Source organism: Eucyclogobius newberryi, unplaced genomic scaffold, assembly GCF_026437365.1.
Source record: "Eucyclogobius newberryi isolate DKJ021-1_F unplaced genomic scaffold, fEucNew1.0.hap1 SCAF_7, whole genome shotgun sequence".
Taxonomy (NCBI): domain Eukaryota; kingdom Metazoa; phylum Chordata; class Actinopteri; order Gobiiformes; family Gobiidae; genus Eucyclogobius; species Eucyclogobius newberryi.
Genome location: NW_027316389.1, coordinates 13,815,181 through 13,959,359, shown reverse-complemented (window position 1 = coordinate 13,959,359; position 144,179 = coordinate 13,815,181). Strand labels below are relative to the sequence as shown.

The following is a 144,179-nucleotide window of genomic DNA, read 5'->3' as shown; positions in this document are numbered from 1 at the left end:
ATGATGCACTTTGATATGTTTTAGCAGTTCTGATTTAAAGCACACTAAATATATAATAACAATAAAGCTGCAACCTTTATTCCACTAATTGTGACAAGTCAACTATGAAAAACTATTGTAATTGTATTGGTATCTGAACTATAAATAGACTATATATATATTTTTTATAGCAAAGACGCTGGCATTATTAAAGCAAAATGTCTAAAAAAGAATGAACAATTATTGATTTTCATCCATAACACACTTGTTTCATAAATATTCTCTATCTAGAAGCCTTCAGTTGCACTATTTAAGGCTTGATTTGGTTGATAATCTACTTAAAAAGGTCTCAGAGTACAATAGAAATCATCTTAAAGTGCCACTTACTGGACACTTATTTTGTTCCAGCACTAAATCTAAACAAGCGTAAATGTCTCCAGCCCAAAGGGAGCCCACGAGTTCCTTCATCTCAAACAGGAAACTGTTACAAAACAACATGGCAGTGAGTGACTTATCTTTGCGAGTTTGCGTGGGCCACTGTGAATTTGTTTGGAATATCTCGCGAACAACAGTAACGTTCTGCGTTCCTCAACACGGGGCCTTGGGGTTTGCCTGGAGCTCCAAAATTAGCCTGTTGCCGTGGTGATGGCAAAATCTCCCTTACTTATCAGGAAGTTGTAGCAGCAGATGATGAGGTCAGGTTCAAAGTTACAGTGACATGTAGGCTATTTACCGTAGTAAGAACTTACCAAGAAAGGGACGAAACAAAGAGACGTTTCAGTCATTTCTAGTCGTCAGTGATAAGCGTGGTGTGTTTTTAATAACTTGAAGCAGATTGTTAGGTTCAGAGTTCAGACTTTGAAGGAACAAATGTAACGATATGCAAATCTCACAGTGCGACATTTATTGCAGTATTCACGTTGTCAAACAAAAGGTCTATGTAGTTCCTTGTGTTTTTTTTAGCTGCTGCTGCTGCAACAAAAGAATGAACTTAATGAACGGTTATTGTTACATCTCTACTGTCTTGTATATGTTAATGTCAGAAAATGAATATTGAAAGAAGAGGTGGACAATATTGTGAGTGTTTAGATGATTGTTTACAGTAAAAATGCTATGAAAATACCAGTTTTACTTTCAAATAAGGCTGTAAGGTGATATTTCTGCATTTGTTGGATTCATTTTAGACACATTTTACATTTGTTTGATGATTAAGCCTCATCTGATACTTTTAAATAATTTTTTAACACATTACTGCATTGATATAAAATAGTCTGAATATTGAGATACTCCCAAGACTGAGATATTCACCATTGTCAATATTAATTAAAAAAGAAATTAATTTAAATAAAAATTGAAAACCATTTGTATTTGTTCATAGTAAGACTAAATAAATTCTGATCGATCATTATCATCTTTTTGTCATATTGCCCTGGCGAAACGTTTACAGTCTTGGATATGCGATTGAAACAGGCCAAACTGAAGTCGTCGGAAGCAGCACTATGGTATGTGGAGAAAAGTGCATTAAAAAGAGCGTGCGGCGAAAACAGGAATCTGCTATTGTTCCCGGGAATGACGTTACGACAGGAGCGGCAGTGGGCAGTCGGAGCATGAATGGAATCTGGTGGATGCGGGCCAGCCGCGGATAGGATAAACTAGCTTGATTGTGAGCCGTTTCTTTTCCTCCTCCTCTCCAACTTTGGAAATTTCCACTCAGAACGTGCGCCAGCGACATCGGCTAAATGGTGCAGAAAGTAAACTGCGGCATTACCAAACTGCGGAAAACTTGGCACGGCCCGTCTCTCTGAAGTTATGAGGTGCGGACGGGGGTGGGCTTGTTCTACTTTGGCTTCTGTTGACCTGAAGTGTTGACACTGCCTAGGTAACGCTATAAACAAACTATTTTTATTCCATGCGGCCGGATAGCTGTGTGACAGAGATGGGTTGGGATGTGCAGAAGCGCTCCAGATAGATTTCAAATGCACCAGAGGCCACAAAGTATGCCCCGTGAATGGACTACATGCACAAAGCAGCTTAAACGCCCTGAGGTCAAGTATGCAGGGCAGCCATGTATATTATGTGAGAGCGACAGATACGTATGTGTTGGTAGAGTTCAGTGATGCAGTTTAGACTCTTTTTTTGTTGTAAGTGAAGTGAAGTAAGTGTTTGATAAAGATAATATTGCTAACATCATTCCTTTGGCCAGGCAACTATGCAAACTATGTTACATTTCTTATGACTGCGCTTTGAAGTCGGAAATCATCCGATTGATCTAATAATTTGTCCTGTGACCGTGAGCGCAAAAACTGGAACTAATTGATTTTTGCTCCGGATCAAAAAGGGTATGCGTTAAACCGTCGTCAAGATGCTTTAGAATGTCTTAGCTCAACGCCATATCCAGCTTTCATTTACTGACGCGTTGGACTGTAATCCCCCCGTCTGTGAGCAGAGCGTCTTTCTCGTTTGCACGCTTAAGCGTGGCGTATCTCTGTGCTAGGATGGTTTAAGGAGCTCGGTGATGGAGGAGAGCGGGAAGAGCAGCGCGCCGAGGTCACGTCATGGTGGAAACATTTGGCAAAGACTCACATAAACACTCGAAACACACTCACACTGGCCTGTTTTTGTTCTCCAGTTTTCGAGGCAAGAAGGGGAAAATGACATCAAGCTCATCATGTGAGGCCAGTGAGACAGACTCGGGTAGAGGGGGGTGAACAGAACTGTGTTACATAAAGCTAAACTAGGAGCAGGCCTCGTTTGGGTCCAGTTACTGTGCGACATGTGTGTGAGAGCTCTACATATGCTTTCTGTCACTCGATTTGTGCAGGGGAAGTAAAGGAGTTTGCACAAACCGCATTAAGGTGCAAGTGTAAAAGCCCTTTGTGACATACCGGCACAAAATGGAGCATTATGTCACGACACGGCTCCAAGACTTCTCCAGTCTCAAGCACCTTCTGGAGTGCAAAGGTGATGTCATAGATATTTTCTTTGACCTTTGTGCCCCCTTCCCGCTGCCTAGGGTGGGGCCACTGTTTGTGTATCTACGGGCAGGGGTGAGAGCACCGGGGCCGCTGGCGCCAGATGTGACGACCGCAGGAGTCTGGCCCTAAAAATAGAGCTCTGTTCTCAGCAGCGTGAAACACAAGAGCAGCGAAACAGGAGGAGGAGGATGGGGAAGACACTTAAGTGGCAGAGGTAAAGGTAATGAGTGACGGAGGGAGGCCAGGCCATTGAGAATAATGTGGCGAAGCTCCCGAAGGAGGGTGAGCTCACCTCCTAATGGCACCACTGGCTCCTTCTCAATGAAATCATTGATCTGCAGGAGCTGCGCGCGCTGTAATGGAGACAAGGTCAGATGGGGCGGGCAGAGGCCAAAGAGGTGAAGCGGCTTTGAAGGAGAACAGAGAGAGCAAACAAGGGGTGGAGGGGATGATGGGAAGAGGAACGTGCCCTTTTTCACCCCACCGTGGTCGAGCAAAACAGAGACAGACACTTGATCCGTTAGAATACCTGACCGCCATCACATTTGTATTGTATAACCCAAAATGTGCCTATGACCCAACATCAACTTAAGGTGGCACTGTTGTCACTGTAAACATCAAAACGGTTCATGGAAGACGTGCTTTAGGGCAAGAGCATGTAAAAGAGGGAACAAAAAACCCAAGCTGAAAAGACTAGACCTTAAAGTGCAACTGACAGCACACTTGAATAACACAGCTAACATGACCCCGGCATGCAGCATTTACCCGCGCAGTTATTATAGTGTTTGATTCTTTTATTATTACAGCGTGTTATGGCATGACGTGTACAGGATATTGCATATTTAAAACAATTGAGTTGAGGTTTTAAGACTATTCAACAGCTGCTGTATGTAGAAGAAAAAAAAGTTGTAATATTGAGTTTCAGAAATCAGAAAAAGGTTTATTGCCAATGAACAAAAACAACAATTACAAACTAGCAACAATAATAATAACAACAACAACAATAATAATAATAGCAAAATATATTTAAAAAAATTAATCCATAAATAAAAAAATAGGGTTAATTAAATAGACTTAAAGTGCATTTGACAGCTTTTCATGTTTTTCTAATTATTATATATCTAATTTGCTGTGATGAAACTTGTTGAAAACATTTAATCACAGTTTTACATCAGTAAAGTTGCTGTTTGTCAAGCAATGTTTTAAAATAAAAGTTACAGGAAGTAGCGCAGAGTTCTAAAACACAATCCCTCTGTCTATGGTATTATTATTTGACAAATCGTACATTGTAATTTATATGGATTTTGGCCCTTGTTTGCAATATGGTTGCTAGGTAACACTTGTGTCATATCTGCTGCTCATGACAAAGCAGGAAGTAAAATCTATATCTAAAATCTTAAATATCGTAATGTTTTCTACGTTGAACTCGTCATATTCGCTTGAAATGTTTGCTTTTAATCGTATTTTCAGAAAGCCCAGGCCTGTCCTATTTTGCATTCTTCTCACAGATTTGCTTACATCGACTTGCAGGATGTGAGCTTTCCCTTCCCAAGGAGAAGCTATAGAGACGACAGGCCGGAGCGGTGAATAAGCTCCGCGACCACACACACACACACACACACACACACACACACATGAATGCACACGTTAATGAACGCCGTGCAACAAAAAGAATGACATCATCTCCTCAGAGCGCTCCTTGTTGTTGTTGGGTGTTTTTTTTGTACATCTTTCTGCACATTTTAATGCAGATGCGGACCCCCCTTTACAATTGTGAGCCTCCTCCGAGCATTACCTCACCTCGTCGTGCAAAACTAACCTGACCACGCCCGACAGCTCAACAGCACCCAAGAAGAATGGCACAAAACTTGACTTGACCTTTGGGCCTGCTGCCTGCCTGCCGAAGGAGTCGCGCCCAAAGCTGATGTCATAGACGCCCGGGGAGACACTGTACGCGCCGCTGAGTGCCTTTAAGTGTGGTAATCATGTGTGTGTGAGAAAACGGGAGCTGGAGTGAAAAGGTAAAGCGGAGCGAGCGGCGCCTTTCATCTGCTAATGCCGCTCGTCAGTATGTCATCGCCGTGTCGGGTCTTGTGTGCGCTTTGGACGTGAGCTGGCGCGTCGACAGCGTGGGACGAAAGCTATAAAACCCCTCCAAAAAAACAACACGTCCTCGAAACGCAGTGGCGATTTGACGGGGATCGTGTATTCGGTAGCAATGTGAGAAATGTTGAAGCAGCGTCAGGTCACAGACAAGGAATTTCAAAGCAAAACGAAGCACTAATATGTTTTATTTTCCACAATAATGTCATTAATGTCTTAACTTTGCGCGCAGGTAGAATTTATGACTTGACTAAGACAGTTGGAATGTGGACGGTCTGACAGAGTTTGTTTAGTTGGAAAATAAGATGGATTACAGTAAAGAATTACCGTATTTCCGGACTGTAAAAATAAAAAGCTTTAGCCGTGGTGCAACTTATACTTACACTTATACTCCGGAGCGACTTATATGTGATATTATTTGTTATTTTCACACCTGCAACCTTATTTCATACTCCAGTGCAACTTATATATGTTTTTTATCTTCTCTATTGTGCATTTTTAGGCTGGTGCGACTTATAGTCCGGAAAATACGGTATTAGGAAGTATTTACTCTTTTCATTCACTAATCACTTTTGCTGGCGAACAGAATAATGAATTAGCCACTGTACTAAGTATATTTACTTGTGAGAAATACTAATGTGAGCGACAGTTAGAGAGAGTGAAACAGGATTAGCTGATTATCCTTTGAGTTAAATTAGCAAGCGCAGTATGTTCAACTAAACATTATAATTAATTAAAACTAATATTGAATGCACGTGGGTAGGGCTGTGCAATAAATCAAACTCTATTGACTCTACTCCAATCAATTATAAAAAGGAAATACAAATAATGACTTTGACACTCAAAACCTGGAACAAAGCCACTTTCCTGATCTAAAGCTTTCAAACTGAGGAAACACCACTAACACAATATATTCAGTCATCTAAACGATGTCTAAACATCAATGTGGATAGAGCTGATCATTTGAAATACAGTAATTGTGATTTATTCCCACGTCTGGAAGAGTGACCAAGTAAAAAAAAAAATATTGTTTCATGAAATGTCACAATAAACGCAAATGTTGAAGACCAGTACAACAGAAGCAGGAAAAATAAAACCAAAAAGTATTTTCCGGACTATAAGTTGCACTTATTTTTCATAGTTTTGGCCGGGTGCGACTTATACTTATATTTATACTTATATACTTATACTCCGGAGCAACTTATATGTGATATATTTGTTATTTTCACACTTGCAACTGCATCTCATACTCCAGTGCGACTTATATATGTTTTTGTCTTCTCTATTATGCATTTTTTGGCTGGTGCGACTTGTACTCCAGTGCGATTTATAGTCCAGAAAATATGGTAAACTCTCGTGTGAAAGAACTTCTAAAACACAATGTAGACATAAGTTTGATGTAAGAATGATTAACCCAATCCAGCTCAAATGTTAAGGTACCAGAAAAAAAATCAGGTTTTAAGGTATTAAAGTTAAAACGTCTGGTGCCAGTGTAAAAAAAAAAAGTATGTATGATTTTGACCCCCAAAAATATGATTCAAACTTTTCTCCGTTTGAATGTGGGACGTGTTTAGTCTGTGGTGCTTTTGCCCTCATTTCCACACGCAGCCTGTTTCCCTCCGCGGCCGTGACCTGGAGCGCGCCGCTTTCATAATCCCGTCAAAAAACATTGGCAGATGGAGACCGTCGTCAGTCTCCTCTCGCACGTTCAGAAAGGGATATTCAAATCCACCTTGTACTTGTCTTTCAATCTGCTCCTCTCTTGTTCACGCACCGGGAAGGTTTTATTTTTATCCCAGCTGCTCTCCTCTTGCTTCCACTCCGCTTCTCCTCGTCTTATCTTTCAAATCCCCTTCATGCTTTTTTTTGTCAGCGTTCCGAAAAAGTATGCATTATCTACAATTTTAAAGGTGTAATGTGCGCTCTGGCTCATTGTAAATGGTCAAAACAATCACAAGTGAAGCTGGGATGGCATTAGCGGTCATTTACAGTCATAGAAACTTAAAAGGATGAGCTCATTCTGCTGTGTGGCTTGTGATTGTGTCAACTTCTACTGTATTTATGTAACTTTTTTGAAATTGTGAATGAATCAGCGTTACAATAAATAAGTGAATGCAATACTAGTGTTGTCATGATACTAAAATCTTAAACTCGATTCCAAAACAAAGGAAAAGTCTCCACATGCCACGATAAATTAAAACTGCTTTTTTATTTATTTTCTTGGAAGAAGGTAAATTGAATTGTTTTCAGCCCAAATACGGCTTTTTTTTAAACAATAATGCAATTTCCAGCTTTTTTTAAACAATATAATGTAATTTCCAACCCAAAATATTAGTACTACTTTCTTTATGTTATCACGAGGTCTTATACTAGAGATAAAACTCAAAATCATTCTAAAACTCTTCTTTAAAAGGTCACATTTTGTCCTGTTCATGTGGTGTTGTTTTTTGGTTTTGATTATCTAGTGTCAAGACTAGTTTTCATATTGATTAGTATCTGATTTCAAACACTTTTGACAACCGCAATTTGAACACAGATGAGGACACAGAGAACAATATTTATGCAAAATCCCGCTGTCACGACACTAAAATTCAAACGCAATTTCAATACTAAGGGAATTTTGATATCACAATGAAAATAAAAACTCTTTCCTTAGACTTCGCAATGTACGTTTCAACACAAAATACTAGCACTTTCTTAAATTTCACTCCGTGGCCTCAAACTAGTCCGGATATAAACAGACCAAGATCAAAACTAATCAGAAAAAGGTCAAATTTTGTCCTGTTTAAATGATTTTTTTCAGTATCAGCGCTTTGACAACCCTTAACCCTACAAATACAACCTTTAAACCTACATTGGTCTCTTTGTGCTGCTGTGAACGTGGCCGTTGGCTCATGCAAAAGTGCAAAAAGCATTGTCTAAAGTCGTGTGTTGCAGATTGGTGGGAATCGGGCAAAGTTTAGCCCCGGTGGGACGGCACTTGGCTCGGCGCGACTGATGTTTTCCTCCGTCCGCTCGAGTCGTAACTCTCGAAAAGGCAAGACGTATCGGCCGGGTGAGCTCATCGCTGCGGTAAAGAGAGGCCACGCTTCTCATAACATTCTCACAGGACGATGAAGTAATGGCGCGTGAATGTACACTTTTGGTGCATGCAAAAGCGCAACCTCCTCGGACATCATTGGTTCAATCAGCGGCGCGGACAAAAGAGTGTTTTGTGACTGGATTATCCGTCTCATTCTCCAAAACAATGGCTCTTTTGGGCGAAGGCCGACACCGTGACATCATCCAAACAAAGGAAGTGGTGTGATTTCTGCGCCAGTAAGAATATTGATTTTAGACCCCGAAAAAAGAGGTCAATACACAACAATTACATGGACATTCATTGCGTAAAATAACCTCGTCTGTTGTTTTTTGTGCTATTGTTAGTGCCAGACTGTCCCACGATGAGCTATTTGGGTCCAAAAAGATCGATGCCAAGACACAGATCACTAAAACCTGTGTCTAAACTATATGTGTAGCGTGATTAATGTTGTGTTGAGCATGTTAGAAGGACATGCTCAGCCAAATAAAGCCGACAGTGGCATAAAACTGGCAACAGCTCTCAAAACTTCTCAGTTTCTCGATGATCTGACCATAAATCTGGGAATGTAGCGATATTGTACAGTATTGTCACGATATTCATGTCACGGTTTGGTATTTACTGCAATATTACTGCCATATTCTAAAGAATTAAGATATAAAAGTGGTTAATAAGTTATTTCGTCATGTCTGCACTGAGATGGAGCAAAGGAATGTGTGTGAAAGAGAAAATGTTTACAATTTTAAGTAGTTATTTTAAAATGAATTGCAGTAGTTTCATTAATTGTAACTGAATCCACATGTTTTTGAAAATCAGATTTAAACACACAGCAATAATGAGATGTAATTATTATGTTATCTGATCATGTTACTGGTGATATAAATGCACCAGCTGCGGTTTTGGAGTATCAAGCGTTTTCCCTCAAAATTGCGCTGGACATTTCAATAACGTGACAAAACGACCTCACCTTCACCTCTTCCTCGAGAATAAATCCTCGCATCCTTCACGAAGATCACCCCTTTTATGGATTATTTTCATCCCGTGTCCATCCCCAGCGCCGCTTTCGTTTTCCACTCACTTCAGGCTTAAGTTGATTTGCAGCTGTTAAGGTATGTGGCGCGTGCATGAGAGAGCCGCAAAGGAGAAGCTTAAAATAAGTCGTCATTCACGTACGCATGACGTTAGCGCTGGAATCGATGCAGTGCTGTAAATCTGAGGCCCGCGACAGACGCAGGAGCGAGAACGTGAAAGGAGGATTAATGCAGCTTAAAACGAAACAATGTGAAAGAACGGAACACAGAATGAAGTGTCAGAAACGTGTGTGTGTGTGTGTGTGTGTTTCAAAGTTAAATATAGGATTTTGCAGAAGCGTGACGAAAGAGGAGAATAACATTTCAGCCAAAAGTTGTGTTAAAGGTAGTGGAAATCAAACTAAATGTCTCCAATTATTGCAGACTTTAAAAAGGTGTATTTACATTTTCCACCTTTTTGATCTACAATTAAATGCAAAAAAAAAAGTTTTAAAACAAGTAGAGGTGTCGAGATCACAACAGGTTTTTAATCAATAATTCTGTTTATACAGTCAAAATATAATGGTAAGAACTAGAAATAATAGTCGTTTGAGCAATTTTTAAGTAATCTGTGCTCTAAAAAAGTGAATCTAATGCATTCTTTTTACTCGCACACTAACGGCAATCTACAGGACCCTGAATAAAAATGAAAATTGATTTGTTTAAAGTGACAGTAGATTGTAAAAGCATGATTCTTCTCACACACACAGAACTGAAAGGTAGAACATTTTACTATAATGTCCTCATAAGGAAACTGTTTTTTTTATGACATCCTGACAAGATTCAGTTCACAGTTCACATTTTACGCACACCCAGGAGCGTTTGAGATTAACTTTAGCCATCACAAGAATAATCTCGTCATCTCAGAAGGCGTTTGCAGAGACCTAAATGACAGAGTGGCGGGTGCGATCGAGTGGAGATGTCGTGTCACACTCGTTCGTCTGAGATTCACATTTCAGCTCGATTTCTCTTTCACAGCGTCGGACGCCAATCAAGTCTTTCATGTCGGCTGAACACTCGTCCCCGTTTTGAGTCCGACCCCGGCGGTTATTCTCGCTATGCTGAGAATGTGTAAGAGAAAAGCTCGAGAACACGCCCGACCCTTCTCCTTTAACGCACGCGACGAATACGCGACGTGCTACAGCTCCACTGACCCCGATTACACAAGTTCCCAAACAACAGCCAATCCCTACGGCCGAGGCGAGTGAGGGACCGTTCTCTGCCACTGTCGTCGTGGAAACAGCAGGAAAAAGGGGAAATGAGGAGCTCTCCCGAGTATTTCCTCTGTTTAGACGTTAATGCGCTGTATTCGTGGGCGTGCCCCGTTTCGGACTAATTATCTGGTTCTCAGGCAATGCCGCATCTGTGAACGACTCGGGCAAAAAAAAAAGGGAAAAAAAAGTTAATCCCTGCAGAAGATGAAGAGCGGTGATGCGGCGGGGAGGGAGGGGCCGAGCATGTCTGCCAGAGTGCAATCCTGACTGATGTGGATTATGCCTCCCTGTCTGCGCTGACACATTTGGGACGAATTCATGAGCCGCGTCCCTCCATTAGGGCCGCAACCAACCGGTATTTAAACTACTTCAACACATTTATGACCGAGTAAAGGATGAAATGAGGTGACTGAAAGCTTCTAGGTGGAGAATGTGCACGAATAATGTGTATTATTGAGTAAAATGTGATTATTTTCTGACATTTTGATGTAATAATGCCACTGTCTTAAAGTCGACAAGTCACAATTAGTCATTTTGATACTAAGGAAAGGGTTCAATACCAGCTTCAACACTACAAAGATAGCAAACAATAATAAACAATACATTTTTCAGAGAGTAGAAAGACATTTTCAAGTTTCTCTGATGGTCTTATACAAGAAGATTGCACCGCACACATCATTAAATGGAAGCAAATATAGCGAGGAGGTGACAAGATCAATAAGTGAATCAATAATCTAAAAAGTAATGATTGTGTCTCCATTTTGTTGTGGCTGTTTATGTCACATTCATAAAGTCATCGTCGCACACAAATCTAATCTATTAGACACTGAATGAAATTTAAATAATGATTTCACTGTTGAAAATTGTGAAATCAAAGTGCTTCTTGATGCAATAAATTACTTTAAAATTATTTTCAATCCTCCCTTATTGCAGTAATTTTAATAGTTTTATTATACACAATATACTTGATATTCTAATTCCTCCAGAACAACAATGCATGTCCCTCTAATCCAGACCGTTTATTCCCTTTTATATATTTTACTTTCAGGACAGGTTCAATTTGGTCTTGATTGTTTTCAATTTTTTTCAGCATCGGCGCGTGTTTAAATGAGTATCTTGTTTCAATTGTAGCGTTAGCATCGATTAGTATCTGGCTATCGATATGTTCTTTCCTGTGAATGTATATGTGCAACGTGGGACCCTAAAAGCATCAGACTCGGTGATCCAGATGTGATTAACTCAACAGGGCGATTAAGAGTCCAGTTAGAGCTCCATTTTAAGACGTGCTTAGTGAACACTGTGACAGGATAATTAGAGTGGTAAATAAGAGCGGGATTGGGAGTTAAGTAGCACGTTGGGGAGTAAATCTGTAGAAGCATAAAGATTTAAAAGACAGCAGAGCATTTAGAGCGTTAGGAAGCATTTTCTTTACTGTCCTCTGCTGACCAAATGCAGTAATGACACCCAAATAATAATAGTTTTTAAAAGCAGTTACGTATATGGTTGAATAATAATAAAAAGAACATGCTAGAACAAATATAGGCTGTGTTTGCACATGTGAAATAGCACACTGGACATACCTGTGAGCAGAGACACTTTGTAGAACGTGCTCTCCAACTTCCCCATGAGAATGTGCACAAAGCCGTCTTTGGACAGATGCCCTGCTTCTTTAGAGCTCTGATCGTAAACCACCACTTCCTGCTTCCTGCCCAGTTCCACCTGCACAAAAAAAGACGACAAAGAAGAAAAGGTATTTTACAGATGCAGTGAATGTCACGCAACACAATAGAGGGAAGTCCCTGATAGGACTGAAGATTATCGCCTTGTCTAACTGGAAACATACCCACACACATGCAGTATTTAATGATTTTACAGTACTATGTCGTGTGATAAACTAGACTGACAAAAAGAAAAGACAATGATGACAGTATCCAGTGCAATGTATTGAACTGTCCGTTGAAATAAATATGAAAACTGCAGGTGTCTGAAACCGGTGTACACAGCTCTGGGTTGTGAATAATATATGAATAAGACACGCAATGTTTACCAAGCAGTGTGTGTGGTTTGTTCCAGTCAATGGTAATGCATGTGTGACAGTGCAGAGGAACATCGCTGCTTCAGAGCACATGCGCCTGGTAGAATCTGGTGAATATGAGCATGCGTTCCTGTGTTTGTGTGCGGAGGGAGCGCACAGCAGCGCGCTTGTGTTGTTCTCCATGTTGTCAGGCAGGCTTTGGTCACATGACCATCAGGCTGTGCCTACTGCAGCTATGAATCACCGCATCACTCAACTGCTACTGGACAGGAGAGAAGAGCGGGAGGAAGGATGGAGAGAGAGTCAGGAGAAAGACAAACGGAAGAGAAGCGTGGCAGGCACATAAAGGACTGGTGCTGCAGCAGTGGCCATGTAACACACTGCTTTGTGCTGCTGCAGAGTACACCATAATGAAGTAAACTGTGAAGACTGCAAGGCAAAAGTGCACTCTGTGTAGTGTGTCATCTCTCTACTGTTACTGCTGTGCACTTTAAGTATCTGGCTTGTGTTTGTGACGGAGGTGTGCATTCTATAAACAACGTCTGTTTTAAGCATTTATACAACAATTATGTTTTAAATGGACAAGCAAATGAAACATCTTTGAAGAATTACGTTTCATAGTATTTTTTACAGTTTACATACTTTGGTCAACATGTCCCTGTATATAGAAGCCTTGTGCTTTCTTTGTTTGAAATCCACTCCCACTTTTAAATTTACTCACCGTGGATAGTTTTGGCTAATAATAACAATGGTAATGGGATCAGATCTAATTGTGAACTCTGGGGATTATAGGCCTAAACTGATGGCAGCGTGTGCTGCTAAGAAGCCGCCTACATCAGCGTCTACTGGACTACACTGAACATTGAGTCTTTAAGACAGTGCTGCCTATGTTTGTATTCAGTTTATTTATTCTATTTTTTAGTTTGGAAAGAACAGTAAACATGCATGAGCTGCTACAGATGACAAGTGCGTGAGTGGGTTTGCTGCAGTGGTGGAGGTCGATGACCTGAGGAGCACAAGGCTGAGACTGCAGCAGCTCTGCAGTGCTACACCAAACTACTGTGTGAGCCACACAAACCACTAAAAGGACAAGAGTCACAATTACTTGTTAATGAATACACAATGTGAAAGATGCACATGACTGGCATGCAGGCTTGAAAATAATAACAGTATTAGTTTGTTACTATATATCCATTATAAAATCAAAGAAATAGCTGCAGAAATCTGCAAATTAAAACTCAGGTCCCACATATTTGAGAGCACGCACACAAACTAAAAGAGACAAAGATGACAGATATTTTCCTCCTTTAAGAGTCAAGGACAGGCAAATCAGTGCACTTGTGTGACGTAAATATAGCACATACACATTCCTAAAGGACTGTCCAATCCAGTCAGTGTTATCTGAGGGAAGTTGTAAAGAAAACAACATGACAGACCGGTAAAGTCACTCTGAATACTGCAGGTTTAATAAACACGTCTGAATCCTGCAGGTTTAATAAACACGTCTGAATCCTGCAGGTTTAATAAACACGTCTGAATACTGCAGGTTAGATACATACGTCTGAATACTGCAGGTTTAATAAACACATCTGAATACTGCAGGTTAGATACATATGTCTGAATACTGCAGGTTTAATAAACACGTCTGAATACTGCAGGTTAGATACATATGTCTGAATACTGCAGGTTTAATAAACACATCTGAATACTGCAGGTTTAATAAACACGTCTGAATACTGCAGGTTAGATACATACGTCTGAATACTGCAGGTTTAATAAACACATCTGAATACTGCAGGTTAGATACATATGTCTGAATACTGCAGGTTTAATAAACACGTCTGAATACTGCAGGTTAGATGCACATGTCTGAATACTGCAGGTTTAATAAACACATCTGAATACTGCAGGTTAGATGCACATGTCTGAATACTGCAGGTTTAATAAACACATCTGAATACTGCAGGTTTAATAAACACATCTGAATACTGCAGGTTTAATAAACACGTCTGAATACTGCAGGTTAGATGCAAATGCCTGAATACTGCAGGTTTAATAAACACGTCTGAATACTGCAGGTTAGATACATATGTCTGAATACTGCAGGTTTAATAAACACGTCTGAATACTGCAGGTTAGATACATATGTCTGAATACTGCAGGTTTAATAAACACGTCTGAATACTGCAGGTTAGATGCACATGTCTGAATACTGCAGGTTTAATACACACATCTGAATACTGCAGGTTTAATAAACACATCTGAATACTGCAGGTTTAATAAACACGTCTGAATACTGCAGGTTAGATGCACACGTCTGAATACTGCAGGTTTAATAAACACATCTGAATACTGCAGGTTAGATGCAAATGCCTGAATACTGCAGGTTTAATAAACACGTCTGAATACTGCAGGTTAGATACATATGTCTGAATACTGCAGGTTTAATTAACACGTCTGAATACTGCAGGTTTAATAAACACACTGAATACTGCAGGTTAGATGCAAATGCCTGAATACTGCAGGTTAAATAAACACGTCTGAATACTGCAGGTTAGATGCACATGTCTGAATACTGCAGGTTAAATAAACACGTCTGAATACTGCAGGTTAAATAAACACGTCTGAATACTGCAGGTTAGATGCACATGTCTGAATACTGCAGGTTTAATTAACACGTCTGAATACTGCAGGTTTAATAAACACACTGAATACTGCAGGTTAGATGCACATGTCTGACACTACAGTACATGATACAATAGAAGATTCTCCTGCAGCACTGATCAGCCGCTTGTTGGTCTGACTTTCCATCACAGTGGGTCTGACATGTAGCACTGTAGATATACCACCCACAGCCACTGATGTCATTGACTGGCACAAGCAGCTGCCACTTCCTCGTATACTTATGTAGGTGTGATGAGCAGGTCACTGAGCTCTGCTGTGAGAAAAGACTGTGAGCTGGTGTGAAAATATAGACGGCTCATATGTGCACAGTGAAATAGACTAACTAGTCCTTGTTCCTGTGTTTGGGGCATAGAAGTGCTGAAAGTCTCAGTGGCCTGTGAGCATGTGCAGAGTGAGGTCATTATGGGTCAGTCAGTCACCTGATCTGGTCGCACCTTTGCACCAATGCATGTTCTGTGACCCTTTAACCTGTGCATTAACACAGCAGTCTCACTCTGGCCCGCGCTGACGTGGGTGCTTTAAATGAACAAACAAATATAAATCCTGCAGCTTCTGACAAATGGGAACTAAACAAGACTCCAACAAATTCTATGTTTGTCCTTAATAATTGTGAAAGACCATATTTCTCAAACTGAAACTTTAAAAAAGCCTCATTGTGCTCATTATAGACACAGTTTACACATGTCAAATGTGTGTCTGTTAAACACAAGGATATAAAACAAACAGTGGTTCAGGTAATGACCTCATCCAGGCAAACACATGACATATCCTGCTCTGCAGAAAAGCAACTGTCTTTGTTTGTCTTGGCCAAAGGTAATGAGACATTAAAAATCCCTGAGCTCGCCAGGAGGTAAACCAGGAGCTAACCACACTGTGAGTCAGTTACTAGGTTTTGCTCACAAAAAAAAAAAAAAAAAAAAAACAGAGACTGATTATGTCCTTTAATTCTTTAAGTTGTTTTCCGGAAACTTTCACCAACTATCCAACTGCACTAGGCAAGGCTTTTAGTTTGGTTAAGAGGATTTTACATGACAAATCATTTGAACAAATGTCTAATTTGCAGATGTAACATCCTACAGACTTAAATTAATTATGAACAAATTGGAATTAAATTATTAAAATGATAACAATAGAAATGTTTAAACATTAGGGATGGGAAAAGATTGTGCACACGTGTAACACAATCTTGCAATATTTATTTTCCGTCTTTACTTCTGGCACAGGTGTGAAAGGGTTCATGCTCCGGGAGGTTGTGTGTCTTTGTTTCTTTGTCTCTTGTTAAAGACTTGTAGCAAACAAACAAAAAACGCCTCACAGAAAACACTTCAAAGTCCCAGTTTTTATTTTGTAATAATGACAGGACCCATATTGATGTACAGTAGATATTTAAGTGCTCAAGTTTGTAAAAGATTTTTACACTGCAGAAGTGGTCCAAGTTTCTTATAGTTAAGAGCCTGTTGACTAAAGTCAGGCTCTTTGATGCATTTAGGGGAATAAAAGCCTATTTGATGAATATCTATTTTTTCTGATAGAGATACCGTACTACAGCTAACCAGCTAAATGCATGACTCATTTGACAGAGCATGTAACTGCAGCAGGTTAAGTAAATGTGCACTAGCACCATAAGGTGTGTCTTGATTGCTGCTCTCAGGCCTGTATTCCCTGTTACAGGTGGAAGGGTGCCTTCCTTGCCGGCTGCGCTAAAACCTCTGTCCATCTGTCTTCTCGACTGCCAGGCGGCTGTCCCCATCATGGAGCATGGATTAACCAAGCTTAAGTCAAGACACCACACTAGCGTCCGGCCTGCCCACACAGACACAGACATGAGGAAGCCCCACTTCCAGCTAAGCCCAGGTCGTGATCACAGAGGTCCAGCGCCCAGCTTTCTGCATGTGACACGCTCTGACCTATATAAACAATATAAAGTAGTGACTAGTGAGGACATGGTTCTGACTGTACTGGGCTTGGAGCTTAGAGGCCTGAGTGATGGTGGGTGCAGCGCCTTGGGGGATGCAGGCTATTAGTGTTCAATGGGTTGTGAGGCGGGAGACAGCGGTCCATCTCTGAATACACTCAGCGCTGCTCTCCCGCCTCCTGCATTCAGCGGCTGACAAAGGGCCACAATGGTGTCCTTTGCTGTCTTGGCAGGCTGAGGCAGCTCCTGGCCCTGGTCAGAGCCATGTGGGGGTGAGGGGGGTGCTTAACACCACACATCCAGTCTGCACGTGCCCAGCCCGCGGCCTGCCAGTGGCCACACAAAGGAGATGATGTCATGCTTAGCCAATAACTAAAGAGGCTGGGTTCGCCTGGCCCTCCTCGCTCACCCAGCTAGTTCCAGCCTGAACCAGACTAGCATTAATCACAAGCCTTATCCTCTTTACTGGGGGCGGGGAATGGATAATAACAAAGCAGGCGTGCAGCCGATAGGAAGGAGGAGATGGCTGCATGAGATGTACAGAGCTGCTGTTCAAATGCGAGTCAGAGCTCAGCAGGAGCCGAGTGCAGTGGGAGGCCACAGCGTGAGTCCATCAGAGCATAGGGCCGCACACAGGGATCCAGCCTGCTCACAACACACTTTCTAGTCATCAGCTCAGGCCTGATCTATGCAAGTCTTACTATAGTGATAAACACTACAAGCATTAAGTATTCATCAAATAAATAATACCTTACAAATGAAAGGTGATTTGTGAGGTTCACTAGTAGGTCATTGTAGTTTGGGGCCCGGTAACTCCAGAGAAAGCAGAAATGTGTTTTACAAGATTCTTACCCATTTCATAAAAGTTCATATCTGGGTGTGAAATAGTATTCGTCTGCCAGATGCCTGCAATAAAGCCAAATTAAAAACATTTATAGAAGTGAACCTTTGTGAGGAACACTAGACTCAAGGAGACTGTGGCTAATTTACCAATTAGCCCACACCATTAGCTGAACTTAAGGTCAAAGCAGTTTACTGAGTGGAAAGTATCAGTCACCAACACGTGCTAAATTCAGCAGCACAACAAAAACTGAAATAATACTTTAAATTCAATATTATGATTTACCATTTCCGTTGCAGCCAGAGTGTGTTCCTGTTATGTGATTGGAATTGAGCATTCAAATGTAGCACTGACAGTGTCTAGAATTGTGTCATAAATCACTGACAAACTGAGCTTTGACAGAGCGGACACATTGACCTGCTCCAGGCAACAAGGCAAAACAAAAGCAATAGCTTTTATGGACAGCCAGTAAATCCCTGTGTGTCACAGCAGATAGCAGATGATACGTCATCATTCTTTGTTAGATCAGGCTTTGTAGTGCAATGTGTAACGTTTAAGCAGTTCCAAAACTAACATGCAGAGAATGAGTGCAGCTATTTAAAGGTAAACTTGTAGTTGTTGTTAAATCATGGTCATTAATGCATTGGAGCAGCCATGAAAGTACAAACACAAATACTTCCAAGCTCAAACTATACCCCTGCTATGGTTTCCTTCAGTTTCACACGGTGACTAAAAATACAGCGTGCCATTGCTGGACAGGCCATGGAAAAAAAGGCTGTCATATTCAGAAGAGAAGTCATGGAATACGAGAGGATCCGATTTCAGGGCCAGTGATAAGCAACAAACTTACAGTACGCCTGCATACTCGACAAATATAGACCCCGCTAGTGTGTGCCGGTCTGAATTAGCAGCACCATGGCACAAGACAACACTATTTTAATCAAAACTAAATCTACATTTAAATCTTGTTCTCCAACATTTAGGAACAACATCAACAAATGCTTTATTTTGTGCATGCAAAGTGTAACCAACCTTTGCTAATTATGCTGATTCTGTGAAATAATATTTGCCGACATGATCATGAATACTTGTGTCACTTCAGAGGATGCAGCGCTGTTTAATAATTGAATAAATCTGTCGGGCTATTACATGTTTTTACACGACTAAATGTAGTTTTCTGTGTGTTTTAGATTGTGTTTTAGACTGAATAATCTTTGGTCAGTACGAGGAGCAATTATGTTGCCATTGACAAAAATGAATATCTCAATATTATGTAGCATTCTCTTGATAACGATATTCAGACAATATTTTGAAAATGCATCAGAAATGTGTTAAGCTAGACCTGTAAATGTCTACTACAGTGTTTCAAAAGTACAGAAATATAACTTAATGCCCTTATTTGGAAGATTACCCTTGACATTTCTGTTCATATTAATTTCAATCAGCTCTTTTTAATAGTTTATTATAGACCCTTTAGCTGACTTCAAGTTATCCTTCAGAGATGTAGTTTTTGATGAGTGCACCTGTTTTTGGTGGCTCTTTCATACTCTTGGAAATTGAAAATAGTCCAATGCATGAAAGATTGGGTGTTTTATCTGCATTTTATTTCGGACTGTATGTATTGCCACTCTGCTCTTGTGCTGCTGCCTCTGGACCAGGTAAAAATAAAGGTTAAATAAATAAACTATTCACATTTTTCTCCACCACAACATTTACAAAATTATCCATTGTTCGATAAATCCTCCACCTCTAGTTGCCGTGCTTTCTTGGACTTGGGCGTGGTCAGTGGTCGGTACGAGCCCCGTCACTCACCTTGACCTTGCCATTGGGCTGCAGCAGCTCGGTGACAGACACTTTGTCCTGCTGCAGACGCCTCTTCACCAGTTTGGAGCAGCACACGTTGATGGCGCCCTGCACGTGGGACGCGTTGTACTCCGAGAAGGTCCTGCTGTCGATCACGAGCAGCCGCCCGGCCCCTCTCTGGATCAGGCCGGCCAGGCGCTTGATGTCCATGGCGCCGCGTTTTGCCGGACCCTTGTCGCCGCCGGCCATGATGCTGACGGGTTTCCGTGGGAGTACGCGAGGCAAGACGGGGGTCGAAAAGGAGGTGAAACGAGACGAGAGGTAGACGGGCAGCTGTCAGAGGAGCGACCGAGGTGGCGGCGGCGGAAGATCCATGGTGCCTGATGAAAACGGGGAGAGATAAAGCATTAATCCGAATGCGATCACAACACAGGAGTAGTTGGCTTAGCTTAGCATTCAGTGAGCGCTTCATACCGGGGCTATTATTGGTCAGCAGTGACATTCAAAACTGCCCCCGCCACGTTGGAGATGCTGATAATCAAACAGCTGTTCATTAAACGCAAGGTCGTGATTACTTCTGTGCGGTGCCAGTGCCAGACCTACATAGCAGCACTTAACGTGACAGCGAAGCGAAACCACGGGCAGCTATTTTTCTTTTCTTTTTTACTGCGAGACTACAAACAGTATTTTAAAATAGCCAAGTTCAAGAGAAGTTATTTAAAGGCTTCAAATGCCGGTCGTATCATCCATTGGGATCCAAATACAAAGACTTAAGGCGGACATGTTCGACAATAAAAGTGAGATAAATTAAGCGGGGGGGGGGGGGAATTCAGAGAGCAGGTCTGGCCAGGTCTAGAATTGGCCGTGGTGTGACATCCCGTCTATGTGCGTAAAAGTGCCCCCCTCCTTAGCCAGAGGAAAATTCATAAACCAAAAGAGGGAAGCTGAGAGAGGGAAGCTGCTGTGGTCAAGCAGGTGCCGCTCGACAAGTGAGAAGGTCAGAATGTGTGTTTTATTCATTTGGGGCGCACGCGGCGTCATGTAAAATGGATAAGGCTCTTCTCGTTTGGTCTAAACGGAGGGTTAAACCTTGAAAAGGGAGAGTAAACGTGATACAAAGGCAAGGCTGAGGGTTGTTCGTAAAAGTTGTTCATAACGTGCGCTTTATGGTCCATTGCACGTCACATATTAAAATCAATAGCTGTGGAGGCTGGTGGAAGAATTATGGGCACTGCACCCCTACATCGCTGCACAAAGATCATGCAATTGTAACAGCCTCCTCTCTCTGCTATCATCATGTCCGTGTCCAGCTTTTTCTCATTCTCCCAAATATAAGCATAATCTGTGAACGTGCAGTTGTTTGTACGGCTTCAATATCCTCCCGTTAATATCACCCATCATCTAGTTCCGGAGTACACGCTCATGGTATTCATATTGCCTTTTGTATTTCAAGAAGGTCTAGATTTAAATGATTTGACACATGCCTGTAAAGATCTCTGATGTCACACAATACTACATTTCAAACTCGATTCCAATACTAAGGGAAAGGTTTTATACCGCAATCACAATGAAAACACTTATTTTAAACAAAAGAATGCAATTTCTAACAACAAAACAATACTTCTTTCCATAATATTACCATGTGGTTTTACACTAGTGCTGACATTCGAAGTTCAAGACCATTCTAAATCTATTCGGGGAGCGGTTTACGCTTGGCTTATGTGATACTTGCTCCAATCCATTCCACTTTAATTATACAGCACATTTAATCAACCGATGCGTTTCGAAAAGCTACACAGCCATTTTACAACAAACTAATAAACAATTGCTCTGCCAGTGCTCATGTAAACAACAAGAAACCCTCAAAACAATAATCTTCCAATACCAGTTGAGCATCTGTTCTTATCAGGGTATCGATACTTTTGACAACACGAGGGAAATCACAGCATGGGTTGGAATATGATACGTGAACATGATAAACCAACACTGGGGTTTACATTGATCAGCAACAAAATAGTGTAACTAGGGATGTCACAATATAAAATTTTAGTGTTTTGATTATTGTGAGAAAAAACATCACAATTTAACGATTATTCACAATTATTGAAATTATAACTAAACAACTTTGAAATCTTTATTGTTCTTTCATTACTGTGGGCTGACATGTTACTGTTCCTCAAGTTTGTGAGCGGCTTTACAAAATACATCTTTCTGAAAGACAAAATAAAGTCAAATTTGTCAAAAAAACATCCAGATAAAGTTATTAACATTCCGTTCTATTTTTTGGACGAGATATTGAAATAAAAATACTTAATTTTGCTTCTAAAATTGTCATAGGTTGAGTTAGGTTCTTACGATTATATTGTGACTTGAATAATCACATTTAGCAATTAACCTAATAATTGTGACATCCCTAAGTGTAACCGATTGAAACATAGGGATAAATAGGATAACAGAAAGTAATTTCCTTTAGACTTAGAATGAGCCTTGTATTTCTTATTGACAAACTGTCGACAGCCAATGACACGGAGGTAAATGTTTTCCAATGAGGAGCTGTTCAACCTAGCAACCAAACCAAGGTAATGCAGCTGGAGTAAGAAGACATGAAGCAACGACAAATGGCCGGCTTAATAAGAAAATATGTGCATTGGGAATTCCATAATTGACAATCATGTTAACGCTTTTGGATCGATGTTATTCGACAGAAATAACAAATCGATTCAACACTGATTCAATTAAGCCGACACTGAAAAGACGCCGAAAGGGACAAGACAGTTGTCATTTATAGTCAGATTTAAGGCGGTCCTTTGTCCCACCAGCACATACAGAGCGACTTCAACAACTCATGGATGGAACATGGATGCTGGCGCTGCTTGGCAACCCCCATGATGCAAGAGAAAGAGCATGGGACCGGCCAGTGGGGTTAACCCTAACCCAGCAACAAGCGAATCAGCCAGTGAACGGTTAAATCTTGCAAATCTTTGATCTCAGAGTTGGATTATCTGTAGGTAAACGTGCATAAACAGTGGCATTCCCTGCACTGGCTAACATTACATCAGCATCGATTGTGCCGACCAGTTTTCACTGACCTCCGCTGCGATGTCTGGGTCCCCCCTCCGAGAAGAGCCAGTGCCTATGGTCATGCAGCAAACGAGCGTCTCCAGGGGAGTGATTCTGCCTTTGGTGTCCGCCGTGCAGCTCCCAGCCTCTCCCACCACGCTCCCACCACGCTCCCTCCTTCTCCCTTTATTATCGTTTCCCCTGTTCCGGTGCGGACGGCTCGGATGGGGGGGGGGGGAGTAACGTGGAAGGTGTGTGCGTTACGTGCTGCGACAGAGCCGTTCCGTTTGGAAAAGGGCGACGCTGTGGCCGTAACTTCACACGCAGCAGTCACGATAAACAACGGCGAGAGACAAATGTATTAGGAGGCGGCCGTCGCAAACGCGGCTGTTGCCATAGAAACAAGCTGGGTCAGGGCGAAGGGAGGGTGTCGCTGGTGCTGATGCTGCAACGGGACAAAAACATGACTGAAATAACTGTAACTAGCAGGGCTGTGTATTAGTATTTCATGGTAGCTGTGATGGCGTAAAGACTTGTTATTGTTACTAAACTATTACAACGCTTGGAAATGCACATCAAAACCACATGTTCCGTATGGACTCTTTAAAATGCCATGTCATCAGAATATGTTCAGTGGGTGGGACTGGAGGGAAAATGAAGTAAAGCATAAAACATTTTCAAAGATTAACCGACTACAGCTCTAAACACTGATTTCAATTTCCAGCCTGTTTCTATATCGACTTATGGTTCAATAAATGAGATGTTACAATACATTTTGTGGTCTGTATCTATACATTAAAAAAAAATATAGATTATCCTGAGTACTTCTTCTTTTTGTACTAGTGTGGGACTTTTTGTTATGTTTCTGTACTACAATAAGATTTGGGCTGTAGATTGTTGAATAAAGAACTTTTTTGTCTAATTATAGAGACAAACTAACTAATGAAGTGTTTAATGTATTTATTTATTTATTTATTGCAGGTTATGCTTATTATAAATGTTTTTGACATTATCCTTGTTATGCCAGTGGTGTAAATTAGTTTCTATATCGTCTATGTTTTCTTCAGCAATATATTGCACTTCAAAATTCGTTATTGTAAGTATATTATAATTAATCAATTAGTTTGATTTTCTATAACATTTTCCAGCCTCAAAATTGTATTTGAGTTTGACAAAAAGTAGATTTGTGGTAAAGTATGTAATATATCTGTAGATAAATGAAAAAGTATGAGGGGCTCAACACATGTGAATACAGTATTTGTCCAGTAAAACAAATCTCAGAGTTGTGGTCTTTTATAATCTTCTCTTTAAGTAAACAACAATGTGCAGAACAACTATAACTGAATATTTTCTACAATGGAACCCACCTGGACAAATGAGGGATTACACCGATTTAAACAAATACATAAAACACAACCGTAAATGTGTTTGAACCGGGCTCTGGGATCACCCACATGTATCTGAGGGTTGTTTATTTCACAAAATCACCTTGATTTATCATATTTTGTGATATTGTTTGGTTTCTCCAAAGGATTTTTAATTGAAATCACATGATATTCCACTTCACTTTAGCCTTCAGTTTCCTCCTTCTGGACTTTAGAACGTTTTTGTTTACAAACTCAGTACAGGGAATTCTTGCAAAGGCATCAAACCATCTTTTAATATTCTTTGATTATGCAAAACTAACCGAATCATTCACAGATTATCAACCCCGTTTCGAAATCTTTGCAATACGTCAGCCGTGGCCAAGTTGCGACAGACTCTTTATCCTCACAGAAAAGCACGATATCTCGCCAACGATAGCTTTCAAAAACAACGGTAACTAAGGCGAACGCGACGAGAGCAACCACAGGCCAAGCGGAGATGATGTAATGCCGTCCAGGTTATTCATTAAGCGCTGCATAACGTCACCTGCGGCCACCGTCTGGGGCAAGCCGGGATAAAAGTGCCTTTCAGCTCGACACAATGACAGGCCTGAGCGTTTTGTTTAGACACAAACACGGTGACGTCAGCAGAGCTTTCCCTGCGCCTTTTCAAGCGCTGCTTCCTGCGAGCCTCAATTTGCATCCATGCACACCGTGTTTGTTTATCCAGACTGCACATGTCGGACTTGGAAATAACATTTACAATCACTGTCTGGAGTTTAGTGGCAAGCTTGGCCCTTGACTCTTTACATTTAGGGAATTTACTAACTGTAAGTGTTGTTAGAAGCTCAAACTGCACCACAAAACATCACTGGTTATTGTGCTTTATTCACTTATGTTAATAGAACTCACATCTTTAAGTCAAGGCACAACAGGAAACGCCATTCGGATCTTTGTTTTCATTTGTCATTGTACAATTGCAGAGGTGGAAAGTAATTACAAATACTTGCAAATAGGACTGGAATGATTGTCCAATGGTGACTGGTCATTTTGATCATCGTAATCTGGCCTATACAGACTCTGAAACACGTGCAAAAAGACCTTATATAACAAAGACAAGTGGCATTATTAAAGCAAAATGACACAAAAGAATAAACAATTCATCAATAAGTCACTTCATTTGCAAATATTCTCTATCTAGACGCCTCCAGACTACACATTTCAACCTTTATTTGGTTAAAAAGTATTTTAAAAGTCTCAATTTCCAATAGAAACTATTTGACTACCAAAATACTCATTGCAGCCCGACTCACGTCACTGTAATTGAGTAACTGTACTTTTCAGAGTGGTTTTCAAACATGCATTTGTCCTTGTAATTTTGTATAATTCTAACCGTGTCATTGTAAAGCGTTACATCTAAAATCATAAAGGAGTTACTGTGTCTGCTTGTCTCCACAAACACACATAACAGCACCGCCTCATCTGTGCTCTGAGAATATACAGGCTGTAACAAACTTAATTCAGCTTAAAATGGTTAAATCATTCACATTCTGTATACAACACTGTTCTAAAATATTACTCAACTCATATACGAGTTACTTTATCAGCTCCTCTGCAACTAAATCCAACATAAAACTTAAATGAACCATACGTTGTATAAAATAGGCTACTGACATCATGTTAAAAAGAAACTAACTAGTACTTTGTGTCATATTTTCCATGTATACGCTTTACTTGACTGCAATATTGACAGTCTGTACTTGTAATAAAGTCCAAGTTAAGCCGTGTCAATGTACTTTTACTTAAGTACACATTTCAGAGTCTCTCCATCACTGCACGGCTGCACAAAGATGGTGGTGTATCACAGTCTGTTTGATTGCACCTGAATATACTGCACATAAATAGATTAAAATCCTGCATAAATCGCAGCATGTAGCTTTCCCATAATCGCCATTAGCTTTTAACAGTTCAGCCTGGACTTTTCTAATCGATAATATCCGTGATGCGGCAGGAAACTCCGGAGTCATGTATCAAAAATGGGAAAACCCAGCGCGCGCTCCGACATCAACAACAACTGCACCTGTCCCGGGCCGAGCAGCAGACACGAGGGGTGGGGGAATCACTGTGTTGTGGTGCAGTGTCTCTGTCCCGGGCTGTAAACGTCTGCAAATGTGACGCCGGGGCCCGTTCTGATCACGTCCAATAACAATAATGGAGCGTGCGCCGTCGCATTGACAATAATAAACCGACCCAGATATTTATGCGCGCGGTTTATCCTCACGAGCCTTGTTACAGTCAACACGAAATTAAACAAAATGTCCCCTACAATGACGCGTGGGGGGGACAAAACGTTGATCGGACACAATAGTGATAACAAAAAAAAAAAAAATAATAATAATAAAAATAGAGGGCAAAACCGAAATATAAACCGACGCACGTTACACTCACCTTTACGCATTTCCGACTCCAAACGTCACACCTTTTCCACGTTTTATAATCATTACTTTGAGCTCGGGTGGGTTAAATTCCAATTGTGCGACGGGGCGCGCACGAGGGAGGAAGGAGGGGGGCGGGGGATGAGCTCGCGCCTCGCTGACAGACTGCAGCAAGCGCGAGCGAGGAAGAGAGGAGGGGCGGGGCAGACGCGAGCACGCGAAGCTAGCCTAGCTCTGTCCGATAGCCGCGCGCGCGCTCCACTTCATTATCACACAACGAAACGTCAAACGCGTTGGTAAAAAAAAAATAAAAAATTGCGCTATATCACCCCAATATTTGCCCCTTTTTTCCCCAGTCGGACCGCGTTGGCGCAAAAGTCTTCGCCATAGCGCTGTCCGTGCGTGTTTACGTCTGACCGGGGGGGCGGGGGGGAGGGGGTTGTACAGTTGACGGCGGAGTGACAGCGCCAGGACAAACAAGACAGTGACAGCGCGCGCGCGGGGATAATGCCCCCCGTAGCAACGTTTTGAACAACACGTAAACGGTGATTGGAATTAAAGTCGCTTACCCGCTCTCCTTTGCGCCATGTACCTTTGAATTGGCGCAGCGCACGAGTGATACGAGGAGGGCATTGAAGGTGCACTACCACGGCACTTTCATGAACCAAAGCGGTGAGGTCATGGTTCAGGAGGAGGAGGAGGAGGGGGAGGGGGGAGCTGAAAAAAGTATATGAGGTTGACGTCACCGACAGCCAATCAGCGACGAGGGCTCAGGGCTGGAGGGACGTCACCGCGATGATCTGTGGATTTGACGAGCGCTCCGGCGTTTAAAGGAGACACGCTGCGCTTTGTTTCCGAGCGGCGCGTGTGGCGTACAAAGGAGACCGAGGAACAGCGTTAGAAACCAGGAGGAGATCGACTCTAGAGGCCACGTTTGAGTCTTAAACAGGTTATGATAGAGAGAATGTTAGAGCGGGATAAGCTTATATTTTGTTCATTCTTTATTTCATATTTTTTATATTAGGCTATGACGATATTTTCTGGTAATTTGACTTTTCACACGATGTTTATTTCCCTAAAGAAGATTTTAGATATTCTTAAATGTAGTATTCAGGTCTGTGGGTATATATTCCGCCGTATAGAATGTATTGAGCTGAGTGGTGATTATGAATGTGGGGTTTATCAATGGAAGAGGCTAAATGTTGTATGTATACTGACATCTAGTGGTGACATGTTTAACTGCACGTTTGTCAAACTGCTCTTTTGGATGGTGGGGAATTAATTAGGCTGACATTACTTATTGGATGAACTATACTTTGAGGAATTGGAATATTTAATAACAACTTCCCTTACCCATACCAAGTTGAACTAGGTATGCACTTCACAATATCACATTCTGTACTTTTTGGGTAATACCAGAGTTTGCACATTTTATGTTTTGCCTGTCAGATAACCGTATTAATACCAAAATATAGATTAGATGTTACATAGACATACATTCTTTATTTAGTAATGTTTGGAACTTATTGTGAAATTGAAACAAGATGAGCGACCATAATTCATGAAAATCTATTTTTATTTGGATGCAAAACTCACAACTCAAAGCGATACTGGAGCAGAGAGGTGGAATATTGATTTGCTGGTTATGTATGTCCAATATCCAAGATCTCACTTTCCCATTTTTTTGGTTATATCAAAACCAAAAAGCATCAAACGACCAATGGAAATACAACTTCATTACACATGATGACAGGTTCCTACAATTGGCTGTTTAAATTGTCAGTTAAGAATAATGAGCATTGATGTGTATTTACACATTCATTTTAATCCCCCTATGACAAGGTTCAAGTTGTTTGATGATGTCATCACATTGTTGAATCTGTTACATAGAAAACTGTTGTTTTTATAGCTGCCTAACACTTAGCATTTATTTCTCATGTTGTGAACTATGACCTATGACAAGCCACAGATGGAATTGAGGACTGTGTGAAAACTCAGTCTGAGGTAAAATTTTCAATAAAACAATAAAATGTTCACATACAGCAAAGCATATTAAAGCAAAGCCTAAAGGCAGAACAGAATACTACTGAGGACCTAACCAATTCTTCTGTGCTCTAAAGTAATTTAGGTAGTTGTCACATTTTGCTCTGTCAAATCTCGCAATAGAAACCAATGTATTGATCCACAGTATGAGCTACATTCCATCATGGTGTAAACAGAAATATACACAAGGCATCTACTCGAAAGGATTGTATCAAAATGTTCTAAAAATATCTCTGGTTGGTTTCACAAAAGCAAACTGTATCAAAAGCATTGGCCGAGAGCAAGCAATATATAGGCTTAAAACTTTTTACACAACAAAAAGCAGGACAACCAATCACGTCGCTTGATTTTGGACCTGTAAAGTCCCATACAGCACATGCAGTTCATTTAAATTAACACAATCAAAACACAATACAGAAAAAGAAGTGTTACAGCTTTAACTTCAGAGAAAGAACCTTGATCTATTGTGCTTCATACAGATTAGGCTTGGCCCGTCTGTACAACAATCATGGGCTTACGTCACTAACCTGGTCTCCAGCTACCGAAGGCAGAGGCATCACAAAGTCTGTCAGTTCTGAGCTCTGAGAATTATGTAAATAGATGTGTTTGAAAACCAGTCTGTAACATGGGCCATTGTCACTTTTGGTGTCGTATTTTCAGGTTTGGTTTTCTCTGATGGAGTTATTCTATTTCTTTTCCTCTTCTCAGCTCTTCTGGCTTTGTGATGTCTCTGCGTGTATACGTCTAAGTGGCTGTAATGTGGGAATATCTGTGTGAACACATGGTTTTGAGTAAACAGGTACATTGAGCTGTAATACTGTAGTTTGGTATGAATTCATTATTGACCTAATTGTTATACATTCCTATGTTCAAGATTGCACATGCCTTTTATGAACACATAGCACCATGCAACCTGGAAATGAGATGTCTCCTGTATGTTTATGAACAATTCAGTTCATAAAATAATGATACAAATTTAAATATGACAAATATTGATTAGTTTGATGATGCTGGCATGTGAGCACTAACTCACACACCTTTCACATCTTTCAGTTGAAAATTACAAGTTCTGATAGTTAATACTTTGGCAGAACTTGAATAAGCACGCACTGTGTGAGTGAGGGATCAATAATTCATGATTCTAACACTTTTGGCATCTCTTTATCATCTTTATCCAAGGTGTAACTTAAATAAACTATTTATATGCAATACAAAATGCTTGGAAATATGTTGAATGTGACTCTGGGATTCATCAGCACAAAAACATACAGTAAGCACAAATGTTCCAAAGTGATAAAGTCCAGATGAACAAGCCTGGAGTGGATGATGACTGGATGATGTAGGATGTGATGATATAGTTACAGTGGTGCATACCACCAGAGGTGGCTCAGTGTACAGTGGCGTGTCTCAGTCTGGGGGCGCTCAGACGGGGAGAGGGTCACTCTTCAGCGGTGTGGGACAGCTGCTTCTCATACAGGCTCAGGACATGATGCACAAACTGGTACTGCTCACCTGTCTGTATCATCCCGCCTCTGACAGAGTCACAAGGGAAAACTGCATTCAAACATCAGGTAACCAGGCTAGACCAAAAACAGTGCATTTGAATATGGTTTAATATGACATAAGCTGTTTTATCTAAAATAATGTAATAACCAGCACTAATTCCTGCCATTTAAAAGTGCTACGGAGTCATTATATACTCAAAGCCAAGCAGGACACTGTAGAGGAAAATGAAGCATGTTTGTTACACCTGTAATTTTCCAACTGTGGCTGATCAATGTGTGGTTGGTGAAGGCTTCAGATAAACCTGCTGGTTTTGTTACCACTCTTAAGAATTGAAGTATTTGGTAACTCACTATTAATCACCCTTCAGTCCATATATTTTGTTAGTTTAAAAATAAATCTGGGAAATGGCACAGATTGTTACCTGTCCAGACGGAGCTGGCAGGTGGTTCTCAGGATGTCGACCACACCCTCAGTCCTCAGCTGCTTGCACAGGATGGAGGTGGCAATTAAGCAGCCAGTTCGACCGATTCCAGCACTGCAGGCACAGCAATGGGGTAATCATGGAAAACAGATTACTGTACGATTAACATAATTTTGATTCAAGTATGTCCTCCCTGAGGAAATCAGTTTGAACTAGATATCTGTTTATTCATGCATATTTTGCCACCAGCAGTTCTCATACAATGGTGGGATATATCAATAAACATCTCTAAATGATGCAGCAGACTTTACCTGCAGTGCACAATTGTAGGACCACTGGAAGGCGGAGCTTCATCTCTGGCCCTTTCCACTTCCTGTACCAGTTCCAAGAGGGGTGGAGCTTTGTCTGGTGTCTTCTGATCTGGCCATGAGGTGTACCAGTACTGACGCAGACTCCGCTCCTCTCCTTCATGCTGCAACATGCATCACACACATTAACCTGATGGACTTTATGTTAAAATGTAGCAAATAAACTCAAACACTGAACACATTACACTGCACTGAACAGGGCCATGTTAATCTGCCCTGAGCATGCATCACGTTAACATCAGTTCACCTTCAGAGTAAACACCCTCAGACTGTAGTCGTCCTCCTGCGTTACCGAGACAACAGTGATCTCAATGCCCTCATGGGTCACAGTGTCCTCTGGCCAGTATTCTGCACATTTCTGAAATATGCATCATCTGTGAATGTGTCGTTTTAAAACAAATTTATTTAACAAGGTATTAGACAATTTGACAAACCTCATTTTTCTCCTCCAGGTTTGTGATCATGACGATTATCGGACATCTCTCCTGCCACACCATCCTCCAGAAGTCTCCCACTGTGTTCACTGTAGGACCCTGTGTGGCTATGTAGGCCTGCTCCTCATCATCGTAACCCTGCACACACAAGACACTGACATAGAAGGCACGGCAACAGCCCCAGAGGGTTCCAGGGGATTCCATTGCTTTACCTTTAAATAATTAGCGTTGATGTAGGTACTGAGGAAGTCGTCTTCATCCTCTGACTTTAGGATCACTCTGCTGTGTGTGTCTGTGAGAGCATGTATGAAATAATAAGATTACATCCAGTATATAGTGTAAGTTTTGTACTTATTTGTTGTCTGCTCACTTGGTAAGATAGTTTTGTAGCGGTTCTTTCTCACCAGCCCTGGGTAATTATACTCTTTTGGGTCGACAAAATTCATGGGAGTTTCCTGTTGATGGACATTTAAACCAAGACAAATATAACAGAGTTATTACCACGAAGAAGGTACAAGTCAAACTAGAAATAAACAATAAGATTCCATCAGACTACTGTGACTGCACATGTATCTGCCTAGCAGACATTGAAATCCTTCATGGGTTTTCAATATGCAAATATGCTTGTATGTGTTCTCCTTCGCCCACTTAGCGACATTGGAGAAGCTTACGGGTGTGTGCGGAGCTCCACTGGGTGTTGTGTGTGGGAGAGTGCACTTCTTTGTCTAGGTGTGCACGTCCATATCTTTCCCCGTGAGTCTCACTTATACTTAATCTAAGGAGTGTAGGCGTGTAGGCGCTGATGCTGCTCTCACATAAAACTCTGCCTGCAGGGCCTGGTCGTCCATGGCCCGGCTGTGCAGCTGGGCAGGGGTTAGGACATGTGTTCCCTGTCGGAGGTATTCTTGGGCTGACTGGTCTCTGGGGGAGAGCTGTGCGCCATAGCCATAGGGCTCTGTGCAGCCGGGTGAGCACATGTCCAGGGTCAGGGAGACATTCGATCCCCTCCTGTTCAGCAGAGAAGGTCAACACAGACATGTGATAAAATATCATGTCATTATTGTATGAGTTGTGAGTAAAATAATAAGCACACACCGCTCCTGAAGCCCGACTGGAGTGACGGTGAGTGTGGCAGAATCGACCTCTGTCCTGGTGTCGTTGCCAATGTCAAACACAGGAGTCTGTGGGACTGGGTCCAGATCCAGCAGGTCCTCCTGAGCGTCGGTCCACTCCGACAGGGTGAAGGAGGGCTGCCGACTCACTGACTGACGCCGCTCTCCCATGTCCTTTACGACTGGTCCTGATGACCATAAGCCACTGCTGTAGCGCCACTTACACACCATGTGGATGATCTTGCAGCAAAACAGAAAATAAAAAATTATACATGTTATTAGACTCGGAATTATACCGGTAATAGGAATATAACTGATTCTATGTTCTGAAGTGAGTCCGCTATAGTCTCTGAGACTGAAAATCCAACCTTTTAATTTCTAATACACATGGATGATTTAATCAGATTTCAGAGGGAGGGAGAGGAAGAGAGAGGGAGGGAGTGGGAGGGAGTGGGAGGGAGGGAGAGGGGGGGAGAGGGAGAGACGCAGAACACTCCAGCAATGGCTTCAGCCATTGCAGATTTTCTAGTACATATGCTGTGGGTTTTACCATGATAAAAGAGATGGCAACGCCGATGCCTGCAGTGCCATTGAAGATCCACTTGTGCTCCTCAGTGTGGGAAACCTCCCTCATCAATAAAGTTGACTGGAAGAAATACAGAGTTAAATATATATATGTTAAATTACATTTAACTGATTTTTGGTGCACACTGGGATAATACAGTGAAATACTGAACATTTCTATAATTAAGTTATGACATTTCTTTCTGTATATTAAAATAAATCAATTTAAATTTACAGAGAAATTGTGAAAATTGTGAAATTGTTAGTGTGAGATAATTCAACAATATAAAAACAATGCCGTATTTATGTAGTTCTTCTGATACTTACGTCCCCACCAAAGATTGGGTGGTATGGAAGGACGAAACCAAGGTAGAAGTCTATTACTTGCAGAGCTTTATAAATTGAAGAAAATGGCCCATTTCCTTCCATCACAAAGAACAGCCAGTAGCCCTGGACAGAGAAAGTGAAGCTAGTGTGTTTGCACGCTCATTCATGCGTGAGTAACCAGACACGAGCTCTGCTTATTCTCTTGTGAAAAATATATCTCGCTTACACAGAAAAATGAAATTCGACATACATAATCCTAAATACAATTTTCAGCTAACGTACCATGACCTGGGACGCAACAAAAAGAGCGACCCAGAAGTGGATCTCTACGAACAGACTGTAGACTTTGTGCAGAAACACTTCTTCTCCGTGAAAGTTGGGAGGATCTTTGCATTCAGTCGACTCGTTTTTATTCTTAAATCCATCAAGGTTTTTCTCAGTCTTCGTGGGTTCATCCAGCCACACAGGGTCTTCATCTGGCCTCAGGAAGATGGAGTCCTCAGTGGGCGACCGTGTAGAGCTGCTCAGCTTACGCGTCATGCTCCCCTTAAATGAAGCGCTCCTGTGTTTAGAGGCATTAAACACATTAAACACAGTAATTACATGATGCACTCACAGATCAGGGTCAATCAAACGCAAACCAAACAATAATTATAAAGTGCAAATATGAATAAATCAAATTCTTTTCTGGGTAAATAAAATAAAAAAAATGTGTTTAGTTTAAAGCAACACTATGCAACTTTCTGGAGGTGGAAAGTCGCCTGCGTGTTTCCATGGAAATAGAAAGCTAACACCATACTCCAGGACGTTCCTCATGGAGATAGATACATTTTGTGCCATACTGTGAAATATTTCAGCGGAAAAAAAATAATACTTTCCATGGAAACAAGCAGAAAGAGGCTCCCCTAGGCCATAACGAGTCAGGTTGGTGGAGAGGCAAGCCCAGCTCACAGGAAGGACACATGTTTATCAGTGCAAGTAAAAAACAAATAGGGAAAAAACACACAAAATGCTTCTTTCTTTTCTGAAACATATAAAGAGGTGGGCGATATATCAAAATATCTGTGTGGTTGTAAGGAAGCTGCTTCATTGGATTGTATGTGTACAGTATATAACATTTTCTGGCAAAATTGGCAGTTTTTTTTTTATTTTATGTGTATTCTATAGTGGTTTAAATAATATTATGGTGATGCATGTTTAAAATTATGCAACAATGTCTGTTGCTTTAAGAGTAGCTTCACTTACCAAGATGGAATGAAGGCTTCTTAACTTTTCCAAAACTGACTGAGTGCCTTGGTTTTTAGTGCAATGACTTTAGCATCTTATCTGTTATGAATGTTGTTTTGAAGACATACATAATTCAAATAGCATGTATATTGATTAGAAATTGAGGAAGCTACAGTTTATTTCTGCATGTTTTTGCGTCGTTTCACATTTGTCTGGTACTTCAACCGCAACTAACACATTTAAAGGCATGATTATTATCTGATTATCACTATCGGGATACTGCAAAAATCAATCCACTCTCCACATTTGTACCGTTCCTTTTATTACAAAGAATGAGGTTTATTTTTGAGTGAGATACGTCTATTTAAAAATGTCATGGTGTCTGCATGATCAGGGCCCAGGCATCCACATTACGTCTCCACACATGCTGGACAGGCGGTGCCGTGCATGCGTGTATGTAAATAAGCGTGCACGGGACAGAGCGCGCCGTCGTCCCTCTGCCCTTTGCAGACGTATAGCTAAGCGGCTTGGAGTGGCTGTCATATCCGGATCCTCTTGTCTTTGTCAAATTGGACTCCATTGTGTGAGTGTGAGAGTGAGAGAGGGAGACTGGGCGCGAGAGCCTCTATTGTGGAGAAATGAGTCAGGGGTAGCGTGTTTACAGCCCTGTCCGTCGCCTAGGTAACAGAGTGGCTCTCATCCGTCCTGAGTATTATCATCCAATGACAGCGCACGCACATACACACTCTCAATCAGTTAGCAGTGTATTCAAAGCTCCTTTTCCATCCTGCGCCTTTGTCCTTCAGCCATTAATAAAGATGTTTTGTGCATTGGCTGATTACTGCCACATGGTGCGCGGGGATGTGTGAAAGCGGGGGAAGGTGTCGCTCCATATCACTTTGGTTTAAATGTGTTTTCATCAATGGATAGATTGTACAAAATTGGCAAATGCACACTTGTGTGAGAGTTGATCTGAGCAATCACATGACTCACCTTTGTAGATGGCAGGGTATGAGGGGGTAGATCATATGATCAGGTGAAGTCCAGTGCTCTGGGGGCTGTTGTCAATCATTGTGCAGCAGAGACCTGAGGGAACACGGCAGAGAAAACCTTTAACAAGATCTTACAGAAGGCCAGTAAGGTGAACACATGTAAAAAGTTATGTTTCCATATTTCACATTTCATTTCAATCTAGTGTTAGAATTAGTAATTGAGATGCCTAAAAAGTAAATTGCAATCAATATAACTGATAATAATGATACTTATGGGCTTTTACTTATAATGAGAAGTTCAACAGAACATCTAATTGCAATGGATCTAAATTACAAAGAGCCCTATATTGACGTTTAAAAGTGCCCTTACTCTACCTTTTAACAGGAGTATTCAGTATTCTACTGAATGACACTGAGTGTACAGTCATGAGTAGCTCCTCTCACAGGTGGTCAATCTGACCAGTCACTGGTCACACTGACAGTGCTAGTAATCCTGTTTTATCAAACGATGGAGCAGAGTAACAGCCTTGTCTGCTCCCCTTTCCTGAGCGGAGGACGGTGACACCGTAAACTGTCAGGACCTGTCTTTTCTCCATTGTTTCTCCCTCTGTCCCTTCTCACTCAGTGTCCCAAACTCTCATTACAGACATCTTAAATCACTCTGAAGCCTCTTAACCAAGTACAAGCCTGTGAAAGAAGTGCAGCGATGAACAGTGGAGTCTTTCTTTCTTGTTGGCTGATGGTGGTTTTGAAGTGATTACGCCAGTCTCCGCATCCATGGTAACATACGATCTACTCATGTACACATTTAAACCATATAAGCAGGTCTCTGGTCTTAAACAGCTCAAATACAGCTGGAAAGAAAAGCTGGGTTTTTGAGTGAAGGTTGTCTGAAGCAGTGACACGTTTCGGTAACTGTGACAACCAGAATACTGTACACAGACTGACACTACAAATATAAGAATACACACAAGTACAAAGTTGAAGCTCTGCGATGATGTTGATATTGCCTTGAATCTTTTAACCTACATTTACTTTTATTTGCTAATTACAGTTTCATTGGACGTTCTTTTTATTAAACCAACAATTCTGGTAAGCCCATCGAAGCAACTGCTGACGTGATTTTGGCGCTACAAAAATAAATTGAATTGAATTTGCTTATGCAGTAAATATACCTCTTTCACTTGATGGCATGACCGGCTTCTCTGGTCAAAATGTGTTCACCGAGTGATAACAATATCTGAATGTCTGCCATGTTTTTCGAACAAACGTCGTCTCATCTCAAGAGACCACTAATACAGAATAACATCGAGATAGATTTATGTTATGCCACACAGAGGAATATTATAGCCAAAGAAACATTCCAAACCAGCAGGTGGAGGCTCCTTCAGACTAAGTACAAGTCAGGGTTGTGGACATGCAAACCCGCTCACTGTAAGGACACATAGTTCTGTGTTTTTAGTGCAATAAGAAACAAACTCCTATGCTTTTTTTTTTTTTTTTTAAATTTTGGACAAAAATATTTGTACTGGGGTTTTAACTAGGAAATTCACTGTGGTGTGCACTTTATGGAAAATGTTGCTCAGCACTGAAGCAGGACTTAACATTTTAGTGCAAATTTGCTATGCTTTATTAGTACGGTAACTAGTATTATAATCTAGGACAATAGTATTTAATAAGACTTTAAGATATTCACTTTTACATTAACCTTGTGCTGGCAGCTCACTGATGGGCTGTGTCTTTGGGCCCTGACACACCCACCACCCCCTCAGTCCCCAAGTTTCTAAGTGATCCGTTTTTATTATTATACTTCTGGGCCGAATGTATTTATTTATTTATGTACACAGCATTTACATTGGACAAACCAGATGCAATGTTTTAAGTGTGTATATGGCAGAATATGCTAATTTTCAACACTTGTCCATAGGGCCAATTTTGTGTTGCCAATTCTACCTAACGCATGCATGTCTTTGGATGGTGGGAGGAAGCCGGAGAACCCGGAGAGAACCCACGGTAACACGGGGAGGACATGCAGACTCCACCCAGAGAGATCATGTGATGTTGGTCTGGTACGGGAATCGAACCCATGATCTCCTTCTTGGGAGGCAAGAGCGCTAACCGCCTTTGTCACCGTGCAATCTGTGTTGCAACACTGGAATACCCCCACTGTGGTACAAATAAACATTATCTTATCTTAAATAGTGTGTAGTATTCCCATTGATCCCCTGCCATCCAGCTCAGTCCAAACAGCCCATACATTAAACTCATGTGTTTGGTCCTGGGATGACCGCAGAGACACTTCACAATCGCAGATGTTAAATGCCCTCTTATGCAGCACGGGACAAGAGAAAGAAATAAAACGTATTAGGTTTCAAACGAGCTTAAACAGTCAAAGTGTCCACGGAGCAAAGAGCCAAGGCAAGCGGAAGCTCGCGGTGGAAGTGATGATTGGACGGTAACGTGAGACAGTGTCACGAGGGGCCGAGGTGCGCCTGTTTACCTCGGCTGTACGCGCACATAATCTTGTCATGACCTTACGATCCAAAACGCAGTGTACTTTCTTGCCTCCTCTTCTTCTTGAATATGCCTAAGACAGAAAATCAATCGCTGCTATTGTTTACATACTCTACACCTCACTCTCTGCAGGGCCCGTCTCCTTTTAGTGCGAAATGCAAACCTATTGTTGACGCTGTGTTGCATTATGAATAATTTAAAAGCACTGCACAGAGAAATTGATTTGCAAAGAGAAAAATCTGGAAATGCAGACATTAAAAAAAAAAAAAAAAAAAAGACATATACACAGGGCTACGGTTGGAGTGCGCTGCTTTTCCAGACAGGAAACGCAAACCAGTGCTGGAATGGTACGTCGTTTCCATTCCTACCAACCGACCAAAAATAACCCCCATTCATATCACGTACAGGGGGGCTACGGCGAGCTGGGGCGACCACACAGAGCCGCGCCGCTTGGATTAGTAATGAATCACCCCGGGAGCTGGACTGTTGCATCCCCCTCCGGTAACTCCCACACCGTCACAAACAAACGGCGCACCGGAGGAGGAAGGCTCGGGAAACGGGGAGCAACATGTTGTCGGGCACCAAAAAACGGGCGATGACTTCCCGAAAGCCCAGACAGTTGCAGCGGGAGAATTGGTATTCAACTCGTGTGTCGCGCAAAAAAGGATGGAGAGGAGGAGGAGGAGGAGAGGCGGCCGGTGGATTCCTCTTACCTGGCTCTGTCCGTCTTCACATGGCCGTCCGTCCGTCTTCCCTTTGCCGCCGATCAATCCCGTTCACGGCTCCTCTGTCTGGGAGAAAAAAGAAGCGTGTGTTCATGTGAGACAGGCTGGAGATGGGAGAGAAAAGGGAGGAGGGGACGTACCAGGGGGAAGAAGAGAGGGAGAGAGGGGGGGGGGACGGAGGCAAATCGGAGGGATAAAAACAGGAATGTGGCGTCTGTGTGTGCGAGGAGGAGGAGGAGGAGGAGGAGAAGAGGAAGAAGAGGAAGAAGAGGAAGAAGAGGAGGGAAAATGAAGTCCAAGAGGTCCTATTTTCTTTTGTTTGTATCCTGGAGGAAACAGAGAGAGAGAGGATATCCACAGGCGGCCGCTTCGTAGGTATATGCAGCAAGAGAGGCTGTACGGTAGCCTTGGCAACAGAGCCTGGACGATGGAGCGAGGGAGAGAGAGTAAGGGAGAGAGGGAGAGAGAGAGGGGGAGAGAGGGAGAGAGAGAGGATGCGCTGGTAACACAGTGAGGACATACAACTACATGATGAAGATGTATGAGCAGTATGAAGCGTAGAAATCACACCGCAAAGGAGGTTTTGTCATTTCCGACCGAGAGCAGCGAAAAAAACTAAACACAAACAAACAACAACAACAACAACAACAACAACAACAACAGTGTAAAGGACGTGCAAACAAACATACTGTACCTGTTGGGAGCTCATTAGTCGTAAAGGCAGTGACGCAAACAGCACTTATTGTGAGTTAAGTTACGATGCATCGACGTTGTAACATTTCAAAGTCGATTTCGATACTGAGGAAGAGGCTCGATACTCGGTGACGGTTTTGATATTGCAATGGCTTTTTCAGGCGTGTCACGATAACGAATATTGTGATTTTGTACTGCTAAAAAGTCGCACAATAATATCGTGGGGTGTGAAAATATATCGAAGAATGAGCGCCTCTGTTTGAATGCATTGTTTTGTTGCAGAAATGGCTAAAAAAATCAAGGGAACTACACAGACCATGATCTTTTGCTCCGTTTACGCTCAGACAAAGTAAAGACATAATTGTTGTAAAGCACTTTTATGACTCATAAGTCTTTGGAATGAGACGAAAGCGATGCACAGAGTGTCATGGAAGTAGCATATCTACTGTTCTGTTAGGCTTTCTACAATATTGCAATAAATATTGTATCATGAATTTAATATTGTGATAGTATTGTATTGTAAAAATTGTAAATATCATTACATATCTATGAATAATGCACTTTATCTATAATTATAACTGTTGTACGCACACATGTAAAAGAGAAGCAGGCCCTATTGTTTTGTTTCATTTCCATTTTTGCATCTGTTCTGAACCTGTATTTTACTTATTATTTCCTCGTATAATCTTATTCTTAATCATCTTTTTCTAGTTTATTTCTGCATCTTCAAAGTCACTTTTCTTACTTTCTCCACAATCCCACTTGTTTCTCTCTTTTTCTTTTTGTTATTATCACTCTGATTGTTTAAATGTTGTGTTTAATTTGGTGCCAAAGGTGGAAAAAAACTTAATTACGTAATTGTAGTTTTACACAAACCAAGAAGGAGTTTGTGAAGGAAAAATATGTTGACTATTGCAGGAAGTAGTAAAACACAGAGAAAGTTTGGCTCAATTTACAAGAAACACATTTTTCTGACACAAATTAATGAAACAAAATAAAGGTGTTTCGATATATTTCATTGGTAAAATCATATTTATTGCACCTTTAGAGGAGTTGTGGCCTAGTGTGTGGTTGCTAGGTAACAGTTATGGAGTTTCCCAGTGTGATGTCAAGATTTACAAACGGGAAGTAAAATTATAAACCTACAAAAAAAGTCGATCTGGGATAACATTCTTAACGCTTTTAGCAAACTCTTAAACATAATTCTTTCATTTGTGTTTTATTAAATTGGTTTAATTCAACCTGCAGAGGCACTTTAAGTTGGATAATAAATACAAGGATGGATCAAACAGATGTTGATGCATTGTGGATTTGATTGTTTTATGTTGCATTTTTCCTACATGCTCAGTGCGTTCTGTGAGGCCTCGTGTGTTTCTCAGTTTTATATTCCTACTTCTCTCCCCATGCTCGTCCTCAAAGGCTGCAGTCTCTTCTTACCGTGTGGCGCTCTCGCTCTCCTTCTTTCCTGTGTCACCATATGGTGTTTTTTTTTTTTTATCCCAGTCAGCTCTTTGAAGTGGCCAGCAGGGAACAGCATCTCCGATAATGACACATACCACAATATGCCAAGTGTATTTGATCATAGTGTTTAAAGACATTAGAATTTAACAATATCCGGGCTGCGTGATTTGAAAAAAACAACATAAATACATCAATTATTTTGTTGTTGGCGTTGAATTTATCAATCACAATTTCCTTCCATTTTCTTTTGTTTTTAATCAGAATTAGATCATGTTTCTTTGCCATTGTCTGAGAACAAAACTCACAAACTCTTCACAAAATGAGGGATCTGCGTTTAAGAAACTACAAGAAACTAAACTACACTGAAACTTAAAACAGTTCTGTTCAACTGTGCTCATGACTTTTATCTGTATTTTACTCTTTTCAAATTAATTTTAATATGATTATTCATTATTTTATTTATTTTATTTATTTTATTTATTTTATTTATTTTATTTATTTTATTTATTTTATTTATTTTATTTATTTTATTTATTTTATTTATTTTATTTATTTATTTATCTTAAATATTTATTCATCATCATCATCATACTTAATTTGTTTTATATTGTGGTTTTAATGCACTTACATTGTGGTTTTATTGTATGTTTTGATGTCTGTAAAGCCCTTTGCATCACCGTTTGTACAAATTGTGTTCTACAAATACTTTCTGATCGAACAGGGAACTTGCTTCATCGATTTGATGCAATTTAAAATGTCATAATAAAAGTATAAGACTGTATAAAGTATGGCAAAAGGACGCCTGCATGAAAAAGAAAGAGTACATTAAAACAAAAACAAAAATAGACACAAAATGTATGGTGAGAACAACAGTGCAGTGCAAATTAAAAATAAATAAATTATTCGATCTTAATTTCATGGGCATAAACAAGAAAGACTTTTAATTCACGTCACAAAGAATAGTTTATTCAATTTATTCCTTCAAAGCCCGAACTCTTCTTTTACTGACAGAGGATTGACTGTAAACCTCTCGATTCAAAAACATATTATTGACGATTCCAAACAAACAAGCCATTCAATTAAATTTCTGTTAATCTCACAGCTCCAAACTATATTAATTACTTGTCCGACAGCCCCATTTAATTTATTCGCGCCCATCTTCTCATTTTAATCTCCTTCCCGCTCGGTCTTCGGTCCCTTTCTTTATTTATGGCCCACTCCAGAGCGCACTCCTCACCATCTATATATCTCTCCCACACAAACCTGCCAGGCCCTCAGTCCAATCAGCTAAACGGATCCCCATCTCCTCCACCTCCTCCTCCACCTCCTCCTCCACCTCCTCCTCCACCTCGGCCCCGCGCTTGAAATTAACCTCACGTTCCCCACAAACATCCGACGTTTTAATCCACTGCCCAAAGTCACTGTCACAGGAGTGTCATTGCAAAGTCAGGAAGTGATTAAGTTACAGATACAAGCAAGTGTGTGATAGATGTGACTTTGGAGCATGTTTTCAAATATGCTGCGCAAAACTGAATACACGCTGAAATTAATAACGCCATTCCTGATTATTCAGATGAGATATATAGTCCTGGTTTGGTCCCCGCTTTAGTTGTGTTCCAGTTCTGGTTTAGTCCCTGGGTTTGTCTAGTTTTAGTTCTGTTTTTTCTCCTGGTTTAGTTCTGTTTCAACTCTAGTTTAGTCCTGTTTTAGCTCTAGTTTTGTCCCGGGTTTTGTCCTGTTTTAGTCTTTCTTTAGTCCTGCTTTAGTTTTAATTTAGTCCTGTTCTAGTTCTGGTTTAGTCCCTGTTCAGTCCTGTTTTAGTTCTAGTTTAGTCCTGTTTTTGTTCTGGTTTAGTCCCTGTTCAGTCCGGTTTTAGTTCTAGTTTAGTCCTGTTTTAGTTCTGGTTTAGTCCCTGTTAAGTCTTGTTTTATTTCTAGTTTAGTCCTGTTTTAGTTAAGGTTTAGTCCAATTTTGTTTCTAGTTTAGTCCCGTTTTAGTTCTGGTTTAGTCCCTGTTCAGTCCTGTTTTAGTTCTAGTTTAGTCCTGTTTTTGTTCTGGTTTTGTCCCTGTTCAGTCCTGTTTTCATTCTAGTTTAGTCCTGTTTTAGTTCTGGTTAAGTCCCTGTTAAGTCTTGTTTTATTTCTAGTTTAGTCCTGTTTTAGTTAAGGTTTAGTCCAATTTTGTTTCTAGTTTAGTCCCGTTTTAGTTCTGGTTTAGTCCCTGTTCAGTCCTGTTTTAGTTCTAGTTTAGTCCTGTTTTTGTTCTGGTTTTGTCCCTGTTCAGTCCTGTTTTCATTCTAGTTTAGTCCTGTTTTAGTTCTGGTTAAGTCCCTGTTAAGTCTTGTTTTATTTCTAGTTTAGTTCTGTTTTAGTTAAGGTTTAGTCCAATTTTGTTTCTAGTTTAGTCCCGTTTTAGTTCTGGTTTAGTCCCTGTTCAGTCCTGTTTTAGTTCTAGTTTAGTCCTGTTTTTGTTCTGGTTTTGTCCCTGTTCAGTCCTGTTTTCATTCTAGTTTAGTCCTGTTTTAGTTCTGGTTAAGTCCCTGTTAAGTCTTGTTTTATTTCTAGTTTAGTTCTGTTTTAGTTAAGGTTTAGTCCAATTTTGTTTCTAGTTTAGTCCCGTTTTAGTTCTGGTTTAGTCCCTGTTCAGTCCTGTTTTAGTTCTAGTTTAGTCCTGTTTTTGTTCTGGTTTTGTCCCTGTTCAGTCCTGTTTTCATTCTAGTTTAGTCCTGTTTTAGTTCTGGTTAAGTCCCTGTTAAGTCTTGTTTTATTTCTAGTTTCGTCCTGTTTTAGTTAAGGTTTAGTCCAATTTTATTTCTAGTTTAGTCCCATTTTAGTTCTAGTTTAGTCCTGTTTTAGAACTGGTTTAGTCCTGTTTTAGTTCTGGTTTAGTCCTGTTTTAGTTCTGGTTTAGTCCCTGTTATAGTCGTATATGCTTTTATTAACCATTTTTGAAATATTCTCCACCTCTAATTACAACTATCTAAGTGAAAGTGGTGATAAAGTAGTTTGACAAATGGGGACCTCTAGAGGCCAGAAACAGTACTGACAGTGTCCTCATGATTCTGTCCTTTCAGGAATAATGTTTACAGTGTAGAAGATTTACAGTGTCATCGAGCCATGACGACCAATGACCAGAGGCGGCTACAGTCTGCTGGTTTGCACTGCAGGAAATGACATACGGTTACATTAGAAGTAGATTATTATTACTGTAAAAAGATTATAATTCACTATTGTTGGCACACCAAACTGTGAAATGTATAAGTCTAATTTTGTGAATAAAAAAGTCATGATATTGTCACATATACAGTCTGATAAAAAGTACTTTACATGTATTTTTTTTTTTTTTTTTTTTTGGAGCATAAAGGTAATTATACATTTTTTAGTTTAGTTTATTTCCATTTGCAGTTAAAAACAACACTGGAAATACATGTGCAAAACAGCTCAAGGCGCACAACAAAACCAAATCTAATACAACCACAGAAACAAACAAAGGACACAAGTCACAAAACACAAAGTACCATGGGAAATTTGACACTGTGAAAAAATATGAAGTTAATATGTTTAAAAAAGTAAAGTGTTGGATCCTAATAGTTAAAGAAGCTTACGGTTCAGACGTTTATAATTTTATAGTTCTTACAATTATCGATTAAATATATTATCTTGACATGTCTGAATAGAAGTTATATCTAATGTACCTAGTTTTAAAGTATAAACTAAACACTAATCAAAAAGAGAAAAAAGTTTAAACTACAACAGCAACAAAAGCTCTAAGGGTAGTATATTATCGTAAAAGCCTTTTTTGAATTTAGATTTTTTTACGTAGTATATAAACAGAACAAAAAAGAACACGACACAGAGAGAGAGAGCGAAAGAAATAGAAATAAATAAAACCAGAACAAAAACAGGACTAAACTAGAACGAAAACAGGACTGAACATGGACTAAACCAGAACTAAAACAGGACTAAACTAGAACGAAAACAGGACTGAACAGAGACTAAACCAGCACTAAAACAGGACTAAACTAGAACGAAAACAGGACTGAACAGGGACAAAACCAGCACTAAAACAGGACTAAACTAGAACGAAAACAGGACTGAACAGGGACTAAACCAGAACTAAAACAGGACTAAACTAGAACTAAAACAGGACTGAACAGAGACTAAACCAGAACTAAAACAGGACTAAACTAGAATGAAAACAGGACTGAACAGGGACAAAACCAGCACTAAAACAGGACTAAACTAGAATGAAAACAGGACTGAACAGGGACTAAACCAGAACTAAAACAGGACTGAACATGGACTAAATCAGAACAAAAACAGGACTAAACCAGAACAAAAACAGGACTAAACCAGAACTAAAGCAGGATTAAAGAAAGACTAAAACAGGACAAAACCCAGGACAAAACTAGAGCTAAAAGGCAAACAGAAGCATTTTCTGAGCCCAAATCTCATTATTATAAACAAAGGCAAAGTGATTTTCGATGTAATAATAATAATAATCAAGTAGAAAAAATGTGCTTAAAGAAAGACATGCCGCTAACACATTTTATAAGTGTTGTACAGTGTAACGCTACAGGAAATATCATAATACTGACACAACACTAAGTCACTTAATTGAAGAATTCCAGTAAACCCTTTTCTAATTGCACTGCATTGTAAAAGCCAAATGAAACAATTAGAAATAGAAGTCGTTCATCTTCAATTAGTTACATATTCGACACTCGACAGCCAATAAATAAACTAAACTTTCCCCATTTGTGCAAAGGAAATGCACACGCGATAAACACTGACACCAAAATCCATCTTTAATTCCGTGAACGATACGTCGATTTAGTGATTATCGAAAGTGTTGTGGTAATAAAGGGTCCAAATGATTAAAGTAAAGAACAATATAGCGTAATATGAGACGCATGGTATAATTACACTGTATAATATGTTGTGGACGTCTCTTTGTTCTACATGATCTGTTACATTGGCGCTTTGTTTGATCCAGTTACACATTATTGTTTTTAATGTAGTTAGGCTTATTACTTATTAAACTTATCGCAGTTACTTCCTCATTCGCCGGCTTCAGTTTGGCCCTTGGTGCACATTTTTTGGGCGTTACATTCAGTGAAATGCCAGTAAGGGAGTGTTTCTGTACACGTCCACCAACACGTCTTATTTAGCCCAAAAGGTGCGAAAGTGAAAGAACGCAACTGGTTTTAACACAAGAACGGTTTGTACGACAAAAGAGAAATGCAGTCAAATGCCACAATCAAGTGTTAAACGTTAATAATCTCTACTGTAGCTCATTAGTGAGAGTGTTAGGAGTAGCAGAGGGTAATTTAAGTAGTTGAAGTAGTTATAATGGAAGTAGAAATGCATCAAGTAGAAATACATCGCTTTGACACTTCTCTGTTGTGTCAAAGTTTTATATTAAAAATGGTAAAATTGTCCATCAAAATCTTAGTTTTAGCATCAAAACCGCTCTGGAGTTCAGATTTTACACTTGTGAATTTACATCTGGGGGATTGTGTGTTTTTTGTCCAAGACCTATTGATATTTGAATATTTTTGTGGAAAATACAATTCCAATAACGCTACATAACGCCAACATCACTCTACAGTCTACAATGTTTATACGTATAATGTTCATACAGTCTGTACGTTCTGCAGATTTCCCCTGTTTGATTTACGTGTGACATCCTTTGTTGTTGTTTGTGCTTGAAAATTGTCGTTTTTTACTGTTGTGTTTGAGTTTTTATATTGAAATAGACTAATGTGGACAGGCCTGTAGTATTGAAAAAACAAAAAAAACAGGTGAATCCAATGAACACGCGTCTTTCTAAATGTCTTCTGTGTTGAGAAAGAGCTCGGTGACAGCGTGAACTGATAAATATTAAAAATTAGCATATTTTCTTTTTCTTTTGTACGCTTTAAGCTATGTAAACGTTTTTTCCGAGTAGTCTCCGCCCTCGTGGCTTCTGCGGCCCTGACCCCGTTGCCCTGGAACATACTTGCCATTTCTCTTGTCATACTTTAGTACTGGTCGGGGCAGCGGAGTAGTCACAAAATGTTAGATTGTGACTTCCTGTTTGGATGTAAACACGCTGGCTTGGTCATGGTTAGTAGCAATTATGACCATTTTCTCTGCGTAAATAAACAGATAGAAGGGCTCAGATAAAGGGCTGCGATGGACGTGTCCCGCTCTGATCAAGGCAACGATAATGTTTAAAGGGGAAAAAAACTGATAAACAACAACGTCCACTTTGTCTAAATACTGTATACAGCGTTGCATTGTGGGAAAGGCTTAGTGGATAAGGAAGATGGTGTTAAAGGTGGAATAGAAGTGGGAAATAACATTGTAATCAATATGGGTTTTGCACTGCAGGTACTTTTTTTTTAGTTCCTGATACTATATATACTATTTTGAGTTCCAGTCCCCGTTTGATGCACGTTTGAGTAAGAACTAGGGCAGGGGTGAGCAAACTACAGCCCGCGGGCCACATACGGCCCGTTTGTCTTTATAATCCGGCCCGCCACACATGCCAAGTAATATAAAAAAATAATAATAATAATATTTGTTTTGCCCTTAGGCATCTGTCTGCACTTGTATCCTTAATAAAGATGACATGAAATGAATTCAATAATAGATTCAATAGCCTATATTTGACAGAAAAGTGATATTTTATTTGATATTTAATAAAAAAATAAATCACACCAATGATCGTGGGCCGGCCCTCCGCTACTTGCCTGGATTCGAATATGCCCCTCGGAGGAAAATAATTGTCCACCCCTGAACTAGGGACTTGGACTACACTTTTTAGCTCCGCCAGCTCAGACAAGGAACCTTTTGGGAACGAGTACATTTACGCTGACTTTATATGTTAGACACTCAAAATATACAATTATTGATTAAAACATATAAAACATTACATCAAGAAACCACTGAACCGACTGAGCTAGAGCCGCCCCTCATTGGTCAGTCGAAAGTAATCAGTAGTAGTTCCAAAAATTCTGAATAATGAAAGTATTGTTATTAATGGCGTTGTTTGTTTGAGCTTTTTGTGCGTCACAGTTTTATGTCCGTGGCTTGCAGTTGTCAACAGGAGTTATATGAAGACGGAAATTAAATTAAACAGTATTGAATGTATTATTTAAATACACATTCAAGTCCACAGGTCAGGCTCGTTCAGTCATCAACGTAACAGACATCTGACACGACAAAACTTACGACAAACGCATTGAAAATCTGCAAAATTAGATTATTATGTGAATATCAGCCATAAGAAAACCCTGAAAAAGCTGCAGAGATCAGAAGTGCAATGTAAAAAGACATTCACGCACATTTCTCATTGTGGACAGACTGAATTTAATCTAAAAAGTGTTTATCCTGGGCTTGTCGAGACTGAACAAAGCAAGGTCGGTCTCCATGGAAGCGACCGACACATCCTCATAAAAGTCTGACTGACCTCGTCTACCAGGCAGCGTTACATGAAGTTGGTGCATATTATACTAGTATTATATGTTTACTTCCTCAATTTAGTAACTGTATACAGTCAGAGTTTAAATTGTTACACCAGCCATATCAAACATAAATATAACAAAAGCTTTCAAACGTGTACTTCAAATTACTCCAAATACTTCAAATTGTTCTTTCATCGCAGTAGGTAATAGTAATAGTATTTATGACGACGTGCGAGTTGTGTATAAAAGTATCAGGAGGCATGCAAATGTGTGGGAAGGAGAAACGACACGCAGGATATTATGTTCAAACTCATTTATATCACCACAATAAAATGAAGCAATGAATGCAGCTGAATACTGACATTATAGAGCTAATTTAGCGTTTTCTAGTTTAATCCAGACTAAATTGCCTAAAGTTCCTATATTTAAAAATAAAATGAAAAGTTTTAGGTTTTTAGTTGCTCAATAGAATAGTGACTCCATGAGATTTTAGTCATCATTTTTGTGGAGTTTTAAGGATTTGGATATTTATTCTACACGTTTTCCATTTGTTTACCAGCACTTTTCTGTACACGTTTCATCATTTTGCATGAAATCTTGTGAGCTTGTCGCCTTGCGTGTGCAGTTTTAGTCAAACCATAGAGATACTTCCTTGTTTTGAGAGCTTTTGTCGACCAATGGATGCTCGACCGTCTATAAATTGGTTTAACATCCTCTCAAAGATTCCAGCATGTTTCAATATATACAAATATATTCAAATTGTAAAAGTTCACACTTGTGTATCAAGTGATTGACCTCACCACAAACAATTCTATAATTTATTGAATTATTGCCGATTACAATGACAGAATAACTTGTATAACGCAATAGCAACAACACAAAGCTAAAATCACATGGCTACAAACACCTCTGACCCATAAAGTGATCCAAATCTCTGATGAACACAGAGTTCAGCGGCCGAGAGCCAGCGCATATACAAACTCAGAACATTCCCCATTGTCTTAAGTATTAGTTTTGGATCTTGAATTGTTTTAGCTGATTAGTCTTTGAAGAAGTCAGAGTGTCAGAAGTTAAGTTCTTTAGAAAAAGCGAAGGGCCAAAAACAATCTTATCACAATGTGGACTTAAAAATGAACATGAATCATTATTAAGTCTAAATCATGTTCACTTCTTGGACAGAATCTACATGTTGTTTTTAGCAGATCCCCAGCCAGCATTGTATGTGGGCCCAATATCGGTTCTGTCCGGGCCCCACTTGGGTTTGCCAACTTGGGCCCCATGTGGGTAGTGCATTATGGGCCCCATGTGGGAAGTGCATTATGGGCCCCATGTGGGTAGTGCATTATGGGCCCCATGTGGGAAGTGCATTATGGGCCCCATGTGGGAAGTGCATTATGGGCCCCATGTGGGAAGTGCATTATGGGCCCCATGTGGGAAGTGCATTATGGGCCCCATGTGGGAAGTGCATTATGGGCCCCATGTGGGAAGTGCATTATGGGCCCCATGTGGGAAGTGCATTATGGGCCCCATGTGAGATGTAAGCGAGGGTCATGAGTGGGTAAAATTAATGCGAAGCCCGCAAACTTCAATCAAATAATTTTTACTTCAAAAGCGTACTATAATAGAACTAACTCTGCTTAACACGCATATACCAAATACATAAAATATTTCTAATTATTTTAACTTTTTACTGACCAATAAATGCACAAAACAGAGTCAAAAATGAGTCAAAGCTTTGCCAGCTTCCCTCACCAAAAAGCAGTATCCTCAAGTGCGTTTAAAGTAAACTTAATTTAAACTCAAATTAAAAGAGTATACTGTAAGTAAACTGTTTACGTACAAGCGTATGTTACGTGTACAGTATACTAAAAGTCTAAATAGGGTTTGAATACAAGAAGATATAACATGATTTGTCCATGGATCTGTCAGATATCCAGAGAGTTTCTTGAGATACGCTGAATGAGCTGATCTGTTAAAGATACTGACAAATGCATAATACAACTGGCCTATATTTGAAGACTTTTGTTGGATCAAAATGTGGTGAAATTGCACGCGATACGCCTCAGTCCTGGACATAAAGGATCTGAATGTGAGCTTCGTGGATGTCCTGCTCTAAAGGCATTGGTCTTGTCTACTGTTGGGGAGTATTTAGCGTTCTACACATGGATACTTTGCACACAGTTGCAGTTCTTTATCGGAGGGCTTTATTGAAGGTAACATTGTTTGGATTGAAGGTTATGTTGAGCATGAATCCTTTGTTTCAGTGAGGATTAAACAAGGAGCAGTACGTTACACTGTGGCGTCTGTTTAACTCTACACACGTATACTGGGTGAACTAGTTTAACAGTCTAATAACGCACAGGCATTCAATTTGGATGTAGGGCCTATGTTGACTGTGCCTGTGCAGCCCAGATGAGGCCCACATAAACCCCATTTAGATTTCATGTGGGCCTCATGTGGCCAAACCCATGTAGAACCTACATAGAACCCATGGACAAACCCACTTGGGGCCCATATTTAAAGCCCACGTAAGCCCTATAGGGCCCACACAGGGCCCACTATGTAGGCAAGGCAAGTTTATTTGTAGAGCACAATTCGTACACAAGGCAATTCAAAGTGATTCACACAACAGGGAAATGAAATGCATTAAAATCACACAGACAAGACAGAAATCACAAAACCTTCATTTCTATTCATTAGATGTAACAGTTTTGCTGTCATGAATCATACATGTGATGTGTGCTGGGTCACTAATGCTGTCTTATGCTTCTGATTTCATCTCACAACCCGATACAAAAACTGACCAACAGAAGGTGTGTGCACAGAGCTGCATAAAGCAAAGAAAGAAGCATAAACCCAAGAAAGAAGCACTGAATCTAGAAATGACCAAAGTAGCATAGTGACAAACATTGTTTCCCCCCCAATATTTCCTGAAAGAGTCTTGTTTAAGCGATGAGTAAGACTGACAAAAAATATGACAAAAAATGAAGAAAGGAAAAATGCATCTAAATGTTTTCCTTGTATTGATCAATCATGTTTTTGATTCAAATTGATTCCAGAATATAAACGAGACAGTCGGGCTTCAACACTATAATTCATGGACCACAACTAATCTTTTATTTAAGTAATTGTCAACTAATTTAGTCATCGAGTAATCGTTAAATGGTCTACACAGGTACAAGCACGCAATGAGCTGAGAAAACAAGTTTTATCACCAAACTTGAACTGTAATTAAAAAAAGTGTCAAATCAGTGCATTTGATGAAAACACATTTAGTCCGTTTCATCATGTGACTCTTGTGTTCTAAACAGCTATTCCATTAATCACTAGACTAATCTATTAGCAAAATAATCATTGTTGCAGCCCTATAATACAGGCTTTTATTCACTGTCATTGTAACACAAACGACACAAACCTCCTCCAGAGACCGACACGTGCTCCGACTCCACCTCCAAAAGCTTTTACGAGAAATGACCGGCGTGACCTTGATTAAAATACGATTACTGATTATCCAGCTCTGGCGGTAACACATAAAACATGGATTGTACTGCATCATGGGCCATAAGAGACCACAATTTACATGAACTGCTATTCCAGGTAAAAACACCATCACGGCCTCATTTGCCTGTACAGCCTGGAATAAGCAAAATATTTTATGACGCTATTTTATGACGCTGTGTACTGGATTTGCAGAGTAAACACTAAAATGATAGATAGGCAGAGATGGTCTTATAATGACCTCAAAGGGGTTTAAACGTCTGCCCTATGCATTTATATTTGACTAAAAGGGAAAGGTTCAGAAACACTAATCTTATCAGTCTATTTTTAACGGAATTTGCAAGGAAGATGAGAAAAACTAATGGGCGCTTGCCAAACACAAGCCACAACTTATAATTTGACATTGAGTTTCCACAGTTTTGCGCGTGTAGCTGTAAATAGACTGTTTGTGGTTCTGTTGCTGAATGATTTGGTAATTTAAGAGGCATTTGAAGGTTTTTTCTAAAGACTAAAGTTAGCAGCAGACTTTATATAGAAGATATAACAAACTGACTGTCCAAATGAACAAAACGGTGAAGGTCAAAGTGTCTACATTCTGGACTGTATTTGGTAAAATGGGGAAACAGCGCTCACGAGACAAAGAGGAGACACAGAGGGGGCTTCGGTCTCTGGAGGTTTACATAACATTTCCTTGGGATCCAAATGACCGCGCGCTTTCTGCAGTCAAAAGTCAGAGCTGCTTCACATTGCACGACTGTGTCTTAAATCGTTTGGCGTATGAAGCTCAGCGACTGTACGAAGGGTTTCTCTCTCCGTTTGGTGCAATTGTTCCTGTTGTACGTATTTTACGGGCTATAAGTCGCACCGAAGTATAAGTCGCACCAGCCAAAAAATGCATGATAGAGAAGAAAAAAACATATATAAGTTGCACTGGAGTATGAAATGCGGTTGCAAGTGTGAAAATAACAAACAATATCACATATAAGTCGCTCTGGAGCATAAGTATAAGTGTATAAGAATAAGTATAAGTCGCACCCCGGCCAAAACTATGAAAAAAGATACGAGTACTTGATTTTTGGATTAAAATTTCTTCTTCTTCTTCTTCTTCTTCTTCTTCTTCTTCTTCTTCTTCTTCTTCTTCTTCTTCTTCTTCTTCTTCTTCTTCTTCTTCTTCTTCTTCTTCTTCTTCTTCTTCTTCTTCTTCTTCTTCTTCTTCTTCTTCTTCTTCTTCTTCTTCTTCTTCTTCTTCTTCCTGAAAGCGGTGCGGTCGTATTCTCCGTGACAAAGTAGGTACAGGCTTTATAAATAAATTGCGACATTAGCGACACCCAAGAGGAACACGCCCAAACAGCACAAACGCCTCGAATGAAAACAGGCCGCAGATCTCCTTTCCACGTCCCTTTCACTGACGCCGCACGTAACAAATAACCATCTGTGTCACTAAACGAACAATCACGAGCCACAGAGGCGTCTCGCGCTGAAGACCCGGTCCACCTGGGATAAAAAAAACACAACAACTACGTTCATTTACATACTCAAACACAGTTTTTGAGGATCTGCACTTTACTCGAAGTGATGTGCGTTTGTGGCGTTTCCTGCTGACTTTGCATCCACGTCATTTGAAAGATAAAGACTTTATAATGTTTCTAAAAAGTGTTACTCATAATCTGTGTGCTGTTTTCCATGTCTTTTGTCCCGTTTAAAGGATGTTCACTTCACAGAGTCTTGATTTGTGCACATGTGCTGTTACAGAAGGTCGTTAACAATATCAGGCTGCAGTTTTGGCTCATTTGTGTTTTCGTTTTGGAGATAGTGAATATACAAAATACAGGCTAATTGAATTCCTGTTTCCGATGCTAAACCAAACACGACTCTTGGTCCTGTCTAATCTGATCCTTTACATTTTAGCCAATAGACCAACGAGTTATACAGGCTGGACTGAACAGGAAAGACTAATATACAATTTGCATGTTGGCTTTTTTTAAAACTAATCTACTGCAGTGGTTCTCAAACTGCGGGTTGTGCACGGATTCCTCTGCAGTTCAAATATTTGCTGAGTTTGGAGTCAGTTCAACCCACATTTGGGCTAGTCCTTGTTTAGAACTTAGTGTAGCAATAGTGTAGTTGTATTTTTAGACTGATTTAGCCCTAGTTTTGGACCCAGAACAATCCTGTTGTAGGTCTGATTTAGATCCAGGAGGTAATTGAAAAGTATTTAGGTAGTACTTGGATGACCTACTGTATTTTATTCATCAGTAAGTCATCATTCACAACACTTATTTCAAATCATCCTCATTCTAAACACTTCCAATTCCATTTCTACTTATTTCAGAGTCATATCTGGGCTGTTGCTTAGATGTGCTCGGTTGTTAATGTCATTTATTTGATGTATTTGTCACATGAATTGACTGATTTAGCCCTAGTTTTGGACCCAGAACAATCCTGTTGTAGGTTTGATTTAGATCCAGGAGGTAATCGAAAAGTATTTAGGTAGTACTTGGATGACCTACTGTATTTTATTCATCAGTAAGTCATCATTCACAACACTTATTTCAAATCATCCTCATTCTAAACACTTTTAACACCATTTCTACTTGTATCGGAGTCACATTTGGGCTATTGCTTGGATGTGCTCGGTTGTTAATGTCATTTATTTCATGTATTTGTCACATGAATCAACCCAAACATCACATAAAGTTAAACATCTGCACATTTTACGACTGAAATGCCCGTGAAATGCGCCACTGCGGGGTTTTAACGGCATTAATCCCTTTTTCCCGCGGCTCTTTAACTTTCTCTTTAACTTGTTTAGAGTGGTTAAACATTAGTGAGCCCTCTCTGGTCAGCTCTGCGGCTCTTCTCCTCGCAGCAGGGAAGAATGAAGCAGAATGGAGCAGAGGAGGGGCGAGTGACGGGCCTGCGCTCAGGGGGAAATCATCGAGCGCAAACTTCCCTGAATGACGCGCATGGCTGACGCCGCTCCTTCCCGTCAGCGCAACTTCTTCACTTCTTCTACACGAACTGGCGCTGATGTCTGCGCACTTTTACCACTGTAATAAGCGGTTAACGACGCGCGGGGACCAGGTTACTGTTTGGACATGAAAGCTGTGGCCGGGTAAAGACGCGATCCCCCCCCCCCAACCCCCAAAAAACAAAAAAGGACTTCAGCATGAACGCGCTGCAGGGGTTCACAGTGTGCGCGGCAGTGGTCTTCTGCTGCCTGTTGGAGGTAAGGACACAACATGTTTGCTTTAAATATTAATAATAATCACGTAAAATGACAGAAGAGGGACGAGTTGGTGGATGTGAGCGGCGGGACGCACCTGCTGCAGGTGTGGCGGCCCCTGGCTCCGGGTCAATACACACAACTTTTAATTAGAGAGATTTTTAAGTACACCACATTCAAATTGGGGCTAAACTAGTGCTAAACTAGGAGCTAAACCTGGGCAAAGTCAGGGCTAAGAACAGAAACGTGACATGAACAGAAACAAAAGGTCTAAATCAGAATAAAAGATGACCAAACAAGTAGAAGTGGCAGTAGATGCAGATGAAGTGTTCCCAGCGGTTTCTGACTGTGGTTTAAACCAAACTTTTTAACATGCATTATTGGCTTGGATTCAGGTTTGCTTTGTTCAATTTGTTTGAAGTAGTTAGACCATGTTAAAAATGGCAGATGATAAAAATATCAACACGATGGGCTGGACCGTGCATGCTGTGTGTGTATTGTTTGTCATATGAAATGCTGCAAAATGAAAGTGTAAAGAGAACTTGCAAACTCCCAAATAAGCGTGTAGTGATATTTGTGATAATTTGACACTTATTTCACATTTGTCTGATGCACAAACCTAACGTATATCGACATGTTTTAACACATTTCTGTTCAATTGACATGATATTGTCTGAATATTGTTATCGGGATACTGCAAAACATATCAACATTGCCTGGCCATAGTCAAATGTCTCATTTATTTATAGCATATGCAAAAAGGCACGTTGTCTCACTCTTATTGTAAACTAAAGGCAGATTACGTCATTATTTGATGCCAGTGTTGACTCTTCAAGTTGCCTTCTGAACAAAGATACATTCGTTTTGTCGACCGTCATGGGTTAAAAAACGTGTTGTCATGAGCTGCCTGATCAAAGCGACGACGATCTACTTTGCAAAGCTTCTCCTGAGTCTGTTCCACGTCTGCAGGTCAGTGAGCCGGGCGTCCCCGCTCCTCCGACACCTGTCCCGGCCTCACTGGTCGGGCTGGAGTCGAGCGCAGAGAGGTGCACAGGGGTTGAGAATGGCATGCGCGGATGTGTGTGGCCGGCACAAAAGGGTCAGGAATGGAATGAAGAGCGGCGCAGTGTCCCTGTCCCTCTGCAGGCTCCGCGCTCTGCTGTCACTGGTTAAACTATCAAGGCCCGGAGCTAATCATTCTTTGTATTAGTCTGAGCGCGTTCTTCTACAGATCTCCTATTGTTGTCAAGTCACGTTTGTGGACATCTGTTCGTCTTAGTTGTTGTGTTTCCCAGGCAGAGGAGAATGCTTAAATGTCAGTTTTAGAGCTAGAAAAAGAGCCGTATTTACTTTACTCACTAAGGCTACGCTCACACTTGTTGTTATTTGGTCCTAAATTGAGCCCGTTTTAATCGTGATGTTCTGTTCTAGTCTGTGTTTAGTCCTGATTTAGTCGGTTTTAGTTGTGGGTTTTGTCCTGGTTTAGTCCCAATTTTTGACGTCATGATATGCAATTTTTAGAGTTATGATTATTGTAAGAAAAAAACATGATTTTTCACAATTACTGATGAGACCAAACAATGTTGAAATCTTTCCTTTTCTTTCATTCCCATAATCAAACACATTACTATTCCTCAAGTTATTGACTTATTTTCTTAACCAAATTGAACTTTCTGAATGGCAAAATAAAGTTGTGTGACCAAAACTGCCAGTTTAAAATGTACTTTATATTTAGCTCTTGGAATAGATATTGAAATAAAAAGCGAAAAATGTAGCTTCTACTGTTTAAAAAAAACAACAACTTATGATTATATTGTGCTCTGAATAATCACAATCATTGATTAACCTAACGAGCGTGTTATAAGTGTTATAATCAAACTAAAAGTCAACCTGTCGTACACAAGTCTTATCTTTAGCAAATGACAGAAATAAATTGTTAACTCTGTCAGTGCAGTGTCTGTTCAGCTCATCGGAATTTCTTATATATATATATATATATATATATATATATATATATATATATATATATATATATATATATATTATAAAAGAGGAAGTTGAAGGACTTTTTCTTGAAAAGTATTAGTGTGAACAAGTAGAGAGTGGCTCTTATCGCACTTATTTGTGTACACAATTTTCCATTTCCTGTTATTTCCTGTCACTTATACATTGCTAAGTTCCCCATGTTCACCTAGGCTAAAAAGGGTGTAAACTACTGACTGCAGTTAATTTTCATAAGCCTACAGTATGTTACATAATGTGAGAAAATGGGCGACGCTCATATAAAGCTTCTTTGTTGCTGTGATGTGATGTGTGACCGTCACCTGTGTGGACTTTAGTCAAAAAGGGAAGCAGCACATCACAGAGAAAATTATTTAACACACAAAAAAAAAATAATACAGTATAACTTACTTCTGTAATTAAAAGTAATTCCCTTGTAATGGCCTTAACATTACTAATGTTTATTGCTCTGTATTCTTTATGGTGATTGTTTTTGTGATATATTATTCACTAAAGAAGTATGTGAGCGAGACAGATAACACAAAATCATCTTTATGTGCTTTTAATCATGTTATAATAAGGGATGTCATTATTCTTATCACAATATAACAGAATGTATTATTGTGACTGTTTTAGAAGAATGATTAAGTCATTTCAATTCAATATGTGCTTCAAAAGATACACTTAAACGTTAAGCGCTTTTTGTTGTTTGGTTGTTTATATCATAGTAATAACTTTACTTTTGCATTAAAAAAGTTTGATTTCATGAAACTGATCACATTATATGAGAATGAAAGCGAATGAAGGATTTCACTGTTGCTCCGTTACATGTCAATAATTGTGAATTATCATTAAATTGTGATGTTTCGTCTCGCAATAATCGTAGCACTAAAATTATGACACCCCACATCATTACTCTACTCTGAGTTGTATTTTGAGTGATGTACACGTGTACATTTTCAGGCTCGTGTTCACCTGTGCAAAGTCATTCTTAGAAAATCTAGCAATTCTTAGAAAATCTAGCAATTCTTAGAAAATCTAGCAATTCTTTGAAAAATTCCAACTCCAGGTCAGACACAAATGTTCAAAAATGTTGTGACTGTAAACAGATAACAACATTAAAAGAAAAAATGCGCTGCTTGCTGCGATGGAATGGCCCGATGAGAAGGTGGGGTCAGCAGCAGTTCGGCCATTTTGAACAGGTCTTTTTCTATTGAGATGTTTTTTTAGAAACATTTTCCATTATGGCTACACAATAAAAACTAAACTAATTGAGTTTTTTTAGTATACAAGTATTGCGCTTGTAATCCGATTTGCAATTCTTGCATAAAAAGTAGGATCCTACTTTTGTAATTCGATAATTGCACCTACAAAAATTGCAATTTTGATTTGATTTGCGATAATGCCTGTTTTCTAGTGCATGTGTTAGTTCGTTACTAAATACCGGCGATAAAGCATAATATGTCTTCTGTGAAACGGATTTCTAATAAATAAACATGCATAGTTATCATTTTAGAACGTTGTCAAACTCTGGATGACGTTTGCTATTTGTCTTCCATATGCAACAGATTTTCACCAAGCATGCTGTAAATGCCACGGTCTTGCATCCCATTATTATTTTTAAAAGTCACAAATCAAGCCCTTCTTTGTGGAAAACCAGCCCCCTCCGCCCACTCCTGGCCCCCCTCAGTATCACTACGATGTTTCAGAAGGACATGGTCCCCAAAAGTGCGCGGCCTTGGCGGTCTTCACCCTCATGTCTGTGCCCTGAAGCGCAGCGTGTTGAAGTGTGCGCTACAAAGAGTCACAGTTCCTCACTCCATGTAAATGAGCCACAAACTGTCCAACTCAAAGCCCCTATTGTCAGCGCACAGCCGCGCTTTTATCTTTAGCATCTGCGCAAGATATTGAAAACTGTTTTATTATTCATATTTTTGCTTTACAATGCGTGTATATATCAGTGAGTCGAGTCAAGTGTTGTATATGAGTGAACGTGGACAGAAGTAGTTTCCCACTGCTAATGCTAGCTTTTATTTAAATGTAAAACACACAGGAAACAACCAATTACAATTCAAAGCAAAGACCACCTGATTGTTTTTATTTATAGATTATAATTAGTTCATAAATTTATTTTATACATTTTTTTGGACATTAATTTCGGCTCAAAATTAGCATCAACACCCACCCATTAGCACAAACACCTCCTTTTATCAGCAGAAGTGAGGCGCTGGAAGTTGTCAAGTCTTAAATATGTCGTGACATGCGCAACTCACTGTTCACTGTGTGATGTTCAAGTTTTTATTAATTTTAGTGTGACTTTAGTGTGAAAAACCCACAGGAATAGAATTGGACAGGAAGTTGTGAGTTTTTGTGTTTTGTGTTGAGTTTGTTTCTACATTAGCGCTGTTTAGACGTTAGCGATATTAGCATAAGATATGATAAGCCTTTATTGTCTCCTACTGTAACTGTTGAATTTCCCAAAATGGCCTTAAAAGTGTAATATTGCACTCTTCCCTGAGAGACGGTTACTACGCCTTTGTCATTGCGTCACAGCAGCTTCTTTTGATTCATCATTTGAACGAAATATATTAGTATTTATATCGATTACGCTTACATTAGACCCTCCTGTGCCTTCTACTCGAGGGCATCAGCTGTGATTTGAAATGATGTGGGTGGGATCCTCATAACCGTGCATTTATATAACTGCAGAAGCTCAATACAGCAGCAGTTTCACAGACAGTAGGTGGACAGTAGAGAGCAAATAAAGGTGAATAACACAAGTACTATCACTAATGAACCTGTCGGGGTGAAGTTTCGAGCTCCGAGCGCGACTGGAACGCACCACACGCCGACAGAGCCCATTACGCGGTGGTTGTCGTGAGGTCCGGGAAAGGCCAGGTGCAGACGGAGCCGGGTTTCACACAGGTGGACTTTCCCATGACAGAAACTCCTCTGTTTTAAACTCTTTGGGATAATTAAAAAGTGAGGAGGATTTGTCAGTGGTGACAAGTGGTTCTGACATTCTGACGTCTAAATACCATTCACCGTGTTGGTTTTAGTTGACTGTTTGTGTAGTTTACTTTATTAAAACATTGTAGCAGAAATGTGTTGTAAATGACTTGGTTGAGGTTCAAAATGAAGAAAATTAACCATAAAAGGAGAGAAATATCACATTATGCTCTCATTTGGAGGATTACACTTCTGTTCGCTTTATTTTTAATCAGCTCTAATCAGCTCTGTAATTTTTAATAGTTTTAACTTTGGACAATATACTCGATCTTGTGATTTTGCATACTCCAGAGCAACACGTTTCAGATACTATGTCCTAAACATTGGTACAGTTAAAGGGGCTTTACTTGAGTTTTTTACTTTAAAATATATTGTGTATTCTAGGAGCCAGGTCACATATATACTTAGTACAGATATATTTATATTGCCTTTATGCTTCAAGCGTTGTATTTCTTCTGAAAATGAACACTTTACTCTGGTTAAATCCATCTGTTACTCTCTCATTGCGCCATCCATCATAAATGTGCTTAAATGTGTCTGAAAATGGAATGGAATGTAACAAAAAAAGGGTAAAAATATAACTTTAAAGCCTTGTTAAAGCACATTTTACTATAGATGACACACATGCTCTTCATACTTATTGCGCATTACCTTCAAAACAACTTTTGCTATACTATGCATTATTTTCTGTCATTTATCTCCCACTTCTAATCTAAAAATACAACTCTATCAGATATACAAACAAATGACGCATTCCCTCCTGACAGACGTTTAAAGAAATGGCATCAAGAGTGAGTTACGATATTGTTCGACAATCAAAATAACCGTTAAAGTATCTATTATACTATTATACTATTATTATCTATTAAGTATATTTTATACTTTGGTAATTGTTGTCGTCGACTGGACAGACTTTAAAGCACATGCACAAGACCTTTTATAACAAAGACAGCGGCATTATTGAATGGTTTTGTCAAAGAAGTATCAAATATGAATACGATTTGAATTAAAAATACACTTTATTCATAAGCCTTGTCACCATATGTTCACCTATATACGTTGAAATTATATTAAAAAGCCCCACAATGTACAGTAGAAATAATCCTGAATAAACTGGTGGACTGCTGAAACAATTGTCCTCATTTAAAACAGGTTTAGCCTCTGTATTTAATTGCAGGGTGGTACCAGATCCCAAAAGCCGATGTAATATAATAATAAAAGACACAGTGAGCTCTGTGGGCACTGTTTCTTCCTCACACGCCGGGCTCTACATTCACACCTCCCAAACATCACACCTTTGATGGGTGCGATGGATCCAGGCGAGCCGCGCTCTGTGGGTGTGCCAACGTCTTCCTCCCGCTGCAGAAAAGACCAACGGTTAGAAGAGCGTTGACTCATGTTGCTGCGTTCCAGAGCAGCGGTGTTGGGACAGTATTAAAGCTGCATCGTACGTAACCACACTCCGGGAGGATAAAGATAGTGGTGTTTTGTGGTGATGGAAATCCAATCACGACCTCAGTCTAGTTAACGTATTTGTGAGTCTGTGGGTGAGCAATGTTGACCAAAATGTATATATCAACATTAATACGATCAGCCAAAGAATATCATGATATTTTAACACAGGAATTTGTTAAAACATGTCTTTAAACGTATTTGTTGAGGTTTAATTATCATTAAAAGGGGAAATATCTGTCAAAAGAATGAATCGGAAAGATCAGTAAGTTACAGACGTCACTTTATTCCTTTTAATGCTCAAAAAAACATTCACAACATTATCTACATTTTGATATATTGCATATATATATATATATATATATATATATATATATATTTTTTTTTTATCTAGTAGTGCTCTGTGCTCAAACAAAACACTTTTTCTCTCAACGCGCCAGGTCAGTGACAAGTTTATTCAACCGACTGCAAAACAAAGTGTCAACTTTTAGTTTCCTCCTCAAACTAAAATACAAACAACAAAGTTTACATGAATCATGATGAAATTGAAACTGTTCTCTGGCTCCAAGAAACTTGTGATATATATATTTATTTATTTTTTTGCATATTCTCCACCCCTTGGACAAATATTCATGTTTTAAAAATAACTCAGTAATGTATTGGCTCTTTTGTCATGAATAGGGAAGATAAAAACAACAAAGAAAGTGTATTTAATCATATTCATGATGAATGATGAATTATACAGTAATAGGTATGGGTATGAAAAAATAGTGTTGTTTAAGTAAAACATAAAAACATAAATACAAAATTTTAAGTTTGTGAATACTTTTTATCGTAAAATAACTAAAAACTTCTGATTGTTTTGGCCAAAATCCCAAAAATGTTCATTATTTAAGAAAATGACTTAATGGGAATATTTTTCCCATTGTAGAAACGTTATCACTGCAATACAATCTTAAATTCCTGATCGATGCTTTTGTCTGGCAAAACCAGTTAGAGCTTATCCAAAACAAGCATTTCGAGGCAAACGGGTTCAAAAAGCAAGTTGTTTACCATCCTTCACTGTGACATGCAAAAACTCTCCTTCATGTCGAAAAGCTCGAGTTTTCCGTCACATCAAACCGTTTTTGTGACTGTAGCGGCTTAAATGCTCAGAATGATGGAATGAGGAAGTATCAGGAAGTATCGTGTTGAAGTTGACACAATGAAAAGGTCAGTCATTATAAACCGCTGATGCACTTCACAAAAGGAACAAATGGTTTCATGCAGTTGATGGAAAAGCAGAATTCTCTGTTTACAATAATACGACACACTAAACCAAGAAGAAGAAGTTCGTCAGCTGGATTTTTCTCTTTGGTCTATAGTATTATTTGATTATTTGATTTGATTATTTGTTTTATCGATAATCGTGATCATTCAGGTCACAATGTATTCGTGAGGACTAAAAAATCTAGTCTCTTTAATGCCAGAAAATGCATCTAAATGTTAATAACGTTCTTTATCTGCCACATCAACTTGTTTCAGAAAGTTTGGCTCCGTAAAAAGACTGTAGACTGTACCTAGTCTGTAGCTTGATGACACCTGAACTGAAAACTTCCAAAACTTTTCAAACTTTTAATCGTCACACATTGGCCTTTGAGACATTTCAGGACAACAGATGCTGGTGTTGTTGTTGTTGTTGTTGTTTTTTTTGGTAAGAGTCAGATAACGCCATTTTTGCTGACATTTTAGCGCTGTAGGAATCCACTTTCTCCTCTTCAGCAAGTCACCAAGGACACCGAACCTTACGCAATTGGGCGTAATTCAAGTAGGACGGAAAGAAAACAAAACAAATATAACGCGTTTGTGTCCTTAATTAGATTGGGAGAAGGTTAAGTAGGCTGATCCTTGAGTAAACAGACTTTAAAAGGTGATTTGGGCGATTGTTTCCAGGTCTGGCTGTTCAAAACGGAGGAAGGAACTTGGCCGTTATCAGGAGGCGAGCAGCAGAACGGTCCCGCTGGGAGTCGAGGGTGAAGGGCGCGCTGCTTTTTTTTAAGGGTTGATATAATGTTTATGTACTGGTCAGAACAGTCACTTCCTCCCCCTTCAGACAGGCAGGGGCAAAGGGCCGAGGGGCAGCGGGGTCGTCCAGTCCAGTTCCAGCCTTATGTGCTTCTCTGCGATTCCCTAGAAAGAACTCTATTTGAGGAATCAACATCATTCCAAAATACGTGCGAGGATTGGCTGACGTGAAGTGGATATGAAAGGTCTTTTAGCTTAAACGTAGCACTTCCTTGTTTTCTGAAGCATTCATTTGTTTTCCCACAACTGCTCTTGATGTTAAACAGCTTTAGAGATAAAAGGAATGGTGAAAATGTACTTTATTGTTGCGTTAGAGATGTGCTGAAAGATAAGTATAATTATCAAAATGTTAAAGAGAAAGTCACAAATATAGCTGATTAAAAGTTTAAAAAGAATATCAACTTTCCGCGTAATATTCCAAATAAGAGTGATATTTCAGCAATATGTGGTTAATTTTACACTCCATACAGCTTTTATGTCATTCTTATAATACGAACAATAATAATAAAAAGAACACAATAGATTTTCACATTTCACATACAGTCAAACAATGTTGTATTTTTGTATGTCATATTTTAATCATTATAATATATGCTAGTTTTGACTGTGGGATTTGATGTCACAATTAGGCAAAACATGTGCGGTATGTCAATTTCGATTGTATCTCAATTTGTGTGCAGTTTGTATTATTTCTACTGCTTTTAAGACGTGAATAAAGCCGTCTTCAAAGCGACTGGTCAAATCCAGCTGTCACTCACGCAGAGCCTTGCAGTGGCTGACCAATAGGAGGGATGGGCGGGAGAAAGTGGTTGCGTTAGAGCAGATTAAACAGAGAATCACTATAGAACGACATGATAAAAAAGCTGATAAAAAAGCAGACAAACATTTACTTGGGGCAATTTAGAGTAGAGTAGAATTCGTTACATGAAAAGTATTATGAGTTTTATTGAGTACAGCATAAGCCTTATTGCCCATGTCTTACGGCTGTATCTGCTTCACAAACACTCAAAATGACACTGCATCGCCTGTTCTGACCAGAGCATATGCAAATTGAGGGTTAATGCAAATAAATTCAGTTAAAACAATAACTTTTTTCAAATTTCAACCCTAAAGTATTGATCCAAAATGCTACCAAAAGAGATAAAAAAGTAACGAGCAACTGGTACTCTAAGTAGGATGTGTACTTTTTTTTTTACAGGAAGTGACATCACACGAGGATACTCATTCCAGTCCAAGTCCCTGCAGAATTTACACAAAGAAACAACTTTTTTTTTAAATAATTCAACAAAATAAAGTCAATCTCATATATTTTTAATTGTAAAATAAAAAAATGTGATATTAGATGAGTTTTTAGCCCAGTGTTTGTTGGGTAATTTCCTAGTGTGATGTCATCAAACAGTCTTACAAACAGGAAGTGAAATTATAAACCTAAAAAATTAACTTTTAATTTAGTAGTTTTGTCTTTAATAAAAACCTGTTCATGAATATCATTTTAAAAGACATAAAGAAGAATGTTTTTCCTTGTTAACATTGCAAAGGAAATGTAAAACTTCAAGCACGTTTTTTTGTAGTTTCGTAAAACATATTTGAATCTTTATAATGGAATATTTGCAGTCCTTTAGTGAGATGAAAGATGCGAGCTCCGTCCATAATGTCACGAGTTTAATGTTTAGCTTCATGGTAAACAGAGCAGTGTGTGAGCCGCCCTGTGTAAGTTTGAGCTAATCAGTAATGAGTGATCAGGAGAATCAGAGAAAACCATGATGACGATCCAAAAGTTCAAGAGTTTGAACTTTAATACTCGAATAAGTCCAACCGGGATGAATTTGTCTTTCCTTCTGCAAGTTTAATGGTTTAGATATTATCACTGTGCACTTCCTTGTTTTCTCAACCATTCATTTGTTTTCCCACAACTGCTCTTGATGTTAAACAGCTTTAGAGATATAAGGCATGGTGAAAATGTACTATATTGTTGCGTTGGAGATATGCTGAAAGATAAGATAGAGTATATTATCAAAATGTTAAAACGAAAGTCACAAATATAGCTGATTAAAAGTTAAAAAAAGATAAACTTTCCGCGTAATATTCCAAATAAGAGTGATATTTCAGCAATATGTGGTTAATTTTACACTCCATACACCTTTTATGTCATTCTTGGACCTTAACCAAGACATGCACTGGCATTTTTAGCACATTTATAATTACCAATTGCCTAAATATTGTATAATACGAACCATAATAATAAAAAGAACACAATAGAGTTTCACATTTCACATACAGTCAAACAATGTTGTATTTTTGTATGTCACATTTTAATCATTATAATACATTTTGACTGTGGGATTTGATGTCACAGTTCAATCTTTAACTAACAATGATGTGTTGATTTAGTTTTTTGTTCACCATTTACTGCAGATGATTTAAAACTCAACGCTGCCCTCTGCTGGTGTCACGTGTGTGACGGTTCTCTCTTCTCCATCCCCTCAGATGGCTCAGGCAGAGTGCACTGGTCAGTCAGATGTCAACGCTGCCTGCAATAATAATGTGACAGTCTCCACAACAACTACATCCATCTCTGCTCAAGCATGTGACCTGTCGATTCAAGGAGGGAACCAAAGCAGCAATATAACAGGCCTGCAACCTGGAGGAGTGTACTTTGTTCATGCCCACTGCTCCAACTGTTGTCTTCAAGCTACAACTAGTAAGTGTCATAAGTGTATAATAATATGTAATGAGGTGCACTATGTAGCTTTTCTGGGGGAGGGTCTGTAACATTAAGATTTTACTGTAGTGTAGTGGTGGGTGACATGTCAAAAAATGATCTTTTCTTGGAGCCATATCACGATTGCTATAGATTCAGTACATTCATGTTAATTGGTTGAATGTCATAAACTCAGAGCATGACAGAGGTTGACCAGCAGGAGGAGTGTGTGAGGAAAAGTGTCTGTTTTTAAGCAAAGGGCTGCATAAAACTTAGAGTGAGTGGATATGACGATTTCACAAAAAATGAAGATTTAAAAACATTTAAAAATCTGTAGAAAATTACAGGAAGTGACATCACACGAGGGATACTCATTCCAGTCAAAGTCTCTGCAGAATTTACACAAAGAAACAACTTTTGTTGAAAATAATTCAACAAAATAAAGTCGATCTCATATATTTTTAATTGTAAAATTAAAAAAAAAATGATATTAGATGAGTTTTTAGCCCAGTGTTTGTTGGATATTTTCCTAGTGTGATGTCATCAAACAGTCTTACAAACAGGAAGTGAAATTATAAACCTAAAAAATTTGCTAAATTCTAATTATATTTATCTTAACTGCATTTTAGTTCAATGAGTCGTCCAACTTGTCATATGCACTTTGATTACAAAAGATAGATTGTAGATATCTTAAAATTTTATATGCAGTAAGTTTTACAGTAAAATTACATTAGAATATTTAGTTTTATACATTATCTAGGATGTGTTTTTTCAAGTTTCAACTAAAATGATCAATGCCTATGGACAATTTCAGATTGTGAGGAAGTTAGTTCTTCTGTTTGTTGGTTAAATATTAAAAGGCTGAGGATCTTTTGTGCCGTTTCTGTTAAGTTTCTCTGCAGCCGGTGGATTGTGTTATATGTTCAAGTCTGATACATATTTTTAATGGAGGTGGAACATACTTATTCATCATGTTGAAAAGGGTTCTTAGATTTGAGATCAGAATTAAACTGTCAAAACTGACCATTTTCTTCTTACTGAGGATATTACTGTGTTTTTTTGTCAAGTGCCTTTAATGCCTGATTATAAATAGATAATAGATCTAGATAATAGATAAATAGATCTGTGAGATTTGAGCCGGACACCAAAAGGATGAACAGTAGGTCATGCTTTTTTCATCCAAATAAACCCCTCTTATTCTGTCTCAGTTACAATATGTATCTTTACTCTGTTACCATAAATGTTGGGTGTATTTCTATAATGTGTTTGGTAAAATACATACCAACTGTCTTGTTAATGTTCAGTGTTAGGCCAGAGAGTTGGAATATCTGATTTTATCCTTAGCAAATGTTCATATGATGGTCACTTGTGCAGAGATGACGACCCTTCATCATAAAAAATATGTAGTGCACCTTTACAGTTAAAACTAGTGCAACTGTATTTGACACATTGTGGTGATTGTTTTATGTGATTGACAGAGCCAGAAGGAGTCATCAGGCTCACCATCACTGATATCACAACATCCTCTCTGAGCCTGAACTGGATGAAACCCGAGGGAAACGTCTCCAGCTACAAAGTAAACTGGTCAGGTGGAGGACAAAGTGACAAAAGTGACAAAACTCTAGAAAGAGCTTTAAACATCTCTGAGCTGACCCCTGGAGGACAGTATCATGTGACTGTCACTGCAGTGGCAGGAGATGATCTCACTGAAGGAGAAGGACACGCCTCATCTACATATACAAGTAAGTATAAAGTCATGTAAGTACTGTTAATCATCCACTATGTTTGAGCGTTGTTATTAGTTACATTCATCAGTGTCTTTCTCCTTTGATTATTAAGGATGTCTTTATGTACATATTTCACATATTAATGTTTATCAAAGGGAGTTTTTGGCATTCTTCTGCTTATTCATGGGTTTCAGCTTTCGGTTTTTATGGAAACGGTGATCATTTGTCATCACGCTAAAACCCAGGGTTAGGTTGAGTTCACGTTCTAAAGACTAAGCTAATTAAAACAATGCAGACAATCTTCTTTTTTTTCCAATTAAATTATTTTGTTTCACGTCTGTGTTGGAACCAACAGAACCTGAAAAGATCCTTAATCTCACTGTTACTGAAGTCACAACATCGGACGTGACTTTGAGCTGGACTAAACCAAAGGGGCTCAGCTCCTTCTATGCAGTTCACTGGACTGATGGAAACAACTCCATGACACATCATGTGACTGACACAGACACAGTCATTTCTAAGCTGACTGCTGGTGTGGAGTATACTATAACTGTCACTGCAGTGGCAGGAGATGATCAAACTGCAGGAAAGAATGTGACTGTAACAAAGTACACAAGTAAGTACAATATGGACAGAGGAAAAGTGATGTTCACAGTGTCACTCTTTTTATGTGTCACTTTTAATAATGGCCTGGTGAAGTCTGGAAGGTGAATGTTTCAGAATTTCAGAAGTATCTTGTCGTTACACTTCTGCTATGAGAAAGTACATTTTTAGTTTTTGAATTATATGGAATATGCCCTCGATGTTTTTTGCTATTTTTCTTTCTACAAACCAAATACCCTTTGAGTCCGAACAAAGTAAAGTGTCACACGCTTTATCTGTGACACTTTTTATTAGGGCCTGGTAAAGTTAGACCGGTGAATGTATCCTCAGCTCTTCACCAACTTACCTTCTCTTGGGATCAACCTGAAGGACATGTGTACATTTTTAAGTCAGAGCTTACTCCTAGTGATGGAGAGTCAACTTTATATTCGAATAGATCAGAATAATAATAATAATAAATATTGGCATATTCAGATCAGAAATATGCCAATATTTCATTTTGCCAACTAAACCCTGGCACACATCACACAAATGTACTGACTGCTGTAGCTGGGGTTTTATGTATCACACGGTCACACTATATAATATAGCTACAAAACATCAAAAAAATATACAACTCTAAAATATTCTTCTCTTTTGTAGGACCTGCAAAGCCTGTTCATGTCACTGTCAACCAGAGAATGACGGACAGCCTGAACATTAGCTGGACCTTACCTGAAGGCAGAGTGGATCATTATGAAGTACAGCTAGAAGGGGAAATAAACAAAACAAATCGCTCCTGGTTCCGCTTCACCAATTTATCACCGGGTCGACTCTTCGAAGTCAACGTAACTGCTGTCGCTGGAGACTTCAGGAACACCTCGAAATCCACAAAATTTGCCACTTGTAAGGTTTATTTTACGCCTTTACGTTTTTTACACATTACAGACAACATTTGACTCAACCTGGCTCTGTGTTTTAGATCCTCTTCCGCCTGAGTCCATCCAGATTACAGGAAGAACAAACGACTCGCTCCATCTGAGTTGGAGTATTTATCCCAAAATGGAGGATGCTCCCAACATCAGTTACAACATCACTTATCGGGGAGATGTGCCGGGTCAGATGGCATCAACAGTCAATAATGCAACTCTTTCAGACCTTGTTCCTGGATCTCTGTACGATATAACAGTGGAAACTGTTGGGCCTGAAGATCTACTCAGCAGTGAAGCCAAGACCAGTGCTTGTACCAGTAAGTATTTAACGGACATCTCTACCTTGTCTACTGCACCTTAATATTATTCACGATACCTCATCATTATTAAAGGTTCACTATGTAACTTTGCTGATATCTGTTTGACTCTATAGAAATGTTATCGCTTTGCCTGTATGTTCCGCATGTTCCGCAGTATGGTATTGAACTTATCTCCAAGGAGACAAGCAAGGTTGACGCCCAGAGTAAGAATGAGCAATAAAAACACAAGGGCTCACCATATTTTACAGACTATAAATCGCACCAGCGGAAAAATGCATAATAGAGAAAAAAAACACATATATAAGTCGCACTGGAGAATAAGTATTTTTTGGGGAAATTTATTTGATAAAATCCAAGACCAAGAACAGACAGATTAGAGAACATGGTGAACAGGTGCACGTATGCTAACGCTAACACCTTCAGCTACATGACGCACAGACTACAAACTGTGGTAAGTGTCTGGTATGTTAATGTAACATATGAACAGTTATTCAGATAACTATAGCATAAAGAACATGCTAACAAGTTTACTAAAGCATCAGTATTACCCCAAATCACTAAATCCATTGAATTCTTCAAGTGTCACTTCTAAACAACTCAGCAAACTCCGGAGGAAGAGGAAGTGCAGACTCTTCTTCACTTAGAGCCTAGAGCGCCCTCTGAAAATAATCAACATGTGACATGCGGTTGCCAGTGTGAAAATAACGAATAATATCACACATAAGTCGCTCTGGAGTATAAGTCACACCCCGGCCAATCTATGAAAAAAACGTATAGTCGACTTATAGTCCGGAAAATACGGTACATTAAATGACTTAATGAACAGTAAATGCAATAAAATCTCTATGAAGAGTGGTTGTCTCCTAACCAGAAAGGTTACATTTTGCAACTACAAATAATTGTTTAGCAATAGGGATGTCACGATATTGAATCATCCATGTATTTTTCATCTCCAGATCCAAATCCAGTTTTGAGTCTCAAAGCCTCCCCAGAATCCAACACATCAGTAAAAGTCGAGTGGTCCCAGACACAGGACTACAAGCTAAATTACTCCTACAGTATTGTCACCTACAACGCTACAGGAAACGTTGTCAGCAACCAAACGATTCCAGGCAACATCGTGAGTGTAACTGGACTGGACCCGGGAACCGAATACACGATCGCTGTTACCACACAGGTCACACCAGAATGTCAGTCCACGGAAGAAGAAGTCTCGAGCTACACAAGTAAGATTCCAGATTAGACTTCATAAACACTGTGATCATCTTGGCATTAACCTGATGTTGTCATTTTGGCAGAGCCCAATGCTGTGTCGAACCTCCTCGTCCAGTTTGTGAACACCACTGCCATCACTCTGAGCTGGGACAATCCCACCGTCTATGACCCCCCGCCGACTTACCTGGTGCAAGCTTTTCAGGGTCTCGATAAGGTTTACAACGTCTCAACAAACCAACTGTCCCACACCATCCCGGGCCTTACACCTGGAGAAACCTACACCTTTACCGTCATTGTAGAGGTAGCAAACGTCCGATCCAGTGAGGAGACCGTAACAAATACAATGAGTAAGTATGTCTTAAAAGTGTAGCGTATACGCAAAGAGCAGTACATTTTCAGACATAATACAACAAAATAAACCGTGAATTTGAATCTATAACACAATGATTAAACGACTTTGGTAGATTCTATAAGATTTCCAGTTAATTTTAGGCATCTGTATTGGAATATAAGGGGCATAATTTAATGACCAGCAAAGATGAGTAGTGCTCAAAGACCGTTTTTTTCTCCGGGTAGTTTTTTTCTTCATACTTTTAATCCTTGCTTAGTAATACATTTTACATTTTTTTTTCCTCATTGTGTGGTCTATGTTTTGTAAAGATTACTAGATTTTGTGCATTATTATTGTCCTTCCATTTACAAGTCGAATGTCACACCCAGTCACTCTTACAATAACCTTTACTCAAAGTAGTCTCCCCAAATACTTTTGTGTTGATTTGCATACAGTACTGTATTATAGTAAATCATTTATATAAGTTTGATAAAAACATAAAAGTCATTACAACTTTCCCTGAAACATTATACTAGATAGCTTATATTGTGTAATTAAAAAAAAAAAGAAAGACTCTTTCTCACCCTCCGCGGGCGGTCTCTATTCCTCTCCTTTCAAGCTCGGGTCCTCTACCAGGGGCCCCTGGGAGCTTGAGGGTTCTGCGCAGTATCTCTGCTGTTCCTGCACTGCACTTTTCTGGACCAAGATGTCTGATGTTTTTCCTGGGATCTGCTCAAGTCATTCCTCCAGTTTGGGGGTCACTGCCCCAAGTGCTCCCATCACCATGGGCACCACCGATACCTTCACGCTCCAGGCCTTCTCAGCTCCTCTCTGAGGCCTTGGTATTTCTCTAGTTCCTCGTGTTCCTTTTTCCGGATGTTACCATCCCATGGCACTGCAATGTCCACCACCACGGCATTCCTCTGCACTTGTCGACCACCACTATGTCCGGTTGGTTCTCCATCACCTTTCTGTCTGTCTGTATCTGGAAGTCCCAGAGGACCTTGGCTCAGTCGTTCTCCACCGTCTTTGGAGGTGTTCCCCACTTTGACCTTGGGGTCTCCAGCCTGTACTCTGCACAGATGTTTCTGTACACTATGCCAGTACCTGGTTATGGCGCTCCATGTATTCTGTCCCTCCCAGCATCTTGCACCCTGCAGTTATGTGCGGGATTGTCTCAGGGCCCCCTTTGCACAGCCTACACCTTGTTGTAGGTATTTGGCCGTAGCCATTTTCCTTGTTACCTCCTTGGAATACTCCAACTCAGTGCTCATGTATTGATCCATGTGCCCACTTATCTTAGCATGACAGAAGCTTCCATGTTGTGGAGAGTCAGGTTATTGGCTAATAGTTGGACGGGACTGTTCCCTTTGAGGGATCAGGATCGAACGCCCTTTGCTTAGTCATTCAGGGTGAGTTCCGTCCTTTAGCAGTGTAGGGTCTCAAACTACATGTATTCAGTTTATGATTAAGGAAGATTTCTTTGCAGAAACGAGACAAGACGGGGCACCAGGGTTAAACCCAAAGAGCTAAGATACGGTCCTTAATCGCGCTCGTTAAAAAGTTCTGAAGGGTGTTTCACGATTCAGGGACTTACACATAGTCTAATCAAACAAACAATAGTCAATAACTCTTTCGTGTAGTTTATTTATAAAAGGGTAATCAAAACACCGGAGCAGAAATGCGCACAGGTAAATCACAGGTGACGTTATATCAGATTTAACAGCAGATTTCATGCAGATAATGTTAAACCAGGGTTTTGCCTTTGATAACCAAACGTGTCTATGCTAATCTATATCAAAAAGAGGGAAAGTGAGAAGCTAAAGTGAGGAGGAACAGCTGAGCTCTACCCAAATCACGCCACAAAGACAGCACTCTCGACTCGGCTTACGGTTCTGTAGAGGCTCGGTCCGACCGGTCCTTGTCCGCGGACGAGGTCCGTGACGAGGCGTCGCGTGGAGCGGTGTGGCGGCGAAGGTTCGTGAAGCGGGCGGCGGCCGTGGAGCTGGCGGCGGTCGGGTAGCGAGGCGTCGCGTGGAGCGGTGTGCTGCGACGTGCTGTAAGGTCCTTGGCGCCGGGGAGCGGTGTGCTGCGCCGGGGAGCGAGGGGTCGCGTGGAGCGGTGTGCTGCGCCGGGGAGCGAGGGGTCGCGTGGAGCGGTGTGCTGCGACCTCCTTGAAGCGGCGGCGGCAACGGAGGCGATATCAGAGAGTTCCTTAGAGGTAGAACGCTTTAGCGGCGTGTTAGCTCCTCGCGCGGCCTTTACTCAGATGAGGACGTAGCGCTGGTCCACGTAAAGGGCGTAGATTACTTCAAAAAGAAAAGAAACGAAGTAGCAAAGAAAGTCTCTGTCCGGTTGAGCGCTTAAGCGTAGTTCCAGGTAGTTCCAGGTGGTTTCAAAGTCCTGGGCTGGCATGGCCTTGTCGACCACGTGACGGACGGATTTTGTTGAGACAAAGGAAAAGTGAAAGCGCGTCCGTGGAGACGGCTTCAAGAGAGAAAGAACAAGAAGAGAACAAAAAGAAGAACAAAGAGAGCGTTTCTAGCTTGGAGCGTCCTTTTGATACCTGGCCCGCAGGGCATTTTGGGAGCGAAAGGGGCGGGCGCTACTGCGAAAACTTCCTGTTTAACATTTTCCTGACCGAGAAAATAAAACTGGAATAACGTAAATAATAATGGCAAAAACATTGAACCCTGTTTTAACATTTACACGTTAAACACTTTTGGCAGTTTGTGCACATTATTTCTTGAGGTAGACACATTTTACATCTTTCACCTGTGATGAAAAATATCGAGTTAAAGCATTGGGAATATAAAACCTTAAACAGTGCAAAAATACGTAACACAAGGTGAAACATGTGGTGTAGGGAGTTGATTCGGACAAACGGCATTCACGGCATAATCCATAAAACATAGTTTGTCGGGGCATCCTCCTGTAAGACTGTGGGGAGAAGAAGATCATTTATCACACAAGTCACAGCGGCTCCCCTGCGGTGAGGGACAGAGGGAGAACGAAAAACCCCCAATGTTCAAAGAGAGATTTTCTGTTATCTGGCCGTGGAATGTCCATCTCCATTCCCCTACAACCCCCCGATTGGCCGTTGGTTCTCCGATGAAGAAGCATCGGGCAAATGTCAAAGGGAATGTCCTTACCGAGTCAGCGAGCGGCACAGAGTGGCATGATTTGGGTAAACCTCTGAACCTGGACTGGTCGCTTTATCCTATTTGGGCTGAGGGGCAGGTGCTAGTGGGTGTTACACTATCCCTAGGCTACTAACTCTCAGCACATCATCCTGAGAGGGAGTGGTAAACCATGCAAGAGCTCTTGACTCCTAGTGCAAGAATTTGGGCGTAGGAACAAGATTCTAAGACACCGAGGTAGCTTATCAAAGTGGATGTCTATGGTGAAAAAAAAAACGAAAGTGGTTAACAAGGTTCCTGACATACGTTTCACCCTAGCGAAGGGTCAACTTCTAGGTTGGACCGCTTCTGTTCGAAACAGGTGACAGAATATTCTACTCTATGGTTTGCATGCAGGGGAGATTAACATACGAGGCTAGTGGTAGGGACTTTGCGGGCTTAGGACCAGCTGTAAGTCGGGGATTTGGCTAAAATTTTCCAAGCTCCAGTAGGTGGCGCCTGCGTTAGATGTCGTTGGGGCAGAACAACTCGTGCTGCTGTGTCATGCTTGTCATAGTGGAGGATCGCCTCTCGGAGGGAAGTGTTCACGAGTCAACGGCCCCCCAACTATTTTTAGCCCGGGTCTCTGTGGCCTGGTCTCGCACCGCCACGAAGGTTGGGCACGCGCTGCCTGCTGTCACAGGTTTTTAACCGCAAACGCCGCCGGTACTGTCATGTATTGCTATCACGATACGCAATAACGTCTGGGGTCTGTAAGTGTCACATGCCATCAGGAGGAGGCGTTGTGACCACATGCTTCTGTCAACATACATCTGGGGATGTTTTTAGAGACACCAACACGTAATTCTTTGATGATTAGGTTTTAGTGGTTAGGGTTAGTAGACTTTACAATCCGTGCAAAACAGTTGTTAGTACAGTCCCTAACGGGCGTGTGTTTGTCAGAGTTATGTTCTAGTTGGAACTATCGGCATCCCTGACATGTCCCATGGGGTTTTGGTGCGCTTTGATTTGGTTGCGATGAACCCACTTCAGAGTAGGTTCTCTGCGTCCTTTGGTGATGTCAGAGTTGTGTTCTAGTTGGAACCATCAGCATCCCTGACATGTCCCATGGGGTTTTGGTGCGCTTTGATTTGGTTGCGATGAACCCACTTCAGAGTAGGTTCTCTGCGTCCTTTGGTGATCTTCACGTGGTACACCACCGGAGATCGTTTGTTGACAATCTCGTAGGGTCCCGACCAACGTGGGAGGAGCTTTCGGGTTAGCTTGGTTAGCCAGTCTCTTGTCTGTCCGATCGGGTGCGCTAAGATGTAATACCATACCTTGTCGTTTGGGGCTTTCTGATCGTAGTAAGCCTTGCAATCCTTTGCACTTTTCTCAAGCTTCTTCTGAGCGAAAGAGAAGGTCGCTTTCAGGTGCTCCTGTAAGTCTAACATGTATTGGTGGGTGGTGTAGGCGGTTGCAATGCTAACCTCTCCCGGTTTGTACAACAGGTGTAGGGGGAGGGTCATCTGTCGGTCAGTCAAGAGTTCGTATGTGGCGTTGACCCCCCGGAGGCCAGCTGTTGGCGCGTCGTGTGCGTGCGTCAGCATAACCCCCCGGAGGCTCTGAGGTACCACAAATGCGGGTGCAGTGAGGATCTCAGAGGCAAACACCAGCAGTCCATGACGCAAGGTGAAGTTCTCTCTTGTGCGCCACAGCGCGGCGAGAGATGCGTCGGCAGCAAGTGCATCAGGAGGGATGGCACTTGGCGCAGGGTCAGGAGGGAAACCGATGATGCGGCTTATAGCCCCATCGGCTGCTTGTAGAGACACAAGGTCAGAGGAAGCGAAGATCGGAGCCACTTTAAGAAGGGCACGATCGGGCTGGGGCCGTCTGGTGACAGCACGGGGCCGTGTGATCGCGGCCACCGAAAGGGTGGGCTGGGTGGGCATCAACTCACTGTCCAGTGAGTCAGCCTGTAAGTTACAGGGAGCCCCTCCAAGGGCCCCTTGTTTTGCCAGGGAGTCGGCTAGGTCGTTGAGGTCTTTGTCTGGCGGCACGTCGACCTCGGGAGGGGTCACGATGGCACTGCACTGAACTGGCGGAGTTGATTGGGGCATGGGCAGAGGTCGACGGACTTGTGCCCAGATTTTGAGTCGTTTAAAATCAACCAGTGGCTCGAAGCGACTGAGCAGCTCTTGACCTAAAAGAAGGGGAATAGAATTCAAAGGTGAAACGTAAACAGGATGCATCAGTTTCATGGGGCCGATCGTTATCTGGATCAGGGCCACCTCGTCAAGGGTGGTGTTGACCTGAGAGTAAGGTCGGATTTCCAAGCAGCAGGGCTGTGACTTCAGTTCTCGTTGAGAGTGCTGGGCCACCTTTTGTAAGGTTCTGAAAAGATCGCGAGAGATCAAGCTGATGTCGGCGGCTGTATCAAGGAGTGCGTCATGCACGAAGTTGTCCTCCAAGAGGACTGAAAGATAAAGCTTGCGTGCGGCTCCCTTTCCGGAAAGGTTACCAAGAAACTGGGTAAAGGGCGGCTCGCATTGGATGATCGACGGGTCGTTATCCTGTGGGCTGGAGATAGAACTTACCTGGACCACAAAGACGTCGTTAGCCTCCGGTGGCATTTGATCGTTGCTGTCAAGTTCCTGGTCTTCAGGGGGTTGGTCCCCAGTGACGGGTGTTTCCGACAGAGGGTCCAGGTCTACAGGTCTCCGATAGAAGTCTTCTAACTCGTCTTCCGATTGGCTGAGCGCTGAGTTATCACTTGTCTCAGGTCCGAGGGAGGTTACGGCGAGTCCCTCCGCTTTACTTTTCTGGTTCCGTTTCGTGTCTTGGATAATTTTCAGCACCTTACTCAGCTGTTCTTTACTGAGGTTCGAAGCGTCGAGACTCAGTTTAGAGGAAGACTTACCTGCGGACTCTTCTGGGGTTTCTTCCTTCGTTGAGCCGTTAAGCCGGGAGTCCCTTCGGTTGTTATACCTACCTGGGGCGTTCTCCCTGTCCCTAAACGGTCTTTGCGGTCCTCGGGTGTCTCCCGAGCGATGGTTTTCCAAGGTGCCCTCTAGCTCGAGAGGTCTTTCGACGCTCAGGACGGAAGAGTGGCCTTGGGTTCTGATTGTCGTTCCTGCCTGTTTGGTGTAGCTCCTTACCGCTAAATCTCGCAGCTGGCGGCTGCTTTGAATTATTGGGCAGGCTGCCACGCCCAGGTGGTAGCTGGTTGCGGGGTGGAGGTTCTGTAGGAACAAAGATTTGAAATGTTTGTCCTCCTCCATCCCTGCTTCATTTTGTGATCTAAAATACGCTTTCCTCAATCGGTCGTTGTAGGCTTGAGGAGCCTCGTGTCTGCCTTGCTTGCACATCAGGGCAGCAGGCAACCCTATTGAGGTGCCTGTATCTGAGTACTCTTCGACGAGAGCATGACACAAGAGCTCATAGTCCTTCAGGACGTAAGGAGGTTGGCGTTCCATGAAGCTGCTAACGTCTCGGCTGGACGTTAGTTTGATCAAGAAGATCTTGTCTTTGATTGACGGATCCGACAGGCGTCCAGCATAGAAGTCGATGTCTCTCAGGTACGCGCTGGTGTCGTTAGCGACGCCTGGCTTGGGCTCAAACCGAGAGATATGCCTGGCTATTTTGTCGAAGTCATGGTCGGTCGGACCTCGATGGCGTCTATCGGGGTCTCTGCCCTCGCGATAGTCTTCAAGAGTGTCCCTGAAGTCGTCGGGGTACCTGCGAGTGTCCCTGAAGTCGTCGGGGTACCTGCGAGTGTCCCCACGGTCATCTCGTTGCGCGTCCCTGTGGTCATCGTAGTGCCTGCGGGGGCTACCGTGGTCGTCTCGTCGCACGTCCTGTAGTTCGGCGTGATGTCTGCGGGGGCTGTCACGTCTGTCGCGTCGCCTGTCCCGTAGGTCATAGTCCGAATAACGTCGGGCGGAGCTGGTAGAGTCGGGTCCGGGGTGGTACCGGGACTTGTCTCGGTCACGGCCGTCCCCCAGTCGTCTACCGTCAGTGTAGGTCCGGCTGGGGCTCCTCCCCCCGTAGGTTCGTCCATGCGTGTCAGAGTCGGAGGTTCGATCGTCTCTGGGCCGGTCATTGTCAGCGTACGGGGTGGGGCTCTTACGTCTGTCGCGTCGCCTGTCCCGTAGGTCATACTCCGAATAACGTCGGGCGGAGCTGGTAGAGTCGGGTCCGGGGTGGTACCGGGACTTGTCTCGGTCACGGCCGTCCCCCAGTAGTCTACCGTCAGTGTAGGTCCGGCTTGGGCTCCTCCCCCCGTAGGTTCGTCCATGCGTGTCAGAGGTTCGATCGTCTCTGGGTCGGTTATTGTCAGCGTACGGGGTGGGGCTCTTACGTCTGTCGTAGTCGTGGCCCCGTGGTGGCCCGCTACGGTCTGTCCAGTCTCCCCTTTCTTCCTCGAAGTACGGCCTCTGTGGATCCAGGCGGGCCACGGGGGTTGGACTGGGTTGAGTCCCCCTCCCGTGGTCCTCCCGGTTGTCTGTACTCGGTCGGTCGTAGGACGGTTTCGCACGGCTTCGCCTGTCAGTCAGGTCTCTTATCTGGAGTCTAAGATCATGCAGCTCAGTCTCTGCCTTTTCAGTCGCCTGAATGGATCGGTGGAGCGCGTGCTTAGCATCTTCCAGGTCAGCTTCCAGGGCCTTTGGCGCGTGTCGGAGGTCAATCCACAGCGCGAGGTCCTCGTGAAGGGCCCTGTTGGACAGGAGCCTGTTCCTTCCCGGGACGCCAGGGGCTACTTCACTGGTATAGTCTACCATGGACTCGTGTAGGTTGTCTACAGGCCAGTGAATAACATCACTATCAGAGTCCGCCATGTTTACTTTGGGCAGGGTCGGGACGAGAAGGTCCCAAGTCGCCAGGTCTGTGAGTTGCCTAGATCAATTCAGTCAAGTGGGGCAGATATGTCGGGACGCCGATAGTTTCAGAATTAAAATCGCTCGCTTAGGAGAATTTAAAAGAAACGTTTTAGAGTGTTCATGTTAAGTTGTTGTGGCTAGGCTAACCTTTGTGCGTGTAGCTTGCTAGTTCGTGCGTGAGCGGGGCATGCAGTCGTGCGGGTGTTGATGTTTGGATGAAACAACAGTTAACAAGGCATGTTAAATGGCATTGCAATTAGACATCAACCATGGACGCATGCAGTGTCCACAGCAGTTCACTAGGTTACACGGCAAGGCTTAGCGGGGTCAGGGCCATGCAGTTACGTAACAAGAGGTCTGGTCGGGGCGACACTCGCTGTTCTTGACCAGCATTCAGTAGGCAATCAAACAGGTAAACAACAAGCTGTTATTCTGATAGCGTGCAGCATTCACAGTGAAGTGTTACTTAGCGCCGGGGTACACCTGCGGAGATTAGTTGAAACTCATGCAGTGTATAGAAAGGAAAAATTTTGTTTAATCAAAGCGTTAAACAGCAGCGTCAGCTGTGCAGAACGAGCGTTAAACAAGGTGTTCTGGGGCGTGTGCACACTTGCAGCAGAACAGGTACAAAGCGGTTAGTTAAAACAGGCCATGCACTTCTAAAAGAAAAATATTGATTAACGCGTTACAACAGCGTCGGCTGTGCAGAACGAGCGTTAAACAAGGTGTGAGCTTAGGAGCATGCAAGCACTTGCAAAACAGATACACAGCGGTTAATTAAAACATGCCATGCATTTCAAAAGAAAAATATTGATTAACGCGTTAAAACAGCGTCAGCTGTGCAGAACGAGCGTTAACCAAGGTGTTGTTCTGGGGCGTGTACACACTTGCAGCAGAACAGGTACAAAGCGGTTAGTTAAAACAGGCCATGCACTTCTAAAAGAAAAACATTGATTAAAGCGTTAAAACAGCAGTAGGGAAACTGTGCGAAAGCATTTAAACAATCTGTGTTAGCAGCGAGGAGCATGCAGTGTGAAAGTAAACACTAATCTTGTTAATGTCTAGGTGAGACTTGATTGTCACCCCCCGGTGTGTGTTGACAGGGGAACAGGGTCAGCCTAAGGGTAAAGTGTAGTACAATTTACCCACCACCAGATGGAGACAAAGCTCCGCTAAGCGTGTGATTCAATTTAATAACCACTAGATGGAGACAAAGCTCCGCTAAGAGTGTGATTCAATTTAATGACCACTAGGTGGAGACAAAGCTCCGCTAAGAGTGTGATTCAATTTAATGACCACTAAATGGAGACAGAGCTCCGCAAAGAGTGTGATTCAATTTAATGACCACTAGGTGGAGACAAGGTTCCGCTAAGAGTGTGATTCAATTTAATGACCACTAGATGGAGACAGAGCTCCGCAAAGAGTGTGATTCAATTTAATGACCACTAGGTGGAGACAAGGCTCCGCTAAGAGTGTGATTCAATTTAATGACCACTAGGTGGAGGCAAAGCTCCGCTAAGAGTGTGATTCAAATTAATGACCACTAGATGGAGACAGAGCTCCGCAAAGGGTGTGATTCAATTTAATGACCACTAGGTGGAGACAAAGCTCCTGGGCTGGACAGTTTTCCTCCGGAGGAATTCCAGCTGGGCGCAGGGCGCCTGGGACCGCCTCTATGGGGGGTCAGAGTTAGCGTCGAGTCGTCACTCAGCGCGCTCTACACGGCTTTGTTAGCATTTAGCTCATGTGTTAGCATTAGCATCCACGCTCGGCCGCGTGGTTTGTAAAGACAAAATGGCGGTTAGCACAACAACATGGCATTTAGCGTACTAGCTCGGCTCGTGTTTGTGCTAGCTCAGGGTGTAGCCTATGTACTAGCTTCTGCTCGTGTCATTTGGTAGCGAGCCAAAAATATTCACGAGCGTGGCAGTTGTTCGGGGACGGGAAACTCGCCGTACTGCCCCTGCCGTCTTGGGGTGGATGTGCTTATGCGGCGTTACAGCCCTAATAAGCTTCCCCAGGTTCGATAATTATCTTGTGCACGTGTTCGTGAAGTAACTAGGCGGTTTGCGTATGGTAACAGCAGCGTACGGTTTATCCAAGCATCGTTACAGCGCAGGCAAGTTCACAAAGCAGTCTCAAATTCCAGCATCGACACAGCAGCATACAGTTTGAGTTCAAACGTCCACAAACGTTTATGAGTACTAATCTGATTCATAGACTATGAAAAGTTTTAATCGCCTCACACGGGGCACCAAATATGTAGGGTCTCAAACTACATGTATTCAGTTTATGATTAAGGAAGATTTCTTAGCAGAAACGAGACAAGACGGGGCACCAGGGTTAAACCCAAAGAGCTAAGATACGGTCCTTAATCGCGCTCGTTAAAAAGGTCTGAAGGGTGTTTCACGATTCAGGGACTTACACATAGTCTAATCAAACAAACAATAGTCAATAACTCTTTCGTGTAGTTTATTTATAAAAGGGTAATCAAAACACCGGAGCAGAAATGCGCACAGGTAAATCACAGGTGACGTTATATCAGATTTAACAGCAGATTTCATGCAGATAATGTTAAACCAGGGTTTTGCCTTTGATAACCAAACGTGTCTATGCTAATCTATATCAAAAAGAGGGAAAGTGAGAAGCTAAAGTGAGGAGGAACAGCTGAGCTCTACCCAAATCACGCCACAAAGACAGCACTCTCGACTCGGCTTACGGTTCTGTAGAGGCTCGGTCCGACCGGTCCTTGTCCGCGGACGAGGTCCGTGACGAGGCGTCGCGTGGAGCGGTGTGGCGGCGAAGGTTCGTGAAGCGGGCGGCGGCCGTGGAGCTGGCGGCGGTCGGGTAGCGAGGCGTCGCGTGGAGCGGTGTGCTGCGACGTGCTGTAAGGTCCTTGGCGCCGGGGAGCGGTGTGCTGCGCCGGGGAGCGAGGGGTCGCGTGGAGCGGTGTGCTGCGCCGGGGAGCGAGGGGTCGCGTGGAGCGGTGTGCTGCGACCTCCTTGAAGCGGCGGCGGCAACGGAGGCGATATCAGAGAGTTCCTTAGAGGTAGAACGCTTTAGCGGCGTGTTAGCTCCTCGCGCGGCCTTTACTCAGATGAGGACGTAGCGCTGGTCCACGTAAAGGGCGTAGATTACTTCAAAAAGAAAAGAAACGAAGTAGCAAAGAAAGTCTCTGTCCGGTTGAGCGCTTAAGCGTAGTTCCAGGTAGTTCCAGGTGGTTTCAAAGTCCTGGGCTGGCATGGCCTTGTCGACCACGTGACGGACGGATTTTGTTGAGACAAAGGAAAAGTGAAAGCGCGTCCGTGGAGACGGCTTCAAGAGAGAAAGAACAAGAAGAGAACAAAAAGAAGAACAAAGAGAGCGTTTCTAGCTTGGAGCGTCCTTTTGATACCTGGCCCGCAGGGCATGCTGGGAGCGAAAGGGGCGGGCGCTACTGCGAAAACTTCCTGTTTAACATTTTCCTGACCGAGAAAATAAAACTGGAATAACGTAAATAATAATGGCAAAAACATTGAACCCTGTTTTAACATTTACACGTTAAACACTTTCGGCAGTTTGTGCACATTATTTCTTGAGGTAGACACATTTTACATCTTTCACCTGTGATGAAAAATATCGAGTTAAAGCATTGGGAATATAAAACCTTAAACAGTGCAAAAATACGTAACACAAGGTGAAACATGTGGTGTAGGGAGTTGATTCGGACAAACGGCATTCACGGCATAATCCATAAAACATAGTTTGTCGGGGCATCCTCCTGTAAGACTGTGGGGAGAAGAAGATCATTTATCACACAAGTCACAGCGGCTCCCCTGCGGTGAGGGACAGAGGGAGAACGAAAAACCCCCAATGTTCAAAGAGAGATTTTCTGTTATCTGGCCGTGGAATGTCCATCTCCATTCCCCTACAACCCCCCGATTGGCCGTTGGTTCTCCGATGAAGAAGCATCGGGCAAATGTCAAAGGGAATGTCCTTACCGAGTCAGCGAGCGGCACAGAGTGGCATGATTTGGGTAAACCTCTGAACCTGGACTGGTCGCTTTATCCTATTTGGGCTGAGGGGCAGGTGCTAGTGGGTGTTACACTATCCCTAGGCTACTAACTCTCAGCACATCATCCTGAGAGGGAGTGGTAAACCATGCAAGAGCTCTTGACTCCTAGTGCAAGAATTTGGGCGTAGGAACAAGATTCTAAGACACCGAGGTAGCTTATCAAAGTGGATGTCTATGGTGAAAAAAAAAACGAAAGTGGTTAACAAGGTTCCTGACATACGTTTCACCCTAGCGAAGGGTCAACTTCTAGGTTGGACCGCTTCTGTTCGAAACAGGTGACAGAATATTCTACTCTATGGTTTGCATGCAGGGGAGATTAACATACGAGGCTAGTGGTAGGGACTTTGCGGGCTTAGGACCAGCTGTAAGTCGGGGATTTGGCTAAAATTTTCCAAGCTCCAGTAGGTGGCGCCTGCGTTAGATGTCGTTGGGGCAGAACAACTCGTGCTGCTGTGTCATGCTTGTCATAGTGGAGGATCGCCTCTCGGAGGGAAGTGTTCACGAGTCAACGGCCCCCCAACTATTTTTAGCCCGGGTCTCTGTGGCCTGGTCTCGCACCGCCACGAAGGTTGGGCACGCGCTGCCTGCTGTCACAGGTTTTTAACCGCAAACGCCGCCGGTACTGTCATGTATTGCTATCACGATACGCAATAACGTCTGGGGTCTGTAAGTGTCACATGCCATCAGGAGGAGGCGTTGTGACCACATGCTTCTGTCAACATACATCTGGGGATGTTTTTAGAGACACCAACACGTAATTCTTTGATGATTAGGTTTTAGTGGTTAGGGTTAGTAGACTTTACAATCCGTGCAAAACAGTTGTTAGTACAGTCCCTAACGGGCGTGTGTTTGTCAGAGTTATGTTCTAGTTGGAACTATCGGCATCCCTGACATGTCCCATGGGGTTTTGGTGCGCTTTGATTTGGTTGCGATGAACCCACTTCAGAGTAGGTTCTCTGCGTCCTTTGGTGATGTCAGAGTTGTGTTCTAGTTGGAACCATCAGCATCCCTGACATGTCCCATGGGGTTTTGGTGCGCTTTGATTTGGTTGCGATGAACCCACTTCAGAGTAGGTTCTCTGCGTCCTTTGGTGATCTTCACGTGGTACACCACCGGAGATCGTTTGTTGACAATCTCGTAGGGTCCCGACCAACGTGGGAGGAGCTTTCGGGTTAGCTTGGTTAGCCAGTCTCTTGTCTGTCCGATCGGGTGCGCTAAGATGTAATACCATACCTTGTCGTTTGGGGCTTTCTGATCGTAGTAAGCCTTGCAATCCTTTGCACTTTTCTCAAGCTTCTTCTGAGCGAAAGAGAAGGTCGCTTTCAGGTGCTCCTGTAAGTCTAACATGTATTGGTGGGTGGTGTAGGCGGTTGCGATGCTAACCTCTCCCGGTTTGTACAACAGGTGTAGGGGGAGGGTCATCTGTCGGTCAGTCAAGAGTTCGTATGTGGCGTTGACCCCCCGGAGGCCAGCTGTTGGCGCGTCGTGTGCGTGCGTCAGCATAACCCCCCGGAGGCTCTGAGGTACCACAAATGCGGGTGCAGTGAGGATCTCAGAGGCAAACACCAGCAGTCCATGACGCAAGGTGAAGTTCTCTCTTGTGCGCCACAGCGCGGCGAGAGATGCGTCGGCAGCAAGTGCATCAGGAGGGATGGCACTTGGCGCAGGGTCAGGAGGGAAACCGATGATGCGGCTTATAGCCCCATCGGCTGCTTGTAGAGACACAAGGTCAGAGGAAGCGAAGATCGGAGCCACTTTAAGAAGGGCACGATCGGGCTGGGGCCGTCTGGTGACAGCACGGGGCCGTGTGATCGCGGCCACCGAAAGGGTGGGCTGGGTGGGCATCAACTCACTGTCCAGTGAGTCAGCCTGTAAGTTACAGGGAGCCCCTCCAAGGGCCCCTTGTTTTGCCAGGGAGTCGGCTAGGTCGTTGAGGTCTTTGTCTGGCGGCACGTCGACCTCGGGAGGGGTCACGATGGCACTGCACTGAACTGGCGGAGTTGATTGGGGCATGGGCAGAGGTCGACGGACTTGTGCCCAGATTTTGAGTCGTTTAAAATCAACCAGTGGCTCGAAGCGACTGAGCAGCTCTTGACCTAAAAGAAGGGGAATAGAATTCAAAGGTGAAACGTAAACAGGATGCATCAGTTTCATGGGGCCGATCGTTATCTGGATCAGGGCCACCTCGTCAAGGGTGGTGTTGACCTGAGAGTAAGGTCGGATTTCCAAGCAGCAGGGCTGTGACTTCAGTTCTCGTTGAGAGTGCTGGGCCACCTTTTGTAAGGTTCTGAAAAGATCGCGAGAGATCAAGCTGATGTCGGCGGCTGTATCAAGGAGTGCGTCATGCACGAAGTTGTCCTCCAAGAGGACTGAAAGATAAAGCTTGCGTGCGGCTCCCTTTCCGGAAAGGTTACCAAGAAACTGGGTAAAGGGCGGCTCGCATTGGATGATCGACGGGTCGTTATCCTGTGGGCTGGAGATAGAACTTACCTGGACCACAAAGACGTCGTTAGCCTCCGGTGGCATTTGATCGTTGCTGTCAAGTTCCTGGTCTTCAGGGGGTTGGTCCCCAGTGACGGGTGTTTCCGACAGAGGGTCCAGGTCTACAGGTCTCCGATAGAAGTCTTCTAACTCGTCTTCCGATTGGCTGAGCGCTGAGTTATCACTTGTCTCAGGTCCGAGGGAGGTTACGGCGAGTCCCTCCGCTTTACTTTTCTGGTTCCGTTTCGTGTCTTGGATAATTTTCAGCACCTTACTCAGCTGTTCTTTACTGAGGTTCGAAGCGTCGAGACTCAGTTTAGAGGAAGACTTACCTGCGGACTCTTCTGGGGTTTCTTCCTTCGTTGAGCCGTTAAGCCGGGAGTCCCTTCGGTTGTTATACCTACCTGGGGCGTTCTCCCTGTCCCTAAACGGTCTTTGCGGTCCTCGGGTGTCTCCCGAGCGATGGTTTTCCAAGGTGCCCTCTAGCTCGAGAGGTCTTTCGACGCTCAGGACGGAAGAGTGGCCTTGGGTTCTGATTGTCGTTCCTGCCTGTTTGGTGTAGCTCCTTACCGCTAAATCTCGCAGCTGGCGGCTGCTTTGAATTATTGGGCAGGCTGCCACGCCCAGGTGGTAGCTGGTTGCGGGGTGGAGGTTCTGTAGGAACAAAGATTTGAAATGTTTGTCCTCCTCCATCCCTGCTTCATTTTGTGATCTAAAATACGCTTTCCTCAATCGGTCGTTGTAGGCTTGAGGAGCCTCGTGTCTGCCTTGCTTGCACATCAGGGCAGCAGGCAACCCTATTGAGGTGCCTGTATCTGAGTACTCTTCGACGAGAGCATGACACAAGAGCTCATAGTCCTTCAGGACGTAAGGAGGTTGGCGTTCCATGAAGCTGCTAACGTCTCGGCTGGACGTTAGTTTGATCAAGAAGATCTTGTCTTTGATTGACGGATCCGACAGGCGTCCAGCATAGAAGTCGATGTCTCTCAGGTACGCGCTGGTGTCGTTAGCGACGCCTGGCTTGGGCTCAAACCGAGAGATATGCCTGGCTATTTTGTCGAAGTCATGGTCGGTCGGACCTCGATGGCGTCTATCGGGGTCTCTGCCCTCGCGATAGTCTTCAAGAGTGTCCCTGAAGTCGTCGGGGTACCTGCGAGTGTCCCTGAAGTCGTCGGGGTACCTGCGAGTGTCCCCACGGTCATCTCGTTGCGCGTCCCTGTGGTCATCGTAGTGCCTGCGGGGGCTACCGTGGTCGTCTCGTCGCACGTCCTGTAGTTCGGCGTGATGTCTGCGGGGGCTGTCACGTCTGTCGCGTCGCCTGTCCCGTAGGTCATAGTCCGAATAACGTCGGGCGGAGCTGGTAGAGTCGGGTCCGGGGTGGTACCGGGACTTGTCTCGGTCACGGCCGTCCCCCAGTCGTCTACCGTCAGTGTAGGTCCGGCTGGGGCTCCTCCCCCCGTAGGTTCGTCCATGCGTGTCAGAGTCGGAGGTTCGATCGTCTCTGGGCCGGTCATTGTCAGCGTACGGGGTGGGGCTCTTACGTCTGTCGCGTCGCCTGTCCCGTAGGTCATACTCCGAATAACGTCGGGCGGAGCTGGTAGAGTCGGGTCCGGGGTGGTACCGGGACTTGTCTCGGTCACGGCCGTCCCCCAGTAGTCTACCGTCAGTGTAGGTCCGGCTTGGGCTCCTCCCCCCGTAGGTTCGTCCATGCGTGTCAGAGGTTCGATCGTCTCTGGGTCGGTTATTGTCAGCGTACGGGGTGGGGCTCTTACGTCTGTCGTAGTCGTGGCCCCGTGGTGGCCCGCTACGGTCTGTCCAGTCTCCCCTTTCTTCCTCGAAGTACGGCCTCTGTGGATCCAGGCGGGCCACGGGGGTTGGACTGGGTTGAGTCCCCCTCCCGTGGTCCTCCCGGTTGTCTGTACTCGGTCGGTCGTAGGACGGTTTCGCACGGCTTCGCCTGTCAGTCAGGTCTCTTATCTAGAGTCTAAGATCATGCAGCTCAGTCTCTGCCTTTTCAGTCGCCTGAATGGATCGGTGGAGCGCGTGCTTAGCATCTTCCAGGTCAGCTTCCAGGGCCTTTGGCGCGTGTCGGAGGTCAATCCACAGCGCGAGGTCCTCGTGAAGGGCCCTGTTGGACAGGAGCCTGTTCCTTCCCGGGACGCCAGGGGCTACTTCACTGGTATAGTCTACCATGGACTCGTGTAGGTTGTCTACAGGCCAGTGAATAACATCACTATCAGAGTCCGCCATGTTTACTTTGGGCAGGGTCGGGACGAGAAGGTCCCAAGTCGCCAGGTCTGTGAGTTGCCTAGATCAATTCAGTCAAGTGGGGCAGATATGTCGGGACGCCGATAGTTTCAGAATTAAAATCGCTCGCTTAGGAGAATTTAAAAGAAACGTTTTAGAGTGTTCATGTTAAGTTGTTGTGGCTAGGCTAACCTTTGTGCGTGTAGCTTGCTAGTTCGTGCGTGAGCGGGGCATGCAGTCGTGCGGGTGTTGATGTTTGGATGAAACAACAGTTAACAAGGCATGTTAAATGGCATTGCAATTAGACATCAACCATGGACGCATGCAGTGTCCACAGCAGTTCACTAGGTTACACGGCAAGGCTTAGCGGGGTCAGGGCCATGCAGTTACGTAACAAGAGGTCTGGTCGGGGCGACACTCGCTGTTCTTGACCAGCATTCAGTAGGCAATCAAACAGGTAAACAACAAGCTGTTATTCTGATAGCGTGCAGCATTCACAGTGAAGTGTTACTTAGCGCCGGGGTACACCTGCGGAGATTAGTTGAAACTCATGCAGTGTATAGAAAGGAAAAATTTTGTTTAATCAAAGCGTTAAACAGCAGCGTCAGCTGTGCAGAACGAGCGTTAAACAAGGTGTTCTGGGGCGTGTGCACACTTGCAGCAGAACAGGTACAAAGCGGTTAGTTAAAACAGGCCATGCACTTCTAAAAGAAAAATATTGATTAACGCGTTACAACAGCGTCGGCTGTGCAGAACGAGCGTTAAACAAGGTGTGAGCTTAGGAGCATGCAAGCACTTGCAAAACAGATACACAGCGGTTAATTAAAACATGCCATGCATTTCAAAAGAAAAATATTGATTAACGCGTTAAAACAGCGTCAGCTGTGCAGAACGAGCGTTAACCAAGGTGTTGTTCTGGGGCGTGTACACACTTGCAGCAGAACAGGTACAAAGCGGTTAGTTAAAACAGGCCATGCACTTCTAAAAGAAAAACATTGATTAAAGCGTTAAAACAGCAGTAGGGAAACTGTGCGAAAGCATTTAAACAATCTGTGTTAGCAGCGAGGAGCATGCAGTGTGAAAGTAAACACTAATCTTGTTAATGTCTAGGTGAGACTTGATTGTCACCCCCCGGTGTGTGTTGACAGGGGAACAGGGTCAGCCTAAGGGTAAAGTGTAGTACAATTTACCCACCACCAGATGGAGACAAAGCTCCGCTAAGCGTGTGATTCAATTTAATAACCACTAGATGGAGACAAAGCTCCGCTAAGAGTGTGATTCAATTTAATGACCACTAGGTGGAGACAAAGCTCCGCTAAGAGTGTGATTCAATTTAATGACCACTAAATGGAGACAGAGCTCCGCAAAGAGTGTGATTCAATTTAATGACCACTAGGTGGAGACAAGGTTCCGCTAAGAGTGTGATTCAATTTAATGACCACTAGATGGAGACAGAGCTCCGCAAAGAGTGTGATTCAATTTAATGACCACTAGGTGGAGACAAGGCTCCGCTAAGAGTGTGATTCAATTTAATGACCACTAGGTGGAGGCAAAGCTCCGCTAAGAGTGTGATTCAAATTAATGACCACTAGATGGAGACAGAGCTCCGCAAAGGGTGTGATTCAATTTAATGACCACTAGGTGGAGACAAAGCTCCTGGGCTGGACAGTTTTCCTCCGGAGGAATTCCAGCTGGGCGCAGGGCGCCTGGGACCGCCTCTATGGGGGGTCAGAGTTAGCGTCGAGTCGTCACTCAGCGCGCTCTACACGGCTTTGTTAGCATTTAGCTCATGTGTTAGCATTAGCATCCACGCTCGGCCGCGTGGTTTGTAAAGACAAAATGGCGGTTAGCACAACAACATGGCATTTAGCGTACTAGCTCGGCTCGTGTTTGTGCTAGCTCAGGGTGTAGCCTATGTACTAGCTTCTGCTCGTGTCATTTGGTAGCGAGCCAAAAATATTCACGAGCGTGGCAGTTGTTCGGGGACGGGAAACTCGCCGTACTGCCCCTGCCGTCTTGGGGTGGATGTGCTTATGCGGCGTTACAGCCCTAATAAGCTTCCCCAGGTTCGATAATTATCTTGTGCACGTGTTCGTGAAGTAACTAGGCGGTTTGCGTATGGTAACAGCAGCGTACGGTTTATCCAAGCATCGTTACAGCGCAGGCAAGTTCACAAAGCAGTCTCAAATTCCAGCATCGACACAGCAGCATACAGTTTGAGTTCAAACGTCCACAAAAGTTTATGAGTACTAATCTGATTCATAGACTATGAAAAGTTTTAATCCCTCACACGGGGCACCAAATATGTAGGGTCTCAAACTACATGTATTCAGTTTATGATTAAGGAAGATTTCTTAGCAGAAACGAGACAAGACGGGGCACCAGGGTTAAACCCAAAGAGCTAAGATACGGTCCTTAATCGCGCTCGTTAAAAAGGTCTGAAGGGTGTTTCACGATTCAGGGACTTACACATAGTCTAATCAAACAAACAATAGTCAATAACTCTTTCGTGTAGTTTATTTATAAAAGGGTAATCAAAACACCGGAGCAGAAATGCGCACAGGTAAATCACAGGTGACGTTATATCAGATTTAACAGCAGATTTCATGCAGATAATGTTAAACCAGGGTTTTGCCTTTGATAACCAAACGTGTCTATGCTAATCTATATCAAAAAGAGGGAAAGTGAGAAGCTAAAGTGAGGAGGAACAGCTGAGCTCTACCCAAATCACGCCACAAAGACAGCACTCTCGACTCGGCTTACGGTTCTGTAGAGGCTCGGTCCGACCGGTCCTTGTCCGCGGACGAGGTCCGTGACGAGGCGTCGCGTGGAGCGGTGTGGCGGCGAAGGTTCGTGAAGCGGGCGGCGGCCGTGGAGCTGGCGGCGGTCGGGTAGCGAGGCGTCGCGTGGAGCGGTGTGCTGCGACGTGCTGTAAGGTCCTTGGCGCCGGGGAGCGGTGTGCTGCGCCGGGGAGCGAGGGGTCGCGTGGAGCGGTGTGCTGCGCCGGGGAGCGAGGGGTCGCGTGGAGCGGTGTGCTGCGACCTCCTTGAAGCGGCGGCGGCAACGGAGGCGATATCAGAGAGTTCCTTAGAGGTAGAACGCTTTAGCGGCGTGTTAGCTCCTCGCGCTGCCTTTACTCAGATGAGGACGTAGCGCTGGTCCACGTAAAGGGCGTAGATTACTTCAAAAAGAAAAGAAACGAAGTAGCAAAGAAAGTCTCTGTCCGGTTGAGCGCTTAAGCGTAGTTCCAGGTAGTTCCAGGTGGTTTCAGAGTCCGGGGCTGGCATGGCCTTGTCGACCACGTGACGGACGGATTTTGTTGAGACAAAGGAAAAGTGAAAGCGCGTCCGTGGAGACGGCTTCAAGAGAGAAAGAACAAGAAGAGAACAAAAAGAAGAACAAAGAGAGCGTTTCTAGCTTGGAGCGTCCTTTTGATACCTGGCCCGCAGGGCATGCTGGGAGCGAAAGGGGCGGGCGCTACTGCGAAAACTTCCTGTTTAACATTTTCCTGACCGAGAAAATAAAACTGGAGTAACGTAAATAATAATGGCAAAAACATTGAACCCTGTTTTAACATTTACACGTTAAACACTTTTGGCAGTTTGTGCACATTATTTCTTGAGGTAGACACATTTTACATCTTTCACCTGTGATGAAAAATATCGAGTTAAAGCATTGGGAATATAAAACCTTAAACAGTGCAAAAATACGTAACACAAGGTGAAACATGTGGTGTAGGGAGTTGATTCGGACAAACGGCATTCACGGCATAATCCATAAAACATAGTTTGTCGGGGCATCCTCCTGTAAGACTGTGGGGAGAAGAAGATCATTTATCACACAAGTCACAGCGGCTCCCCTGCGGTGAGGGACAGAGGGAGAACGAAAAACCCCCAATGTTCAAAGAGAGATTTTCTGTTATCTGGCCGTGGAATGTCCATCTCCATTCTCCTACAGCAGTGAGTTCATTTGGGCTGCGAGGCACTCGTGGAGTGAGGTGAGTTTCTTAAGCCAGTATCCATGTATCATGTCAGGGCCCAGTGCTGTCCAGTTTTTTTATGCCTGAGACTCTTTCCTGTATGTCGGTCACAGTGATGGTAACTGGATATTGCACAGGGATGTTGATGTTTTTCATATATCATTTTCATATTTCATTTTGCCAACTAAACCCTGGCACACATCACACAATTGTACTGATTTAGCTGGGGATGATCAAACTGAGGGAGAGGGTGTTATCTATCACACGGTCCAATATACGTTGGTGTTACTAAGCATGAATACAAAACATCAAAAAACTACAACTCTAAAATATTCTTCTCTTTTGTAGGACCTGCAAAGCCTGTTCATGTCACTGTCAACCAGAGAATGACGGACAGCCTGAACATTAGCTGGACCTTACCTGAAGGCAGAGTGGATCATTATGAAGTACAGCTAGAAGGGGAAATAAACAAAACAAATCGCTCCTGGTTCCGCTTCACCAATTTATCACCGGGTCGACTCTTCGAAGTCAACGTAACTGCTGTCGCTGGAGACTTCAGGAACACCTCGAAATCCACAAAATTTGCCACTTGTAAGGTTTATTTTACGCCTTTACGTTTTTTACACATTACAGACAACATTCGACTCAACCTGGCTCTGTGTTTTAGATCCTCTTCCGCCTGAGTCCATCCAGATTACAGGAAGAACAAACGACTCGCTCCATCTGAGTTGGAGTATTTATCCCAAAATGGAGGATGCTCCCAACATCAGTTACAACATCACTTATCGGGGAGATGTGCCGGGTCAGATGGCATCAACAGTCAATAATGCAACTCTTTCAGACCTTGTTCCTGGATCTCTGTACGATATAACAGTGGAAACTGTTGGGCCTGAAGATCTACTCAGCAGTGAAGCCAAGACCAGTGCTTGTACCAGTAAGTATTTAACGGACATCTCTACCTTGTCTACTGCACCTTAATATTATTCACGATACCTCATCATTATTAAAGGTTCACTATGTAACGTCTTTGGTGGAGGATATGCCACAGAAATGTTATTGCTTTGTCTGTAATGTTCCGTAGTATGGTATTGAACTTATCTCCACAGAGACAAGCAGGTTACGGAAACAGTGATCACATTAAATGACTTAACGATCAGTAAAGGCAATAACATCTCTATGAAGAGTGGTGAACTCCTAACCAGAAAAGTTACAACGTGCAACTTCAAATAACGGCTAAATTGTTGCAATAGGGATGTCACAATATTGAATTTTAGTAAACATCACGATCTAATGATTATCCACGATTATCGACACAAAACAAAAGTGAAATCCTTCATTCTAATATATTAACGTTCCAATAGTATGTGATCAGTTTGATGAAACCACAGCTTCTGAAAGCAAAAGTAAAGTTATCATGATCTAAACAGCCACGTGAAAAGCATATTGAATTGAAAAGACTCCTAAAACAGTCACGATTGTTATATTGTGACCTGAAAAATCTCAATTATCCATTAGCTGAATTATCTTGACATCCCTTTTCATCCATGTATTTTTCATCTCCAGATCCAAATCCAGTTTTGAGTCTCAAAGCCTCCCCAGAATCCAACACATCAGTAAAAGTCGAGTGGTCCCAGCCACAGGACTACAAGCTAAATTACTCCTACAGTATTGTCACCTACAACGCTACAGGAAACGTTGTCAGCAACCAAACGATTCCAGGCAACATCGTGAGTGTAACTGGACTGGACCCGGGAACCGAATACACGATCGCTGTTACCACACAGGTCACACCAGAATGTCAGTCCACGGAAGAAGAAGTCTCGAGCTACACAAGTAAGATTCCAGATTAGACTTCATAAACACTGTGATCATCTTGGCATTAACCTGATGTTGTCATTTTGGCAGAGCCCAATGCTGTGTCGAACCTCCTCGTCCAGTTTGTGAACACCACTGCCATCACTCTGAGCTGGGACAATCCCACCGTCTATGACCCCCCGCCGACTTACCTGGTGCAAGCTTTTCAGGGTCTCGATAAGGTTTACAACGTCTCAACAAACCAACTGTCCCACACCATCCCGGGCCTTACACCTGGAGAAACCTACACCTTTACCGTCATTGTAGAGGTAGCAAACGTCCGATCCAGTGAGGAGACCGTAACAAATACAATGAGTAAGTATGTCTTAAAAGTGTAGCGTATACGCAAAGAGCAGTACATTTTCAGACATAATACAACAAAATAAACCTCATTTTGTAGTCTATGTTTTGAAAATACAAGATTTTGTGCATTTTCATTTTGTTTTGTCCTTCCAATTACAAGTCAAATGTCACATTCTAACGTTTACTTGAAGTAGTCTCCCCAAATACTTTCGTGTTGATACAGTACTATAAAGAATGGATATAAGTTAGATCAAAACATAAAAGAATGATTCATGCTTCGTAACTACTTGATTAAGGGGTTGGGACTTAGCAATTAAATATTTACTAAGTAGGAATAATTGTTAATACATTGTTGATTATGAATTAAGTCTTTGTTCATGCTTTATTAAGACTAATAAATGTGTGGATATTATAAAGACGTGCCACAAAAACTACTGCATTTTTCTCCGTAACGTTTAACAGATTGTACTATCTTTGTGCTTATGTTATAGTGTAAAACTAAATTATTTTATACCATTTCCAGGGCCTGAAGCAGTGACCATTACAGAAATCTCAGGAAGCACAAATATATTAACAGTGAGCTGGAGTGCGGCACAGGGCAGAGTGGATAACTACACAGTCTTCCTTTACAACCAGACTGACCAGGTTCAAGATGAGACAGTCGCCAACGATTCTCTCAGCACATCTTTCACTGGACTGAAACCAGGAGTGGAGTACTGTGCCGAGGTTGTCACCAGACGTGGACCCTTGGAAAATAATTATTCTAAATCCTGCAATGCAACTTGTAAGTAAACATTTCTTTCACCAAGGGATGAAACTGATTGAAACTGACACTGAGCGAGAACAGGTCTTACTGGATCAACCTCTAAAATTTGATTTTTGATCTTGTTTTTTATTACTACTGTGTGAAACACAGTGACAACCAGTATTATGTCTGTGAAAAGCACTATACAAATAAAGTTTCATTACTTACATACTGACTTACTGACTTACTAACTTACATACTGACTTACTGACTTACTGACTGACTTACTTACTTACCATATTTAAAATATGCCACCAAACCTATAATAAGACTTGAAACATTCATTTTACGTCTGTATAATGCCATCTGAAATTGTCAAATTTTACAAATAAAAGTTCTACTTTTGGTTATTCGGGCAAATTCAGCAGAAGGCCCAGGGCCAACCAAAAATGGTCTGAGAGTCGCATTTGGCTCCCAGGCCATAGTTTGGACACCTCTAAACCAAAGAGTATTGTGTGACACAAAAAAATGTGATTGATTTAAAATAACAAAATCAATTTAATTTCTTTTCCAGTTCCCAACCCTCCGGGGAATATAAACGTGAATCAAACAGAGCGATCCATACTTTTCACTTGGGGCCTTCCTGAAGACATGCAGCCTGACACATACGGCTTCAAAGTGACCATTTCCAATAAAACCAACGATATCAACAACCCCTACTTTAAGTTGGAAGGCTGCCAGCCTGGAAGCCCCTACACAATCTCCGTGGCTACCGTAGGAGTTTATAACTATACGAGCAAAGAGGTTGTCAAAGAAGCATTCACAAGTGAGTATATTCAGCAATTATGTGTTCATGTCGACTGATATTTGGAACATTTTCTGTAAAAAAAATTAAAGACTAAACATAACTTGTTTTTGCAACTAGCATTTTCTTTCTTTCTTTTTTCAAAGGGCCTGAAGCTGTCACCATTACAGAAATCACAGGGAGCACAAATGATTTAACAGTGAGCTGGAGTGCGGCACAGGGCAGAGTGGATAACTACACAGTGATCCTTTACCTCAAGAATGACCAGGTTCAAAATGAGACAGTCCCCGACGATTCTCTCAATACATCTTTCACTGGGCTGAAACCAGGAGTGGAGTACTGTGCCGAGGTTGTCACCAGAAGTGGACCCTTGGCAAATACATCTCCTCAATCCTGCAATGCGACTTGTACGTGAGCAAATTATGACACACCTTAAAATAAACAAGCACTTTTTAGAATTTCATTACTGTTAATTCTGTCCAATTTTAGTCCCTAATCCTCCCGGCTCCATCAATGTGACAATTCAGACAGTGCAATCTCTAACTTTTGCCTGGGGCGCTCCGGAAGACATGCAGTCTGATCAGTACGACTTCGATGTCACCTTTTACAATGGAACCACAGTGACCCAAAAAAACACCACGGTCACACTGAAGGATCTTGAGTCTGGAAGCCCCTATAACATCAGTGTTGTTACCGTAGGGGCTAATAACCTAGTAAGCCAGGAAGTAGTGGCAGTGGCCTACACAAGTAAGCACAGAAACCTCATTTTGCTGCATTTTTAATATAATGTAAATAATGCATTGCCGTCTCTTGTATTAACAGGACCGTATCCCGTCACTGAACTGCAGCAGACTGAGATCACCCCCGACTCTGTCACCTTGAGGTGGAATCAGACCGAACACAAACCAGATTACACATATTTGGTAGAAGTCAGTAACATCTCTGGGCCTCCGTTACCACTGATGAACACTTCTACACTGACATATACAGTGAAAGGGCTGATGTCCGGCACCAACTACAGCTTCTCTGTCACCGCACAAACAGCAGATGGCACTGCAGCCGCTCCAAACACTGTGCACTACTTCACAAGTATGTACCGGTACACACTCTATCACACAGTGTGTTTAGAAGATACAGGCAAGACATTGGGACAATTCTTAACAACATCATTTACAAAGTTTGAGAACATATATGGGGTATTTAATAGATTAATAAGAGCCATTATGCAAATTGACCCTGTTACAACAGTGTTCCCTCTTCATTAGTTTACTCAGAGTTATATTTCTATTGAGTCATGCATGTTTTAACAATCCCTTTTGAGTGCTTTGAGTCAGAAACCTCCTACCTCCTATCCCCGCCCACTGTTCTGCACTGTTCTGTTGTGATTATTTAGAAAAAAAAGGACTTGTTTTTTTACAGATAGTCAATGGTTTCATGTTTATTATTATACTGTTTATATGCTGAATATTGCCGTTTACGATTAAGAAAATGTGAAATAATACATCTGCTTAAGTTATAGTTACAGTTATGTCATGTTATGTTATACTAAGAACCTGAAACTATGTCTTTTTTATTCATTCTGCACTTCTGCACTTTTCTATATTTGAAGTTGTTGTAAGACATTTTGGGGGAAAATGTAAACATGAGAACTTTTAATAAGGTTTTTACAGTGTATTATTTATGTATTTAGGTTTATCTGATAGAGACAAGTGTGTTTCATGAGCTCATGTCACACACTACAACAGCTGATTCTCAGTGTCCAGCCCTAGTTGGGCTTTTGTATAAAAAGACAGCTGACTGCTTCTGTTTTACGTATATTATTACATTATATTCTTATTTTTGCAGGGCCTTATAGTATTGAAGCCTTGGCTGCAAACCCTTTAAATACCACATCTATTAATCTCACGTGGGGACAACCAAGGCAGTACAAGCCTCAGTACAAATACCTGGTCCAGACATCAGCTTGCAGAGAAACCACCAACCAAACCAACAAAACAACACTTTCAGAGTCAATAGTAATTTCAGGTCTCATCCCGGGCACGGAATGCAGATTCTGTGTCACTGTCATGGCAGAAAGTGGAATAGAAGGAGAATCTAACTGCACGTCTCAGTATACCAGTAAGATTTTGCGTTTTACCTATACATCATCATGCAAATCGTCCTCCTATTTCCAATGGTGTAACAATAGTTTGCGCTCTCTTCTTCACCAGAGCCTGAGAAACCAGAACCTCACGTCTCCAATCGGGGCTCCAACAGTTCCATGCACGTTTTGTGGGCAAAACCTGAAGGAAATGTAGAATTTTATAAAGTTTATTTATATAACGGCTCTGATGTGAACATGCGAACATCTCCAAAGCTTAACTCTAGTGGCCAGTATTCTTTTAATAACCTGTCACCTGGAAGAAACTACACGGTTATTGTTGAAGCCCAAAGTGGACCCTTCAAGGCATCATCAGAACCGATCACTAATGCAACGTGTAAGTATTTGGAACAATATACTCCTGTAAGAAAGAACACGTCACATGCAATCGATCAAGCATAATATTATACGAATTGACACAGAAGTATACTATACCGATTATATATGTCTTTATAGAAACAGAAGCTTGCAAGTGTAACAAAAAAACTAAATTATGGTTCCAACGCTGACTTGTTTACTTCAAGCACCACTTGGTGAAAAAGTATTGGTAGTAGATGAATATTTCTTCTACACATCCAAGTAAACCAGAAAAGAAAACTTCTCCCACACAGCATTCGACATGTGGCCCTAAAATAACTGAAAACCTTAGAGCAAAGTACAAGAACAGCAGTAGTAGAACAAGAATGACAAAAAGCAGCAGAATTATTTAGATGAAGAGGGATTTAAATGAGACTTAGTAGAATGTTGAACTAAAATATACAAAATAAACATTGAATACAATGAATGTACTAAATAGAGTAGACTACAAATCTAATAAATTCTAGTTTATGTAGAGCTATTGGAATACGATTACAAAGTTATTTTAGTGACAGCATTAAGTACCAGGTAAATTGTGTACCATGTGTTTCAATTTTGATGATTTCAGATTGTAATAGTGAAAAATAGAATAGTAATGGAGATTATCTGTTTGTGTTATTAACTTAAGACTCTGAAGTTAAATTGTTTAGCATTCTTTTTTTTGGGGGGGATAGTTATCTCCATTCCAAACATGCATTGCATTTACCGTAATTGTGATACTGTTGATTAAAATGTATTGTGATCTTTGTTCCTATAGTTCCTAACCCTCCTGGAGCCATCAGCATTGTGAACCAGACCACAGACTCCTTATGGATCCAATGGGAAGAGGCCCCTAAGATGAGCGGTGCACAGTTCTATTATCGCTTGGAAATTTCAGCTGAAGTTCACCAAACCAAAAAGACAAACTATACATTTGGTCAACTGCGGTCTGGAACAGTTTACAATATCTCTGTGACAACTGTGGCCGCCATGAAATTGGAAAGTAAAAGTGTGTGGTACTACAGGGTCACCACAAGTAAGGACTGTTTCTGCTGCATGTCACTTCTTAGAGTTTGTAACTATAGACATATAATGAATGTATGTGAACATGTGCACTATTTTGTCGTTTGTTTTCAATAGGACCGTTTCCTGTCCAAAACCTACAGGCAGTTCCAAGTGAGAGGAGTGTGACATTGAACTGGTCGAAGCCTCGTGAATATAAGGACAGTTACAGATTCATTGTGGAATTGCTGGGCTTCAATGGGAGTATTGAAAAAAACCCTATGAGCACCATAACTGATCTAGATTCTGGTACTCCCTATAATTTCACAGTAACAACAGAGACCTCAGATGGTACACAGGGGGCGCCAAAGATCATTTCTGCATGCACAGGTGTGAGATGTTGCCATCATATTTTAGAAGCTGAATGCCTTAAAGTTAATGTGTTGTCATTTACAGATGCAAGTCCCGTGGAATTCCATGAATGTAACGCCCCAGATGGACCATATGCAAATCTCACTTGGAATTGGATCCACACAGAGGGTCTCTTTTCCAATTTCTCAGTGCAGTTTGGGGAGACAATAATTACAAAGAATTGTGATGATTATTGTACATTTAAAAAAGCAGACCTTGACCATTATAGAAAGTACACAGTGACAGTGACAACGCAGAGCTGTGGAAATCCCAGCAGCTCCATAAGCAAGACCTGCAGGACAGGAATCACAGGTAACATACATCATTTATAAGATATAAATAAGCAAACAAATACACATTTTACACCTACAAAGCACTCGTGTGTTACCCTGCTATCATTTACTGCCTTTAGATAGTTATAATTCTAATTATAGACTGTCCAATGTGAAGAAAACAGATAATCTTTGAAATTTTGCCTATATGCATTAAAGGTTCACTACGTAACCTTTCGGGTGGAGGTTACGCCGCTTAATTGTCCCATGGAGATGTTTTTGCTTTGCCTGGAATGTTCCACAGAATGGCATTGAACGTATTTGTATTACATTGACAATTACACGTGACTTCTCCTGTGAGCGAGCTCGCCTCTCCACAGAGCTGACCTGTAACTTGAGACCTGTTGGCGTACTGTGTAAAAGTCCGGGCAAAGCAATGGCAATTCCATGGAAATGAGCAGGTGGCAGACCTTTAATTGAGATGATAATAATGTTAATATAAGATAAAACATGTCTGGACTTTATAACCTTTATTGCCATCACGAGAACATGGACAAAAAACATTGAATCTCTGCCATTTGTCCAGCTCCACCAGTATCAAAGAACTACATATCCATGCTCGAGGTGGATGATATAACATTCAATGCGTTCACAATAATCATCGAGCCCAGTCTGCTGAACAACACCAATGGGCCCATCAAACACGTGGGAGTGCTAGTGACAAAGGCCGCAAACGGTACGTTCTTTGAGTATCTCGGTTCTTTTATTATTAGTACTAGTTTTACATAGTCATTAAAAAAAAAAAAAAACACTTGTAGATCCAGTTGTCAGCGATTCCAACGTGGCGGAATACTTGGAAAATGACTACCATCAGTGGAAAGCCGGAGAGTCCGATGTGTATTTGGCGACAGGGATCGATATAGACCCAAGTGGAAATGGCGAGAGAAGCAGCACAAAGGAACCTCTTCGGATACGGGTGGGAAACGGAGAACCATGGCGAGGCTATCTGAACGGTAACCTGGAGCCCACTGAAAAATACAAGTAAGAGAAACCTCGACTGTCGCTTAGTCGTGGAGCGAATGATTCGACGCTGAACTACATCATGTAATCGCGCACATTGTTCCCACAGATATGCTATAGTTCTGTTCACTGATCTGCAAATCTGGAGCGAAGTCATAGATGCCTCGGGGTCTCTGTTTACGTGCACAGGGTTTGTCAGTATTCAGCCACTTCCACAAAACCCAGGTATCACTTTCATAAACATTGAGGTATGACGTTTATTATCGTTGTTTATTTGCATATTTCACCTGTCATTTTAGTTGTCATTGGGATGGCAGTCGGAGTGACCATGGGTATTTTCTGTGTCCTGTTGATCGTGCTCGTTGGATTCATCATATACTGGAGAAGGTTGAATATTGCAAGCCAAGCAAAAGTATAAAGAAATGATTTGAAAAAAATATACATATTTTGTTCTGTTTCTTGTAGATTAGCGAGTAAAGAATCCTCTGATGTTCAAATACAGTCCTTGAGGTGGGTTAATGTTTGAGTTTATATGTACCGCCATGTAAATATTCAATACAACTTAATTTAGAATGATTGTTTTTCTTTCTTTCTTTCTTTTTTCTCTTTTTTTTTTTCAGCGCAAAAGTGTAAGTACTATTTGTCAGTACTAGGAGCTTTTTTTTTTATAGAGCAGAGATCACGATTTTGAATGTGTCCTGATCCGTGCAGTTAGAATCGTTTTATTGCCCTCCAGAGGTTTCGTTTACTTAATTATTTATTCGTCAGGGCCCATGTACAAACACATTAATCTTATGAAAGAGAACATGAGAAGGTAACTAAATCCGTCTGCTGCTTCTGAGCATTCACGCTTCACTGTGATTGTGTTTGTGTCGCATGATCAGATCACGATTTGCTTTTATTGCCATATCGCACGGCCCCAGTCAGTGTTATTAGCTATTGTTTCTCTAACATCCGTTTCTTCTGTCAAAAGGAGTGTCCCTGTGAGAGTTGAAGACTTTGAGGTATACTACAAAAAACAAAAAGCAGACTCCAACTGTGGCTTTGCTGAGGAGTATGAGGTAAATCCTTATACAGTTTTATATTCCCATAGCAACACGTGCTGTGAATGTTCTTAGGTACCTGACAAATTTAATACAGTAGCTGATGTTGAATGTTGTGTTGTGGGAAGTGTGTTTCCTTTTTTAAATTGTATTCAATTTTTAAAAGATTAATTTGAGAAGATTTAGAGCACAAGGAATAGTTCATATTCTGTTGTTAGTTTTATTTAATGTTGGTGCTATCATTAAATAGTTTCATCAGAATAACATGTTTTTTGTAATCTATAAGGACCTTAAAGTTACTGGTACTGGTCAGTCCAAAATCCATGCTCTTAATCCAGAGAACAAGCCCAAGAATCGCTACAGCAATGTGGTTCCATGTGAGTTACTGCTTTACACTATTTTAACCATTCATTACTAATCAAAATAAACTCATACATTGCTGACATTAACGTAACCCTGTCCACTAATCTAGATGATGCATCTAGAGTAAAGCTTTCTATCATTCATGGGAATCCTCTTGATGACTACATCAATGCTAACTACATACCGGTGCGTACTGACACAGAAGCAGCTTTCTGCCATTGCACATTCATCATTCCATTTCATATTGCTTTTCCTAATCAATAATGAATTGCCAAATAATAGCTCAATATAAGAACCATTACTTATGTTTTATTGCAGGGTTACATCTCCAGGAAGGAGTTTATTGCAGCCCAGGGCCCTTTGCGGGCCACAGTCAACGACTTCTGGAGGATGATCTGGGAAAAGAACGTGCACACCATAGTCATGTTGACCCGCTGCAATGAGCAGGGACGGGTGAGTACAGATATAAATGCTCACCTTTGATCATTGTCTTAAATACTGTACTGTGCCCATATCTCAAATATAGGTCACATGCATTATAGACGGCTTCCCATTGACAGTGTAGTGAATGTCTTAAATACTCATTCGCTACATCAGCCGCCCTCAACGATCTCGCCATTTAAGAACTCATTTGGCTGTGCTTCTGGACTCTTTCAGGTGAAATGTGAGCAGTACTGGGCTCCCGGCACTAGTTCCTACGGGAACATAACCGTGACCACGACATCGGAAATACCCCTCGACGACTGGACCATCAGGGACTTTGACGTCAAAAACGTAACGCTACATTTTGTACTCGTGTTCACGCCGCTGCGACGCGCCGATTCACATCTTCGTGCGCCCGACAGGTCAAGACGGCAGAGACTCGTCCTGTGCGTCATTTCCACTTCACAGCCTGGCCCGATCACGGCGTCCCGGAAACCACCGAGCTCCTGATCAGCTTCAGACATCTGGTCCGCGAGAACATGGACCAGTACAAGCACTCTCCCACTGTGGTGCACTGCAGGTTCGGCCCGCACACGCTGTTTATCACCTACACATCAGCTGCGTTCTGTCCTCACCCACCTGCCTTTTGTTCTCAGCGCTGGCGTGGGCCGCACAGGCACCTTCATAGCCATTGACCGCCTGATATTCCAGATTGAAAGGGAAAATGTGGTGGATGTCTATGGTATTGTTTATGATATGCGCTTGCACCGAGTTCTGATGGTGCAGACAGAGGTAAGAGGGCTCTCGTGTTACTGCCCCAATGCTAAATACATCTCTGTTACCACATTTTCTAATCCTTGTGTCAACAGGACCAGTATGTCTTCCTCAACCAGTGTGCGCTTGACATCATCAGATCAAGAACTGGTAACAATGTGGATCTCATTTACCAAAACATGGCTGCACTCTCCATTTATGAGCACATTGAGCTCCAAAAGAAATAGCACACGTAGCTCATCATATCTCATAAACTATAGGAAAAACATTGGGGATTTTCTTTTTTCTAGGAACTGTAGGATATATTTATTTTTGTACCACCTTGCCTTGCTCTAGATCCTTTTCTTAAAGCGTTTTATAATATATAAATAACTGTGCGAATTACAGGACCGTCCAAAACCATGTTATCTTCTTGTTGTTTGTTGTTTAGATTCTCAGGTATCATCTCTTGCTCTTTGCATATTTAGCGTAGGTAAAAGAAAAACTTCAATCAAAGAATTTAAAAAGACAAAATCTTACTCGTCTTATCTGTTTGAGCCTTAAGTCTTAAGTTATTTTTAATGTGTACATTTTGCTTTTTGTCTATTTTATACTGTGCAATGCTTACTGATTGTGTCTGTATGCACTGTAATGCACTGGATGCATTTTCTGTTTTTTATTTTTCACACATGATGATTAGATAAAGGTTGACCAGTGCTTTGTTAAACAGGAACATTTTTATCATAAGATATGCTTATTTTACATCTCAGGAATTTGTGATGTCCTGTGTACGTTCCACTTATAACTAATGGTGTGTCACTTCCTGTTGCATATCCAGTCTATCTATGGACATTTCCTGTGAATACACTCCCAAAAGGAAGGTACTATTGATTTCTGTTAACAGCTGATGTTGAGTTTGAAATCTCTGTTTTGTTTTTATTGTATGAGTTTTACTTTAAAAAAGCACTTAAGTGTAAAGTAACACACAAATCAATCAATAGTCACAATGTTATAGGGTGTTAAGAATGTGTATATTGCTTGCCGGTACAATGCAAATGTAATAAACGTAGAATAAAGACAACATGTTATTAAATATATTTTTTCTGTTTGAAATACATAAAATCGAGATGGAAATCTGAAATGTACTGACTTGAAAAGCAAGATATTTCAGAACTTCTGTCATGGACCACTCCTGGACGACGTGTAATGTAGTTAGCACTAATGCAGAGACACACATTAGAGAGACAGAACCAAGACTGTTTTGAGGCCGGAGCAGAGGGGAAAAGCTGGCAACACACTGCATTATTGAAAGCATCTTTGACTTTGTAGGTTCTTGAGTGCATTTGGAATAAATGAATTAGTAATTGCAGTTCTGTTTTTGTCTCATGTGACATGGCAGAAACCCAATAAGTGCGGGGGCGGCAGGCACTTTGAGTGTCTCTTTTAAAACCAACTTGGGCCTTTGGGCCGGTCACGTTTAAATGCTTAAATAGGAAGGTGCTCCATGATCCAAAGATTGAAAGATGATAATCTGACAAAGGCCTAAATCTGAAAAGAAAATATTTTTTGGACATTGATCAAACTTCTTGTGAAGAATAGGTCTTAAAAGGTGCACCATGTAACTTATCAAACGTTAACATTTAGAAGTAAACTAGTGTCTTAGGTCTTAGGTGCACTATGTAAGAGGAGGGTCTGCCAGTCCCTATTGAGATGTTTATTTCTTTGCCTGAAATGTTCTACATTTTAAACATATTTATATTCATGGAGACGCAGGAGATGAAATTACAGGTCAGATGTGGAGACAACACTCACAGTAAGAAATAATGTATGTTTTTCCAAAAAAACTTTGATAATCTGACTTTTTCATTTGGGTTTGTATCCCACCAAAACGACTGATGTTCTGATCATGTAAAATATTGATTGCAGCGCGTGTGGAGTCTATTTCCAGCTGCATGTATAATAATAATAACATGACCTGTTTGACGTGTAGCCTCGTGCTCGACCCGCACACATGCAGTACTTGTGTGCGCGCACAGGGGGCGCCAGAGAGCCCTGTAGCTGCAGTGCTGCTGGACCGCAGCTGGGGAACTGTCTGTGCCACTTCACGCGCTCCATGTTGAAGCGAAACAAGTTCTCCCGCAGACTCCAGCCGTGCGCCACAGCCCTGCAGCTCCACACGGCTCCGCACGGCTCCGCACGGCTCCACCACCGCCTCGCCGTCGACTGCTATGAGGCTGAACGGGAATATAAACACGAAAACGAAAGCCTGAGTCCGTCCTCGTCGACACAAGAGTGAGTTTACGTGTAATTGCGCTCTTACTACGCCGCGTCGCGAGAAAGATAACTTACCATTTCAGCGTCAAACACTCACTTTTGTCCGCGGACCGCGCTGGTCTGCGGGCGCGTACCGGCTCGAGCTGTGGAGCAGGAATGGTAGTTTGTTTATTCGCTTTGAGACAGCGGTATTATCGGGAGGAATCCGGTGGTCTGGAGCTGGGCAGTGGCCTCGTACACACAGCCCGTAGCGGGGCTAGCATCAGCGGCGCTAGCTCCGTAGTAAAGCCATGTTATACGTGACGATGCCCACGTTTGCGCGTGACAACATGAACGGACCCGGTGTCCGCCGTGGACGAGGGCGATTATTACACACTGTCCTCACGCGGGGGTCTTTTGCTTCTAGTATTATTCGACGCACGTGTGAAGAAGACATATTAACGTTAACCAACTGGGCAGATTAGGCTTTTTGTACTAATGGGAATGTCACGTCTCCTCCAGAATTACTACAATATAACAGTATTTAGAAGTATAACAACGGTACACATGAGCTACTACAGTATATAACAGTATTTAGCAGTATAACAACGATACACATCACCTACTACAGTATATAACAGTATTTAGCAGTATAACAACGATACACATCACCTACTACAGTATATAACAGTATTTAGCAGTATAACAACGATACACATGATGACCTACTACTACAGTATAACAGTATTTAACGGTATAACAACGATACACATCACCTACTACAGTACCGGTATATGTATAACAACGGATTGAATACACATCACCTACTACAGTATATAACAGTATAACAACGATACACATAACCTACTACAGTATATAACAGTATAACAATGACCTACTACGTGTCAGGTCCTCTTATATGCATTATTATTATTTTGTTGTTGTTCCATTCAAAAGATATAGCTAGCTAATAGGCTATTTTGTGTTGTATCGCTATGGCAACGCTCCTATTTTCTCCAAATTCTAAAACCCATGGATAACATTAGCATATAGCACCGTTGCCATAGCAATTAGGGAGCCAAAACAAGATGTTACATGGTTTGAATTGCCATACGTCCTCAAACATCGCACGGACAGGAAGCTGGAACCTGTGAAGCGCCTCCAAAACCCGGTGCACGGTGTCGAAAAACTGACGTTACATCACGATTTTAACTGCACATTTCTCAATCTCTAGAATATTCTCCAGGATTGCGTGTTTGTGGCTGTGTTCTCCTTGTGGAAAAACCTGTAGAGTTGCATAATGTTTCCTCTTCCTCCACGTCTGAATGTGGGTTAAGCGCACAAAATTAGACAATCCCAAAACAGCATGAATCACTGACGGTTTGAATTTAGAATCGATGCTAAACGGGGGTCCAGATTGTCTGCTCCAGTCTCCTGAAGGTCACTCACACTTTACCGAATGACCACAGAATATGAGTGACGTGATAGATGCATAAGATGTTGAAGTGACCTCTGTCGTCTTTATCTGTTGCCCGGCAGCAGGTTTGATTGAGTGAGCCGCTGCTACTTTAAAAAGGGTTTTAATTTGCCACTTAGATTGAGGTGTTTCTGTCAAAGCAGCTCGTTCAAGAAGGACACGATGACTGTAGCGCAGATAGTGAATGTGCGAGGTGCTTATCTGATGACGAGACTGAATGACTGCAGAATGACTCCGTGCTACAGCTTAATCATGCCAGGAGGCAAAATGCTCTATTTGGGAAAGGCTCAATACAGATTATGATAACCCAATAATGATTATACAAAAGCACTCCTTTTTTAAAAAACAATAGGATGTAATTCTCAGCACTAAATAATAACAGTTCATTTAATACAACCACATTCAAGCCTTTCAAATAGTATTCAGGAAAGGTCAAGTGTTGTTCTATTTATGTGATTTTCTTTCAGTATTGATACTCTTCTCGTACCTGTATATCAATAAGTGTGAGTTTTTTTTATGTTTATTGGATGTATGTGCCTATTCAAAGCTCTCTACAGTGCATTATTCATCCACTCCACATTCTGCCATCACTTTAGTAGCCACAGCTGCCCCGGGGCACCATCAGCCCCTCCGACTAACACCAATCATTCACGCACACACCAGATTCATACTAGGCGGGGGGGAAGTTGGGGGAAGTTTCTTGCCTAAGGACACAATGACAGTTTCTAGTTTTCCCAGTGGTCCAAGTACTAACCAGGCCCCGTTTTGCATAGCTTCCAAGATCTGATGAGAGTGGGCATTGACAAGCAGGTACAGCCCCACAAGAGGCACAGCTGTAGAGGTGAATTATTGGTTATATTCTCTATCTTTTTAAGTCAGCTGCACGATTTGTCTGATCTTAAAAGATGTCTAGTTGTCATCACCCCTCCGACAGTCAAAAACAGTCCTCTCTGCAGCGCACCGATAACTCACGTTTTTTCCATAACTGCCGTAGCTCTGCTGTAGCTCTGCCGTAGCGCTGCCGTAGCTCTGCTGTAGCTCTTGCGAAGCTTCTCTGCTGTTTTTAAGTCCATAAAATCATCTCCAGACTGGCTCCATGCTTTTCTGTCATCTTATCATGATCAATACAACTGTGTGCTGAGACCAGGAAGTAAACCGACAGCGTGTTCTATGAATCTTCATACTGTCCCAAATCCTAATCCTAAACTGAGAGGTGGCGCCATCTACTGGCTGTGAGGGGAAATTACTCAGTTTCCACAGTACGATATAAAAATATATATGATTTAAAAAGGCTTTATTTGATTGTAATGTTGATGGATATTGATTGAACTCCAGTAGAAGTGTTTCATATTATTTAGTTGCTATCATCACCTCATCATCGATAATGCGTCACAATTCTTTTAGTTAAAGGGAACAGGAGGGAACGGGAGCAAGAGTTTTAGCTGTGTTTAAAACTGATCCCACAGACAGTGCCTCCCCTGCAGATCGGGCGTCGACAGTTCTGATTAGCGGTCGCTGCTGCGTCAGTGAAAGTTAATAAATGAAAGAGAAATGGACAGAGATGTTCCGGATTCATGGCCAAGCTCTTCTGCTGGTACTTTGAGGAGCGCTTGTGTATACTGTTTGTCACATGTCGCGCGGCTTTAGACTTACCGGGAATATACTTTACTACAGACATTCTACCTTTCACTTATCAGGTGGAGGCTTTTAATAGTCTTTGCCCATAAGCTTATCAACTGGAACCGTGGCTTTGCGCTGCCTAGAGCAAATGACAAATGAGGTTAGAGTGGTGAGGCTGAGGCAATGTCATGATGATTATGTTTTACTTAAGTGCTGTTAATCTTTATCAGTGCTTTTTGAGGCAGGAAACCACAACAACAGCTGTCCCAAGTTTAATGGCGCGCTCAAAAGATTCTTCGACTGTACATGTGATTTTTGAAGAACCTTCTAGGAGTTTTGCCTTTACCTGACAGCACTTATAACATCAGCTGTATTCATGATGTGTCGCTGTATGTCGCCCGGCTCGCGTCTCTCTCCCAAGCGCACTTGGACCTAGGGCAGGGCGATATTGATCCATCTCGAATAATCCATGTTTGATTTGAAATGTAAAATGGCTTTTGGTAATGATTTTCATGAACATAAACTCATGAACATTTAACGCAAATGATATTCAAATTTCGTCCTCCAAAATCTGACCTCAAAACCACATGTTTGTACTGACCGAGGTTTGACTGTCTCTCGATTCAAAAACGCACCGTAATAGTTGACCATTTCGCATGACGATATTTAGATTTATTGCCCAGCTCTATGTGGACTGGCACTGTTATTGGCACACCAAATAATTACCATATTTTCCGGACTATAAATCACAGTTTTGGTCTGGGCTGTGACTCATACTTATATTTATACTTATATACTTATATTCCGGAGCTACTTATATGTGATATTATTTGTTATTTTCACAGTTGCAACCTTATTTCATACTCTAGTGCAACTTATATATGTTTTTTTCTTCTCTATTATGCATTTTTTGGCTGGTGCGACTTATACTCCGGTGCGACTTATAGTCCGGAAAAATATGGTATCTCCTTCAAATCTCATCAGCTTTGGCATATTGCCTTGTGTGTTTTGGAAAGACAAAGTTTGAAACCAAAAGTCGTGCTAGACCAACGGAATGTCAGGAAAGTCTTTACACCCATAGCATCTGATTGGTCAGAGTTACGGCCTATCTTTTTGTAGCCAATCATCCGTCTCTAATAGTCTGTCCTTGCAGGTGGGATTTTTCCCACCTCTGACTTGACAAAATGCCCCTGAACGCTGCTCGAACCTGTAAATCCTACTTGTGAACTCAGAGAACCTCTCACACGACATAAACTAAAGTGTTATAATTATGTTAACATTTTTACAGTTTAATCCAGCAATATTCTTTTATTCAACTTGTTTATGACCTTAATTTATTGTTTATGGTTCCGCCCTAGGGTTTAAAGGCATTGGCCATATTGTTTATGAGTTACAGCTGGAACGGTCTGAGGTCGGAACTCGTACCATTCAACAAGGAAACAAGTGACCTCCCGGTTACTTGGAGCGCAGCATTATTTGTTGTTTTGCTCCTTTTAACTTCCCAAAACAAAGAAAAACTTGCAACTCCTCCGGATGAGACAACAACGGGCTCTGATCAATCCCGGCTACCGCGACTCATAATAAAATGATAAGCCCTGCAACATTGGCAGTAAATATAACAACGTTATAGCAGAGGAAAAAGTAATTCATTAAAGGATGTCATAAGTAATGCCATTTAAGTATATTCCCAACACCAAATGCATGTTTTTCAGGGTATTTATGAGCTCTAAAACACCCAAATGTGATACATACTAGATTGAGTAGTTCAATGTTGTACTGTGGGAGCTGGCTATTTCAACCAAACCTTAACTCACACATCAAAACTAAATAACAAATCTTGCAATGTCTTCAACAATATTTAAACTCAAACTATAATTTTAACACTCTGGTTGCTTTCACACATTTAACAGAACACACAGGTTTAAGATACATTTTACAGTCAGACTACTGAGGCAGTAGTTGTCCAGGTCTGAAACTGTTCTGATATCAGATGCTACAAGAGTAAAACATTGAAAATCAGCTTTTTGTTTCTTATGGTCCCTCCTCTCACATCTCACATCTCAGTGAAAGTGTTTCTTTCTCTGGGCTGTGTTTGGATGACGGAAAGAGAAGTTAATCTGATGATTCTGTTTATATTTTAACCACAGTGTCCTTTTTTCAAGAGCGTTTTAAGTTTAGTTGACAGTTTACTTTTCAGACATTTTGAACTGCTTTGTGCCTGAAGGGAAGTTTTGCGCATGTATAAAAGATAAGCCAGATTTATGATTTAGAAGTTTCAGAGAATGTGCCAAAGTGAAGTAAAAAAGCTTAATTCAGTTCATATTAATTTAGCGTTGAGCGCTCTCTAAAAGTGTCATCTCTTAGCGAGGAGGTTTCTAGGCTAATGCTGCTCTGTTCTGAATGTGGCTCTTGGGCTCTCTAGAGGCCTTCTTTTGTGTCTTCGATCGTGTCTCAAGTTTACGTAATACAGACTCTAACTTTAACACAGGTGTAAAGGAGAAACAACGTATACAGCACTTATGATATAAACGACAGGTATAAAAGTACAGCGCTGCAGCAGAGTCACATAAATGTGTGAATGCATTTGTGTTCTCAGTCTTCTTTCATGGCAGCTTTCAACATCCCACACAGTTTATGTTTGTTTTTGTTTGTTTATCCCAGTTTGACTGTGTTTAGCTTCAAGCATGTTAGACCCTGAAGCTTCCTCCTCCACTGCTGCAGAGTTACACTATTTTTAGAGTTTTAGTGCATCATATATTCCCCTACTCTTCCTGGTGGCACCTTTCACCTATAACTCTGTGTGAACATCAAAATGCTTGGCAACATTTATTTATTTGTTTATTTATCAGTTCTTAAGAATTACCATTAAGTTTATTACAAAATCGTTTTTCATTACTTTGTCCATTAAAAACAGTGCATGGCGGTTATTTCCTGTGACTTAGTTGACTGTGGTGTGGTGCTGTGTCTGTGGTTAGTGACAGGAGAAAGGCGTGTGTTTGATTGCACTAAAAGGAAACCTGTGACACGGCCTGTCTCTGGCAGCAGTCTACCACAAACCCCTCTCCCCTTTCACCACACGCTTTTGTTCAAGGTGCGCTGTCGGGATGGGGCGGTGTGACATTTCCACGGTATGATAACCAAAAACACCACTATATACTGCGGAGTTGCATATTTTATCATGCGTGGCAAAAACAAGGCACTTCTCATCTATAAAAAGCATCTGTATTGCTCCTTTGTTATGCCCTACTTCATTGTGGAGTGTTTTGGGGAAACGCAGAGCAATTCAAGACAAAAGTGGAATAAGTCTATAATAAGATATACCGTACATGGATTGAAGGACTTGGGACTATTCCATTCTGATTATTTACTTTATTTGTGACATGTTGTGCCTATATTATGACCAAATATGATCAGTTTGTGACCTCAGAAGAGTGCTGTTTATAACCCAGATAGAGTTAAATAAATGAGGTCTGCTAATACTGTCAGCAAACTAATCCTGAATACTGCGGTACACCATCCCATCCCTTCTGCACTGTGTAGGTTTTATGGTTAGGTTCAGTCTATCTGTCAATTTAAAAAGGTTATTGTTATATTATTATCATATAAACGTGTCTATTGCATTTATTCAATTACAGTTATTTCAGTTGGTTTGGTGGAGTCACTTAAGCTTTTATTAAAATGTGCCAGTTTGAACAGTCTGGTGATGTTTGTAATGGTACTTCCTGGTTGGAAAAGAGCAGCAGATGTGAGATTATGTACAAGTGTTACCTAGCAACCATATTGTAAACAAGAGTAAAATCCATATAAATTAGTTATGGTCTGATGAATTATTATATGACCTTTATTTTGTTAAATGATTGTTTAAACTGTCAGAACATTTTGTGTAAATTGCCACTGGATTTTCAATGTAAAGTCGCACATTGATGACATAGGCAGGGGATTCTGTTTTAGAACTCAGCAAAACTTCCTGTTATTTTTACTTTTTACTTTTCAAATGTCTTCATAAACTTTAACTGATATAAAACTATGATAAATATTTTCAATAAGTACTACACCACCACCAAACAGAGTACTAGTTAGACAAACATAAGAAGCTGCACTTTAAACAGTGATTTTTAAAATTACTTTAACTTTCCTCTCAGAGTCTGTGATGTGTCTCAGCTTCTTTATCACTGTGCAAAGATAAAAACAGAACAGATCTGTTTAGAAAGAAAAACTTCCATATTCACTATACTGTTTGTAGTGTGTATTGTTACTAATACTAATGCATTTGACATATCAGTAACTGCTCTTTAACTCCATAATTCATTCATGCAGAGGCTTTGATGGCGATGGAAAAGAGCGACCTCATCTCGCCGCTGCAGAACTATTGGCAGCTCAGATCAGAAGTGCTGCATGTGCGCCTGTCCCGGGTTAAACACAGGGCAGGCTCTCCAGTGGAAAAAATGGGGCCAGTTTGATACAAAAATAGGCTGGACAGAAATAATGTGGCTAATTCTGAGTTTGTTTGGTTTGCCTTCATGGTTACATTTCTGTTTTGAAAGATGTGATGGAAGTACTCTCAATCGGGCTGTTTCGTAAGTAGATACAAGTTGCCTGTAGTAAAATTCAGCTACTTTTAAAGCAATTGTAATAAACATTGTATAATTACACAACAAATGTAGTAGTAGGGTCGGAACAAGGTCATTGATCAATCACAACTAATTAACTTTACTGAATTAGTTGTATGTGTACTATAAGATTTATTTTGGTCAAGTTTTGCAAAAGAAAAAAGGCTTTTACAATCCAAACTCCTAATCAAATACAATGGCTTCAGTCTTTATAGCGGGGTATATGTATCTGTCAAACATAAGGAAGTTGAGCTGTAAAAGTTCTGAAATCAGACACTGCTGCCATAAAGCTCGCACTCGTTCTTCTTCACATGTCATATTGTTTGCTCTGATTGAACGCAGTGTAAATGACGCTTCCCGAGTCCTGTAGAGTTTGGGGCTGTTTGCTTCTGTGACGTCTATGTTCATACTGTGTACTACTGTTCATATTTATGACCGGCTCCATATATGTTCTTGTCTGTGCTCGGAGACCCACAATCTCTCTCATTTCACTTCTTATTTAGGTTATGGCTTGTTCTGATGTTTAGCAGGAAGATTTAAAGCGACAGGTTTTGTGTCAATGAGTTGCTTTAACAGTAAGAAGTATTAAATATTATTAGAGATCATATAATAAAGTCATATGTTGTTTGGATGGAAGAGAAGACAGTGTTATTCTGTATTTCCTTGAAGCTCAGCAGAGGTCTTGTTGTCTTTATGCTTAAATGGAGCGCACTGCTGTTGGCTGGTGTTGCCTGTAGTGTTTCTGGGTGTGTGTTTGTGCTAATGCTCGGACTGAGGTTAACTGTCTCTTTACTCAGTAAACATGCCGCCTAAATAGATTCCTTGTGAACACACTAGAGTCTTATCATTTACACAGTTTCTTCCGTTGACCCATTTTCACTGGCTGGTTTGTATGAAACAGCGCGCGGCTATAACATGTCATTATGAAGTCAATATTAAGTGGATGACGGCGCTGTGTTTGCAGCTGACAAACAGACAGCTCCTTTTGCCTGGAGAGATGTTCACAGCTCTCTCAGGACTGACAGGCTCCGCCCTCAGCGTCTGTGGTGTGACCAGGAGGAGCAAAGGAGAGAACCAGAGCCATGGCGCCTGTATGGACTGAGCTGAAGTGAAACCTAACACTGAACTGTTGACTGTGTGCAGGTGAGACGGCCGCGCCCACAAAGACCTCTAGATGTGGAGTCTGCTGCCGCTCAGGTCAAAGGTAAGCTCTGTCATGGACACATGCCGTCAGTGGAGTGAGACTCTCCTTTTGTCAAGCTGGTGTAACATGTGCCACTTGCATGCCAAGGTGCCATTGTATCACTGGGACTGTCACCCATTAAGGAATCTAAAAACAGTGTTCTAAAGTGTTTAATCTCACTGAAGACTATTGTGTGAAACTCAAGGTGATGTCATGGATGTCACGTGTGGTGCATATTTATGTTCATTTATGAAATACAAAGTCTGAGCTCTACTGTAGCTCGAGAGGAAGAGAAACTGTGAGACACTTGAGCCCAGCAGCTTCAGGGCGGCTTGTGTGGAGCTGCAGTTTGGATATTGCAATTAGATTAATGATATATGTTATTGTGTTTGTTATAGAAACACTTGAGAGAAAACTGAAATATGAACTGAGAAACAAACACACGAATCCCATACATTTCAGAACATGTTTGTAGATGTCTAAATCTAAAGGGTTAGCAGTTTGTTTGTGTTTTATCTTTATTGTGTTGGACATTATATTTTGTAGTTTGGAGTAGAAATCTTTTAAATAATTACAGCCTTTACACTTTGATAACTGATATGAAGCCCTAGTGTCGTGAGCATTTAGGTTAGAGGGAAGGACACTTGAAAACCTACTCAAAGCCTCAAACGGGCCGTGTGCCCAGAGCACATTTAGATCTTTTTAGCTCTAGTTTAATGACTAGTCTCTTTTAACCTGGCTACACTGCTCTGCTTTTGGCTTTATCTGAAGGATAAGTCTGTTCTAATGCCGTGTCCTGTTTTCAGAATCTGAGGGAAATGTTCCCATAGCTCAACATAGTGTTTGTTTTCAGTTCTCACATAACAGTGACCACAGTGAACAGTGATGCAAGGTGAGATCTAAGTGAACCTGTTTTACTTTGCAGCAATTGTAGATTATTTGGTCAAATTACAAATGAGATTGAATTGTAAATATAGCATAGAACCTATACCATTTTATTTGATATGTTCTTTGTGAAGAATAAAAACCCACAAACAAAAGTACATTCTCCATAATGTTATACAGTTATTAAACCTTCCTTTAGTACAGTGTTTTGCTTTACCTCAATAACTTGGAATCATGCAAACTATGACTTAATACTCCTCATTCAATTGTTCTTTATCACGTTTAAGTAACTAAACTGTAGCGGTTTATAATTGGAAATATCTCTGCATATCTCTGGCAGCCACATTGCCTTGACCTCTGGTCTCCCACTGTGTTGGATTGTGCTCTAGAACTAATAATTAAAGTTACTTTAACTGTATGGTGTTGTTCTAGTGTGGATACAGCAATATTTCCTCTGAGAAGGTCTGAATACTTGACTTCCTGTTGGCTGCTGGACAGATGGACTGGCTTTAGGAGGAGCTCTGTAATGACCTCTGAGAAGTGTGGGCTTCAGGTGGAGGAGCTGCTATAATTATGTAGACTCATTTCTACCATTTTGATCCCTTCAGTTCTGCCTCTGCAGTCTATTTCCCTCTACACAGAGACCCTGAAAAGGCCTTGTCGTGGTGGAACTGGGTCTTTAAATTGCTGAAAAGGGAAGTGGGCCATAAGAGAGTCTGATTTGCATAGATCCTGTGTATAATTTAAGATCTCATTTCATTTATGGCATAGAAAATGGTACATTCGTGGCCCTATAGCTGACTTTAAGGGGACATATCATGTAAAATAAACTTTAATGAGCTTTAACCTTGTTACAACAGCGTTCCCTCATCATTAGTTTTGATCAATCCCTGCATATTTGTGCTTTGTCCTGCAACTGAGATTTGAGTTCAAGTTCAGTTTTCACTTACCTCCTATCCCCGCCCACAGACTCCGAGTGACGCATGCAGGGTTCTAAAATGTCATGACATACTTTTCAAAAAGAAAAATGTAAATGACAATCTACTGCTTGTTACGGTGAAATGTCATTAGAGGTGGGGCTCAGTTGTGTCGTTTTGTTTTGTTATTTTTCTTGCAGTAAATTGTCCAATTCAGGATTCAAACTCACAACACTGTGGCCAGTTGCACATGGACAGTTCTAAAGATATGAACAGGATGTCAATGGATCTATTTCTACTACAGAGCCATTTTAGATCAATATAGCAGTTTACGACAAACACAATGTGAAATTATATTATAGTTCAATACTAATCACTTGAACAATAACATAATATGTTCTTTAAAACACAGCTCTGTTATGCTTAAGTCCCACATGTTGACAATCTTTTTGCCTTGGCTTAGGTTTTGCACGTTGTATGTTCATGTTCTGACTCTCAAGCAGCATGTGAGGTTCAGGGTTTTCTTTGGGTTGGTACAATTGGTGTCAGTATTTTCACTGACAAAGTCATTGACAGTCACAGCATCCTCTGGTGATTGGCTGTTTGTCATGCATTTACACAGGCTGTTTGTGCACTTCTGCATGTGCTACAAAATGCCACACACTTGGCACCACTGCAGGGCCCTCTTCTAACGGCCCCGCTCTGAAGAGGCCTGCTTAAGGCTAAGTTCTCTCACACAGTCACATCTGGCCCACATCCAGCACACAGCAGCCAGCTGGCTCTCTCTGGTGAACAGGTCAGACATGGTAGCAATGTGGCCAGGGACATGTGAGCCAATGCAATGACCTCCATAATACAATAGTTCACCTTATGTTTGTAAATCTGTTGTAAAACACTGTCGGATCAGAAATATTAAACAGATTATTTCTATTTTGTTTATGGTGGTTACAAAATGACAATCTGTTGACTCAAAAATGTTATTTATCAAGGCTTGTCCTTAATATTTGTTGGAAATGTTAGTATCCACTTCCACTTGATTGTTTTAGCAAAAATGAAACATACCAGGCATGATCTCTCTCTCCTGCAGTATTGTCTCATAAAGTAATATATCCGTGACTTAAATAAAACTTGCTGAATATGCTGTACTTTCTAGACTTCTCCCACCAAACCAGGAAATGATTTTGACAGCCCTAAAACAGCTTCAAGGCTTCAGGGCAGTTCTTACTCAAAATATAAGATCACCTCTGAAAAGAGCCAGAATAGAACAGCTCCACCACACTCAGCCCCCGTAGTGTCACAAAGCCTCCCTTCTCCTGCCTTAACCTTTTCTTACCTGCGGCGTAGAACGTGAGCTCATTGAGTCTTTTCACAGTCAACTTCTCTCCATTTACAGCAATTACCGTCTAAATGAGGTAGAATTATCTGTTCAAAATGCCTGAGTGAACTGCCTGTCGGTTCTACTCTGGTTATATAGGTCGTATGGTCATCTATTATTGCTGGTAGGTTTACGACTTGGGTGGCTTAATCTGTGCCAACAGACGCCACGTACAGCCGTCTTAGATCGGTTGTGTCGCATTACGAGGATTTGCCTTGTATTGTAAACAAATAGCCAAACTGTAAGGCGTGCGATAATCTACACACTCACCCATGCTGTGAGGCCATCTGCTAAATATCTTGACCCATATTTGTGACATCATATGCAGGGTCGATTAAGCCTATGATCTAAACAATAATACGTTTAGGATATAGATGGCTTTCCGTAAAACACTGCTAATGTTTACGATGTTCATTCGCTTTGTTTTCTTGGCCTTGTCTGTTCATAAACTTGAATTAGTTGGTTTTTCAGCAACCGCGATCAAGAAACATTTGATTACGGCTTTTTCCCCGATACAAGCGAATGTGAGGACGAACTTTAAGTGCATATGACAGCTTTTATTATTATTTTGTTTGGTTGGATGGAACTTGTGTTTGTCATAGTTTTACTTCAGTCAAGTTGCAGTTTGTCAAGAAAATGAAATAAAAATAAAAGTAGTAGAGCCGAGTTCTAAAACCCTGTGATGTCATCAATAAGCGCCTTTCCATCGTCAATACAGGAACAATTTACACACAACAAATACATCTTTCGGACAATTTGAACAATCATTTAACAAAGTAAAGCTGTTACCAGGTACCATATTTTCCGCACTATAAGTCGCACCTTTTTTCATAGTTTTGGCCGGGGTGCGACTTATACTTATATTTATACTTATATACTTATCGTCCAGTGCAACTTATATATGTATTTTTCCTCTCTTTAATGCATTTTTTGGTTGGTGCGACTTATACTCTGGAAAATACGGTATTATTATTTGTCAAATCATAACTATTGGCCCTTGTTTACATTATGGTTGCCAGGTAACAGCTGTTCCAAACGTCCAACCAGAAGTTACATTATAAAAGCTATCAACGTTGTCAAACTGGGGGGGGAAATAAGCAAAAATCTTAAGATAATCATGTTCGTTACATCTTAGTGAAATGTGTTTTCTAACCTGTTACATTTGGTTAATGTTTCTTTATGTGGGTTAATGATAAAAAATGCAATAAACTGATGTCGTCAACATGTAAAATACAATGACGTTCTAAATCAGACCTCAAACGGCCCCTGCGCTCATAAGTGGTCAGACTAGGCCAGTGGCAGCAGGCTTGTCGTCAGTAAGTATATTTCGTTATTTAATTCTGCCCGTTTACATTTGCTAAACAATTATTATATTTATTTTTCTGTGTCATAATAATCACTGTATTTGTTCATCATTCAATAAATAATTGCTGTAACAATATTTTTGAGGATGGATATTTATCGTCCGTACATTTTCTTTGCAAAAGTACTTACAGCCGGAGAGGGTCGAATAAGTAACGTTTATTATGGCTAATTATAGATACAAAAGTGTTTCATTTTACATTATATTTGTTACAGTTCATGTGTAGTTGTTTTTTTACAATATCATATAATTAGAAAAGGGTTTACTGGGATCATCCTGCTTTAGGATTATTGTGTCAGGAGCCTAGAGTAGTTATCATTATTATGGTCATTTATGGTGATATTTTTCTGTAGCGTTATATCGCACTCCAAATATTGTTATCGTCAGTAATTTGCTGCTTTTTCCATGTTTGTTGCTCGACTCAGCCTAAGCCAAGTCAAGTTTCGATGCCATCTCAACGTGCACCTTCTGTAAGTGAGTTGCTTGCTCCTTTGGGTGACTGTTGCCAGTCCCCGGGAGAGACTTTGACTTCATTAAACCAGTCAAGCTATTAGATACATACAGGTCGGGACACGCCACTGTCACTGTGTGCTTTGGCAGGGACCTCTATGGAACACTATTTGTCTCACTCTGAATTTCGAACTCTTCTAACTCAAAATATTCAGAATTTTCTATTGTAAATGTTGTGTTTTCCTCAGTTTAAAATTTCAAAATGACAAATTCACCTTTTAAATAACCAACGCATAGAGATCTAAGTCTTAAAATTCAACCGTTAAAAGGCTAAAGCGTATTATGAAATGTAATGACAGAATCTCAGCGTGTTTAAACTGTTAAACTGTAGAATTTGAAGGTTTGGAATATTTAAAGGGAGATTTTTTTTTTAATTCTGAATTAAAATGTGATGAAACGCCTGATCTTCCATAGCCCTCCCTCCTTTCCACTCTGTCTAATGATTGCTGGATTTGAGCTTGTGCCGCTCGCTCGCCTCAATAAGGTAACAGTCGGTCATGTGCGGTGGTTCTATCTGTCCTTCCAGTCCCAGCTCAAGGTTAATGTGTTGTGCTGGACTCACACACCGCCCCTAACAAACTCTTATCTGCACACATGTGTTTATAAACCTTAGTAAATATTAGCCTGCTAGCTAGCAACTGTGCCGGTTTATTCAGTTGTGTGAAGTTCTCACTCTTAGGCTCTTTGTGTCGAGGTGCTTTTATTTTGAAATGCGACCGCAGTAGTATATATCCCTGCGTTTAAAAAAAAAAAGAACAGTAGAGTTGTCAAAATCAGGTATTATAACTAATATCAAACATAGATTTTAACGTGTATTGATACTAAAAACAATAACGTAAAGACGACTTTTGACCTTTTGGCTGGACAGTTTTAGAACGATCTTGAACAAGCTTTATCTAGTGTAAGACCACATGGAAACATAAAGAAAGTACTCTTATTTTGTGTTAAAACTGAAAATAAAAGAGTATTTTTAAATTATCCTTGTGGTGTTGAAATTGTTATGGAGTATCAATGCTATTTTTAGTGCTGAGTTTGAAATGTTAGTATTGCGGCAAGGCTACGGAACAGTGTATCAGTCAAAAGGTCATTTGCACAGAGAAAAGGATCTGCGCAGAGGAAGTTGTACGCCATTACTTCTATCTTCTGTCTTGATTCGCTAAACTGTTTTATCGTGCATAATTAAACCTATCTTTAGTTAGTGTGAAGGCCATCAGTGTCAACTCACATGATTTACCTTTGATGTGTTTTCTATTCAATCTAAATACAAAATAAAGTACCATTACATAGTGTTGTAGGAGCGTTCCCCTGTAAAATATCTGATGATGGTTCTGACACGTCCTGGAAAAGAGAAAAATTGTCAAACGTGCTACAAAACTGTATTTTGTCCTTGAAAAACATGTTGTGACCCATTGCTTTGCTGTTTTGAAAGTAAATATAGATAGTTTTGGAGAGCCAGTGAAATAATGCACATAGCAACAGTTTCCAGTGGCTTTTTAAAGATATATAAGAATCCAAAGTTTTATTTATAAACCAGACCTGACTGTATGAAAAACCTCATCTAAAAATACAGAAAATTGCACTTGTTTTTGTGCTGTGACTGAATAAACTGTGCCACAGAAGGACTTTTCCTGCAGAAACTTGCTTACTTCCTTGTTCATAACCACATACTACATCTTATTTGTCAGAACCGTCGAAAAAGGGGGGCAATGTATTTATAGATTCCGTTATTACATAATCAAAAAAAAAATGCCCTGGTAAATCATTTCATGCAAAGTGTGGGAACCCTGCTTTCCCGCGGTGGAGCTGAAACCTGCTCAGATGCTGTGCTTTCCAGACGTTTCTGACCGCAGTCTGGTGAACGGAAGCTCGGACTTTCTCCTGTGCATATGTAATCCTGGCTCATGCTGCAGTGAGACACACACTCATGATGTCACAGAGTCTCTTTTAACACTCACACACACACATACACACACACACGCTGGATGCTGGTGCGGGCTTCAGTTACCATGCACACGCTCCGCACACGCTGCATGCATTAACCATGTGCTCGGGCCACGCCTCTGCTGCCACGTCTAGACCGTCGCAGGCGAATCACGGCCACAGCCTCCCGTTTCTGTCGCTCCGCCAACGCATCTGCTCCTCCCGCCTTAATATCCGGACACTTTTAACCGTCCATTGTGTCGTTGCAAACGTGCAGCTTGATGTCGGCGTTCGTCGGCGTACAGCGGCGCATATTCACTGCAGCAGGGAGAGGCTATTTTTAGACACGGCCCACGAGTGCAGAGAATGCCGGGTTTTGTGCAGGGAAAGAATACCACCAAAATCTGCGCTTTGTAGCCGTTTATTTAGGGAACAAACGAGCAGCTGCAAAATACGCATGGGAACAATAGTGAAAAATCATCCGGGCGCTGTTTTTACTGTACATATGTGAGGCGAGGCCATTTAAACCACATGAAAATGCACCTGTGCGAAAAAAAACCGTAAGTTTCACAGCTAGCATCCGTGGGAAGACAGCAGAGCGTTGAATGAAATATACTGAATGAGTTTTACGTAACGCTGGAACAATCGGTGGATGTTATAATTGAAGACTTGTGGGTGAGACCGTGCTGTGTGGGCCGAGGAGCAGGAGGTCGGCTCAATTATAGGGTTTGGCGCGGTGGCAGAAATGAATTGAGCTGGACAAAAGAGAGCAGAGGTGGGAGATATGAAAGCACAATACAATGCAAAATGATATATAAATGCTATTAAACGTGACAGCACAAGGAGCTACATTAAACATTTAAGTGAAAATAAAATGGAACAGCAAAGTCTTGATTCATTGAGATGTCACAGTATATGGAAATAATTCAAAATGAATAATCTGAACGATTTTAGAAGCAAATATTGTCTTTTCGGTTCAATCTGCTCCAAAACGTGCACCTAAATGTATAGTGCATTTTATGTGGCTGTTTATATCATGATACGGTTACTTTTGCGTTCAGAAAGTTTGATTTCATAAAGCTTGTCACATACAATTAGAACAGTATAATGTATAGTATAATGTACACAGTATAGTAATTTGGAGACCAAGGAACACCAAAAGAATCAAATATGACTTACTTTAGAGTAGCAAAGCAAGATGAAAGAATAAAGTCTGAAGAATAAAGAAGATGGCGGTAAATGCACCTTTTGCAACAACAGTATAATGTAATATCATGTATTTTCTTTTGTTATGCGTCAATAATCCTTATGCAGTTATGTTTATTCTCAAAACAATCGTAAAATTCAATATCGTGACATCCCGAGTCTATTTTAATCTCTCAAACAAGGATTTCAAGTGATATTTCTTCTCTTTTTTTGTTAACTTTATGGTCCGATCACGTTGGTGCGATACTTGAACCTCAACACAGACATTAACGTGCATGTTTCTGCACATTACTGATGCACTGGTAAAGTATTGTCTTATGTATAATGTGATGAGAGTGCCTGTGTCCAGACGAGCCACAGAGTTGTACCGTCTGAGCTGCTGACCCGCAATTGAACAAACGAATAATGATCCTGCTGACCCTGTTCACAACACGCTGGGACTTTGAAGCTTGTCAATAGTTTGAGTTCAGTCGAGGGAAGAATGGCGCTGTAGATGTGTCACATATAAATGTAGGTCTTTAGTTCTGTGGTGTCTACAGGGATGCAACTAAAGCTGATATTGTATTTCATTATTTTATATTATATTATTATTATATTATATTGTTTATTTTACAAATGTATAGAAACAGTTGCTAATGTAATGAGCTAGTAACAGTGATTATCTTCTAGCTCTGACGCTGGTTGAATGACAAGGAATGGAAACAATAAAAACTAATTTAACCATCAGTTCTGGCCTTCTCAGTACGACTGGACGCTACACTCCCCTTTAGAATCTAACTCTGCTACTGTTGTTGTTGTTGTTGTTGTTGTTGTTGTTGTTGTTGTTGTTGTTGTTGTTTTATGGCGGTTGGCATCCAATTGTTGCATTACCGCCAGACTTTATTCCTCAGACTTTTCGTAGTCCTCAGACTGTCGTAGTCCGTAAAAGTACTCCTTCCATTGCTTTGGTGTTACAAAGCCCATGAGGTCATGATATGTTGTTGTTGTTGTTGTTGGTGGTGTTTTATGGCGGTTGGCATCCAATTGTTGCATTACCGCCAGACTTTATTCCTCAGACTTTTCGTAGTCCTCAGACTTTGTCGTAGTCCTTAAAAGTTCTTCTTCCATTGCTTTGGTGTTATAAAGCCCATGAGGTCATGAGATGTCTTTGTTATTGTATCCTATAGAAGTTGTTGTTGTTGTTGTTTTATGGCGGTTGGCATCCAAGTGTTGCATTACCGCCAGACTTTATTCCTCAGACTTTGTCGTAGTCCTCAGACTCTGTCGTAGTCCATAAAAGTACTCCTTCCATTGCTTTGTTGTTACAAAGCCCATGAGGTCATGATATGTATTTGTTGTTTCAGAGACCAACCGGCTTTATTCCAGGGAGACTCTTCTTCATCTTCCTCTCCTTCTTTGACGTTTGGTGCTTCCACCGTACAGCTTTATTCTTTAGGCTTCATTCTATAGGCTTTAATATGTCCACTGATGTCGCCGCTTGGTAGCCGTGCGTCTACGAGACTGGACGAGGACAGGAGACCACCCCCACCCCCATCTCGTCACTCTGATCACTCTGACTCCCCACAAGCAGACCCCCATCACTCCGACTCCCATTTAGCGCCTTTAGCCTGTTTTCTATATCTGCCCAATCAAGCTCCTTTGTTCCAAGGAATCTCCCTGCAGCTTTAGCAATGATCCTGATCCTTTCAGTTCTGCTTTGAGCCTGAGCAGCACAGTTTACAACATCCACCATAAAGAGTACAAAATCCTCTCTATCCACAACCAGGGTATTCTCATTAATTCTGGAACCTGCACACTTGGGACCTCCACTCTTGAAACCTTCACACTTCTTGGGAGCCACGCTGGCCTTTCTCATTTCGCCCTGGCTGGGAGCAGCGCTGGCTCCTCTCTCTGTATTTACTCTAAACTCGTTACTTGAAACTTTCTTGACTGCATCTGCATAGGATACACCTTGAGATACCTTTATTTTATGCACCTCAGCAGCTCTTTTGCTAAACCTGCATCCCCCGTAGGCAGAGCTATGTTCTTCCCCACAGTTACAGCACTTCAGTTTTGCTCCCACGTCACACTTCCCATACTCGTGATCTCCTGCACATTTACCACATCTTTGCCTCCCTCTACAGACCGCTGCAATATGCCCAAAGTGCTGGCACTTAAAGCAACGCAGGGGCGGTGGAACATATGGCCTAACGTCATGGCACATGAACCCAATGAACACCTTACTAGGCAGGCACCTCCCTTCAAGTGTTACCATTACCGACAAGCTGTCACATCTTACCCCAGACCGGGTCACCTTCAACCGCCTAGCGTCCACCACCTTAGCTCCAGTCAAATTCTCCTTAACTTCATCCACAGACGTCGCCGTAGGGACACCTACGATAACTCCTCTGACCGTGTTTCTTTCAGCATCAGACACAAGAATGTCCTTTCCACCCAGACGTTTAGTTCCAATCGCCTTCCGTTGCTGAGCCGTGTCCTTGCACACGACCAGCAGCGAGCCATCTCTAAGGACACTCGCACTCTTGATCACTCCCACAGCTACAGTTAGGCTCTTTGACAATGCCACTGAATTCCACTCCTTAAAGGATGCACTATCCTGTGCAAGCTTTATGATCACCTTACAGTCTCTGCTCTCACTCCGGATATCAATAGCTTCAGCCTCATCCTGCTGCTCATTCCCAGAACCCTCGGACGAGCTAAGGGACTTTTTACGTTTCCGGGCACGTGCAGCCAGAAAAGGCTGCTCCTCCACGCCGTCCAGAACGTCTTCGACCACCGATCCACTCTCCTCCGCCATCTCCCGTCTCTCCAGACCGGAGACTAGCTCTTCTTCTTCTTCTTCTTCTTCTTTGGTGTTTTATCGTAGTCCTGTCGCATTACCGCCAGACTTTTTCATGTGTTACACTGGATTGTAGGATTTTTGGTGTTCAAAAGGCCCCGCGGATTGTAGGATTTTTGGTGTTCAAAAGGCCCCGCAGCACAGTTTACCTGACCGGTCATGTGAGGATACAGGCGAAAAGAATGTGTATTTGATTACTTTCCGCTTTGATCACGTGGACTTTGAAGACAATGAGACATAAACACAGCTCTCTTTCTCTCACTTTTTTTTTTTTTTTTTTAAATACGGTATAGCGTAAAACACATACTTTGAAGACGTACAGCTACGGTAGGTGGCGGTAAATGCACCTTTTTCTGCCTTTAAAAGTAACACAACAACAGCAGAAAGCAGTCTGTGCGTGGCCGTCGTGGTAAAAGTGATCCACAATGATGAGAAGTAACGTGTGAGTGCGTCTTCTCCTTAAAGCGCTGTATTTACAGTAGTGAAGTGCCAATATTGTGCTTTCCCAGTGGCTGTGGGGGGCGCGGGTACTTTTGTATCTTCCAAGGTTGAGCGTGCCAGAAAAAGTTTATACTTGACTAGGGCAGAGTATTTTAGTTGTTGACTTGTCAAACGATTATTTCTATTGTACAGTGATAGTTTTTGAATACTTTGTCAACCAAATTAAGGTTAAATATGGATATGGTGAAAAGGCTTCTAAATAAAAGATATTCACAAATAAAGTGCATTATTGATCAAAAAATTTAAATTCTTTGTTCTTTTGTGACATTTTGATTTAATAATGCCACTGTCTTTGTTATAAAAGGTCTTTTCGTATGTGTTTTAGTCTGTATAGTCCAGATAACAGTTGCGATGATCAAAATACGTTACAGCCCTACATTTGACCCATGTATGATAACAGGTGAGAAATATATTCAAACCAGACAATGATTCAAATGTTATGCCTCTTGAGGTTGATCAGAGGGTAAAACACAGACTTTGGTCATTTCATAAACATTTCTTCTTCACTTTGTTTACATCGACATTGCTAAAGCTCTGTTATGGAAATGCTCTAAAATAACCTATTGTTTACTCCTCAACAACAACAACAGCAGAGTGCAATGAATGAACCACATTTTTTACATTTCAGTGCATAAATTAGACACGCTGCTTGTTGTATTTGCAGCTTTTATTTTATTTTTTTCAATTCTTTGTTGTGGAAACCATGTGTGAAACGTAGCATGGTGTGTGGAGTGCGGTGCGTCTCCCTGTGTGCACCGGAGCCCTCGTCACCGCTTGGCGCCTTTATGTGGGCATCTCTGACATGTCGCTGTACAGTGAGGCTTTTGTTACAGTCGGTTCAGAAACAAATAAGTGTGTGTTTGGCGTCCACATTGCGCGCATCTCTCCTCCATGCTTGTCGTCTCACTGCTTGTCGTCTCATGTCTCCGCAGAGGACCCGTTTGGCAGAATGAAGGAGGAGAATTTGTTCCAGCGGAGGTTTTCTCTGTGCCCCACTGCTGTCTCTCCGCCAAAAATTGAGCCGCACATCCTGACCCGGAACCTGTCCTACTCCGGAGACAATGACCTCTATAATATAAGCACAGGTACAAGCTCAAGAAAAGCACATTACATTTTTTTTTTTTTTTTTTTTTTAAAGGGGCACTGTGGGAGTTTTTTCGTTCTGTTCTTTATTGATATGTTGTTGCTTTGTCTCTAATATTGCACTGTGGTTTTATGTTTTTGTCTGTGGGGAAGGTGAATGGGAGGTTTACTTCCAGAATCAAGCGGGGCATCATTTAGTCCCTGGTTTAGGCCTGGTTGTCGTGGGAATTGGACAAATATTCAAGATTTTATGATGTAGGATAATTTACTGCTTGAATCTAAACCAAATCCACTCAAAATAAGATCCAAATCCCAGGTCTAAACCCTAAAAGCTACAACTGAAGATTGATTTATTCCTCTGATGGAAATAAGAATATATGATTTAGAACTATGTCTGCTTGTAGTGAAGGAGCAGTGTGTTCTGTTTCAGGGTTTTATTTGGTCTTGGACTTTAAATTAAAACGAAATACTATAAAACTTCAGGTGACTTTATAGTATTTTTCGCCCATAACTGAATAAATAGACAGTTAATACCATACTGTCGAACATTCCTGGCAAAGCAATAACATTTTCATGAGACTTAAACATGTGACCAGAAAGGTTCCGTGGTGCACCTTTTAAACATAGATAGCAGTGTCTGGTGCAGAGTCTGTGTCAGTTCTCACTGTAATAGAAAGTCCACAGTGCTGTTGTCGTGCTTCAGTGTGTGGCCAGTTGTGCACCAGGTTCATCTGTGTGTGACTGTGTGTTGTGGGTTCCCACCAGGCAGTGAGGCAGACGCCAACGGTCTCCCCATGATGAGTAATGAACTTAGTCCTGCCCAATCCCCAAGCAGCAAGGTAAGGACCCCACTCCTGATTGGGCAGATTATTTCATGTCATTTTCTTTATTTTACACAGATGTTTTGTGTTCAATATTTTCTCATGTGCTTTCACTAACACTGGTGGGAACACTTTAACTTCACACAACCTCTGCTTGCTAGGCCCCGTTGTTGCCTTTCATTACACGTTTCATTATTTCCGTTTTTTTATGATACACATTTTAAATTTGGTTAATATTTGTACTAAGTTTGACCTCATCCTTCCTCATCTTGTGTTCTGTTTCCCCATTTGCGCCACTTTCTCATGTCCTTTTTTACCATTTCACTTCTAAATAGATTTTTCTTGCCACAGTTTTTTATTTATTTATTATTTGAGGAATAGAATAACCTGCACTATGTTTTCAGACATTTTAGGACATTTCCCCCTCAAGGCCTATGGAAGAGTTATTGTATTAGTTGCTGCATATGGTTTGCTCTCTTTCAGTCTGAGTCCAGGATGTTCAATGGTGTGGAGAAAGAATGTCCTTCCCCGACAGAGAAGTTGGCCCGGAAAGAGTCTCTCAAGGTACGCAACGTTTGCTTGTTTCAAAAAATTTAAATATTGGGGTTCACTGTTTCTACAGCTCCTCATGTGTCACGTCATCACTTCTTTGTTACTCCTTTATAAGTTGGAGTGTGATCCAGAGTCAAATGAAACAATGTTAGCCTCTGCCACCACCTAGTGTTTGTATGAAGAATACCAGTCGGTCAGAAAATCAATTTATGTATTTATTTGTGTAATTTCTAGATGCAAAAGCAAAATTATAGGCAAGAAAAGAAACGGGCGGCTAAGGAACTTTCTACTGCACTAGAGGACCCCAGTGTCGTCATCACGTCCAACTGGCTCAAGGTACAGCAATTATAATCACAAGAATGCAATGTGCAGATTTTGAACATTCTCTACAATTCCTTTACGTTAAAAGATACGAGGGTCTTTAAAAAGTTGGACCAAGCTCTGGTGTGCCCTGAGGCCTGGAGTTTTATTGATCTATAAGACCCCAAAGGCAGACCATTGGGTGGGAACCATTCTGCTGAGCGCATGCAAGCTCATTGAGAGACCTTCTAAGAAGGATGGCTTCTGCTTCAAGCTCTACCATCCTCTGGAGAAGTCCATCTGGGCTGTCAAGGTCTGAAATCCATCTATTCAGAATGCATTTATTTTTAAAACTTAATTGTTTACGTAGTTACTATTTCAATTCAATGAAATTCAATGAAATATTTTGAATGGCATCTTTGAGAACATGTTTGACCTTTTTCTGTCTGTGATGTCAGGGTCCAAAAGGAGAGAATGTCGGCTCCATCACACAGCCTTTGCCTAGCAACTATCTCATTTTCAGAGCTGCCTCTGAGTCCGACGGTGAGCACTGCACAAACACACACTGGTTTGAAGAAGAAAACAAGCTGAATCCACCTTGCCCTTTACCCATGTATGATTGTATCCATGTGACTGTGAGATTGGTGGCCTGTGGGCACAAATAGGCTCTGACACTTCTGTCAAGCTGCCCCAGGAGGCAGCTGTGGCCACTTGTAGTTACATCATAACTGTGTGTGTGCAGGCCGGTGCTGGATGGATGCTCTGGAGTTGGCTCTCAGTTGTTCTAGTCTTTCCAAACTGACAGCTAAAGGAGGAAAAGAGGGTGAAATTAGCACATCGTCAGAGTCTTCTCACATCCTTCACCTGCTGCAGTCGACTGCACTGACTGACGCTGAGCTCCTACAGTGAGTCTTCACCCTCACCGCTCTTCCCTGTGCAGAGGATATTGAATCAGTAGCATTTCCAGACACAACATGTAATATTTATTTCCCTAGCATGATAATAAAGAATAAAGTCTAAAGAATAAAGTCTGAAGAATAAAGTCAGAAGGATAAAGTAGGTGGTGGTAATGTAACACTTGGATACCAATCGCCATAAAACACCAACGATTTTATTCCATTATATTTTTATGTAATAACAGATAATTGTCCTGGTAGAAACAACAAGCCTGTTCCTAGAGTGTTTTTGAGCTGTTCTTCCCCTGCCTTCCTCTGAACCCTTCCTCTGGACTGCAGTTCCACATCTTCCGTCTCTCCCAGCCAATGACACCATCCTTCAGTCACATGACTAAAAGAGGAGCAGGAAGAATATGATCCACCCGTCTGTAGCAACAGTCTGCTGCGAGTGTATACACGACTGACGCTTAAGGGCAATTGTATTGGAGCTCCTTGCGCTTTTTACCCTTTTTGGATTTTGGCACCTTTTTAATTGCGACAGAGGAATAGAGCTGTTTGTCGTCGTGGTAAGAGCTCACACCTGCTGGGTGTGTGTGAGTCAATAAATAACCCTGCCACTTGCTTTTGTTAACAGCAGCTAGAATGCCGTGTTTCCGGTTTAGTCGAGCCTTTTGAAAGATGTGTCCTTTCGCTGCATTCTAAGCACATTGTAATTGAATATAATAGTTGAAGTTTATGTTTATTTGTTATAATCTACAGCACAAGATACATACTGTTCCTTTCAGTATTTGTTAGTGTACTCTCTATTCTTACTTTTCCATTTCAACAGTTCTTTATTAACAAGTATTACATAAGGTGTGTATATGTTACTATTGTTTCAAATCAGGTTAAATTCATTCATTATGAATTCATTAAAGATCAAATTAGTGTTGCTAAATAGACACGCCCCTGAAGAGACGGATAAACAAATATATATATATATAGCATTTTCTTGGGATCTTGTTACATTTAAACACAGACGCTCGGTTGTCTTGGTGAATTCTAACATTGGTTTTTGCCTTCCTAGGTTGAGTGACAGTGCGCTGCTGGGCCATCACAACATGGAGCACGATGGCTTTTCTGACAAATCAGAACGAGAGGCTCATGATGATTGGGACACAACAGTCAATGAAAATGGTGGAAGGCTAACAGAGGAAAGTGACCAATCAGACGAGCTGCCGCCTGGGCCACAGGCTACAGCTTACATTGAACAGAGCACAGAGGAGATGGGAGAGGTAAAGAATATTACATTAAGATCTTTTTCATGTTCAAATAATTGTAAATAATGACCCAAATGTGTCACTCTAGGCTGGCGAGTCGTCACAGGTGGAGACGGTTTCAGAGGAGAACAAGGGGTTAATCTGGGGTCTGCTCAAGCAGCTGCGGCCAGGCATGGACCTCTCAAAGGTTGTGCTCCCGACGTTTATTCTGGAGCCACGATCCTTCTTGGACAAATTGTCAGATTATTACTATCATGCCGATCTGCTCTCCCAGTAAGTCTGTTTATGTCAGAGAACGACCAGACTGCTCACTGTTATATATTGTTGTTTATGAATATGTTGTTACTTTTGTATGTCAGAGCTTCACAAGAAGAGAGCGCCTATGGTCGAATAAAGCAGGTGTTGAGATGGTACTTGTCTGGCTTCTATAAGAAGCCCAAGGTAGGATGTAGTACAATATTACATATTACTGTTTAACGTTATAGTAATGATACATGAAACTGAATGTGTACTTTTTATGCAGATAACGCACACTATTGTTTGTTTACCAATTATTTTAGGGTCTAAAGAAGCCTTACAATCCAATACTAGGTGAAACATTTCGCTGCTGCTGGCTGCATCCTCAGACCGACAGTTGCACCTTCTACATAGCAGAACAGGTGAGACCAGTAAATGTGATTCTAATGTCGTGACTAGTGAGGAGTTAAATGACATGAGGGACCTGACACCATTTTCCTTCATCTCTGCTCAAATTTCGCACCTTTCTGTTTTCTCAGGTGTCCCATCATCCGCCCATCTCTGCCTTTCATATCTGCAATAGAAAAGATGGTTATTCTATTAGTGGAAGCATCCTGGCCAAATCCAAGTTCTATGGTAACACATCTTTAGAAGATTTACTAGATATTTGGATATACATTCATGATTTTACCAGAACCGTTTTAGATAAGAGAACAATGGGGAAGATTGTTTTCTAAACATTCATTGCATTGTATTTTTTGCCATTATAGGAAACTCTTTGTCTGCCATTCTCGATGGCAAAGCGCGATTACTTTTCCTAAGCAGAGAGGAGGAATATGTAATCACCATGCCCTACGCTCACTGTAAAGGTAATAACTGAGACATTATTACTTCCCTGTTTATCCTACAGTATAATACAAATTAATTCAACATGTATAAATGTGCATGTCTGTAAAAGTCTACTCTGTTCATTGCAGGTATCCTCTACGGCACTATGACACTTGAGCTTGGTGGAAAAGTTACCATCGAATGTGAGAAAACCAAATGTTTTGCAGAACTGGAGTTCAAACTTAAGGTAGATCACACCACTCTTTTAGCTGATGTATTCATAGCAGTGGAGGCTGGTGGTACAAATTATAGGGGGGGCTATTTGACTATTTGTGTTTTTTTTTTTTTTTTATGTATCCATACAGTCAATGTCCAAAATAGAAATTTTGAACATTGACTGTATGGATACATATTTTAAATACACATTTACAACTGAATTAATTAAGTAAACAGTAAACACACTTTATTTCCACTTTTGTTAATGAGTTAGAAGTTAAGCGATACTTAATGCTTAGTGTTAGCCTTATGCAAGTAATAAACTAAAAAAAAACTGCGTGTTTGTTGTCATGGTAACGTAGCACGGGTTTGACAGATCACATGTCTCGGATTGATATGAAATCAGCCGCTTTCAACACGAATAAAGCAGCAAACAGTCGAGCAGCTCATTCTGAGTCGTTTTGGACGTACCTTTTGTCACAGACGTCTGTAGATGCAGTTTTAAGACGTAAACACAGAAAACACGGCGTGTGTGGCACTTCCGCGCGCAGCGCGCGCGCACATGCCTCTGTCTCTAGCGTAAAAAGTGTAGCTCCATGGCGTAACTACTACGTTCAAAAAGGCGCTTTCTGGAGCGCCCCAAAGTCGCTATTTTCCTCTAGAGAAAGTCATAGTGACGTAGTCACTTTTGATTGTGATTTGATTGGCTAAAAATCCCCATTGATTTTCTATGGGACTCTGGGGCGCTATTCAAACCGCCCCACGGGTACGTAGAAAAGTGACGCAGGCTGCGCGCCGCGCAACCAAAGTATACATCTATATCTATTTATAGATATATATATGGATATATATTATTATTTTACACATTTATACTAATAAGAATATAAGATATTTTTGAATAAATTATATTGTTTTAGACACAAAAGAAATTGACGTAGTTAGCAGATTGACGGGGGGCGGCGCCCCAGCGCCCTTAATGGACCAGCCGCTGCTGATTCATAGTCATTTAGCTGATAATTGTCCAATATAATATTAATAAACTAAGTAATATGTTTTCCTTGAACAGCCTTTTCTTGGAGGCTCAAGCTCAGTGAATCAGATCAGCGGAAAGATCCAAGTGGGAGAGGAGCTCGCAGCCACTGTTGAAGGGCATTGGGTAAGATCATAATCTGCACAAATGCTACTAATGTTATGTCCTGATTGTTTACATATAAAAGGGTTGATTGTCTCTTGTCAACAGGACAATGAAGTCTTCATTAATGAAAAACGTTCAGGCCAACAGGAGATTCTGTGGAATCCGAGCACAGACATCCGCAACAGCCGCCTCAAACGACAAGTGGTTCAGATGGATCAGCAGGGGCCTTTTGAATCTGAAAAGTACAACGAATTCAGCTTCTTTTGCCTTGTCTCGTGTAAAAGCAGTCATTTATACAGTCAAATATGTTCTCTGTTATCTTTCTAAAAGACTGTGGCAGAATGTGACCAAGGCCATTCAGGAGCGGGACCAGATGAAGGCCACTCAGGAGAAGTTTGTCCTGGAGGAGGCTCAGCGTAAAGAGGCCAAAGAGCGAGGAGACAAGGCCTGGACACCACAACTTTTCCAGCAAGACCCGGTCTCGTCTGAGTGGACCTACAAGCATCTTGAGTATGAAATCATGGAGCGATGAAGAATGCCATGGTTTAATGACCTACTTAATTTTAAAATGTATTTTTATACTTTTTGTCATTTATTTCAGCACAAGAGCGTGGGACAATGAGAGCTGCCTTGTACAGTTTGAAAAAGATGGATTAATTCAAACCCAGGAGAAGAATCGTAGACACAATGGTCTCTCCTACAGCCATAGCTGGGGCAGCCAACACAAGGTGAGCTGCACTTTCATTTTATTCCACCAAATCATATTTTAACATTTTTTCATTTATTTTTAATTGCTATAGTCAGAAAATAGGAAGCGCAGGAAAGCGAGCAGTCAGCCATCAAGCTGCAGTCAGAACACAGAGAGCAGCAGCACCACGCCAGAGCCCACACACGAGTCTTCTGACAACGAAGGTGACACTAATGCTCATACAGCTGTAGTCATTGGCAGGTTCATACATGGATGTAAATAATTTTAGGGTTATTTGTTTCAGCAGAGTTCTCAAAATGTGTCCGGTGCAGCAAAGAGGTGCAGGACATGGCTCTGATAGAGGCTTCCATCTCCTCTATAAAGACGACACAACAGGACATACAGAGGTGATACGAGAGTGTTTATTTATTTGAACTGTATTTCCAAACTCTTTCTGACTGTGATCCTATTGACAGGAACCTGGGGGCTCTGAGTCGTCAGCTGATCAATCAGCAAGCGGCCAATGACTCTATGACGTTAACAGGCCGCCACTGCCTCATCCTGTGTGTTCTGCTGCTGTCACAGCTCCTGTTCAACTGCATGTTCACCTGAGCCCACTCTGGGGGCCGAGTTTCCCTCTGATCTGACCTCAGAGAAAGCTGACTTCAGATCAGCCCAGAGAGCAACGCTGCCCTTCACTTGTCTTAAAGCAGGAGAAGAGACTTCAAGCAATAAACACAGACACAGCCTGACACACCTGCAGAGAGAAAGGGCACCCCCTACTGTAGCCAGACTGTAACAGCAGTGGCAGCGATGCACTTTGGATACTAGAGGATCAACAAACAAGAATGGCCCAAAAGACTCTGAATAAAAACATGTGAAATGTTTAGGAAAATGAAGAATGATTTAGTTCCATGACAGAGCGGATGTTTCACCATTCCTGAGTGTCTTTTTATTGCCCTGCAATACTGTTTATGAGTGTGTGTACCCATATAATTGCATCTCGTTCTTATACTTTAGGCCCTATGGGCGCAGGCTAAGGATCACGTCTAACTTTTCCCAATCCCTTCACACACCACATTATGGGCCTTATTGCTGAAGCCAAAAAGAAGAGAAACACATTAGTGAAGAACGCAGAGCTCTTCCAATAGTGCAATTGTGTTTTATATTGATGTATGTTCACATCCACGTTGTCTTGTCTCTTAATGATACATTTTACCAAAACAGTATTTATATTGAGAAAGAAGAGTGAGTACTTGTTTACAGGGATACTGTGGGTTTGCCTTCCCATGGAGGAGGGAGATAAAAGGAGGCGGAGAGAAACTGAGCTGATAAAAGCACTGCTCTGGTCCAAACCACAAGCGTAGTGAGTACAATCAGTTACAGAGAGCAGTGCACAGAAGGAAGAACGAAAAAACTGTAGGATTACTTCGGCTTATAGCGGTTTTGATCCACATGAAGTCATGAGACTCTTTAGTAATAATTTTCATTTAATCAATTTGTACAGATTATATTTGTTCACTGATAGTTTGTGTGTCCAAAAGAGATTTCAGAATGTATTTATTGGGTGATTAACCTGACTTTCTAATCTAATAGTTAAAGGACGGAGAACAAGGGTGACAATCGCTCTCCCAGAGTCGTCCATACTTTGTGTGTTTGTGTCACTGTGTCACGCGTGTGCCAGTAAGCCATTACACTCGTGCTGAACAGAGCCACTTCTGTCACCCTTAGAGGTTCAGCCTCAGGTGGTCCATCAATATTCTCACTCACCTGCCTAGTGGGAGAGCAGCTGAGAGCACAAGACTTTATTTACACTTGCATTGTTGGGATACATTTCTTTCTGTTTTCTATATCCTACTGCCATGTTGTGGGGGTTTTCCATGCCACATGTTTTTGTTCTATTGAAATAACTTCACATGATGAAGCCTGTTGTTTTTATTCATACCCATTGCATACTGTAGCACTACAGTAAAGTTTTTTAACCCCTAAGCTGTCTGTGTTGTTTATTAAACTTATTCAGGGGAATCCAAGGGGGACTTTCAAAACAGCTGAATCATCAAATTAATATGTGATAAATCTAATCATCTAAATTACAGTAAATATATATTGGCCTTCCAAGGCATTCATTCCTCCTACATCCACCAGAGAGAGCCATTTACTTGTGACTGACCTCACTATGATCTGAGCAGTCACAGTCTGAGTTGAAAACCATCATTTGACCACACACTGCTACACAAAGTGAACATTTTGAGCTCTAAGCGTGAAAGGAACCACAGATCTGACACTGGACATGGCCCTGAGCATGTGAAAATCCTTTTGCAGACATAACATGCATCCAGACCACACAGAGACCCCCAATGACGCTCCTGGATGCTTCACATTGTAGGGGCCCAGTGGCAGATTGTATTGTCTCATTTAAATTATGTTAACAACGTAATTTAAACAAATGTATTATTTTCATACTTAATTTTAATGGGGCAATACTTATGAGCCATAGCCTTACCTCATACAGGATGTGTTTATGTTATTTGTGCGTTTTAGTGCTGGCAATGAAAATAGCTCAGCACCTACCGCTTCTGTTTGCCTGCTTGCTTATTGTAATCCAGAAAAGTCTTTGAAGTTTGTGCAGAGAATACCAGTCGTATCAGTGACAGATTCATTACAAAGAGTTCAGTGGTTATGTGCAGAGCCGCAGCATTAATGTTAAGCTTAAAGTAGTGACCCCCCATGGCTTAAAATAATGGTCCGGAAACAAGTTTGACCCCAGGCTTCTGTCACTTTAGCCGGGGTCATCAGGCTGGACACACGTGCTTTGTCAGTCATATTTTACTTCAAATGTCAATCACAAAGGTCAATGTAAACCACACACATCGCAGTGCATATTGTGAAAAGAAAGACATCACAATTGTTGGATTATTCACAACAGCTTTAACAAACAGTGGTGAAATCCTCAATTCACCACCAACACTTTACATTTAGCTTGACTTTTTTAGACTGAATTGAAATTACTCATGACTAAAGTTCTAACGATTACTTTATATAGTTCTTACAATCATATAGTTTGAGCCGAATAATCAGGATTATTGATTAACCAAATATACTTAAGTACATGCGCTTTGGTTTTAGTGTGAATGAAGTTTTGACAATATATAATTTGACTAATTGAATGAATTATTGTGTAGTTCTAAGTGTTGCACATGTATTTGATGGGATTTTAATTTATTTGATGAATTCCAAATGTATGGCCTGACATAAAGGGATTTTACTTTGCATTGACCCTCATCTAATACTGTTACAAATATTAAAAGTACATTGCCAAATTCTGCCCTGTATGTGTGACTTCCTGCTGATAGATTCCCTTATTATAGTGAGTCATTTTACACATTTTAATGTAAACTCAAATTTGCTGTAAACCAAATTTATCCTAATACAATATCGATGAATCAAATATTTCAGAGTGACTGCAATCTATCTCCCACAATGCAGCCTGGATTCTGCCTTATCTCATCCAAATTGTCATCAGAAAATGTTTAGAAGTCACAGTTTACTAACACATTTTTTGATTCGTATATCAAAATTATTCACAATTAATCTTACCTTTTTTTTTTACTTCAGTCCTGAAATGATGTATTCAGAATACTAATGCTGTATTAGTTAACATTGGGCTGCACAAATCGCTGCATATTAACTTGTTGGTCACATGAACATTGGACATTTTACACAAATCATCACCATATTTTTAGCAGCGAGACTTTCCCCCTTCATCACCTAAACCATGAATATAATAGATCCATGTTCACCACACACAGAGCTTCGGAAGTGCCCATCCGTGATAAAAAAGGCAAAAGTGGGCGGGGCGAAATAAGATGAATACAGCAACTCAATATGAAACGACTCCAAATTCACACATGCAGCTTTACCTGGCATTTAGCCCCAGCAGCAATGTGTGAATGAAGCAGGAACTGAATTCCATGCATTTTTGATCTGGCACTTTCCCTGGTAAATTGTTTGCCTGACTGACCAGCCAGTCCCTCCTACATTCTGGTCAAATGCAGAAGGGTCTGGAATCGGACCAATGAGGGCGTCAAAAAAACTCTCCAAGCATGAACCACCGCCGCTAATTTGTGTCACGTGTCTCTCAAATGTGGAAGACGTCTCTCATTTTAGGAACGATTAGAACAAAATGTATAACTTAATTTACCTCAGATTTACAGAGTTTAGTGCGTCGCTTGTTGACTCAGCAGAAGTCGGAAACGTTTCTCAGTCTGTGTTATTTTTTTCTCATAAGCCTCCATGTTTGTTTAGACACAAACGGACAATGCGTTTGTCTGATTGGTTAATCCGCCTGTCGATCACTCCCTTTGGACATCGAAGCGACTGGGTTGGATTCCAGACCAAAACGTCTTTGTAAATCATTTTAAAAGCATGTGGTATTGGCTGGTCAGGCAAGTAAATTGTTGTAAACCAAATGTATCATACTACAAGTCATGGTTGTAAATTGCCAGGACTAAAACGAGGAACGTGTGAAAAAAATCCACAAAATTGCCAGTACCACCTCTTGTTTCTTTGGTTACGAGCTTGGTTTCCCTAGTTACGCTATCTGCTAAATTGTCCATTTAGTTTTGATTTAAATGATGCAACACAATACTATTCACCTTATTCCGGTCCATGTAATCCTTCTTCCAGTTGTTTTAGTAAAGCGAAAATAAGTTCTGCACAGACTAAAAAGCCATTGTTAGGTCGCTGATATGTGACCGGAATTTCCAAGTAGGAATTCCAAGATGGGAGGACGTTCCAGCGTGAACTTGCATGTTACAAAATACATTTCACTGCAGATATTCAGTTTTCTATAGATATAAATGATTTTTTTTAAAGTAGGCTATTCTTCCCAACACTGCTGATAATTAGAGTGACTCTAGCAGCAGAGGTGAAACAGTGTCAGCGTCACAAAGAGTCAGTCCAGCCATTTCTTTATACCCAAAAGGATCCAAAAAACACCATCAGTTTGAATCGGGGGTTACCGTATTTTCTGGACTCGCACTGGAGTATGAAATGCGGTTGCAAGTGTGAAAATAACAAATAATATGACATATAAGTCGCTCAGGAGTATAAGTATAAGTGTATAAATATAAGTATAAGTCGCACCCTAGGCAAAACTATGAAAAAAGGTGCGACTTGCCGACTTATATTACGGAAAATACAGTATTTTAAATGTTTCAGTCAGGCGTTTTATGGAAAATCAGCCAGAATGATATGGGATCAATAGCTACAAACAAAATACCATATAATTTGAATAGTCCAAAGTCTTCCAAATATCACGTAGAAACAGGAAGCTGACAATGGCGTGGAGTTGAACACATGGATCTCTGACATTATGAAGCGGTGGAGCCGGAGCTGCTGAGGTGAGTAAACACAGAGGACATGCCTGTGCTTGTCTGCAGGGATGTCAGACTGTTGGAGCCGGCGTCTGCCTGAGGAGCTTCACAGTCTGCATCCAGAAGATCAGGTGTCAGGAGGTGGTTTGTGGGGGCTGACGTGAATGGTAAATTACAGGTTTGTGTCCGGAAACAGCCGCAGGGGCTTCAAATAGTCAATACAGCTTCCTCTTAAAGGCCTATTGGTGTAAACATTAGTGTAAACACGTTCTCATAAGATATTACACCGTTACAGTTATGGTTGTGCGTGTGTTCAAAATAATTATATTGGGACTTAATTTGAAATAGGACACATTTTGTAGACTTTTTTTTTTTTAAACATGTGCCTTCATCTTTTTATCTAATTTGTATCTAATTTGTATTTATTTATTTATTTACTTTTTATTTATTCATTTATTTATTTATTTTTAATTCCCTATGGTTTTTCTCAGGTTTTCTTCTGTTTTTTTTGTTTGGTCAATGGTTTAATTTGAAAAAAGAAGAAGAAAAAAAGGAAAATAATATTGCAAGGTTAGTGCTGGATGGTGAGCTGGTTGTCACGGTGATCAGGTTCTAAACTGGTATTATATATGTGACTGGTTTATGTTTTATTTCATAGCATAGGATTAGATAAGGCTAGTAGGTGATTTATTATTATTATTATTTTATTGTTTTTTGTTAAGACACTGCTGCTTACATGTCCTAAACCCCGCCCTAACATTGTTCCTAAGTAACCCATTACCTCAACCCTTCCAAAACTTCATAATAATCAAAGACTCTGTTGAAAGCATGTTTTTTTTTTTATTATTATTTATTTGTCATTTTCATGTCAGATAGAATTTGACTGAAAATGGCAATAATCTTCTCTTCGGGGGATTTGTTAGTGCTCATAAAACAGAACGCGCTAAACTTCCATTGCCACATTTATAACTAGAAATGTTGGTGCTGTTGGGCGGGGCAATATTGAGAAAAATGTATATCTCAATAACAATATTCAGACAATATTTTAACAATGCATCAAAGAGGAGCTACAATGTGCCTGTCAATGTCACATAAAACCACAAAAAGGGCAGAAATATAACTTGAATCCCGCGTTCGAGAGTTGACACTAGACCAGAGGTTCTCAAATGTTTTACACCAAGTACCACCTAAGATCATATTTGGGTAAAGAAGTGAATTAGGGCTAATCGTGGCGAAAAATAAGACTTAAAAAAGGTCTAAAATGCGACTAAAACATTGATAGATTTGTTCTAAAAAATAATTGACCAAGAAAAAGGCACAAAACCATGAATATATTTGTCTCTAAATAAAACAAATCCTCAAACAGCAGAGAGAGGGCAGGGCCACTTTGAGAAACACAACACTAGACGTTTCTGTTGCTGTTTTAGGTCATTTTAACCGTTTAAAAGACGATACACTCAAACTGATTCATGTCTCCAAATCGACAATGGCAATTTTTGAAAGGCTCTCCACCTTAGCTAAACCAGTCCTGCTTGATACAAAATGGTATTACAGTGTGATTCATCGCCAAAGGGAACTAAACGTTATTGACTCATGCCGGATCTACCGAGGGAGAGTAGCCAACCTGAATCACAAGCTATATTCTTTTAAAAATAACATACTTCTGTCCATCTCTTCCTCGAAATGCACCATGTGATGTAGCTATGGGTACAAACATGGGACAAACATGGCCTTATCGGCGGCGTTCAGTGTCCTCATCAGCTGTGCCGGCAAATTAGTGCCACAATGAACTTTAAAGACTCCTGTCAAGTCTTGTTTAACAGTTTACTCCCCGCTGTAAAAATGTGCCGCCCACCGTCCTGTTCAGCTTCAGGCCATTATGAGCCTCACTCTACTGTTTCACAAAGGGCTGACCTCTGACCTTTACAGCATGCGCACAATTCAGCAGCAGTAAATATAGAAGAGCATGTATGTGTTTAGCGTGTCTGATCCTGCCCCACAGAGTCCACTTTGCCCACATCAGTGTTATTTTATTTAAATAAAGAGTTCGGCCTGTTTGTTTTACTTCTTCTGGTCATTAAGGGAATTACACTGTTATGATCTGTCATGTTTTTACAAGTCTGAATAAAAACAAATACAGACAAAATAACTCATGTTTCTGTGGTTTTACTGAGGTCTTTGAGTTCATGCATTCCAGCTGAACTAGTTTCTCTGCATTTTTGTATTTTGCAAACAAGGCAGAAAAACGCTCCAGTTTATTTAGATATTTATTTTAATTGGGAGAGCTGTGAATGAACTGGATGTAGTAGTTCTTTCAGAAGTCCAAAGCGGTGTTATTGTTTTGAGTTTTAGTCTGATTTTAGTCATAAAAAAATGTCACATCAATTTAGTCGTTTAAGTTCATAATGTTCTACAACCAGAAGAGATATATTTAACCTAATTGCATTGCTTCATGAACATGTGCATGAGATTGTCTCTGCTCTGGTTTGAGGCTGTGGGACTGAAAGTGGAACCTGGTCTCCACTTGTGCCTTTTATTCATTTATTTAGTGTTTATTAGTTGTTATTATTTCATGAAAATATCAGTTATTTAGTTATAAAAAAAATCAACAAAATGCATGCACTCATTTTAGTCATAGTTTTAGTGTTTATGATTACCGTTTAGTTTGTATTTAGTTTTAGTCAGCAAAAATATGACATTGACGAAAATATTTTAGTTGATGGATTTAACACTGGTAAAGCAAATGTATATTTATTATGCTTTTTCAGTTACTTAAAACTATAACTTCAGTTGATCATCAGTTTGCTCATTGTAAACTGCAATATTGATCTAAAATGGCTCTGTAATAGAAACAGGTCCATTGACTTCCTGTTCAAAACTACAGAACTGATAAGCCCCGCCTCTCTTGACATTTCACCGTAACAAGCAGCAGATCGTCATTTACATATTTCTATTTTTGAAAACTGATACCTTAGAACTCGACATGTTTGACCAGGAGTCCAAACCGTCTGGCGCCAGGACACTTTTTCAAATAATCGCAACTGAGTACAGGGATGTGGGCGGGGATAGGGGGTAGATGAAAGCTGACATTTTTGGAACGTTTGAGCCTCAGTTGCAGAAAAAAGCACTATTACTCAAAAATTCATGAATCAATCAAAATATAACTTTGCTTAAAGTAACGAGATGGAAACACTGGTGGAACAAGATTAAAAGTTCATTAGAGATGGTTTGAGTATTTAATACACCCCCTTTAAGCTATTTGAGAATGAAAGTAGCAGATAGAAACAAACAAATGTACAAACGAATAAATAAACACATAAAAAACAACATGAGATTTCGTAGTCATTTACATTTGCCAAATTCAACTTAATTACTGTATTTCCGGACTATAAGTCGCACTGGAGTATAAAGCTAGGTTCACACTGTGGCGTCAAATTCGTGCCCGACGCAGAAGTTGGACGCCTGTGCATTTGAAGACAGACGCCTCGGACTCACGTCTGCTGTTAAGTGTATTTTACGGGCGCGCGTCCGGGGCGTCGAGAACGTGCGTCCGCACATGCTCAGTGGAGGGGTTGTGGTGTGTTGCTTTTCTCGTGATGTAAATGGAGTTTAATGTTGGACCATGGCTTTGGTTTATTAACTTTACAAAGTCCAAAAGCGGAGGCGATGGGCTCCGGGGCCCGTCTGGAACCCGCAGATACTTCAGAGGTGAGCAGAGTTTAGTCAATATCATTATTTGCTCCAAGAGCTGCATCTTAAAGGCGGTATGGACGATTTTTCGGCGATTTGGGAACGCAGGCGGAAGTGCGCATGCGCACTCCCCCGTGCAGACTGATACAACACACACGTGTGTTTGTTTATTAGTGCAACGGAGCGCATCGCTCGTCTCCCGTAGATTTCTGTCCACTTCTGAGTCAGCTCGAACTGTCTTTCTCCGTCTTCATTTTGCCCCGTACACTGAGGGAACTATATTATGATAGATCCATGCGCTTAGGCACGCGGAAACGTGGGGACGAACCGCACGCGGCTGCAGGTGAGCGGTAGGTGCGTTTTATGATTGATACGTGGCAGGACAAATGATTTATCCACACCACAAGGAAATATGATAAAAAATTTGCTGAAAAAAATCGTCCATACCACCTTTAAGAATTTCTTTTATCTTGGGGGTTAGTTTTGGGTCTTTTTCCGGGTCGCGTGTAGCACGTCACTGGAGCGTCATCTCTGATTGGCTGCTGCGGCGCATCTGCCGCAGAAAGTTGGACAAAGCTGAACATCTCCGTGTCGGACACTTTGGACGCTCTCGACCCTCGGACGCGCGTCCAAAGCATCGAGAGCGCTGAAAACGCAAGAATCGCGCCGCGGAAAACGCAGGACGCGTTCGACGCGCGTTTACATAGACTTTGAATGTAAACTGGACACTTTGGACACCGCGGGTTGTGACAGGCTT

The 144,179-nt window shown here is 41.5% G+C and overlaps 4 protein-coding genes across 6 annotated transcripts in view; 2 read left to right on the top strand and 2 right to left on the bottom strand.

Moving 5' to 3' along the window:
- dusp8a (dual specificity phosphatase 8a) overlaps window positions 1–22,863 on the bottom strand; it is a 37,384-nt gene extending 14,521 nt beyond the window's left edge. Inside the window, exons 1-3 of the mRNA XM_072435401.1 lie at window positions 22,789–22,863; window positions 19,709–20,079; window positions 12,001–12,139 (exon numbers count right to left, since the gene is read on the bottom strand). Coding sequence (XP_072291502.1) covers window positions 12,001–12,139; window positions 19,709–19,948 — 379 coding nt within the window. The 5' untranslated portion in view covers window positions 19,949–20,079; window positions 22,789–22,863. The remainder of the gene's footprint in view (window positions 1–12,000; window positions 12,140–19,708; window positions 20,080–22,788) is intronic.
- A 5,253-nt stretch (window positions 22,864–28,116) lies between these two features.
- ptpn5 (protein tyrosine phosphatase non-receptor type 5) lies at window positions 28,117–38,949 on the bottom strand. Of its 2 annotated transcripts, none has more exons than XM_072434731.1 (15): window positions 38,932–38,949; window positions 38,780–38,857; window positions 35,554–35,646; window positions 33,616–33,895; window positions 33,334–33,456; window positions 32,993–33,088; window positions 32,426–32,682; window positions 32,146–32,338; window positions 31,701–31,785; window positions 31,543–31,622; window positions 31,331–31,468; window positions 31,144–31,254; window positions 30,840–31,000; window positions 30,529–30,642; window positions 28,117–30,133 (listed from the first exon to the last, which is right to left on the bottom strand). In XM_072434731.1, exons 3-15 carry the CDS (start codon window positions 35,586–35,588, stop codon window positions 30,040–30,042), a joined length of 1,767 nt encoding a protein of 588 aa, XP_072290832.1. In that variant the 5' UTR covers window positions 35,589–35,646; window positions 38,780–38,857; window positions 38,932–38,949; the 3' UTR covers window positions 28,117–30,039. The 2 variants fall into 2 exon arrangements, with proteins under 2 accessions (XP_072290832.1, XP_072290833.1); XM_072434732.1 differs by lacking the exon at window positions 38,932–38,949 and adding an exon at window positions 38,053–38,139 and having other exon boundaries at window positions 38,780–38,798.
- Window positions 38,950–55,062: 16,113 nt separating this feature from the next.
- Window positions 55,063–104,776, top strand: ptprja (protein tyrosine phosphatase receptor type Ja). Its single transcript, XM_072435637.1, has 30 exons — window positions 55,063–55,122; window positions 66,133–66,346; window positions 68,429–68,689; window positions 69,319–69,561; window positions 69,638–69,904; window positions 70,864–71,133; window positions 92,562–92,804; window positions 92,881–93,147; window positions 93,777–94,046; window positions 94,119–94,382; window positions 94,894–95,154; window positions 95,690–95,941; window positions 96,067–96,327; window positions 96,410–96,667; window positions 96,743–97,009; window positions 99,537–99,788; window positions 99,855–100,121; window positions 100,668–100,817; window positions 100,900–101,122; window positions 101,211–101,326; window positions 101,401–101,488; window positions 101,567–101,611; window positions 102,075–102,162; window positions 102,431–102,521; window positions 102,617–102,693; window positions 102,826–102,960; window positions 103,165–103,281; window positions 103,353–103,510; window positions 103,587–103,722; window positions 103,800–104,776. Exons 1-30 carry the CDS (start codon window positions 55,063–55,065, stop codon window positions 103,929–103,931), a joined length of 5,733 nt encoding a protein of 1,910 aa, XP_072291738.1. The 3' UTR covers window positions 103,932–104,776.
- Window positions 104,777–105,888: 1,112 nt separating this feature from the next.
- Window positions 105,889–136,346, top strand: osbpl5 (oxysterol binding protein-like 5). 2 transcript variants are annotated; one of them, XM_072435976.1, is made up of 23 exons: window positions 105,889–105,979; window positions 114,792–114,847; window positions 127,275–127,427; window positions 128,191–128,264; window positions 128,730–128,810; window positions 129,033–129,134; window positions 129,208–129,411; window positions 129,557–129,641; window positions 129,841–130,003; window positions 131,061–131,268; window positions 131,342–131,526; window positions 131,613–131,694; window positions 131,814–131,912; window positions 132,030–132,126; window positions 132,261–132,359; window positions 132,468–132,565; window positions 133,601–133,690; window positions 133,775–133,911; window positions 134,000–134,179; window positions 134,271–134,397; window positions 134,470–134,581; window positions 134,665–134,764; window positions 134,834–136,346. In XM_072435976.1, the coding sequence occupies exons 3-23, from the start codon at window positions 127,292–127,294 to the stop codon at window positions 134,967–134,969; spliced, it is 2,595 nt and encodes an 864-aa protein (XP_072292077.1). In that variant the 5' UTR covers window positions 105,889–105,979; window positions 114,792–114,847; window positions 127,275–127,291; the 3' UTR covers window positions 134,970–136,346. The 2 variants fall into 2 exon arrangements, with proteins under 2 accessions (XP_072292077.1, XP_072292076.1); XM_072435975.1 differs by having other exon boundaries at window positions 134,662–134,764.
- The last annotated feature ends 7,833 nt before the right edge of the window (window positions 136,347–144,179 follow it).

Coding starts and splice junctions, on each gene's coding strand:
- ptpn5 (XM_072434731.1), bottom strand. CDS start 35,588: ATGATCTACCCCCTCATACCCTGCCATCTACAAAG. Junction 33,896..35,553: donor ATACCCTGCCATCTACAAAG/GTGAGTCATGTG, acceptor CTCTAAACACAG/GAGCGCTTCATTTAAGGGGA. Junction 31,786..32,145: donor CCCTGCAGGCAGAGTTTTAT/GTGAGAGCAGCA, acceptor GTCCATCAACAG/GAAACTCCCATGAATTTTGT.
- ptprja (XM_072435637.1), top strand. CDS start 55,063: ATGAACGCGCTGCAGGGGTTCACAGTGTGCGCGGCAGTGGTCTTCTGC. Junction 101,327..101,400: donor GCCACTTCCACAAAACCCAG/GTATCACTTTCA, acceptor CTGTCATTTTAG/TTGTCATTGGGATGGCAGTC. Junction 101,612..102,074: donor GTTCAAATACAGTCCTTGAG/GTGGGTTAATGT, acceptor TTCTGTCAAAAG/GAGTGTCCCTGTGAGAGTTG.
- osbpl5 (XM_072435975.1), top strand. CDS start 127,292: ATGAAGGAGGAGAATTTGTTCCAGCGGAGGTTTTCTCTGTGCCCCACT. Junction 127,428..128,190: donor CCTCTATAATATAAGCACAG/GTACAAGCTCAA, acceptor GGTTCCCACCAG/GCAGTGAGGCAGACGCCAAC. Junction 131,695..131,813: donor GCTTCTATAAGAAGCCCAAG/GTAGGATGTAGT, acceptor CAATTATTTTAG/GGTCTAAAGAAGCCTTACAA.